Consider the following 124,777-nt stretch of genomic DNA (forward strand, 5'->3'; position numbering starts at 1 on the left):
AACTCTGTTTAAATTATTCCATTATTCCATTGGGTTATTTGTTCTCCTAAAGTCCATTGAGTTTCTCTAAATTAGCTGTCTTGAAGTTTTGGTATGTAGATTTTCAGGCCTGAGTTATTATGTAGTAATTTCTAGAGTCTTATTTTTGTTCAGGAAGTGGAGTAATGGTTCTTGGAAAGTCCCTGGTGTATCACGGTACTTTCAATGAAGGGTTAGGCACCTTGTAAAACTTCGTTGTCTGATTTTGTCAATTCAGAAATTGTAGGCTGTTTTTTGGAGTCTATGGTCATTTCTGCTACTTAAACACTAGATGGCACCTCAAGCCTGGTTTATCCTAAGTCTGTGGATGGTGTCTTGCTAAGAACAAACTGGGAGTGCCTAAGAGTGATAGTTTATCCTTGACAGCTTACCCTTGGAGCCACAATGAACACCGATACCTCTTCTCTGGCAACTGGTCCAGGGTCAGTCATTGTTGAAGATTTCTGCTTACTCCTCGGCTTCTTCATGGAGAACTAGTCCTATGCTCCTATACAGTGACTTGGCTCTCACTTTAACTTCTTTGTGTTTGGTTTGTGGTCATATATCAAGGAAGTCAGTCTCACCAAAAAGTAGGTCCCTTCCCAGTGCCAGGCATGCCTCAAGGTTCCATCTATAAAGTTTGGTCTGGGAGATAGCGACATTTTGGCTCTGCCAAGTAACAGGTCTTAGTGTTTTGGTTCAGGCACTGAGCTCTAAGTAATAGTTCTATCCTCACATTTCTTCTCTGTACCTCAGTTGGTGGGATGCTTTTGCTGCTCTTCTGTCTGAGGTTGAGAGTGAGCTGGTGCACAAGGTCCCTTAGTTACTATGCTAGGGAGGGGCAAGACGCTCAGTTTGAGGATATAGGCCCTAGACCAGGGGTCATGGGATCCTGATTGGCATTGGGTTTCAAGTCTACCGTCTGAATTTAATTCTCTTTCCAAAGTGGGAGGTGTCTTCTGCTCAACTGCTTGGAAGAGAGGGAGGGGGCACCATAGGCAACTCTTTTCTTTCTGCTTCCTTAACTGTTTCTTTTATGGACTAGCAACATTGGGACTTTCCCTGACCTCCTGGGAACTTGTGCACACTGTTTAAATTGGTGTCTGCAGAGGAGATGATCACTGGACCATCTCACTCAGTTGCCATCTTTCTGACAATCCTGTAATGCATTTCCCTGCTTCATTTGAATACTTTCAATTGTTAATTTACTTTATTAACACTTAATAATTATAAATATATGCATATATATGGGTACAGTGTGACATTTTAACACATATATGCAGTATGCACTGATAAAACCATGTTACTATCTATATGACACACTTTGAGCATCCTTATTGGTCTGACTTTTTTATACTTTCAGCATTTGAGCCTCTCTTATAATTCTTCATAACATTCTATTGTTTAGTTCACTATGCTGTGGATCACTATGAACCATTACTTCTGTCTGCCTTCCAGTACCCCTTAACCAACCTCTAGCCTTCCTTCTTCTCTTCTTCCTAATCCCCAGTGCTCTTCAATCTGACTTCTTCAGGTTTTTGTATATGAACAACATATTTCTCTTTGTGTTTCTGGCTTATTTCAATTAATAGTCTGTCCTTCTGTTCTGATATTTTTGTTACAAATGACAAGATTTTGTTGTTTCTTTATGGCTGAGTAATGTTCAATAATGTACCTATTATCAGCAACAATTTCTTAAATAATTTATATTTACTATAGGTAGTGATGGAATACTGTTTAATAATTTTTCTTCTCCATTGTCTAATGTATTGTAAGGGTTTGATAAATCAAGTGGAATGTATGTAGAACTGGATTTGTTGTAATTTTCTTACGGACCAACAGTTATTTGTTTAGTGGAAACAAAATGTTACCTGTTACATGATGGCAGTCACAATGCATATAGAGAAGCAAGACTGAGCCCATGTCTATCAAAATTTACTGGAAGTTTTATATTATTATTAATATTGCTAACCAGTGCCCAACAAAAGGATATGTCATAGAATACGACACAATTGTCAGTGGTAGGTAACTTCATGTTGAATTTAAGTACTGTTTTAAAGCATTAATAAAGCCAATAAAATATGAGATAGCATTTAAACAGTTTCAGTGCATGTGGTGGCTTGAAAGAAAATGCCCCTCAAAGTGCATGGCTCTATTAGGACATGTGGCCTTCTTGGAGTAGGTGTGGCCTTGTAGGAGGAAGTGTGTCACTGTGAAGCTGGGCTTTGAGATCTCATATATGCTTTAGCCACTCCCAGTCTCATTTCACTTCCAGTTGCCTTTGATCAAGATGCATTGACTCTCAGCTTCTTCTTCAACACTATGTCCTCTTGCATGCTGCCTCGTCCCACCATGATAATGGACTGAACCTCTGAACTGTAAGCCACAACCACAATTAAATTTTCCCTTTATAAGAGTTGCTGTGGTCATGGTGTCTCTTCACAGCAATACTAAGACAGTGGGCATAGTAAGTTTCTTGACAGATTTTGAGAAAAACTCCCAGAGTGTGAACTGTAGGAACTGACATGAGATGCTTCTTGTGTAACTAGAAATGAATATGACTCCATCTATTGAGGAAACGATTATAATATGCTGTGCACATATGCATATAGACTATTGTGTATGTATACAATGTTATAATAATCTGTGTACATGTGGATATAGATAATTGTGTATGTATATAATGGTTGACAATTCCAATGAGAGGGATGTACTTCAAGGAGCTTACAGTGGTATAGAATAGCTCTCCATGTCATTTCCATTTTCCCTAATTTCCTATTACAGCAAAGAGCTACAAAGTACTTTTTCCCCACTTTCAAAGCATGATGGCTAATCTTGGTTGTCAACCTGACTACATGAAAACTCAACTAAATTCACACTCCTGGGCACTCCTGTGAGGGATTTTCTTAATTAGATTATTTGAAGCAGAAAGACCCACCCTAAATTGGGGCCACACCTTCTGGTGGTAGCTCATATCAAAGGACACAGAATAAGGAAGCATTGCTTTTTGCCTGCTTTCCCTCACTCTTCTTGGCAAGTTCTTCTATCCTGTTGCTATGTCCAGTATTAAATCCAACTTCTTCAGAATTCTAATGTAGCCTGAAAACCTGCATTTCTCTAGGAATCCTCCAGGCTCCAGCTCCTCACTGGGACTGCGAAGACATCCAGCCTCGTGAGTGAAACAACTAGTGATTCTTGGCCTTTCTGTCATGAGACGGCCATTGGTGGACTATTCGGAGGCCATCTATACTGTCAGGCAATCTAATGCATCCTCCATTAGTATATGTGTTCACTCCATCAGTTCTGTTCTTTAGAGAACTCCAGCTAGTACTCAAACTCTTTATCAGGATAGAAACCAATTGCTGAATACATTATTTTGAACAAAATAGAGCACAAAAGATTGGTAGATACTTTTTATTTCTTCATATGGATATTTAACTGGACATGTAGAGTTGATTTTTATTATTTTCTTACAAATAAAATTCCAGAACACTGCTGTTATCTCATGGTCTCAAAATTTTTGGAAAAGATTGACTTGAAAATTTAAGCCAGGAAATAGTTCAACAAAAGTTCTGAATTTTGCACAACAATGTATAGTTTCGTTTACAAAATGATGGAATTTCCTTAAGAATTTTCTTCTACTGCCACATTAAAAGTTCTTAAATTCTAAACAGGATATTTTTATCTGTTCCTAGTTTCTACCAATAAGCTTTATTTTTAAGTATGAGTGAAGATGTATCTAAGGTTTTCTAAATTTGATGTAGTGTGTTTTCCTAATTCCTAAAAGAACAGACTAGTTAATCAGGAAGTACTGAATTGCAACAGCACACAAAATGGCAATAAGTGCAAATCCTATCAGAAGGGTTAAAACAAAGGTATCATCACTCATTTCTGTCTTGTACTTTTCATTGTCATTGTGGTTCCCTCTTCCTTTCCCTCCACTCCCTTTACCATGCCCAGACTGATGCTTATAAGTTGACAAAAGTGAGCTGGGGCTATATGGCCCCCAGAGCTCTTGCATGCCATCAGAATTTTCATATTGGCGTCCGGCACAGACCTTGAAGCGATATCTTGAATTTGCAAGATAGTTGGAAAAGGAAAAGGTGGTATTCGGTCCTTTGTAAATCTAAAGGAAAAGGGATCAAATGAAAATTATAGTTTCTTTCTAATGAAAACTATGTTGTGCATTTTTCAACAGAAAAACAGCAAAAATTCATTAGTTTAATGAACATGTTCACAGCAAAAGTAAAATTTTACTCAGTGTTTTGGTGTAAGAGGTTCTTCTGTATATGTGTTGCTTTCATTGGTTAATGAATAAAGAAACTGCTTTGGGCCTGATAGGGCAGAACTTAGGTAGGCAGAGAAGACAGAACTGAATGCTGGGAAGAAGGGCAGTGTGCGAAACTCCATGGATCTTCTGCCTGAGACTGACGCTGGTTAGAATCTTTCCGGTAAGCCACAGTAATGTGCAATACACATATTAATGGAAATAGGTTAAACTAATATGTAATAGTTAGCTAAAAAGACTTTAGAGCTAATGGCCAAGCAGTGTTTTTAATGAATATAGTTTCTGTGTGGTTATTCCTGGTGTAAGCTAGCTAGACAGCCGAGACAAACAAATGGCCCCTCTCTCCTTGTAACAACTGGCATTTTCAACGTGTTCAACTAACTCCACATATTTCCAAGTATTGTTTATAAATGTTCTTTTACATTTAAAGGAAGAAATGATATAGAGATGAATAATTTGCATTGGTATAGATCTTGTTTTATTGATACAAATTTAAGGTCAATTTTGTTTATATGTATTTCTGATCTTGATTAAGGTATTGTGATTGTATAGCTCATTTAAAAATGTAATGTATAATTAAGAAATATAGGTTAATAGATAATCATCTATAACAGTTAAATTTGTAGTCATGTTAGATTTTCTAGATGTGCATAAATATATTTCATATGGATAGGCATTCTTCATATCTTTCAAAGACTACAGAAAATGGCATTTAAAATGTTTTAATAACTTAGAACTTTTCATGACAATGAGACACGTCTGCTCCTGGCAGCACCAGCTACTTCAAGAGGAAGATGGAGATTAAAGAAGCTCCTTATGGAGTTTGGTAGCCATTTGGGCAAGAAACTGCTCTTGCCTGGACTGCTTCACTGGACATGCAGTACCCAGAGAGAGATGACTGCTGAACTTGCCTAAAGGAGAGATGGTCCTTCAGGCTTCCTGCTTCATGAAAGAGTCTGTGAGCCATTCTGCAGGACACAGAAGAAAGTAACTGAAAACTGCCAATATAGGCAGAACTGTCTTTGAAATTTCCTGATTCATGTAAAAGTCTGCTGGATACTATGGGCCAGTAGGCTGAAGATAGATTCCCCAATGTTATAGAAAAACTTTGGGTGACTGTACAGGCAGTGAGATGTCTCTGTCAACTCTAGAGTTTTGGAAGTTGCTTTCAATGCACTTTATTTTTACTTAGGTAATATTATATGCTTCTAGAGTCTTTGATGGTGTTAAAGAATTTATAGTTATAATTCTCCTTAGTTATGATAAAAGATAAAGTAGATATAAGTATTATAACTGTAATTCTTATTTGATACCTGTTTTGTTATATGTAATTTTACTATGTTAAAGTTAAAGTCTTTTTTTTTATTTAAACAGAAAAGGGGAAATGGCATAGGAGGGTCTTCTGTTCATGTGTTGCTTTCATTAGATAATGAATAAAAAAAACTGCTTTTGACCTGATAGGGCAGAACTTAGGTAGGTGGAGAAGACAGAACTGAATGCTGGGAAGAAGGGCCAAGTGAGAGACCCCATGGATCTTCTTCCTGAGACGGACGCTAGTTAGAAGCTTGCTGGTAAGCCACAGTCATGTGGCGATACACAGATTAATGGAAATGGGTTAAACTAATATGTAAGAGTTATCTAATAATAAATTAGAGCTAATGGTCAAGCAGTGTTTTAATGAATACAGTTTCTATGTGGTTATTTTGGGTGTAAGCTAGCTGGGCGGCCAGGAGAAACAAAGGGCCACTCTCTTCTTGTAACAGTGTTTCCAATGTTCTGAGGGGTTCAGTATTTATTAGATAATTATGTTCAATAAAGCATAAGAAAACCCTACAACTGTTGAGATTTAATTATTTTATGTATGTACTTGAATCATGGATTGTGGTCAGTGGAATCAAGAAATAATAAACAATTCAGTGGTAGTAAGCTAATTAAATGAATAAGCTAGATTATGTACATGAATGTTACAGATGAGATGAAACTTTGGAATGAGATTTAATTACTTTAAACACCTTTAAAAATAACATACTACCCTTCAAAAGCTCTAACTACAGATGGGCATAGAACTACAATTGCTTTCAAGACAGGGTTTCTCTGTGTAGCCCTTGTTGTCCTGGAACATGATTTGGAGACCAGACTGACCTAGAACTCACAGATCTGCCTGTTTCTGCCTCCCAAGTGCTGGTAATAAAGATGCACACTCCCACCAGCATACTACTAACAAAACAAAACAAGACTTCATAGATTCCAGGATACCCTCAGACTTGCTATGTAACCAAAGAGTACCTTCATCCTCTTGTGTTTACCTGTCAAGTGCTGAGGCTAACATCAGGGGCTATTGTGCCTGGCAGAATATTAAAGACTAAATGTGAAAGAATATACCTGTTCAGCTTTCTTTCCAATGACGACTTGAAGACAGTAAACAATGGGATCACCTTTAATTGGCTCCAAGGAATCCCATTTGATCTCACAACTGTTGCTTTTCAGTGGATGTAATTTAGGGGCTGGAAAAGGAAAATTACATTTTAGAAATTTCTAGTTTTTTCTACATGATGCTGAATACATCAAAATGACTCAAACCACAAAATCATTACAAGCACATGTAGACCTAATACGAGAAATAGGTAACCATATTTAAAAAGATATTTATGTATTTTGAGAGATGCTTTCCCTAAGTAGCTGTGACAGGCCTGGAACTTGCTACAAAGATCAGACTAGCCTTGTGCTGGCATTAAAGGTGTACATTACCACACCAAACAGAACAATACTTATTATTGAATTTACTTTTGTTATGCCATCAGGCATCATTATTGTAGCAAAATCTTGATGAAGTTATCAATTAATAATGCATAATTAGATTTTCTATTAATATTTTTATAAATTTAAATTTTGTTATTTTTCCTTCTAGAATAATCTGCATTGTGTTTAGGTGGTATGTTTTACATTTAGAAATATTTTTATAAGGACAAGTAATTTATTTGAGGGGTGCTACAACTGTGTGAGGTCAGAAGGAGTTCATGTTGTTAGTCTCTACATTTTAAGAAAATGGGGCTTAAACATATAGGGACATTAGTCACGAAAAAGAAGAAAGCATTATTGTCATGTAGGCAGAATTAATTTAATTTGAATGTGTTTCAGTTAGCATTCCACTGGAGAAGAATGATTTCATATTAGTGATTGAGCTTGGGGACTAGAGAGATGTCTCAGCAATTAACAGCATGGGCTTCTCTTCCAGAGGACACAGGTTTAATTACCAGCACCTACATGGTAGCTCACAAATATATGTTATTCCAATTCCAGGGGATCTGACACCCTCACACAGGCATACACGAAAACAAAAACACCAATTCACATAAAATAAGAAAAAAAAAAAACAGTGATTGAACTCATATGGAAAGATTGAATCAACCAAGCATCACAACTGGGAGAGGGAAAAATAATCCTCAAACCCGGGACCTGCCAACTTGGACTCATTGTTAGCGTGATACATAGCATTTTACTGTTTTGCTGGCAACATGCCTCCAGACCTTAGGACAACTGACTCCATGATAGAAGAACAATTCAGGCTGTAAAACTCAGCATTACGACGGCACCACCTGCAAATACTAAAACAAAGCTCTAACCCACCAAAGTCAATAATTCTGGGAAAGACTCTAAATGTACTAACCATGTTTTTTGACTTCTTTAGTTCTGCTTCTGGCTAACTGTTCTTTTTAACCATATGCCAATCCAGACCATGTTTTTGTTTGTTTGTTTGTTTTTTGCTTAAAAGCTCACCCTAAGAAATCTCAGTGCTACAGTAACATCTGAAACACCTAGTGTAGTTTCAGACCTGCTAATAAATTCTTGCTATTGGCTTAAACCCATCTTTGAGCAGACTTCTCTGGTGGACACCATACAGTACTGATAAAGAGTTTAAATTAATAGTTTTAGAAATAAAGTTATTAAAGTTGATATATTAATTTAGTTTTAGTCAGTATAGCTACACCCATCAGTTGATGACTTTTTTCATAAGAAAACATTTGAGAAAATATAATGTGTAGCAATGAATGGATATGACAATGTTGGCAGCTCACCATTATGGAAACCAGGAGCCTGTGTTTTGCATGTGTATAGGTATGGGTACCAGTGTGTGTTCTTGGTGCTCACAGAGACAGGTCATTGGATTCCTTGGAAGTGGATTTACAGATGGTCGTAAACCACCAAATGGGTGTTGGAAACATAACGTGGGTCCTATGCAAGAGCAACCAGTGTTCTTAACCTTTGAGGCCTCTTTTCAGCTCCATGGCTCACTCTTAAATTTGCAGTGCTAAAATTAGATGATATCTAAGATATTTGAAAAATACTGATTTTCAGAGTCTTAATAATCCTTAAAATGTATATTTTTCTGAGACAGAGCTTCTCTGTGCAACAGTCCTGGCTGTCCTGGAACTCAATTTGTAGACCAGGCTGGCCTTATACTCAAAGACCTGCATACCTCTGCCTCCCAAGTGCTGGAATAAAATTTTGTGTGTGCCACCACTACTAGGCCTGAAGTCTTGATAAATCTTTTCATTGTTCCTTAATTACACAATTAAGCACTACTTTTTTATTACTCCTTTAGTGAATTTAAAAATTACTATGGCATTTTTAAGATTTAATTTAAATTTCAAATTATTTATTTATTTAATGTATGTGGATGACATATACTTATTTTTGCACTATGTGTGCACCTGGTACCCCTGGAAACCAGATGAGAGCACTAGATCTCCAGGAAGTGTATTAGAGATGGTTGTGAGCTTCCATGAAGGAGCTAAGAATTGAACCTGGGTTCTTTGGAAGAACATTCAGTGCTCCTAATCACTGAAGCATCTATCTAGCCTCAAGACTTAATTTAATTTAAATATTTTTTTTGTTTTTTTGTGATAGGGTGTCTCTGTGTAGGTCTGGATCCTGTCCTGAAATTTGTTCTGTAGACCAGTCTGGCCTCAAACTCACAGTGATCTGCTTTCTTCTGCCTCCTTGGGTGCTCAGATTATTGACATGTGTCACTAGTGCCAGACCGCTTTTTAAATAATTTATTATTATTTTATAGGCATTTGTGTTTTGCCTACATGTATGTCCACATAAGGGAGCCAGATACCCAGGAATGCAGTTACAGTTATGAGGTTCCATATAGGTGCTGGGAATTGAACCCAACTCCTCTCGAAGAGCAGTCAATGCTCTTAACATCTAAACTCTCTCTCCAGCCCCTTAATTTAATTTTTCAATTTTCAAAGAAAGTAAGAGGTTTCCTTATGGCGTTTTCATACATTTTGAGTTTGTTTAGGTTCCCCATCAGCTGTTCATCTCTGTTTCCTGCTCTGTCTTACTACTTGTACTCCTCAACCTCCTGAATCCCCTTCTACTTTAATGTCATATGTGTTTCATGCCCTTTCTATCCCTTTCCTTAGAGTCTCCCCTAGTCTTATGATTTCTACTTTCCTCACCTCTACACATACTAACACTCACCTAAATACATTTCTATAAAATTTAGAAGTCAGAATTTCCATGAGAGAGTGCATGTGGCATTTGTGCTTCTGAGCCTTGCTGCCTCTCTTAACTTAGCATTTTCTAATTACTGCTTATGTATGTGTGTTGAGGAAGCTCTAAGCATGGGATAAAACCAGACTCCCTGAAGACAGCGGACAATGAGGACTGCTGAGAAGTCAAGAACAATGGCACTGGGTTTTGATCCTACTGCACATACTGGCTTTGTGGGAGCCTAGGCAGTTTGGATGCTCAGCTTACTAGACCTGGATGGAGGTGGGTGGTCCTTGGACTTCCCACAGGGCAGGGAACCCTGACTGCTATTCAGGCTGATGAGGGAGGGGGACTTGATTGGGGAAGGGGGAGGGAAATGGGAGGCAGTGGTGGGGAGGAGGCAGAAATCTTTAATAAGTAAATAAATTGAAAAAAAAAGAGAGAAACGAAGAAAAAAAAGATAAAAAGAAAAGTTCAGTGTCTGCATGCATCATTTACCTTTAAGAGCACCAGGTGGGGTTTTTGTTGTAGTGAAAGTGTAGACATCTGACTGTGGTCCCTCACCAGCTTCATTACATGCCTGGATTTTAAACTTGTATTGTGTGTATTCACTCAATTTTTGCACTTTGTGAGTCAGATCAGGCCCATGGTAAATGACAGAAAATCTGAGAGGAAAAAGATAAAGATTAGGGAAGCAATGTTATAATCAACAGTTGAACCCCAAAAAGTAAAAACAATCCAGAAAGGGAAAACAAACAAAAAGGCAAAAAGAAATCAAGTCACAAGATCAATACTGTCAGGCTTTCTCTCTTTCTTCCAAAACTTCTGTTCTCTGGTACTTATTTTGCATGAAGTAAAGGAAAAGTGGTTAGGAAGAAAGGAAAACACACAGCTTAACCATGCACAAGAATTGAAAGTATTATGTCTCACAGCCACATGTTCTTTTCATGTCTACTTCATTCACTGAAACTACAGATTAAGACTTTTGTGTGTATGTGTGTGTGTGTGTAAGACAAAGAGAGAGAGAGAGAGAGAGAGAGAGAGAATATGGCTGGCAAGACATATCAGTTCAAAGTGTTCTAATTACAGCAGACGTTAAATGGTAAAAGTGGTTACCTGCCAGATCGATCTTCCATTAATAAGTTGTAGCTTATAAAGTTGGCATGTGATTTTTTCCGTGATGCATTCCCCCATTTGAGTCTGAGACTCTGGTGTCCTTGGACCACACAATCAAGCTGTGGAGGTGCGGGTAGTATTGGCTTGGTTTTGCTTCTTATTGATGGGCTAAAAGGGCTTAGTCCATAATGATTAATAGCTTGAATTCTGATTCTAGTGGTAAAAATAAATTAAAATATATAATTCATATTTAGTAGAGGAAATACTTTTCTTCATATAAGCCAACCTAGTCTATCTCTATATAGAATGACTATTATACTGATTACAAGACAGGTTTCCAAGATAGAACTACTATTGAAAACTACTGGTGAGAAGCAGAAATGGTTCTTACTAATATGAAATTTTGCCAATAAAACATAACTCTTTTCAAAAGAAATTTGAAGTGTATTAAATACACAAATGCAGGTCTGCTCAAAATTCTCAACATTCTTTCCACCTTCCCAAAATAAGATATGAGTGACTTACCTGTATGTAGTATTAGGCTGTAGATTTTTCAGAACATACTCTGTTACTCTATCAACAGTCAAGATTTTTTTATCTCCATACTCTATGTTATATCCAGTGATGGGAGAACCATGGCAGTCTGGCTCCTCCCATCGGATAGCTATGCAAGATGAGGACAGTTTGGCAGGAACTTTGTCTTCAACTTCTTGTAACATTGGAACTATGGCGGGTACAGTTCCCGGTGTAGTTACTTTTCCAGTTCCTCCAAACATTCCAACCCCAACTGTATTGACAGCCTGAAAAACAATGTAACATTCATTAGCAATTCATTTTGATGATTTTCTGTGCACGAGCATTTTGTTGCATAACGAAACAGTGTATCATAAACTCATATTCTAACAATTTGGTTCTACATTGCAGAAATACATGCTGAGACTTGAAGTGTGTGTCTTTAGGAAGGTAAAGAGTGCACATGAATGAAGAAAAGTCAGAAGTGTTATACAGACATTTTAGATAATTAACCCCCCACAAGACTCATCAACTATGACCCTAAGATTTTCTCCATTCTTCATGCTTGGGTTTTTATCTCTGTTAAGTTCCCATCCAGTCAATCAGTTTCACTGATCTTGGGCATATAATATATAATCCCAAACTGAACAATAATATATATATATATATATATCCTGTACCTACTTTCCTCTGGGGACAATATTTTCAATAACTACAGATCAATACTATGGCCAGGAAATCACCATTGATAAAACACACTGATGTTACTTGGAACTGTGTGCACTTGTTTGTGTGTGTACTTAAGTTTTAGTCAGTGACAACGGTCCCTTCAATACAAAGAAGTTTTATCACAGGATTCCATGTGCTCCTCTTCCAGTCACAGTATGTTCCAACTCTACCCAATTTCTAACTCTTCAAAACCACTAACTGCTCGCTATACATCATTACTACAAATTTCTTGTTTTCAGAATATCATATAAATATCATATAATGCAACATGCAACTTTGATGCAGGCTCAGCTTTTAGTTACTGTAATAATCTGGAGAGCTTTCAGCTTTTATATTATTAATAATTTGCTCATTTTTATTACTGAACAGTGTGTCACAGTATAGATATATCATAGTTTACTTAACCATACATCCATTGAAAGATATTGAGAAGATTTTAGTTTGACTCCTACAAATAAATGTAAGATGCTACTGTGCTCTTTATCTGGAAAGGCTATGATTCTCATCAGTATCTTGTGAGTGACCAGTTTCCTTAGGAATCTGACAACACTTGGTGTTACCATTGATCTTTAACTTAGGGATTCTGAAAGATTCAGAATGGAATTTCCTTGTGCATTTCCCTAATAGTAAATGACTCTGAACATCTGCATGTGCTCACTTGCCCTTGTACATTATCTTCAGTCACTAATCTTTATTCATTTTCTTCTATCTATGTTTTTCGAGTCATGATTTCTCTGTGTATGTCTACTGTCCCAGAAGTCACCCTGCAGACAAGGCTGGCCTCAAACTCACAGAGATTCACCTGTCTCTGCCTCCCTGAGTGCTGTGATTCAAGGCATGTGCTATTATCACCTGGTTTTTATGCATTTTCTAACTGAGCTGCTTGAAATAACTTCTAAGTTCTGAGAGTCTTGATATAGTTTACGCGATAGCCCTTTTCAAGATATGAGTATGGCAAATACTATTTCCCAACCAGTAGGGTCACTTTCATGCTTTTTAGAACATAGAAAAGTAAAAATTTTAAACTTTGAATAGCTCAAGCTTACCATTATTCCTTTTGTGGGCTATATTTTTGGTATCTAGTGTTTGCCTAGACATACATCACACAGATTTCCTCATATATATATATGAGAAATATATATATTTATATATTTACATTTTAAGTTTTGTTCTTTTTTATATATTTATCACTTTTATTTATTTATTTTATATTTATTTATTTATTATGTATATAATATTCTGTCTGCATGTATGCATGCAGGCCAGAAGAGGGCACCAGACCTCATTACAGATGGTTGTGAGCCACCATGTGGTTGCTGGGAATTGAACTCAGGACCTTTGGAAGAGCAGGCAGTGCTCTTAACCACTGAGCCATCTCTCCAGCCCCATTATTTATTTATTATTAAGAGACAGATGCTTGCTATGTTGCCCAGGTTGGACTAAAACCTCTGGACTTAGGGGATTCTAGCATTTCACCTTTGAGTAGTTGATACTACATGTATGTGCTTGGTGGTTTATGTTTTTATTTAGTGTTTTATGATTTCATTCTGGAAAGGAAGATGTAAACTCACTGCTAATTTCTGCTTAAACTTTTTGAATAATTCTGCTGGAAATTCTAATTGTCTTTATTATATAGACACAAATTCTCTCATGACCGCAGGGCTAAACACCACCTAGGCTGAGTTTCAGTGCTTAGTGATTTTTGAGGACTAGTTTTACTTCTTGTGTTCATGTATAAAAGCGTTCTGAGTTTGTAAAAATAATGCTGTTTTATTCCAGTAATCAGCGATTTGTGTCCATCCCTGTTTAGTGCAGATGAACCCATGGCATCTCACACTGATGTCTCCAGCCCCTCTACTGTTTTTATCCTTGTTAATTTTATAAGAAGTTTTTTCAGTTTTCTTGTTGTTTTCGCTAGTGAACCAATAATAATGTTTTATTGAATTTTACAATTGTTTCCATTTGTTGATTTCTGTCTGTATATTTCTTGTTTCTTCCCTTCTGCTTGCTTTTCATTTATTTTGCCATTCTGTTCATTACTTGATGTAGAAACTTAAAATCACTAAATCAAGTTCCATGGTAATATAAACATCTAATGTTCTGAGTTTTTTTTTCCTCACTACTGTTTTAGGTCATCCCACTCATTTTGGTATTGTGCATTTTGATTTTTATCCAGTTCTGTGCATTTAATGTTTTTCTTTGAGATTTCAGCTTTAATCATGGAAAAATCTGAAACTGTATTATTTAATTTCTTTTTGATAAACATTTATGATGTCTTTTTGTATTGAATTATAATTTGATTCCACTATGAACAAAGAGCACTCAATATTAAACTTCTCAAATTAGATCCTATAGAGTACCAGGCATGGTGGCACATACCTACAATTCCAGTAATTATTTGGTAGAGGCAGAAATATTAATAGTTCAAGGATAATCTAGGATGCATTGAAAGACTGACCATTTTTAAGAAAAAAAAACAACTGGGCAGTGGTGGTGCATGCCTTTAATCCCAGCACTTGAGAGGCAGAGGCATGCAGATCTCTGTGAGTATGAAGGCAGCCCGGTCTACAGAGCAAGTTCCAGGATAGTCGGGGCTGTACAGAAAAAGTCCATCTTGAACTAATAACCAACACCCCACAAGAGAAACCAAAATAAAGAAAAAGACAATGGTCTGACTGGCTGTAAAATAAGACCCAGTTATAGGTTGCTTATATTCTAGAGCCAGAATATTCTCCATTATCTCTTTCCTTCGTACACATCACTTCTCTCCCCACCCCATCCTTCCACACAGACAGAAACCAACCAGAGCTTGATTTTCAGGATTCTTTCTGGAACCTCACCAAAAGGCTCAGCTTGATATGTCTCATCTGCATCCTGGAAGACAAGGAGGACTGATGGCATCCTCTCTTATCCCCTTCCCAGTCTTCCCCTGTTCTTTCTACTCTCCCTTTCCTTCAGACAGGGCTCCTTACTTGCATACCTTAACCAGACTGCCTTACTCCCCACCAATACTGTGAAGTCCCATAACTCCTCTTTGTTTTCCTCATGTTGGGACTGTGTTCACCTTTCCCTGGTGGCAGATTGGGCTTCCCTCCTCATATCTGCTTGGCTTTCTTCAGCAGGGGAACTACACTATGCCCAGTAGAAAAATCTAAAATCGAATATTTGCATGGGATGCCTGGAGTTGAGGCAAAGACTTCTGCAATCAGGCTAAAATGATTAATTTCCAGAGATATCTAACCTGTCTACAACTTCCTCAAACATTTCTTCAGGAGGCCATATCGATGGCTCTTTGCCTGGCCTGCCAAGTCACCCTTGGTGGCCTCTACTCTTCTCTCTACAACTCACCCTCATTATGCTTGCTCCCTTCCAGTATATTAACCTCCATTCTCTCTGAAAAGACAGGGTCTTTCTAGTAGTTCTTGCTGTCCTTGAATTCACTCTAAAGACCAGGCTGGCACTGAACTCAGAGATACACTGGGATTAAAGGTGTGTTCTGCCAAGCTCAACCAATCAACATACCTCTTTCTCTTTAGTCTGTTGAACTCCTTAAACCAACCAAACTGTCAAACCTTTAAGCAATTAGAGACCAAAGCCTGATTCCTCAGTTTCCAAGTAAGAGGTCAGCTTCCAAGGAAGAGGCCACTCTCCTAACTTTCCTTCCCCATGTCCTACTTTTCCCACCCCTGTTTCCCTCTGTCCATCTCCATGTCCACTTAATATTTGATTCTTACCTATAATTTCTCTGAAATCCTAAAATTCTAAAACCCAATACCTTCAACTTAACAGTGGATGTGTCCCCTTCAGACTCTCCTGCCAATCTTAGGTAGCATGTCACAACCTTAGCCCTTGGACATTCAATCTTCCTCTGGTACTCTGACTCTTAACATCAAATGTTAAGAAGCTTTTAATGTTTAACTCAGGAAAGCTCTTCCAGATATCCTGCTTTGACCTTTCCTCTGCCTGGCATACACCATGGGCCTTTCTGAATTTGTACCTTCTATATCCACATGTGTCTCCTCTTAATTGAATAGGAAAATGTACTTGTTCCTTTTTTGGTCCCTCACAATGTCACTTCTCGCGTATTGCTGTAGGAACTCCCTCAGCCAATAGCCTTTAAGATACTGGCCCACTTTGGGCATGGTCGCATGTACTATAAATACAGACATAACACATGTATCGACTCCTTGGGTGCTGGATTTGGTTGCAGTTCCCATGTACACAGAGCACTACGGATCACTACATTTTCTGTGAGTTTACCCCCTAATAAATTAAACCTTTACTATACTCCATTCTGGCCTGTTGTGGAAATCTTTTGTACTGCAACAGTTTGGTGCCCACATGGACAGAGTCCATGCCATTACTGGGCCTTGCCCAGAAGATCTGTGACCTTCCACTCCACATAGCCAAATTACCCCTTCATAGCTGAACTACCCCTCTGGCAAGCAGCTGCACACCATTTGGTTGGCCTACTGCTTGGCAACTTGGCAATTTTCTGCTGGTTCACCTGCATGGGTTGGTCCTACACACTAAGCAGCTTTTTGTCAAAACTCCTCCACAGTTTCTTTGGCTTCTGCTAGGCCTGCACTAAATAGGCCTAACTCTGTCTTTGGGAGCAGGGGCTGCTCTGGCTTGTGTTCCCAGTTCAGACCCGTGAGTGTCTGGCCCAGGCTCCCGCCAGTATTCTCGCAGCTTGAAACTGCATGAAAGCTCTGGGTTCCTTGGTATTCTGCCCAATTCAAACCTCCTTATATGGATTGCTGCTCTTAAGTAATTAACTAAATTTGTTAGTAATTTTTAGTCTCAGGTGATTCAAGACCTGCCTTACTATTGCAACTGTGACACCTACTTGTCAATAAAGATCATTACACCTACAACAATTTTCTGAAAATTATAACAAAAGTAAGTTAATTTGATTAAAATGAATAAATAAATTGGAAAATTGTAAACAAACCCCATAATAATGGCAGAAAATATCACCATCCAGGAAATTACCAACATTTTTGTTTCTGCTATGGATGGAATTCTGCAAGAGTTATATGAGATACCATATGTGTGTGTGTATAGGTTTAAATATGTATATATATACATATATAGAGAATGTATATATAAATGTATCTATACACATATAAAATAGTGATTATGGCGTTTAGTTTTGTTTTTCATATTATATCCTTAAAGAAATGGCTTGGTACAAAGTCAAGAATGAGAAACTTTTAGGAAGGCTATAGTCTTAACTGAAAGGATTCATACTATTGAAAATAATAACCTTAATTTGACAGGTTAAATTCAGTTCATGGAAAAGGCTTAAACTTTACAAAAGGGTACTGAGAGATTATCTGAAAGGATTCATACTGTTGTAATTGAAAATCAAAATCAAAATGTGATAAGTTAGCAGATAGACCATCTCTCTTGGAAGGCAATCTGCATACCATCCAAAGAATATCCAAGGATGAGAAGTTATCATTAATGAAAAATTTCATACCTTGTAATCACATGTGCAGAACAAGAACCAGAAATTATTTGATTTGACAAAATTGGAAATATTCACAGGTCAATAGATTCAGGCTTTACAAAAGACAGTGATAAAAAGATTTGAATTGATTGAGGAAATTGTCAGAGCTGATAAGCAAAGAGAGAAGTACAGGCAAAGGATTTAACATTGCCAGGAACTTTTAGAGTCAGAGATGACTTACCAAGAATTTTAGGTACTTATCCTGTTATTACCTCTGGAAAGCCAGCAAATACTCAATTCCAGAACAGATACAAATATTGCAAAAGGAAACCTGTAGGTATGGGAGATCTAAAAGAATTTAAGAAAACAATACTGTCTTATAACAGGCATTCACCATTTGTTAGAGAGATGGTAAAGACATGGGCTTCAAGCAATAAGGTTACTCCACATGACTGGCTTCAGTTAGTCTCAGCAGTGTTTGAAGATGGGCTGCAGTTACAGTGGAAGTGCTATTGGAAAGAAAAGGCTAAAGCCTTAGAAAAGCAAGGTAGAGTCAAAGTATTTGAGGCTTCCCCAGATCAAATTCTTGGCAAGGGCTGTTAGGCTGATCCACAGAGTCAAGCTATTTAAAATGAACACATCTTGTCCCTATGTTATACAGCATCCTTAAATGGTTGAAATAGAACTCAGGAACTAGGAAGAAGAATTGAATCATATACTAAGGTCAAACAAGGCCCATGGGACCCTTTAGTGACTTTTTTTTTTACAAAGGTTAACTATAGCTGTACAAATAGGTAATAAATCGAGAAGCTATATGAGTACTTATTGAATCTCTGTCTTTTGAAAATTCCAACTTAGAATGCAAAAAGATACTTAAGTATTTAAAGGTCAAATTAGCATCAATGGATGGATATATACTGCACACAGTCAGTGTTGAGTCATTTGACTATAATACTGAGGAGTGGGCAGAAGAAGCAATTTCCAAAGGTATGCAGAGACATCAAAATACCAAATGTTTTTATAGTGATAGAATAGGACATCTGAGAAGGGATTGTAGACAAGATGTTTCTAGAAATATTTCCACTGGGAATGACAAAAATAGAAGGTTTCAACCTCTGGATTGTATAGAAGATGCGTCAAAGGCCACCATTGGACCAATTAATGTAGATCAACAGGAGACAAACAAGGCAACCTGCTACCATTGAGAAACTTTGCGGGGGGCTCTTGCAGGCCCTCACATTAATTGTGGTCCAGTCATTCCCAGTCACTATGGAGGACATGTCTTCCCAGAAAAACTAGAAAAATTAAGTGCCTGTTGTAAAAAGCAAAACAAAACAAAACAAAAAAACCGTACTTCTCTGGATGGTAGAATAAACATAGAGGATAAATCAAGAATTCTAATAGAAAAATCAGAAATGTATATTTTGGCACACTTCTATAAATGATCAAAGAAGAAAGCTAAGAGTACATATAGGTAATATTATAATTGAAGGATTACTGGACACAGGTGAGGATGTGACTATTATTACTCCAGAATCTTGGTATCTGAATTGGCCTCTTCAGGAGGCAAATATTCAATTCCTAGGAACTGGAACCCTATCTCAAATAAAACAAAGCATGAGATGGCATGAATGCATAGCATCATCAGTACAGAGAGGAAAGCTGAGGCCATATTTATCTAACATAGCAGTGACTCTATGGGGTCATAATCTGTTTCAGCAATGTAATACCCAGAATAACATTCATGCAGTCTCGGATATGGGAGTACAATCCAATTCATGTTTCTGGGAAGGATATCATAAGGTACTATTAAAAAAAACTGTCGACAGCCATTCAGATTGTACAAAAACACAAAACAACTAGCAAACCTTCAGAGGTGCTAACAGCCCTGCCTTTAAAAATGATTAACTAAGGAACCAATATGGGTTAAACAATGGCCTTTGACAGAAGAGAAGCTATAGGCTTTAGAACAGCTGGTACAGGGGCAACTAGATGTGCACCATATTGAAGAATCAACCAGCCCTTCGAATTTTCCTGTATTTGTTCTTGAAAAGAAATCTGGAAAATGGAGAATGGTGACAGATCTAATATCTGTCAATAAAGTTATTCAACCAATGGGCCCTCTACAATCTGGAATTCCTTTGCTTTCCCTGTTGCCTAAAGGATGGCCTTTTATAGCTATTGATTTAAAAGATTGTTTTTTCATTATACCTTTATAAGAAAAAGACAGAAAATTTTTCCTTCACAGTGACTACTTATAATAATTCTCAGCCTTCTAAGAGATTTCAGTGGAGGGTTCTCAAATAGGGAATGTTAAATAGCCTCACCCTGTGCCAATAGTTTGTAAGTAAACCATTGGAAATAATACATAAGCGATTTCCTAAATTTATAGTTTACCATTACATGGATGGCATTTTGCTATCTGATTCAAATGTAGATAATTTAGAAAGAAAGTTTGAAGAAGTAAAGAAAGTTTTGCCTAATTGGGGATTATAATTTGCTCCTGAAAAAAATACAAAGAGGAGATTCTATCAATTATTTAGGTTATAAAATAGAAAATTAGGTTAGTCGAGATAGTACACCATTTTACAATATTCTGACCATAACTTAAAATAAGAACTTCAGAAAAACCCAAGTGACTACTCAAAGACTATCTGTAATTGTACCAAACAGTAATCTTGAAACTTATCCATCATTTTAGTTTTTATAGGATCCCATAGAAATAGCATTGCCTCCATGACAGCTGAAAATGATTCTAGAAGACAATGTTCCCCTCTTCCAACAAAGTTTGTCCTCAGGGTTAGGGACATCTATTAGGGGTTGGTTATAAGTTATATAGGGTTGGGGGTTGAAATTAAGTAGGCTCAGGGATCTCTTTTGAGAAAAGGGATTAGATAGGATAATAGGTAGATTAGTGTGAGCTTACTCACAATAATAATAATAGTGAATAGTAGTGAGAATACTTGTGAGCTATTATTTATAGACGATTTACATTGGTATAAATTCTTGTATATTGATAAAAATTCAAATTATATTTGTTATATTGAACATACTCTTATTTCTGTGTACAATATTTCTGTACCTATGCAGAGTTATTTTGTCATTTTATATGGATGCATGTTTCTACCTCTTTTTAAGATATTTTGTATATTGATGTAATTTTAGGATACATTTATTATATTGCAATAATAATATATTATATAATATATTGCAATATTTCTACCTCCGATCAAGATACTTATACATTGTTTACATTTGGAGGTCATTGTTCTCATCTGCTGCACATTTGTTTAAATATTGTTTAATATGAATCCTTAGTCTTTAAGCTATATAGGTATTAAGAATTATAGATCAATAGTCATCCATGTTTGCCATAGTTAGACTAACCAAGTTCTTTAGATGTGTAGAAATTGTATTCTGCATAGATAGGTAACCTTTAACTACTTCAAAGAACTGTAGAATATGACATTCAAATAACTTAGGATTCTGATGACATGAGAGATGATTGCTTCTGGAAGTACTGATCTATTCCTGAGAGAATGTTGAATACTGAATATACTCCACTTGGACCTTGTTTTCTTCTTAACAAACTGGCCTTTGGGCAAATAACTGACACTACCTCAACCACTGAAAAATGCAGTGTCCAGACTGAACAAACATGATACAAGCAAAAAGATTGCCAAACATTGCCAAGACAATGTAAGATGGTTTTTAAAATTTTCCTGCTTCTGAAAATGGTCTGTCAGTTGCTCTAGGCCATAGGCAAAGCTGGTTGTCCTAGCATTGCAAATGAGACTTTGGGTGATTGCCCAGATAACCAGTTGTCACTGTCATTTCTAGCACCTTTTGGAAGTTGCTTGATTACACTTCCTGTTTATTCAAGTAATATTATTTACCTTCTCAGATCTTTGATGAATTTGAAGACTAGATAGTCATAGTTACTTTCCTCTCATGAATTAGAAAAGCCATTTCTAATATAAGACTTAGGCTCCTTTTGGAAAAGATAACTACTGAAAAATTCAACATATATTTCTTGCTTGATGTTGTTCATTCTGGTTGTAATTCCAATTTTTATACTTGATATTTGTTCTGATTGTACATAGTTTTGTATTAGCCTTAAAACTCTTTTATTTAGACAAAAGGGGAGGTGCTGTGGGAATTCCTTCAGCCAATAGCATTTAAGATACTAGCCAACTTTGGGTGTGGTCTTATGTACTATAAATGCAGACAAAATAGCCTGCATGAGCCCTTTGGATGCTGGATTGGGTTTCAGTTCCTTGTGCATGCAGAGGACTGCAGGTCACTATACTTTATATGAGTTTACCACCTAATAAATATTTGTTATATTCCATTCTGAGAAAGTGTGGAGATCTTTTGTACTAAAACATCCTAGGATATACTTATCCAGGTGTCAGGCTCCATCAGGGTCTCTAAACAACCTTGGGAGTCTTCATGGTGTTAAGTAGGGGACCCTCATCATATGAGAAACCTTTCACCAGTTAACCCATCTTTCTCTCTAAACAAGTATTAGAGAGCATCAGCAATGTTGGACACTGGCTTCTGATAATCCAAGACCAGATCTGTTACCTAGCTGTTGCTGTCAAGCAGAACTTCTGGACCCTCCCTGTCTTCTACAGGACACCCATGGGGGCTATGTGTGCACTTTTGAATAAACAGTGTTATTTTTTTTATCAGTAAGTCAGTTCAGATAGAGATGGATCACAAGGTTGAAAGGCTACTTTACTGGAGAAATGGCTTGATGATTAAGAACACTTGTTGCTCTTACAGTGGTCCTGGGTTCAGTTTGCAGCATCCCCAGTGTGGCTCACAACCGTCTGAAACTGTGTTCCAGTGGATCTGATGCCTTCTAATCTGGCCTTTGTGGGTGCCAGGCATCTTTTTTTTTTTAAAAAAAATATTTATTTATTTATTTATTTATTATGTATACAATATTCTGTCTGTATGCCTGCAGGCCAGAAGAGGGCACCAGGGCACCAGATCCCATTACAGATGGTTGTGAGCCACCATGTGGTTGCTGGGAATTGAACTCAGGACCTATGGAAGAGTAGGCAATGCTCTTAACCTCTGAGCCATCTCTCCAGCCCCTGGTGTCAGGCATCTTTATAAAATTAAATTAAAATAAAAAGGATACAGTCATTGTTCTTCAGGGGTCTTAGATCTCATGATTAACCTTTTCACACACTTAATTGCTTCTTTTGGCTGCTCTTTTGGTTGCTCCTGCTTATCATGATATTTCTGGGATTGCTCTTTCTTCCATGATTTGCTAACCTTTTCCAGATGTTTTCAGCTGAAAGGACCACCTCAATTTTCCTAGCACAGTCAACTCACAAGAAGGCCTTAAAGTTGTCCTCCTCCTCTAGACCCTTCATTCCTAGGACTGTTGCCCCTCCTTAACAGGAAGTATCATTAGAGACATCCTTGCAAAGCATAGTTCCTGAATTGAGAGAACAGAAGCACAGCCATCTTGTCTTGAAGGCAGCTCCATTCTGACCTGAATAGTATCCCTTTCCATGAAGCTAACAGTTTCAGTTTGCTGAAGACAGATTTTAATTTAATATATCATTCCTGTAATGTTAGTTAAATCAGTAACATCATCTCATCTAACCCACAAGACCATTCTGATCATTCAGGAAAATTCCCAGAATCCCCAGGCCCGAGTGCTATAAGAACCCTAGCCAGTAAATGAAGCTCATTGCCTTACTGTATTGACTTCTGATAAGCACCTGTCCCAAGTTTTTCCTCAAAGTCAACCTATCTTTGAAATGGGGAAGCAGAGGCTGTGGGATTTCTGAGTTCGAGGCCAGCCTGTTTTCCAGTGAGAATACCAGGACGACCCGGGCTACACAGAGAATCCCTGCCATGTCTTAAAAAGTCAAAAAGCAGCCAGTCGGTGGTGGCGCACGCCTTTAATCCCAGCACTCGGGAGGCAGAGGCAGGCGGATCTCTGTGAGTTCGAGGCCAGCCTGGTCTACAAGAGCTAGTTCCAGGACAGGAACCAAAAGCTATGGAGAAACCCTGTCTAGAAAAATCCAAAGGAAAAAAAAAGTCAAAAAGCAAAACAACACTCTCCTCAAAAAAAAAAAAAAAAAAAAAAAAAAAAAAAAAAAAAAAAAAAAAAGAAGAAGAAGAAGAAAAAGAAAAAGAAAAGAAAAGAAAAAGAAAAAAAGAAAGAAACTGATTGTATAAGCCTGAACAGGTGTATTTGTTTCAGACAAGGACCCAGGACCCATCGTATACTCCAGTCCAGCCTAAACTTATTATGTATCCCATGCTTACCTCAAACTTGTGGCAATTCTCCTGCATCACCCTCCAAAATTTTGGAAATACATGCCTGTACAACAGCCCTGACTCAAGTCAGTGTTTTAAATAAGCATTTTAGATAATTGCTAAGTTCAGCGAGATCTGAAAACCACAGATGTATAATGGAAATATGACAAATCAAGTGGGACTGGAAAGTACATGTGAGATCCTTTGGAGCTTTAAATAATAGAGAAGGAACTCCAAGTGCTGTAGTCAAAGATAAGCAATATTCTTAGAAATCCTTCTCTTCTTGACTTTACTCTGGTCTTTACATTGGAAATGACACTAGTATTCTCTATATATGGGAAGTGCAGTTCAATCGCTATTGCCTTCTTTATAGTGAAGGAAATGTCAACTCTACCTGTACTCTGCAAAAATACGTGGTTGCTGGAATAAGGCCTTTGACTTCATACCGCAAACAAGGGCCAGTGTAAATCAAGTGCATGGAATCTTCAACTTGTCCCCACTGCAGTCGGTAATCAGTGATTTCAGCACCATTGCATTTAGGAATCTGAAAGATGAAATGCATACAGAAATTCAATCCTTTTTCTAAGTGGTATATTAGATACTGTGGAGAGGAATAACACATGAAGCTTGTAATCCATCAAGTGAAACAGGATAGAGATGGATGGAAACAAACACAGGCAGGACACTAGAACCACATTCAAAGGCACAAGTTAGAGTAAGAAAAAGGACGTGCTGATTTCACAACCGAGATGAATGAAAACAAAAATATTGTTTAACATTGCCATTGGTTAGTATAATAAATCACTGATCACATGACCTGGTGAATTGGCCTACATAAGTTAAAAAATTAGTGTTGTCATACATTATTAACAGACTAAGCCTTTTCTGTCAATGTTAAAAAAAATAAGCCATTGCTTGAGACTGGGGGAAAAAAGAACAACCCAAATGAACCTATTTGCCTAAATAATTAGGTTAATCCTTAATATTAATAATGTAACTAGTTTGGTAAGACATTCACATGGGTTGTTAAAAGCATATTTTTAAATCTTTAATATACCTTATGTACCAGCTTGCAGTTACAGGTTAGAAATGGTACCAGAAGATTTTTCAATGACGTTCTTCAAAGAATAGCAAGTTCTGGGCTGGGGATATTGTTCAGAAGTAGAGCGCTTGCCTAGCATGCATAAATCAGCCCCAGCTTCAGTCCTCAGTAGCACAGAAAGTTAAACTTTTATAAAATAATTTACCTTAGCTGTCTCTTGCATTGGCTTTAAAACCTCAATTAGTAACCCATTGATAGTCCACTTTGATCCCTGTTTTTATAGTTGATATATGAAGAGCAGAATATCAATTCTGTAGTCTTCATGATATTACTGGTATCAATTCCTAGGTATGTTCTAGAAACCAAGGTCTGAGGGTTACGGGATCCTAATTCTAATCTATGAGTCATGAGAAATTATGGGATCCTAATTCTAATCTTTGATTTATTAGAGATTTCAGAGTTTTTCCACAAAATGTTCTAACCCATTATCATGTTTGTGTATCAGCAAAATTAATAAGAAGTTGAATTAGTGAAATACCTCCCAACTGACAACAACACAGGTTGGACCCTTGCAGGTTAGCACAGGTGTCCCACACTGAGAAGGAGGGTGCCGGGCTGGTACAGTTCCACACTTCATAGAATGAGATCCAAGCTACAAATTAAACAGACATACAAATAAACAAACCCATGCATGACTTTGCAGGCGTGGTCACTCCTTACCTGGACGACAAGTACAGTGCAAGCATGTATTCACTCAAAGTGAAATAAAGTACAGGCGGGTCACCTGGGCAGTGTAACTTCTCTTCTCCTATTTTATGTTTTTAACCAGAAACTGTGGGTTCTTCAGGAAGTCATTTACTTACTGTACATTTCTTTTTAGAGCCAGAGTACTCCTTTCTGTCATTCCGGGGACCTTTTGCTTTTTTGCCACGCATGAATGTTTCCAAGTTCCCATTAACGGAGCAATTGTCTATAAAATATGTAAAATACACTCAGTTCTCACCTCCACAAATTAATTATGTTGGTATTAGTGTTCAAACCCACTCTTGTTTATACTAAACACATACACTATTCTTTATGTTTTGCTTCATACCAAGTCTCTGGTTTTCATGGATGGTTCTTTAGAACAATACAATATACTGTGGAGTGAGTTAAGATTCCTCTTTTAAAATTCTTTAGAGATGCCAAGCTTATTGTATCAATTAACCTTGTAATTTGACTTAGAAATTAAGCTAGGTTTCCATTATCAAACATTGGTTTGCTAAGAATTATTCAATTCAGACTAAAAGGAAACTCTACTTAATGATATTAACACATGTACGCAAAACAAAAGTCACAGGACTAGAAGTTTAAGCACAGTTGTCAATCATGTAAGGAAGCCTTACTTACCAAGGAGAAGGTTTTTGTCTTTGCACTTGGTTTTACTGTTTAAGGGCAGTGAGCGACAAGATGCAGGAGGTAGAGTGGGTGTCTGAATTGTCAATACATCAGAAGGCTAAGAGATAGAAAATATTTTACTATTTTACTAAATTAGAGTTTCAGCTTTAGAAAACATCCAGTAACATAACAGTTTATTTCAACCCTCAATTTGAGAACTCTTCCCTTTCTGATTTCTTACCTGGCTTTGGCCTACAGGTGAAGTGCAAAAGACTCTCAGTTTATATGTGGTTCCTGGTTGGAGGCCATCGTACAGAAATTCCTGGAGAGTGCCATTGTAGATTATCTTCCAAAGATTTGCTGCAGGAAGTGGAGCAATTTGGCTAAATTTGTTCATAGGTCACATCTAAATTTTATAAGTCCCCACAACAATTAATATATGCATGATAAAGAAACAACCATCTTAGAACACAATTTGATCAAATTATCTTTTGGGGGGTAAGGTTTCAAGATGGGGTTTCTCCATGTAGCACTGGCTGTCTTTGAAATCACTCTGTAGATCAGGCTGGTTTCTAACTCACTTAAGCTCTGCCTGCTTCTCCCTCTTGAGTGTTGGGATTAAACATTTATGTTACCACGGTCCAGCGTAATCCAATAATTTTTCATGATAAATTATTTTACTCCCAGCAGAATTAAACAAAAGTTTATGGGATCAGTAAGTCACGATTTCTAATCAAAAGTACTCCAATTGCATTCTGTGGTTTGGTCTTATAGGTGTATATTTATATTAATTTCTGGTTCTTGCAATTGCACTATGATTATATAAGACACTACTATTAGCTGAAGCTAAGTCATAGTTTTGGTAGGAAACTGTGTACTATTTTTTCAAAACTTCTATATGGCTATAAGATTATTTCAAAATAAAATATTTTAAAATTTGTGTTGCCTTACCACCATCTGAATTTTCACTGACTTCTAAACTGTAACTTGAAATGTGCATTCCACCATTGTCTTTGGGGGAGTCTAAAAAGAGAGACAAATTTTAAGTGATTCTATAAAAGCTTGCAAGTCTTTCACTAAAATTTTATCTCATAAAATGTAATTTCTCACAGAGAAAAATATAAATGACATTGTTATATAACTAGTAACAATCTAAAAATCTAATACAAGTTACATATATTTGATATCACTCATCAAGTATTTAGATAGTATTTCAAAGTTCTTGGTAAGAAACTAAAATGATAAGAATATGTGGAGTAATTTTTATTCATCTAATTTAGGGGCAAAAAATCTGTTTAGACATAATTTCTGATTAAGCTGACCTTTATCTTTGACACAGACCTGTTACTATAGTACATATTTTGACTAAAATTTTACTTGGAAGACAGTTATTTAAGGATACATATGAAGTTCAAAAGTTGGTTCATATGTGACTAGTTATGCTAGCTATAGGAAATTCAATAGCAAATTATCAGAAAACGATAGGGTTTATAAAACTCATTTATATTGCAGAATATTTCACATGCAAATGGGACTATTTTGTTAAGCTTAGAGCAATTGCAGAAAGATTTCCTCTCAATAGTAATTATGGAGAGAACAAACTTCAGACATAGAAGAATTATTTACCCCAGCCAATTTTTACTTGGCGTGCATGGATTGCTCCCACTACATATGGTTTTTTAGGGTATCCAGGCTTGGCTGGACAAGTAGAGTATTTTACTTCTCCACTGGGGTTGCTTCTTCCTTCCAGATTGTAGGCAAAAATCTGTTCGTGTAAAAGAAATTATTTTGTTGGACATTGGAAATAAACGTCTGCTTTGATAATGTGCAGCTGGGTGAGAATTTCCAAGAAATAAATACAAAGTAAAGTTTCATTTCAAAGAAAAAAACCAGCATTTATTCCAGCGAAAAGTTTAGTCATATATGAAAACACAAAACCAATTTTTAAATCATGGCACATACCCGAAACTTGTATGTAGTATTTCTCTGAAGATTTTTTACAATGCACGAGAGATCTTCTCCATTGTATTTAGGTTTAAAACCCAATCCCTGAAAATGGAGGACAGGGAATTTAAGAAAGAAGCTTAGGTTCCAGCTCTAGCTTCAACTTAGCTATCTACCTTAATGGTCTTGAGAAAGTACCTTAGACATTCTGAACCCCAAAGAGTCTGCACCAGTTCCTCTACATATATGTTACAGCTGTTAGCTTGATGCTTTCTTGGGACTCCTAATAGTGGGAGTGGGTGTATCTCTGACTCTTTTGCCTTTGGGAGTTTTTTCCTCCTATTGGGTTGCCTTGTCCAGCTCTGATATTATATGAGCCTATTAGTTACAACCCAGAACACGTCTCAATGTTATCTCCTCCATTTAACATTTTATGGCTTGTACATAGTAATTTGTGGCTGCTGTTTAAATTGACTGGCTCTTTGACACAGATTTGAAAGCTCCAAATGGAATGAGATAGTTGCCCACCCACACGAGAAAACTGAGATGAAGGTAGACAGCTTGGCAGATTTGTGTAAAGGTGCTGAAAGATATCTGTGACCACAGAGAGTCAGCCAGAACAGGGCTGGAGCTGAAAATGCTAGCAGACGTCTTTGAATAGAACGAGCAGAGTGCAGAGATGACGCTGTTTCCTTGAGCTGGTTGAGGATGAGGGGCCTATGCAGACTTGCCCAACAGTTAGTTGCTCTGCATTGAGCCCATTCAGAACCCAGGGACTCAAGGTTGTTCCCCCCTCCAAGTGAGAAGTGAGTATAAAAAGGTATTGAGAGATGAGGCTAAAGATCATAGCCCCCAAACCGGAAACTTACAGATCTTGGTTCTTCCATCTCGAGGACATAAGTAAGAGTGTCATTTGGGTTTGGGTTTGTTGGGGCACACCATTCCAGTGACAAACTATAGACTCCTGCTTCTTTCAACTTAGGAGGCAGTGGTGCCGGAGGTGTGTTTCCTGATGTGTAGAAGACGGCTATTTCACTGTAATTACTAAAAGGATATGTTAAAGTGGAAACACCAGTTTCAGGATCTCATGGCACTGTAGATTTTTCAATAGTGAAAATAATTTAGTATACCTGGAGCCGAAGTGATTTTTGGCAGCTAATCTGAATGAATACTTTGTAGAAGCGGTCAGTTTAAATATCTTGTGCTGTTTTGTGGGACCACTGTAGCAACTTTTGAACTCTTCACCTTTACCCTTAACAATGCACACAAAATATTAGAATATTTTAAAATACTGCACCTAACAACACATAGTCATCATAGAGTTAATCATTCACAATCAGGTGAATGATTTTTAAAGATATCTGTGCATGAAGTCTAAGCCCAATGGGATCCCTTAACTGACGGGAAAATGGACACAAGCCCTCATCCCTAAGCCAGAACTTATCTTCAGATGAAAACGACTGACTTAAAAAAGAAAAATTTATTTTTTTCCCATGGAGTCTCCCTGGGTATCCAAACCATACTTAAGGGCAGGATCCATTCCCAGCAGTATTTGACCAATAACAAAATGAATTCAATGGTAAAAGTGGACATTTTTTAGTGACTCATAATGCTTTGTCTGGGCATTTAAAAAATATGTACAGGTCTTTTGATTAGATATTATGCTTTCTGATCTTTATGAGATTTCTACGTGCACAGATGTATGCACATATAACTACATGTGTTTCTTGTGCTTTTTCTTTAACTCTTTTTCTGTTTATTTGTTTGTTTTTTCTTATTCAGATATTTTTAAAATTTTATCTTATTTTATTATTTTCTTCTTTCTTGCATTAGATGCCTTTTTTCTAAGGAAAACAAGAAAGTCTGTGGATTTGCATGAGGGATGCATAGGGGACCTGGAGTTGAGGGAGGGGAAACAGTAATATGCATACATCATATGAAAAACTATTTTAATAAAATTAAAATCAAAATAAATGTACATACCTCATCCCATTCCAAAAGAAAGCTGCTTATTTTGGATCCATTATCTTTAGAACCCTGAATAGATCAGAATAATAAAATTATGGTGGGTTATTTTTACATAATACATATATGTTACATATAATGTATACATGTGTATGCATTTAATCTGGTATAAATTACTGCAAAAAATAGGATATTTGTTTTCATGGCAATTCAGATTTAAGGTTAGAACATATGGTTTATAGTCTACAATACAAACACTGATTCTATACTTTATTTTCAGACTTCATAAAAGAAAAGAAATTAAAATTGATTAAAAGAAATTGGAGAGACAGATTTATTGGTAACCGTGATGACTAACACCAAAACTTAAGTGGTGAAAAGGGGCAGTTCACTTTTTATTAATTACCTAAGTTCTACTGACATTTCTCAATTCACTTGGCAGGACTTCTCAGAATGAAGAGAACGAGTATTGTGAAGAAAAGCATTAGAGAAGTAAGTTAGATGAAGCATGCATAATCCATCTTTAAAATTCAGGATACAGGAGAGTGTTTTAAAAAAACACTGAGATGCTTTTGTCAGTAAAATTCTTACTTTCCACTGCAGATTCAGGCTGTTCTTGGTTCTGCTAATTAGTTTCGGTGCAAGTGGAGGGTCTGGTTCACAGCCACGTGTTGTGAAACTAACCACTTCAGACACATTTCTGTGCTCTGTGTCTCTTATGGTTGTAACTCTGAAAGGGTAACAGCAATTGTCATAAGCTTTCAAGTACTGAGTTGCAGGATTGTGCTTCTCGACACATGTTTTGTTGTTCTGTTGTTAGCATATACTGTTTATACATTATAACGGCTCACATTATAGCATTTTCATAGAAGATCATACCTCCTCCTTTCCCATTATTCTCTTTTGCTCCCTTCTCATTCCCAATAGTTCCCCACTCTTTACCTTCATGGCCTTTCTTTTCTGGGTAACCTAATGAGTTAAACTAGGGTTGCTTACATGAGTATGGAAGTGGAGTTGTTTGAAGGTGGAAGGAAAAGGCATTTTGCTGGTAAATAAACAGGCTGACTTCAGAAATTCTAAGTACTAAAACTCTCATAGGTTGAGGAGTCTTGGCTGGCTTGCAGTCTGGTGGCAGGTTGTATAGGACAGACTTCTTACCTTAAAAAGTAGACTGTGCAGGGCTGGAGATGATGTAGGGCCACAGTACCCTCATTACCACTGTAAAGATAATCTTTGTTTACATGGGATCTCACTCATATTTAACAGCTAATAAACAGTCCTAGTCTCATATTACCTGAATAACTGATAAAGAAAACACAGTTTTCCTTGAAGTTTGGATAACTTAAAACCACTTTATATATGTGCAAAATATTTCTAGTAGGCTCTAGCTTGCATTGAGGAGCAGCAGCGCCTCACCAAGCATACCAAGTTGATGAGGGATATGATCTGGGAGGTGAGTGGTTGCCACAAGCTGGTGGACACACCACAGAGCTGCTCTAAATTTCTACAGCAGGCGTTCAAGTTCATAGAGCAGGGATCCAGATTGGCACATCTGCACCAAGACTGGAGGAGCTGAACAAGGTGCTGTTGGTTAATTGGAAAGTGGCCACTAAGAAGTACTGAGTTTGTCTTGACTGTTACATCAATAAATCTTTATACCACACACCAAGAATCATAAGAGTAATTTAAAGCAGTCAATTTGAATTTTACTGCCACATATATTTAACCAAAATTGTACAGATTTACTTTTAAGTAGCTCATTTACATGAATGTAGATACCAAAGCTTCAAATAACACCATGTCTCTCTCATTCATTCATTCAGTTTCAGATGGATGTTTCTGCAGTGGGATCCTATTGGGCCATCCAACCAGAGGGATTATAGACCCCAAACTGTCTTCCTCAGCAGAAACTTACAAAGACCTAAGTGTATTTGACCATACCAAGAAATTCCTAAAAAGACCCCTCTAAAGATTGAAGGGATGGATACCTTGTCAAAAGGCTACTTAAAAGCCTTTAAGGATGATCAGAGATGTCAGCAAACAGGCAAACTCTTCTTCTTCCTGTGTCTCCTCCTCTACCCCCTCTTTTTCCTCCCAACGTTGAATGCTAAGTTCTATTTAGTTAATTTTGCATTTCCCTGTCTCCTTCCGAGTATAGAGTAGTGTGGGCTGTGAATGTTAAAGCTCACAATTTTACATGATAATTATCAAATTAATGAAACTTTATATAAATTCCCATTTTTACTTTTTTGTATCTGGCCAGAAATGCAGAGTTCTAGAAAATAAAGTTGTCACATATGATTTTCAAAATCTTGTACACCATCCCTGGCTTACTGCCTAAGCTGAAAAATGGATATAAGATTGTCCCTTTCTATCTATCTGAATGTCTTTCCTTCCTTGTTTCTCTCTGTTTGCATCTTCATTCAGGCTGACTGCTGTTTAGAACATCTGGTTGTGCACATGTTATTTTCTACTGTATTCTCCATAGTCCTGGATCAATCTTTTGAGCCACACCCCTCAATTTATCTTGCTATTTTAACAGACTCCATTTTATAACCAGCTCCCAGAACTTAATTAAGAATCCAGGGCTTGAATTTTCACTGCCGTGTAAACTATCTCACTTGTTTACCCAAAGACACCATCACATGGAGCAAATTTTTCCTAAACTGAACCAAGTGGAAAATGAGGAGGAATTAAAGGTTCATTTTTTATTAGCCTCCTTAAGTTCAAATTTTAGGTATCCTATAGCTGAAAATGGATGACTCGATATTTAAATAAAATCTGTGATCTAATGAGCTTTGTGGATTGATTTAGGAACCAACTACTAGAAAAAAACTAAACTAAATACTAACCCTGTCTAAAGGAATAATTTAGGGGGCAAAATGAAGAATTTAGCTTAAGGATAAGTTGTGGCACAATGACTATATGTTTATATAGTATACTTGAATAACACAAAATAATTAAAAAGACTTACTTATAAATGTTTTTATAGAATCCATTTTTACCATTGCTAGACAGTGCCACTTCAAATGTCACAGGAGAATTAATATGATCACATTTTCCGGTACTGTTCAGATTCCATGAAACAGTAGCAGATCTTGTTTGGATATTAGAAACCTAAAATGATGAAAATGCAAGGAATATACTTAAAAGTCATAATGTGTAATTTTGATACAGTCTTTTTATGTCTTAATTGATATTTGGTGTAACTCCCATGTTAGGTGCTGAAATACTGGGATTAAATAACTAGCCATTAATTTTATATTTAATGATGCTGCATTGGTTATCATTGCATTGCTGAAGGAGATTATGAAAATTTTAACACAGTAAATGCTTCAAATGAATCTTCTATTAAAGAAAACATCACAGTGATCATGCGGATTAAGAGTGAAAAGGTAAAAGAGCATGAACTTTTCAGTTTAGTTACTTACCACAGGCTTTTCAAGGTTGGAACAGCAGGGCTGTGCTCTGTATTCTGTATTATTTTCTAAAAGTAAGAAAAAATTCACCTCAAACAAAAATAATATATTGGCAAAACCAAGAGAAAATTGTTAGATCTACCTTCACCCTTCAAATACATCAGCACAATGAAAACTACTAAGACCTAATGACATTTTACCTCAAACAGTAAAACAAGAATTTGGTCAAAATACATATTAAAATCTAGCAGGATATTTACCAAATTACTCAATTTAAATAAAGCCAGACAAGATAAGTAGGATTGAAATTTTCAATGTTTCATTAGATGACAACAAGATAAGTATTCAAGCACATGCAATTACAAGAAGATACATTTATTTGTGTCTGTGTGTGTTGCTTGGAATTTAATCCAGGGCCTTTCACATACTATATAAGCTCTCTACCACTGAGATACATTCTCACATTTTTCATTATTTTAAAACACAGCCTAATTGGTCTTCAAAAGAAGAATGAGAGTTATATCATTTGCTACAACATATACAACCCCAAAAGACATTATACTAAATGGAATAAGTCAAGTCCAGAAAAATAAATACATCATGATCTCACTTACATGTAGAATTTAGTAGAGTTGAAGAAAATATTACCAGGAATTGGGTGGAAGCTAGAGAATGTGTAGTTACTGAACAAAGGGAAGAAAATTTCATATGGGAGAAATAAATTTTTGAGAGCTATTGCTTGGCAGGGTGACTTTGGTTAATATAAGATAAATTTAAATATAACATACATGCATTTTAAAAGTTGCAACAGGAAAAACACCTGATTGGTAAGTGAGTGACAGGTATCGGTTAGCTTTACTTAGTAATTCCATCATATATATATATATATATATATATATATATATATATATATATATATTACATATATCTGTGTGTGTCAAAATGGCACACTATACTTTTTAAATGTATGTTTATTATTTATCAACCAAAAATTAATTAAAAATAAAAACATGGAGGTACAAGTATAATGTAGTTAATAGTAAGCAGGAGCAGAGAATAGCACATTAATATTTAATGTGGGCTGTTGAGGTGATATTGGAGAATAATGGTACTTTCCACAAAGCAGTATGACCTGAGTTTGATCCAGGGACCTGCACTGTTGAAACGAGAAAATAAACTCCCACAAGTTTCCCTCGGAAATGCCTTATTCACATACAAACACAGACTAAATAAATAGTGATATGCAGTAGAAATTTATTTAAAAATGCATCGAGAGTCCAAAATAGTTGGTTTGATTACTCATTGGCAACAAAACCGGATTCCTGGGTTTACCTTGTAGTACGGCATTTGACGACTCATTCTTCTTTTGTTTTCCACCTGATATTTGATTATTGTCGCCACCTCCCACATTATTCTCTCTCGTTCCATGATTATTTTCAGTATAAGCCCTGGTATTATTGGAAATGCTGGAAGTACCAGAAGGTCTGAACACATTATTAATTGAAGAGGGGATATGAGTGTTTTCAGAGATGAAAATGTTGTGATCACTCTCAGAAATATAGCTTGAAGTACTCTCGGTATTTGATGACTGTTGAGTTCCATCAGAGGTGATTGGATCATGAGCAATTCTGGAAGGACCTGGACCACTATTAATGATGTCAGAGCAAAGAGTAGCGTTTGAGGTAGAAGTGCTAGGGGTATGTTTAGAGGAACTAGTGATTGTGTCAGTAGTGTTAATGTCTGGAAGACTGTCGGCAATGTAGGTTTTCGGAGTATTGTCAATGGTGCAAGTGCTTAAGACAGTATTCAGAGAGCAAGTGCTTGAAGTATTGTTATCAATGTGAATTCCTGGAGAAGAATCCACCACAGTGTAAGGACAAAGAGGACTAAAAGTACCGGACATGTCAATGACTTTGTTCAGAAGCAAAGAAGTGTCATTAAACATGGAGCTAGTCTTCTGTTCACCAAATTGATGATCTCTCATTTTCTTCTTTGAATATTCTCCAATTTTAACAGTCCTCTCATGAAACTGGTTATGATTTACTCTTCCATGAGTATAGGTTTCTAAAAAAGATAATGTGATAATGTTCAGTAATCATAATAACCATATTCTTTCAAGTTCTTTTTTCCACTTAAAATCAAAAGAACACTGATAAATTATGCTTTACTTAATTTTTTACTTTCTTCAATCTGAATATTCAATTTTATGTATATGTTCTATGTATATGTTTTTATGATATACTGATAGGCATGGAAAAATATGGGCAAATACATTATTTTCCTAGATAATAAATTCACTTTTAAATCCTGAGGTCTTATGACTGTGATGACAATTCTCCAGTGCATTTTATATTCCTAATAGTTAGCATTAATAGTCAAGGTTTTTTAATCATTTTCCAATCTGAATTTATAGAAAAATATGTGCCACAAATCCATGCTATATAGAAACCAAGAAATGCTAATAAAATACAGTTTCATGAGTATATTGCATAAGACATAAACTTTAGGCATTATAAGCATTTTGTGCATAACCTATCATTAGCCCTAAGATATATGCATGCTAGATAATCATTCAAGGAAATGCTATTATCTTCTACTTTTTTCCACTTTAATAACTGCTCAAATATGTTTGCTTTTAACAAACTAAAACTCTTTCATATTTTTCCACTTTTATAAAATTTTCTGTTTCTAATGGCACCTATTCGTTATTTTGATGGGTTTCACAAAAAGTATTTTAATACAAGTTTATGATGTTCTTTGCCCTTATTTACATCTTTACCTTCCCATTTCTTTCCCCTCCCATTCCTGCTCTTCTCTATTTTTTGAGATACTCCTTCTTCTTCTCTTACACCTCCTTCTGCCCTCTGCCTCTTCAAGTTCTTGAGACAAAAATCACGTTTCCTAGGCAGGCCTCAAACTCCAGCAAAGATGACCTTTAACTTCTAATCCTCCTGCTTCTACCTGCAGGGTGCTGGCATTGTATATATACAGCACCATGTCTGGTTTTATTTGGTACTCGAGATCACATCCAGGGCTTTATGCATGCTAGGCAAGTACTCTAATAACTCAACAATATTCTCAATTTTTAGACAGTTTAATTTCTACTTCCATGTCACATCTCTATTTGTAGCTTAATAACAATGCTTTGCATTTAAGAAGAGTGCATACTAGGGTGGAGAGATGGCACAAAGGTTAAGAGCACTGGTGATCTGGATTCAGTTCTCAGCCCCCATACAGTAGCTAACAAGTGCCTGTTAAGGCCAGTCCCGGGACTTATGATGCCCTCTACTGGGTTTGGCAGGCACTATACACACACAGTGCACAGGCTTCAGGTGGATCCTTTGTACATATAAAAAGAAACAAAATCTCAAAAGAAGGAAAGCACATATTACCATGATGCTCCTGGTATATAAATGTTGCTGGTGGTGGTCGCAGCAGTGGTGGTGGTAGTGCTAGAGGTGGTGGCATCTGCTGCGGAGCAGCTTCTTGGAAGTAAGGCATTGGGAATTCCCCGTGAAAGGGGGGATACATAAGCTGAGAGTCCTGAGGGAATGTCAGCGGTGGCGGTGCTATGAAGGGTGAGAGCTGCTGAGCAGGAGCAGTCAGGGGCATGTGGTAGTCAAGTGTCTGAGGCACAACGATGATTTTTTGAATTCCATTTTCATCCACCACCTAAAACACAAGACAGAATCATATTAAATTCCATAGAAATCATTACATTTCAGATTTATACCATATCCTGTTAATTTGGCTAGCTATAATATCAAGAATCAATAATCTAGAAGGCAAGATCATTCTTTTTTTTCCACATGTATCTTGCTTTCTTTTGAGACAGGAGCTCATTATGAAGTTTCTGGAACTCACTGCATAGACCAGGCTGACTTTAAACTCACAGAAATCCACCTCCCACTGCCTCCTGAGTATTAACATTAAAGGTATACACTACCATGCTTGGCTGTAAGTCTCTTTCTGTTTAAAGGAAGTAATTTCTGGCACACTTCAAAACCTTAAAGTGTACCATATAATTTAAAAGTACCGTTCCTTATCCTCACTTTCTCAATGCTTTACAACTGGAAACTATTGTGAATTTCTTAAGAACACTTCTGGGAAGAGGAAAGGCTCAGTCTTCAGTCATCACCTAGATGCAGAGGAAGCAAGATGAGAATGCGTTGCTGATAAAAGGTGATGTGGGAGTGATTTCTTTCTAATCTGTTGTTTTCATTGGTTAATTAATAAAAAAACTGCCTTGGCCCATTTGATAGGCTAACCCTTAGGTGGGTGGAGTAGACAAAACAAAATGCTGAAAAAAAAAAAGCCCAGTCAGGCAGTTGCCATGATTCTCCCACCCGACAAAGACACAGGTTAGGATCTTACCAGTAAGCTGCCACCTTGTGGTGTTACACAAAATATTTAAAATGGGTTAGATCAATATATAAGAGCTAGCCAATAAGAGGTTAAAACTAATGGGCCAAGCAATGTTTAAAAAAATACAGTTTCCGTGTAATTATTTCGGGTAAAGCTAGCTGGGTGGCGGGACACAGCCCGCCGCTGTTAGCGGCCGGGCATCAGGAACTTAGCCCACAGCTCCTTTCACAACAAAAAGGTACCAAGCCACATGGCTAACACAGACAAGAATTATAGGTTAATGTAAGATGTAAGAGTTAGCTAACAATAAGCCTAAGATATTGGCCAAGCAGTGTTGTAATTGATATAGATTCTGTGTGATTATTTTGGGTATGAGTGGCTAGAAAATCATCAAGCAGTCTCCACCAACACATTTTTATTTAGTAAGATAACTTTGAAGGCTTTTCTGTTTAGGTTTACAATTATATCCCCTGCTTTGAGACATAGTCTCACTATGTAGTTTTTTCTGTGTTGGACTTCACTATGTATTGTAGGCTGGTTTATAACTCATGGAGATTTGCCTGTGTCTGCCTCCTGAGTGCTAGGATTAAAGGTGTGCACCACCAGACCCAGTAACATTTTCCCTTTTTTTGTTTATTTTTTTAATGTTTCATTATGTACATATGTAATACAGTCACCCATTTTATGCATCACATTTATTTTCAAACCTCTTTTTAATTATAAACAGCAATGTAAGCAATATTTTATATGTGATTAATAAATCATTTCAACATTGTAAAAATATATCCATGTGATAAATTAAAGGATTTACTTACTAAGAAAAACACAAGATATACTGAGTAAATGGGAGTATGGGGATCATGGGAGAGGGTAGAAGGGGTTGGGAGAGGAACAAATAAAAATATAGATATTTAAAACAATTTAAAAAACCAAAAATCCAGCACAAAAAATATTTTACTTATTAAATAATTTAAAGTGAAATTGCTGAGTGCAGGTACAGGTGTACTCATGTTTTCTTACAAGTAATTTTGTTCAGAATTTATGTACATTACACTGACTTCTTTGGTGTTCTGCATCTATACCACTAAATATATACAACTAAATAAGCTATGAAGACAAAGGCTTTGAAGAAGAAAAACAAGATATTTTTCAATTCTACATTTTCAAGGCCATTGATATTTTGTTAATCTCAGTATGAGTGTTATCTGTCTGCTCATTTTAGGTACACAGTAAATATTTGAGGAATTTCATATAAATGTTTTTTAGGCTTTTAAGAATGAAACACTACTGAGTTGAAAATTCTATGTGATTTTAAGGACTAAAGATTATACGTTTTCAGAAGCCACTACTGTGAGAATTATAATGGTACTTAAGGTCAATTAACAAACTCTACAAAGCAAGGGAAGATTATTAAATATTCCTTGATATAAATTCAGTAAACAATGAGGTGTTGCTTAAGAGGTAATCTAAGGGAGGCTTGGTTAAAGCCAATCACTTGAAATAATTACAGTTAAAGATTTATTTAAAAGAAAAATTGAAAGAAATGACAATAATGTAAATAAATACATATTTCTGTAAATCTGTTATCACACACTGGCATAGTAAAAATATTAGATGGTAATAAAGAGCTAGATGCCAAAGAAAAAACCACATTAGCATACCTGAGATATATAACCAGGAGGAAGGTATATTGGTGGCAAATTACCGGTTGGTGCTATCAGAGGTACGTCTGCTGGTCCTGTGAGAATTATTAATGAATTTTAAACAAAGTCCATTACAAAACCCAGTTAACTTTGCATAGTGAAAATCAGCACTGAGCTTCAACAATAGCCACTTTGAAAGGATATTGTTGCCATTGCCCATTGCCAAAGTATTGAAGAATCACTGGAAATTAATTTCAACCAATGGAATATCATTAAAGAACATCATGAGGACTTGTAAATTATGTCTTCTAAAAATGTTGGCAAGCTCACTGTGAATGAAAATGAGCTATCAGCTTTCTGCTAGTGTTCTCTTACTTAGCATGGTTATATTGCCTAAAGCTTTTCTCTGCATCATAAAATAATTTCTTGCAGTGATATTACCTAATAAAATGAAAAGAATTTTTATTTTAGGGCTTCCTTCCAATAATATTAAAGTGAATATACAGACATATATGTGTGTAACAAGTGTCAATGAGAAAGTGGCCTGTAAGAGAGCTAGGAGGGTATATAGGATAGTTTGGAGGGCGGGAAGGATGGGGGAATGACATAATTATAGTATGATCTCAAAAGAAAAGAAATAATTACAAAAGTGAACTAGGGGCCTAGAGGAATGGCTTAGTGGGAAACAAAACTCACTGATTTTCCAGAGGATCTAGGTTTCATTCCCAGCTCCCACATGATGACTCACAATCATTGGTTAGCTCCAGTTCCAGGGCATCTGATGATATGCTCACTACTGACACCCATGACTACTGCACTTACATAATGCACAGACATCCGTGCAAGTAAAACACTCATGCACATAAAATGAAAATAAAGAAATCTCAAAAACTAAAAAAAGTGTACAGTTTTTAGGAAATGACCTACTATAAATAACATCTTAGAACTATACATGCAATGCTGCACTTCTATACCACAAATTTTAATATCTCAAACATATTTGCATAGCAGCTAAAAGTTATATTACAGATACTTAAATGTCATCATTCTTTGAGTTATTTACAATTTTTCTTGGTCTTTTGAGACAGGGTGTCTCTATGTAACAGCCATCATTTATTTTTCTGATCTCTGTAGGCAATGTCTTATAGGTAAGTGACATCTTTTTTTAATTTTTTTTTATTTTTCCCCATGAGTTCACCAAAATTCCTTTATTTTATGAAATAAAAGACAACAGTATTTTGGCTATTTCTGCAATTGCTTAAAGCAAATTAGTGGCTTCTTAATTACATTTTAAAATTTTGTTTATATTTTTTCTTATATTTTTGTCGATTATTTAGAAATTTCACATCATGCACCCTGATTACACTTACTTCCCAGTCCTCCCAGGTTTTCCCCTCCCCTGGTACCACCTCACCCCCCAAAAGGAAGGACAAAAAGGCTCAATTTGTGTCACTCATGGGACAAAACAAAATAAGAAGACAAATATATTTTTGCCAGAAACATAATCTCTTAGTGTTTTAAGATTCCTGGTTTATCTTCAAAATTCAACACTAAAAATATGCTATTTGAATAACATATGAGACCTAACTAAAAGTTATCCAGAACAAACAAAGGACCAAAGGGGCTGTTTCCACTAAATCATTGTTAGAACAATAATTCCCACTTATTCTATTTATTATTTTAAAAATTTCTTAAATATTAAAATATTTCCTTAATTGTTATTTCATTCGTGTTCTTTATTAAGAACTAAATCTGGATCAGTGTTCGTCGAATGGAATGTTTTATTTCACATCCTTGGTAAGCTAAGTATAGTGCTACAAAGTGCATGGTCTCTGGCAAGTTGGTCACTCACAAAAGAGATCGCAGACAAGATATGAAGACCCTCTGAACTATATGCAGAGAAATTTAGTGATTATTAATAATATTCTAAAAGGGATGCTGGTGTAGACAATATTCTTAAAAGCTATGCATGTAACTGCTCCCATTACAGGAAGCCTCACCACACCTGATGCCCCATCACACATCCACTCCTGCTTCGGCATGTCCTCTGTGCTGTTACTGTCATTGCTGATGTGGATATTTCAGAGGAAGAAGGTAGGAAATCATTAATATATGGAGAATAATCGACTAGGCGGTTACGAATCTAATCCAATTCTTGGTTCTCAAGCTTCTTATTGGTAAGTGACATCTTAACAGGCACAATTGTCCAGTGTCTTCAGAACATCATGGGCTTTCCTCACCACCATAGGTTTCCAAATTTTCTCCAAATACTTTCACCATCCTTTTTAAGGTATCTTTTGTCTAACATCTCTTAATTGGGTCTTAGGTATGAAATCTGCCTCAGGAAATGGCCTGGAACCAATGTAAATTGGACAACATCTTTTTGTGATGAAAGGCCTTCTGACTTGGTAAATTCTCAAGGACCTTGATCACTTTAGGACAAGAACCAGAAAGAGGCAGGAAGCTCTCAATGTACAGTCTTTCTGCCTCCTCAATGGCTTTTCCTGTGTCAGTCCTTTTCCCCTACCCAATTTCTCTTGAAAGAGTCTACCCCCTTCATTCTCCCTTGGAGATTCCACCTTTAGAGCTTCTGCTGATTCTTCCTCCCAAACCATCTCCCATCTGGTAGCTCAACCAGTTGCTCTTGAGCCCAGTGCCTTGCTCTCTGAGGGTTGGCACAAGGTAATAAAGTGGAGAATGCTTCTGTTGTCTAACTCCTCTACCCTGCCCTCCTAGCCACAAGAGCATACTTTCTGTCACTAGCATGAAAGCCCAAGCCGAGATTCCACATTTCATACCCCATTCATTTTTTTCTTCTATAACATAAATTTTAAGTATTCATTTCTCATCTTACTCCACTGTCTATTTCCTCTATTAGGAGGGGGCTTGCTTCATAAACTTGCATCAGTCCTATGTCTTTCTTGTCTATCAAATTATCTTCAATTTATCCTTCTGTGCTAGACGGCACTTGAGGGTGACTTTCTCACATCCCTCAATCCTGTTTTTGTTTCTAAAATTGGCCCAATTATATAGGACACAGGCTACCTGACATTTGCCCAACACCATCACCTGGAGCTCATTTCCCTCAGACTTCCTTCTTGATTTATTTCAATTCTGAAACATCCATTTTCCTCTGCCAGGAGGGAGGGACTTAAACCCATCACTTCTTACCTCCTTATGAATATCCTAATGCCCAAAACTCCCCCAGCTGCAACATGACCATCATCACTGTTTCAAATCTAATATTTCTACCACCTTGTTCAAGACATTTTGACAGTACCTATCTACTCACGTATTCTCCAAATTTCTATTTTTTTCTTTTCTTTCTTATTTTGTTTTTTGTTTTTATAGACAGTGTTTCTCTGTGAAAAAGTCCTGTCTGTCCTGGAACTCACTCTGTAGAGCAGCTTGGCCTTGAACTCACAGAGATCTAGCTGTCTCTGCCTCCAGAATGCTGCAAAGAAAAGTGTGTGCCACCACCACCCAGCCCTTCCATTATTTTTTCACAGACCCCCCTCCCCCCGCATTAATTCCTTTTTCATTCTTGGACTCAAAGTTGCCTTCTTTACCATTATCCTCTAGCCAAATCTTGGAACTTTTTCCTTTCACTTGGACCATCCCCAAGTCTAACTTCTCTCAGAGACTTACCTGGACTGTTCTGCACGGTTATTCTGCAATGGCTCCTAGCACTTGGGAAAAGTTCTTCAAGGGTCCCACTTCTTTCTTCTCTCCTCTCTTGTGTCCACACTCTCTCTTTGTACTCCCAAATATTCCTGTCTTCCCATAACATTCTAGTGCATGACATAGTGGACCTGTTATGGACTCGATACCAGTTCCTAAGACTGTCCTTCTTGCAGTCTGAAGTCTCAGAGACTACTTCCTGCTGCAGGTCTCCAGCATTGTGCGTCTCTCCCAAATATTTTATGTTGCAACCAAAGATGATCTCAGGGTCACCTGGTTTCCACTCCAGACATACTCAGAGGTTTCATCACCCTGAAACAGGCCCTCAGGAACTTCTGCCCTTGGGCTCCCCACCCCTCTTGACCTTTCTTTACCTTTACCTCTATAGTGATCATAACCAGGTCTTAGTTCTTCAAGCCCAACCAGTATTTCTCTAAACAAATTGAAATATATATCAAAGTGACCCCTTATGCCACAATGTTATAGAAAATGCCATCCTGCTCATCCCTAGAGTCTTCAAAGTTACTTTTCCCTCAACATCTTTTTTTTTCTCCTCTCACCCGTGTGCAACATGAGTAGCCATCTTTCACTCTCCTGCACTTCCTCCTTTTGCTCCCAGTCTTGTTACACCACCCTTTTCTAACCTGCACTTTCTCTCCAGCCCTGCCCTCCACTCAACCCTAGCTACTCTGCTCTCAAATACAGATAACTTCCTTCTTGTGGCCGAAGACTTCACAATTACTCTAGGACGATGGAGGGCACATTAAGGTTTTTCACTACCTCCCATTCCTAGATCTTTGGATTGGTTCATTGAGGGTATTTTTTCTCAGGAAAAACTCTTATTCTGCTAGCTTTGGTAACAATTTGAGATTGTTAACTTAACTGGTCCCATGGGGTCCCATGATGTCTTGACTGCTTTCCCCAGCTGGTGGCAGAGGCAGGTCCTCTCCTTTATCAGACAAATTTTTAGTAAGGAGAGTTCTTTGCACTCACTAGGGTCCTAAACCTAGCTAGATATAGCACAGTTAGCCTCTATACTCACTCTAATCATACCTATGACATCATTCATCCAAGAGCTCAAACTTGGAGAGTGTGTTTCCTTACTTCAAAGGACACCTGTTATTACCAGGAAATGCATCCTGTGTCCTTGAAGCAGCCCCATTGCCAAATGTTCCACTTTGGGGAAAAGACTGCCTAATCCTGGGTCTGCTGGCTGGCCAAGGGCTAGGATGTGCCCTACTGTCTTTCCCCTTTGACTCCTCTTCTCTCCTTTTCAAACTTATCATAGCATTTAAACAGCTCAGATCCACTAAAGCCAACCTTTGAGAAGCCTACTAGTATCTTAACAACCTAGTACCTCCTCCTCAACTGAAAACCCTTTTCTTCCTCCAAGAAAGTCACTGATACCTTCCAGGCCACTTTCCCCTCTGAAATGTCCTTAGTAAACATGTTCATTTCACCCTCTTATTAAAGAATATTTACAGGATCTCTGTAAACAGTGTAACAACTGTCAAAGGGCCTCTCCATGAGCTTCTATTGGCCTCTACTTTTCCCAACTCATTTATCTATGGAATAACTTACACCTCCCTGATGTAGGTGGGTCTTCTGTTTTGTGTTGATTTCATTGGTTAAATAAAGAAACTGCCTTGGCCCTATAATAGGACAGAAAATTAGGTAGGCAGAGTAAATGGAACAGAATGTTGGGAAGAAGGGAAGTGAGTCAGACGAGATAAAGCTCCGGCCCAACATGGATGTAGGTTAGAATCTTCCTGGTAAGTCACCACCTTGTGGCATCTTCAAAGCAATCTAACTTGCTTCTCCAACTATATTAAGAACTGGATTTCTTTCCAGCCCCTAGAATTTCTCAAACTTTCTGAGGCTCCTTATAACCCTCTCATTCTCAGCCCTTCTGAGTTAATGTATAGGCACTCTCTTTTCCCCAAACATTCTAATTTGAACCCATCAAAAGACCTTCCTTCTTCATTGAGTAACTCTTTATTTTAATTTCTTAAGACCCTCACTTAGTCCTTTACTTATTTGCACACTCCCAGTCATATCTCTATGCCCACTAGACTACACCTTGCTCATTTTTTTTTAAAAAAATCTTGTTTTAATTCTTGTTTCAGTGAGCCCTCTAAAGTCCACATGTGAGATTTCACACAGGCTCATTCTAACCACCCCTACCTCATCAAAACTGTAAGATTGTTTTCATTGGTACCAGTTCTCCTCCATAAGGAAAGTCCCCTCTGACCCTGGGGACCTGAATACAGTAGTTACTAAATAATCTTCCACCAGCACAGGACCTATCTTGATCTGCCTCATCTGCATCCTAGAGGATATGGATTATAACATCCTCCCTAGTCTACAAACTAACCCTGCCCTTTCTCACATCCCTCCCTCTCAGAAAGGATACTGGGTCCTCACTAAACTAGACTGTCTCACTAGCGATTTCCTGAAATCCTTTAATGATGCCATCCACTCATCTCAGACATGATTCTCGGTCCTAACCTAAACCAGACTGTCTCATTCCAGGGTGCCTTAGTTCCCAATCCCATTCACTCACATCCACAGCATACCCCCAGGAAATCCAAGGGGCTTTATAAACACTATAGAGTTACAAACTTGTTCTCCCCCAAACTTTTACCCCTCCAAAAAAACTTTTACTTCTTGAATACCTGTGATGAACTATCTTTAAGAATTTCATCAATCTACATGTCTAGGGGCTAAAGCCTTTATTTTCCAATTGAGGCTCTGTTTATTAGGCATAGCAACATCTTGGGGACAATTTCTAAAGCTTGTCTTTCTTGTTGTCAGTGAAATCCTGAATGTGCCTGACTTTTCATACACTATCCAGCATAGAAGAACTATGCTGCGTGGAGACTGGCAAATATGCTTCACTTGCATGTCCCCATGCATGAGATTCAAATATCACTAGTTAGTTTTATCTTTTCCCCAGATGGCTAGAAACATTTCCCATTAAAACAGACAGGGTCTCGGTGGTAGCCACTGTCCTCATAGAGTGCATTATCATTTGCTTTGAGTTCCCCCAGTCTCTATAATCTGATAAGGCCTAATTTTCATTTCCAGTATGACTAAGAGTGGGTGGAGAGGTGGGTAGTATCTGGGAGAAGTTGGGGGAGGAGAAAATGTGATCAGAACATATTGCATAAAGAAAATTTCCTGTTAAAATCTAATAAATTGTCCTTGACATTCCAGTTGTGTCTGTTCTTAAATTATTTCATTAATGAGAGTAAGGACACAAAGTGAGGGTCCCTATTGCTTTACTATTATATGATGGCTCTGCTGAGACTCCTCAAGATTTCTGGTAACACTTCTTTCCCACTTTTCAATTTTTTTACTAAGTAGAACCTCTTCCTGTACCGCTAGATGGTACCACTATCTCAGTCTCTTCAAAATGCTTCCTCAGAGGCAGACCTGGTGTGTCTAAAGGCTCATTACCTATTTCAATATACCACTGGGGCAAGTGATCAGGGTTGTCACTCACTACCAAGGTAAGTATATCTCGAACCTGTCCTAACCTTTTTGGTATTATCTCCTCATATTGGCTTATAAGAAATAAGAAAAACAGTCAGTTTTCAAAACTGCCTTCAGCCAGTATTGAATGAAATACAAAAAAAGAAAGAAAGAAAGAAAGAAAGAAAGAAAGAAAGAAAGAAAGAAAAAACCAGAAGAAACTAGACCCCTGCTAGCGTTTGTTAGTCTAGGCATTTGTGTCTCCTAACCTGCACTTTGCCAAGCTACCCCACACCCCAAAACTAGAAGTTTAAAATAAAAAATTACTGTAAAGCAAAGGATAACCAAATTGCAGCCCACAGCTCTAGAAAAATGAGGTAACAAGGAGAATCCTAAGAGGGATGTATGGATCACACTGGGAAGGGGAATAGATGAGATCTGGGTAAACTGGAGTTGTAGGTAGGTGGTAGAAGGCAGTTGATAGTGGATGAGAACATGAGGGAACGGTATGGTCGAGCTGGGGGAGCGATGGAGGGGAAAGCAATGAAAGAGATATTTTGATAAAGAGAGTCATTATGGGGTTAGAGAGAAACCTAGTGCTGGGGAAAATCCCAGGAATCCACAAATCCACAAGAAGGTGGCTGGATTGATGTTCCTTTGTAATCAGATTGGTGACTACCCTAACTGTCATCATAGAACCTTCATTCAATAATTGATGGAAGCAGATGCAGAGGTCCACAGTCAAGCACCAGGCCGAGCTCCAGGAGTCTAGTCGAAGAGAGCAAGGAGAGATTATATTAGCGGGGGGAGGAGTCAAGATCAAGATGAGGAAATCTACAGAGAACTGAACCAAGCTCAGAAAAACTCACGAACTCTAGACAGACAGCTGTGGAGCCTGCATAGGATCGAACTAAGCCCTCTGTATATGGAAGGCATTTGTGTAGTTGGGTCTGTTTGAGGGTTCCCTGGCACTGGGACCAGGATCTATCCTTGGTTCACGAATTCACTCTTTGGAGCTTATTCCCTATTGTGGGACGCCCTGCTCACCCTTGATGCAGGGGGAGGGGCTTGTTCCTGCCTCAACTGAATGTACCAGGCTTTGTAGACTCCCCGTGGGAGGCCTTACCCTTTAGGAGGAGTGAATGGGGGTGGGTCAGGGGGAGGGGGGAGGGAGTGGGAGGAAAGATGGGAGGGGAAATTGTGGCTGGTATGTAACATGAAAAAAAATTAAAAAACAAATAGATGAAAGTACAAAAAAGAAAGAAAAATTTTAACTATCAAGCCATAAACATAACAAAGTCATGTACCTGATAAGTTTTAAAATAAGCAGGATGTAAAAGGTCAAGAAGAACCCACACAAAGTTTTTGTTGAGAGAAAGATGCAGAGGCAAATGTAACACTTAGACGATGTGTTAAGTTTGCACCTTCCTCATTACTCAGCCAAAGGAGAAAGGAAGAGGCTTGTGTTATGGATATAAAGACTGTTTTCTGTGCTTTTTTTTTTTTTTTTTTTTTTTGGTTTTTCGAGACAGGGTTTCTCTGTGGTTTTGGAGCCTGTCCTGGAACTAGCTCCTGTAGACCAGGCTGGTTTCGAACTCACAGAGATCCGCCTGCCTCTGCCTCCCGAGTGCTGGGATTAAAGGCGTGCACCACCGGCTGTTTTCTGTGCTTAATCAGCAAACCTGCCACTCTAGACTGATGCACATATTTACACGGTCATGAAATAAACCAACTTTCAAACTGTAGAGTCTCTAGTACTCTTATTATAAAGTGATGACTATTTCTCACATTAACCTAGGGGATTGAGCCTGTCTTAAAGACCATCCCACATTTTTAAGACATTTAAAAAAGTTGTCTGGATCAGATTTTATCAAGTGTTACTCATGTTTCCAAAAGTAACAAGCTGTAAGGTCTATTTCACATGGCTTCATCTGTCCAAAGTGAATATATTTCCACCCGTAGAAGTCCGAAAGGCCTGCTTGCACGAGCCTCTTAGAGATCTCTGATCCTATGTGTAAGAGACCCGTAATGTCTTCTAGATCCCAATGAGAAGCTAGCTCTTTTCCTCTCGCTTTTCTGGGTTCTATGATATAATTTTACAAGTTCTTTCCTCATATTCCCTTGAGATTTTTTCTACAAGACCCAACTCATACTAGACTTTTTTCTTCAGAGAAATTTCAAAGTATGTATGTATGTAATTTATATGTGTGAATGATATGTGTATGTGTGAGTGCAGGCATGTCTGAATGGATGTGTGAGAATAATTTCAGAAGTCAGTTCTCTCCTTGTTTGTGGGCTCTGGGAACTAAACTCAAGTTCTCAGGTTTGCATGGCAAGAACTTTTTCCTGCAGAGCCATCTTGTGGTCCTCGGGGACATATATATATTTTTAAACTATTCTTGGATTGAAGTTATCACTTACCTTGACTCATGTCCTCCCATCTTTACTTCTTTCTTTCATGTCTCAACTTCCTCCTTTTAAAATGCTCTAATCACATACTTTCCTATTTAATCATCACCATGTGCCTTAATTCCCCAGCAGCCTTCATTCCACGTAGAACTAATATCTCTTATTGCCTTATGGCTAATTCATCTCATACCTGTACCAATTCCTTCATTGCCCAAGTTAGTCCTTTCATCCAGCTCCTCCAGGTACCCAGTTTGAAATATCTTGACCTATAAGGGCTTTTCAGCCAATACCTTTCTTTGTGGGAAAGGTAATTACAGCAGGCATAGGTACCAATAGAAGACTACTCACAATGGCTTCTTAGGCTTAACATACTTGATCAAATTAGCCTATGGAACTAGACTAAATCTCAACAGCCCCCAAGGCCCTTCAGGACCAGTTTAATTTACCAAAAACCTCATCTGTAGCATTGCTTACAGTAGTCCAAGGAATACCTGCCTGACCCTGAGACAGAAATGTCATGTATATGTTAATCAAATAAGGATAGTGCAAGGTAAGACTAGAAGAGCAGGGGAGATTTAAGGGAGATAACCTCTGAGGGATTGCTCCTATGGAAGGACACAGGACTGGCTTTCTTCTCTTGGGCTCATTCACTGACATAATTTCTCTCTTTCTCTCTCTTTCTCTCTCTCTCCTCTCAGACTTTTCTTAACCTTCTGGTATTTTCCATATTAAAGGTTATTACGTTCCCGTGGCAGCCTTGCAGGGCCATTGCCATTTTCATTGACATTAGTGCCTGTCTTCCTCAGTCAACAACTTTGCAATCCACGTTGATATTACAGTTAGGCCTTCAACCTTCTGAGATAGTCATTTCCCCCTTCTCAAACATGCTTCTTAAACCTTCTATGTATTGCCTATGGTCTTAAAATACTATGTCATATCAGCAACATCAATAATGTCCCCTTTTGCTAACCCTTCTGAGATCTGAAGAAGCTCCAGAAGGTGATCTTTACCCCTTGTCAATGACTTGACCCTGCTGTTCTATCAGGGAGCAAATTTAGAGATAAAAGGGCTAAAAATAAAAGCAACCCCCCCATACATTTTAACTATCAGCTCCTCACTAGTAAGAACCAGACCATAGTGCCTTATATACAAGCAGGCCCTCATGTTACAGGGTCTTTCTATTTAGCCCTGGGTATCCTGGAACTCTCTATATAGAGGAGGCTGGCTTTGAACTCACAGAGATCTTCCTGCCTCTGCCTCCAGAGTACAGAAATTAAAGTCATATGACTACATCCTGTTTTAAAGTCTACTAATTCTTTTCTTTAAAGACAGGGTTTCATTGTGTAGCCCTGGCTGTCCTGGAACTCTCTGTAGACCAGGCTGGCATCAAACTCACAGAGATCCACCTGCCTCTGCCTACCAAATGCTGGAACTAAAGGTGTGTGCAACCACCACCCTGCTAAGAAGTCTTATAACTCTTAAGGCTCCATGATGCCTTATTCTAAGTGGTTAACTCCCTCAACAACCGATGCTATACAACTTACTACTTAACAAGGGAGTGAGATGCTTGCTTATGTATCCAAATATAGACCCATACAAATGATGTAAGACTAAGTAACTTTGCTTCACTGTATAAAAGAATCCTATTCCCTTTCAGGGGTAGATTTTCTCTCTCACAAACTGCCCACTGTATGTCTATTTCTGCCAATTTAATCAATCTTTTCTGCATCTATTATGGCCTGGTAAGAACATTTACTGGGCCTCTGGATTTTTACTGTCATTCCCAACAAAGCAGTAGGTCAAAATCACTTTAGAATATAAAATAATTAGTATAAAACAAAAATCCATCTTAATTTAAAATAGTTAATATTAAGCTTATGAATATAAAGCAATATACTTTATTATTGACCATTTGAAATTGAGGTAATTTCTGTTTTCATACATAATGAAATGCTCATATATAATTAAAATACACTCAAATAAGATTACTATATGCAATACTTTATATGTGTGGTCTCTCTCATGGACATTATTGTTACTAGGTACCAAGTGCAATGATAGTGCATGCTAGGCATTAAAAAATATTTGTTGGAAATGTGAAAGAATGAGCTTTCTGAAGGTTCCATCTGTAGAACAGTCTAAAACTGATCAATGAAATACTCATATGATACATATTTGTAAAAGTATATCTAGTTTTGTTACTACAGTCCGTACATATTGGTGGTTAACAAGAGATGTTACCTTTCAACAACATGATTTTTTAAAAATTAAGATATGTATATATATATGTGTGTGTGTGTGTGTGTGGTGTGTCTTTGAAAATTTACAGGCAGTTAACAGTTCCTATAGGGGAGGGGGTCACAAGGCACCACATTCCCTAAGAAATTATTGGCAGTTAATCATGGATGAAAAAGGCAGAGATATTTTTACAGTGGTGTAGCCATTCCTAAGTTGTCCGCAGCACCATAGAAAACTCTGTCCATGCTCATGCAAGAAACCCTAATTAAACTCAATTGATGACCAAAACTAAGCAGCTTCATCCACGAAAGCAGAGGAGAGAGTAGATGGGGAAAGGGCATCAGTTGGAGAGGAGCAAGAGAAGGCAATTGAGGTATGATCACAATACATTATGTACATACATGAAGTAAAAAATGTATATATTTTCATCTTTTTAAAAGAGGGGAAAGACCATTAAGAGGAATTTATGTTTCATTCTGCTCATGAGTTATACTTAGCCATATAAATTCAATAAACCTGTATTTAACTTTGATAAGTATATATGCCACTATAATTAAGATGTTCTTTATTTTTCTGATATATTATTGATATAACTCTGTAAAACGTAGCCTACATAACTGATACATTAGCTTGTCTTCTGTGGTTTTACATTCTGATGCAAACATTAAAAGTATATGCAGATATTTTCACTGCCTTTTGATATTCTCCAGTCTGACAAATAATCCAAACATCTTAATGGACATAAATAGTTCTCTGTATTAGCCCGTAGTACATAAACTGCTTCAAAGATTTCACTATTACATTAAAGCATTAGCACTTATCACATTGTAAATTGATTAAATTCCCATACTGAAGTCAAAAGTAAAACTATAAATAACAATCGCTATCTACAATGTCTGTAATTCTTCGAATAGAATTCCTCAACTAACTTGCTTTCATGTTTTAAAAGTTAGTTCTGAAGATTTCTACAAAGATTAGTGTAATGATATTTTGTTTGTAATCTAACATATAAAGCCTGCCTAATGATCAGAGAAGCAGAACAGCCAGGCACTAGCTCTAACCTCAACCTCAGATCGAAAGGGCATTCCTTTCTTCACGAATACTCAAGACTGAATATTTGCTCTATAAAACCTCAGACTGCATCCTCAGACTGCATCTGAGCTCCTGTTTCCTCCTGCCTAATATTTCTTTCTCTGCTCAGTTGGAGACTCCTGTCTACATCTCCCTAGTGCTGGGATTAAAGGCGTGGGATCCCAAAATCTGGGATCACCTTTGTGTGCGCTCTGTTTCTCTTTTACACAGATTGAATCTCGTGTATCCCAGCGTGGTCTTGAACTCACAGAGATCAATCTGCCTCTGTCTGCCAAGTACTGGAACTAAATGTATATGCCACCACTGCCTGGTCTCTATGGCTAACTGTGGCTTAGCTCTGCACTCGAATCTTCAGGTAAACTTCGTTAGATTACAAACAAAGTATCACTACAGAATAGCAAGATTATCTTTCATGCTGTTGATGCTAAACTCCTTCGAGGAATATTTTAACAGTATTCTGTCTTGCAAGTGATAAAACATAATACTGAATTGTTAGTGATTTTACAGTAATATTTAGGTTCATTCGATCTGATTATAAGATAAACACACATCTAATTCTACTTTAACAAACCTTGAATGTGCTGAAAGGACCCATCATCAGCTTTTATCGTAAGGACCTCTCCAGGGTTAACTTGAACGATTACAATCTAGAAATAGATAATTATTTAATGACACACTTTTTTTAATATATGGAAAAAGACATTATTATTTTTTGAATAATATTCAGGCTCCCTAATTATGGGGATTTCAAAATGCTCAAGGAGAAGAATACAATTGGATTAATGGGCACTTGGGAGAAATTCAATACCCCTTAGTAAGAACAGGTTACTCCTCCACCAAAGTAAAGCTTAATAAGGTCATAGAAAACAGGTGCATTGAGGCGGAAAGACATTATTCTCTTCTGCATCTACTCCCAGAACAAAAACTCTACAAATAAATAAACAAAATCCCAGAAAATAATATTTATCTAAAGGTAGAATTCAGACATACTTGAGTCCAGTATTGGGGACAAGAAGGCCAGGTATTATATATCTTGGGTTGATTCATGGTGTGTGAATAATTAGGATATGCTGCCATGGCATTGGGGTCCAGAATGTAATTCTCCATCTAAAAAATGTAATTTTGATTACAATTACATTTTTTTCAGTTTTAGAAATAAAACTTTTTATTATACACTAATAATAAAAATGAACACAATTTTGATATTTTCATGTATGCATATATCTCACTCATTTCTGTCCATGATGTTATGCTAAATAACCATGTTTGCTTTTATTTTAATGCAAGAGACAAAACATCCATCATCTTTTTACATTGTATGCTAGGTTAGGCCATCTATTGAATCTACTAAAGGGGCAAATTCTAAATCTGAATTATACTTTTTAATTTCTAGAAACCAATCTTATTCATAGAAGTTATTGCTACTCAAATACAATACTTCATTAGTTCTATTAGATAACTGAACTCCTAACTGAATGAGTATGAAGGAACATTAATCTTCAATAGACTCGCAATTTCAAAAGATACACCCTATGAAACTATAGGTAGTAGAAACTTTACTATATAGGACTAGGCCTTTTAAGTTGTGGAAAAGAGTATAAAAAAGCAGCTAAATTAATTCAAAAGAAAATTTTATGTAGGATAAGCTAGTATTGAATGTCTGAAGTGATTTTCAAAAGACCCACAAGGAAAATAACCAATGCTGAAAAGACAAAAACAACAATAAAAACCTTCCCGAGTAAGTGACCATAAAAGTGACAAATAATCTAAATGAAAACCAACGTCAGATTTCATAACATTTAAACCAGTTATAGTGCAAATAAAAAGAAGAAAAACTTCTCTTACAGGGTACATGGGATCTCCATTGATAATTGGCACTGCCGGAGGTATTTCAGAAAGAAAAGGTGCAAGTTGATGTTCCATTGAGTCTAAAAGGATTGACTGTCACATTAATTGATACTTCTAAAACAAACAAATAAACAGAAACTTAAAGATTAATTAAATGTAGTCATAAATCACGTTTTTAAACGGCAAAACATGACAAGACACTTCTGAGAAAATCCATCTTAATTTTCCTTTCTAGGAATGTCTGACTTAAGCAGAATTACATAAAAACATCATTTATAGTCATTATTGATCTTCATAAATGACAGAAACAAGTGTGGAGTTGGCGGTTTCAGCTTGATTGTGTATTCTTTGTTCACGTGAAGACAAATAAAGATAGCTCATTAAACAACATGAATAAGGATTTGTTAAATAAGTCATTGTCTATTTGATCTACTTACATCCGGTTCAACCAACTGATTTCCAATTTATGACATTAGTTATAAGTAAGATTATATATTGTAAAAATAGCTGTAAAAACTAATTGGTTCCCATTTATTATGTTAGAAATACAGAAATTTGTCTTAGTTGTCTTGAACACTAAACCAAGCAGCTCAAATCTAACATAAAATTTTAAGCTAAGTAATTTGAAAAGGTAACTTTTGGAATCATGAAGAAATCTGGATTGTATCTATCAGGAGAAAACACACATTTTTTTTTAAAGTTTGAGGGATAGTGAAAAAAGTCACCCCTTTAAGAGCCTAAAATGGCTCCTCAGGAGTGCCAAGCAACTTACATTATTCTAAATACCTTTTGTAATCAATGTATTGGCTCATTTTAGAGCAAAACTCATTGCTTTGTGACCTATTCTGATGGCTAGATTGATCAACTTTCAATATCATTTAAAAGCAGAATCTAACTCTTTCTCTCCCTCTCCTTCCTCACCTCCAACCCTCCTCTTTCTTACTCCCTTCTTCCCCCTCCTATATCTCTTCCTCTCTTTTCTCTGCTTCTTTCCTTTCTTTACCTCCCCTATTCTCTATCTCCTCTCTCTCCCTCTCGTCTCTCTTCCTTTCTCTCCTTTCTTCTCATCTTTCCTCTCTCTGTATCTTCTTTCTCTCCCTCTCCCTTTTTCCTTTCTCTCCTCCTCTTTCCTTCTCTTTCTGCCTTTCTCTACTCCTCTTCTTTTTTACTCCCCAGTATATCAAATTTCATCAGAACTTCCAATCATTTGTGCACAATCATCTTAAATTGATAACATTTATTATGTCACCTCTGCTAGAATTTTTTGGTTTGTGGATGTCATCTATATGCCAACAGATTCACAGTGGACAGACTGAGAGAGAGAGAACTAACTACTCTTCAGTACAAATTGACAAAGGAGCTTTATTTGTTCTGAAATTATAAATGGTATCATATTCTCTAAAATAGAAACATCTGAAAATTCTTTTCTCATAACAAACATTACATCGATCCAATTCCCTTTTTGGATTTTTGAACCTTTTAAGTCTTATAAATTAAGTTCTCTCTATTAGGTAAGGTATTCAGTTCTCTTTTATAGCATGGGTAGTGACTTGTGTTTTTCCCTATAACTTTAAAATTAATTTCATAATCAAAAATTAACTATTAAACTCGGTTAGATCTTCAATTTCTTAAAGATAGTATGACTGGGATCTGGAGAGATAGCTCAGAGCTTAGAAGCACTGGCTACTCTTCCAGAGGACCTCGGTTCAATTCCCAGCACCCACATGGCAGCTCCAACCTTCTGTAACTCCAGATCCAAGTGATCCTGTGCTTTCTTCCGGCCTCCATGGGCACTAGGCCAGCACATAGTGTACATATATACATATAGACAAAATATTAACACACACATAAAATGAAATGTTAGTGAAAATTTAAGATACTATGACTATATAACCACCACCAAAATTTAAGCACAATAATAACACAGTTATTTAAATGAGGATACACTTATCCTTTTTAGCATACTCAAAATATCAACAAAGTGTAAAAGCTCTAGGACTGAACTTCCACAGTTATATAAGTATTATTACAAACACAAGTCAGCTAAAGGAATAAGAACACATACCCTTTCTATCAATAACATAGTTTAACAACTGTTTTAAATACAGCTTCCATCCATTAGGTACAAGTAAGATAAATAAGTACACAATGAAGGACAATTTGACAAAGGCTTGGTTGCCAAGGATTTTTTTTCTCATGTAGAGAATTTCTAGGGTTGCTTCATTAAATACCTCTCACCCAACATAGTCTATTTTCCACCTCATTAACTAGGTCAATTAACTACTCTATAAGGTGAAGTACCTTTTTCAATGAAGCTTTAATAGTTTTGCTTTTCCGGCTCTTGAAGGTTCCTGAAAAAAATCCTATGCTTTCATTTTTATGTTCAATTTTCATCACAAATTTATCATTATTCTGCTACCACTTTGTGCTATAATTGGCCTATGAATGTAATGCGTTAACTGCAAGAGCTCTAAAGAAGAAAAATGCTGGGAGTGGCATTTGTGCAACTACAAATCCCCTGAAATTCATTTCAATAAATTGACTGCGTATGAACAAAATTCATTAACTGTGATTGAAAAGAGGAATGGCAAACCACAGAGGAACAATAGGCTTTTTAGAAACAAAAAGCTTTAGAAATTTATGAGAAAATGTTAAAATAGACACATTAAGGCTTCTTAACTGATTTTATACATTTAATTTCAAGGTGGTTCTAGATTCAAGCATTTTCAAACTCAGAAGTTCAGAAACAATTACATTTTAAAAGTGCAGATGCTCTATTGCATGTTGTAATATGGGATTTTTTTTTACTTTTCACTGCATAAATATTGAAGCTAAATTATGTAACTTGACACACTTACCATAAATATCAAATGCAGCAAAGGGAAGGATCACAAGGAAGTACTCTGCCTTGGTAATTGCTACAGTTCAATTCAATGAATGATTCGATAGAAACATTCACTGTTATTTTATTGTAAAGAAATAAAGATATTTAAAATAGGCAACTTTGACATCTGAATCTGTGTCTACTACAACAAGTAGAATGCTTCAGATGTCGTTTATGAACACTTTATTCTAGGCCATGTGTGAGTAATTTCAAAAGGGGTACATGAACCTTAGATATTATTTTCAATTTTTGTTGAAAAGCAGAAAAGTGTGTAGCATACTTAGAAACTGGTGCTTGTAAATACTGGCTGCCATGACTGGAAAGACATTATTTCAAAAGATATTTTTAGAGTTTTTTTTCTTGCCCCAGGTTTTCAGTTTAAATTTATCTTTTGACTTTACATAAAGCACACTGTGTATTTCTTTGATATGCATATTAACCATGCAGGGAACTGGTAGAGCTTACTCAATCTCAGTGGAAGAGAAAAAATGATGCTATTATTTTAGTAGTTTTGTTTCATGTCAAAGAAGGTAGGGTGCATTGTTTTATAGCAATGTCTGATGGTCAAAAGACCTGGGGTCAAATTCTTGCTTTGCCCCTTATTAGGCAAGTTCTGTTTTGTTTGTATTCTATACAGCTGAGTGCTTAGCAGGCACTTTAGAAATGTTGAATGAAGGCTGGACGTTTTTACCTGCAAATACCTTCCTCTAATAGGCAATCACTGGAAAATAGCCCCAATTACAACGTTTTCAAAATTAAATGCTCTATTTCCAAAGAAAAAAAGCGTTTGCTAAATAATACAGTTTAATATATAAATGAATTATTACCGTGAGGATCACTAGTTTCTCCTATGCATAACATGAACAGATGGGCAAGCTTCAAATTAAAAAAAGGTTAATTACCAATTTAGAGATAAAACCATTTCTGTAGCAATCACTCAAGGTATTTGCTATTTTACATAGCTAATATCAGAGAAAACTATTTACATCAAAAAGCAAAGTTCTCTAATATTACCTATTGAAAGTGAATTCCAACTGCATTTTCTCATGGATACAACAGTTGGATCAGGAAACGTACTCTGATGATGGTAACCTCAGGAATGATGCAAAATTACTAATATCTTTAGGTCTTCACCAAATAAGGCCAAAAGGGTCAATCAACATCAGATGACATAGCCGGATCTTATCTCCAGGCTCCTTTCAAGTCAACCCTAGTTGTCCCTGTTTCGAAAGACCAGTTTAATTCTGAAGGTGAGGTTGAAGTCCACACCCAATGTAAGGCAATATTTACTAGATAGTCTCTGTTAAATGTCACCATTAGAAATACATAGCATTTTGATTGACATATCAAATTTATACATCATATTTATACTTATGAGGTACAATGGGATGCTTTAATTAGTATATTAAATCAGCTCCTAGGAACTAGTATGACCATTACTTTAAACTTTTATCATTTTTATGAGGAATACCCTCATATTCTTTCTATTTTGAGATACATAATACAATATTATTTATTGTATTCATCCTGCTGTACACCATATTATTAACTCACAAAGACATAGGCTTATTTTGCCACAAATGACTTCTCAGAATATTGCAAGAAGTTTAATTGAATAAAACAAACAAAAAGGGGTTGGTAAGATGGCACCATGGGTAACATGCCTGTAGTGCAAACAGGAGGACCTGAGGTCAGAATCACAGCTTCCATGTAAAGGCCAGGCACAAAAGTACATGCTTAGGATCCCAGAACTTTGAGAATGAGTGGGTGGATTCCTGGGGCTTATTTGCTAGCCAATCTATCAATCAGGAAGCTGCAGGTTCAAACATAGAACCAATCTCAAAAAAAAAAAAAAAAGATGGAGAGAGTTTGAGAAAGTAACATTGACCTCTGGTCTGCATATGTACCTTATTGTGTATGAGTGCACTTACATACACTTACACATAGACACATACAAGAAGACAAATATTAAAAATAGCTGAAACAGTAATAATAACAGAAAATTCTAAGTATTATTCACACATAAAGCCATATAATCCTTACAATAGCACATGAAGCAGGCTTTTTACTATACTGTATTAGTGCTGAGTATCTAACATGATTATCATAATGTCTGATAATGTGTGGAACCAGATTTTTCTACTGTCATCCATCCATCTGCCTGGAAGTTTCAATGCTTAAATTCTTTTGAGGAAGGACATTTAGTTGTGTTATTCTTTGGCTGCCTCCTCCTCTTCCTATCTTGCTCCTCCTTTGCAGGGCTGAGGGTCAAAGCTGGGGTCTTATACATATTGAGCAAGTGGTCTACCATTGAGCTACATTCCCAGCTCAGACAAAGGGCACATAGTGTAAGAATTTCATGACTTCTCAATCTTGTTCCACCCACATAATCTGGTGACCAAAACAGAATTGACTCAAGATTAGTTACTTTTCAGTTTATCCTCTAACCCAATTTATCTTGCAACCTATAATCTCTATATTTATTACTTAATCCATACACATAACACTGCAGTCTTAACTTTGGATTTTCACTCTTGCATAGTCCCCATTCAAACTGCTTTCCAATCTGCAGGTTTTAGAGGGGAAAATACCATATCCTCATGTATTAATAAAGAGAAATGCTGGTAATACATTTAAAACAAAGTATTAAATTTACAAAGGAATGTTCATGTGGCAGATAAATATCATCTACCTGCTTACCTAAAAGTTTCTTTTGTAAAATTAAAAGGATGATTTATTTATTCTAGTTTATTTATATGAGTGTTTTGTCTCTGTGTATGTACATCCACTGCATGTGTGCCTCGTGCTCACAGAGATCAGAAGATAGGGAAGATCCCCTATATCTGGAGTTTTGGATGGTGGTGAGCTCCCATGTAGGTGATGGGAATTGAACCTAGGTCCTCTGCAAGCACAGGTGCTCTTAACTGCTGAACTATTTCTCCCACTTTATTTAGAAGTTCCTTAGGAATTCCCATGTCTTATGGCCTTCGCATTAATGAAGTCAGAGCAGCCAAATGGTTCGTGAGGACCTCACTATGCCTCAACTGTAGTGAGGAGCTATTGACAGTTGAGAGTTTCTGAGGGGAGGGCAGAGAGTTTTCCTTTTTCTTTGAATATTTGGCCACTGGCTACTGGTTGATCCCACACCCATGTGCTTTCTAGTAGTACTGGTTTGGACTCATTTTATTATAAAACAAAAGAAAAGAAAGAACATTGTAAGGAGTAGGAGGGGATTGTGGACAGTTAGAATGGAGCAGGGGTTGGTTGTGATCAAAATACACTGCATACAAGTATAAATTCCTCCAAGAATAAAAAAAATATAAATTTAAAAATTCTAGTGTCTTAATATTCTTTCAGTATACTTTAACTTAATTCACTTCCCCCCTTAAGCACTAGCATTCAAAATTCAAGAAGGATTTTAACTTTCCAAGGTTACTAATTACTATTTTGTGGTATTATTTATTTGTTAAAATCACCAAAGTTTCAGATTAATGAACCTACACACACTCAGCACAAACCTATTTGTTAAATGGGGTCACTTCTATAAAGCAAAATGCTAAACTGAGTACAGTAAAACATAAAATACATAATAATGATGATAACTTCCTGAATTAGTAAGAAAAGGGAGAGATCAATGGTACTTGAAATGATAGCTAAGTGATTCTTGAAGTGAACTATGAACTATATTAACAAAACTCAAAGACTTCTTATTATCTTTCAGTTGTTCAATTAAGTTAGGCTACATACACATATGAAATATATATCCAGTAAAACATAGTTTGTGATTAAAATATATATGTATATAGACAATACACAGTAGACATAATGACAAAACATGAGAATATTAAATGGTCTAACCTTTTATATAATGAACCTTGAGACAAGATATTTCAACCCCATGAATAGCTTATAATTAAAACTCTCATCTTAATTTTTTCATTAGAGGACTATTATCAACTATTTATTTGCTTCTGTATTAGTAATTATATAAATGTTCACCACAGTCCCCAGTGGAGTCTACAGTAATCCTTGGAAAATTTGGAAGATCAATGGCACAGGATCAAGTCAGACATAGGCCAAATACACACACACACACACACCACCACCACCACCACCACCACTACCACCACCATCACTACCATCATTATTCTAAAGTTTTCTAAAATTACTTAGCTCTAGAAACACATATTTATAATATTGGAATAATTACGGGTTAGCCAGTAGAATTGATAAAAACACATTCTGTGAAAAAGCACAAAATTAGTTAGGAATATATTAGTAATATCAATGAGATGTTTGCCTAAAATGGACACAAGAGGTAGTGCTGGAAAATAAATATTTAAACATTTGAAATTACTGCATTGTAGGGAATGAAAATTTTTATAGTTGGAAATATAGTATTTGGGCATGGTAGTGCACTCCTGCAATCCTGGAACTCAGGGTGCCGAGACAGAAGAATCATATCTGAGGCCAGCCTTAACTATACAGGGAGACATTGTCTCAAGGAAAATCAGGAACTTAGTATGTTATTATTACTTTACAAGGAGGAAAACAAAAAATTAAAGGTAACACTCAATTTTCTGTTTAATAATATCTGCACAGAATACATTTGGAAAAGATATTGATTATAAATTTAAATATCATTGGAGAACTTTCCATGAATCAGTTGTTAACCAAAAGACACAGCACTTGAGCACACTATATTGCTTTTCAATAAAATGCAGAGAAACAACTCTTCAGATGAGATAGAAAAATGATTGGTAATATCAGTGCTTAAGTATTTTAGGAATTCATAAAGACTGTCTTTTAAAGCTAGAATTTTAGGATAGGAAGATAAAGAATGGCAGTGGTGCATGTCTGTAATGCCAGCTACATGAGAGGTTGAGAAAGAATGGTTACAGGTTTGAGGGTAGTATGGCAAATAAAAATACCCACATACAACTCCTTCAAAACACCAAACAATCCCCAAACCAAAAACAAATTAAAATAAACTAAGGAACTTCCAAAGAGACAAAAAACTATTGCAGCATGCATCCAGCAGCAACTAGTACTTTTGGGGGCATAAACATATACATAGAAAATAGACTGGACACAAATATAATTGGATTTTACGAGTGCCTGACTCTGGTTGTGTGGCATGAGAAGTGACTTATATTTTTTAAAATTATTTTCCTATTTCACTTTTAAATTTTAAGCACAAGCATAAAAGGAGAAAAGGAGAGAGCAAACCTAGGAAAAATGTGCATTTCTACAACATGCACTGAAATACCAAAATCAAGACCCCTCTTGGTACTTTTCTATCCCCAATTCATGGGTGTGTGTGCTGTGGGGAGGAAACTCAAGTTAAAATATGATTTTAAAGACAAATATAAGTAAGAATCGATAGATCACTCAAGTAGAGGAGAATATATAAGGAATTTTATGCTGAATGCTTATGGGAATGTAGCATATTAATAATATAGCATAAGCTGGAGAGGCTAGAGAAATATTTAAAATATTGATCAATTTTTGATTATTAATGAAAACCAAGGATTATGAAATGTCATTCTGGTGTTTGGAGGCCTATTATAAAAATCAGATATATTCTTCACAAAACATCTTTTGGTGTCACTGCGAGGCTTGGACTATGAAATGGATGGTCATTGGACTGCCCTAGAATGGCATTTTTAACTCTGAAGTTTCTTCATTAAGAAATCTTTATGTTACATTTTAAAGATAATGCCTCCAATAAAAGTCAAAACTGCAAATGTCAGTCATAATTGAGAAACTATGTCTAGCTTTGGCAATGATCAGTAGGGTCATGTGTTGTGTGTGTGCTTCCTGAACGGACTCAAGAGTCTGGATTTGAATGTTGTCTCCGTTTGACAAAATAAATGGTCCTTTTTGGTAAAAGAATTTTAAAGAATTAAGATGTCTAAAATTATTAGAGTAAGATCCCTGTGAATATTTATTTTGCAAGACATTCCTGTTTAAAATTATTAAAATAGCAATACCCCAGTGAATTTCCTATATTGCAGAATACCGTAACCTTCTCATCACAGAAGAACAAGATGTTAGCATTAAAAGGTTGATTTTCAAAATGTTCCTTATTCTTTAATTTTAGATAATCTACTAAATTTATGCTCTCAAACTATCATTGAGCATCAAATTATGCTTAATGACCATCAAAGTGTTGCCAAAATAGAATATCTTAAACTGTACATTTCAAAAATTTGAGCTTTTACATAGTTGAATTACTTTTAATTGTTGAATCTTTTAAGCAGAAAAGTCACTCACTCGCTTTTAGCAAAGTAACAAAGTATTGTAATAAGTTTAAATCTTTTAGCTTATTTAATTCATTAACGTAATTATGACAGAATGAGAATTTGTGATAAAACTGTTTTCGTTTGAGATGAAAATATTGGTGATAGTGTCAAATTCTAATTCTAAATCACAGCAAAACAAAGGAAAGCAAACAAAACTGATTGAACACACAAACCTGTTGAGTGAAGATTTGAGAGTCTGTGAAAGCTAACAAGTCAAAACAGTAGATCATTATAAATTTACTTTTCCTCGAGTATTTCCAGAATAAATTTCATTATGAACTACAATTGCAATTTATAACACAGTTCATAGAAAGGAAATTGAGATCTCATTTTCTTGGTCAACCTTTTTTTACTGGACTAGAGCATAAGGAGTTTTGCCTAGAGCTTAAAACTGGATTTGAGGTCCTAGACGTCAGGGATTGTATTAATGGGCAGAGCAATTTAAAACAAGAAGTGATACTGGTTTTACAGTCAGTGTTTTAATGGCCTAAAAAGTCAGTGCAGTAAAAGGTATTTAGTCCCCTGCTAAATAAAATCTGGCACTCAGCAGTGATGAGCTGCATGGAGTTACATCGGACTGGAAAAATTTCAACACAGGCTCTCTTTGAGGTGGACATAAAAGCAGGTGGGAAAAATTTACCTAATGCTATGCTTTGCAATTCTATCATTCAGGTTTCTACTTACTGTTGAATGAAAAAGTCGTTATTAGGAACTTCTCAAATAAAAATATTCTCATGAAACAAGTTATCTTTAATTTGCCACACTTCATGACCATTTTATGCCTTGATGAATGATTAAAGTTAACATAACTTGTGGAGAAAGACATGAGCACAAGTTTTTGAGAACTAATTTTCTATTCTTTCCAGAACAACAAAAAAATGTAATGCAACAAATTCTGTAAAAATAAATTAATAATTGTTGTGCTCATTTACAAAAATAAACCATGAAAGCTCCCTGGTATTTCTGTTACCCACTCTATACAGCACAGCTATTACTTTAAGAATCGTATTTCAAGTATATTCATTATGTGGAATGTCAAAGGAGGGGGTGGAGTGCGCCAGGGAACTTTGGTGCAGGGAACTTTGGTGCGCAGAGCCCAGCCCTGAGGTAGCATAAAGGTTGATTTCTTCTTTTCAGGTGTTGAAGTTTTGAATCAATGTTTTAAGTTTCTTGATCTTTTTTTAATCTGTCAGAATACTGAGAAAATAATTACTAATTTCTTAAATGAATCCAGCATCAACAAAGGCCTTTGAAAATAATTAATTTGTTCTTGTGTTAAATAGACCAAATTCCGGATGACGAATTTCCAACATTTACCACCAGGAAGGTGCCAGACAACTTGATTCTGAGTATTTCGCAGGGCACCTCACTCAAGCAAGCAAGCAAGCAATAATTGCAACAATAATAAAATAGGTAGAAAACGCAAGGACATTACCAGTTAGTTTACTTTTAAGCTTTGCAAAAGTTTACATCCACGAAAATAACGATACCCTTAAGGCGCGACACAAAAGTTGCAAATATAAAACAAAACAAAACACTAATGATTTCAAAACAGTCTCTCCACCCTAAGCCATAAATACTTATCCCTTAGGTGTCTAAATAAATGATGCCCAGCGCAGGACAATCCTCAAGGAATCTAAATTTCTCCCATCAGTAAAGTAAGTGCCTAGTTCACTTACCAGTCAATGTATAACGAAAAAGAAAAGAAAAAAAATCACTGGAGAGAATTAGACAAGATTTTCTGCAAAGCGTTCACACAGGGTAGGAGCTCCAAATTCTGTGACTAATTGCACATAGAAAAGTATAGTTGCTGCAAAGTCAAGGAGCATAGCTAAGCAGAGACAAAAATTCTTCAAAAGCGTCACTCTTCCTTCAGATACTTCTCGATCTGATTTCCGATAGCAAGAGATTCAGCAACAGTGGCCAATTCAAGATTAAGAAAAAGACCGGACTGGAAAACAATCACAAAGACAAGCAAGGGAAGCTAAGCGAAGAAAGGCAGAGCTGGCGGGACCTATGCTGCCGACCGCTGGACACAAGGCACTGGAGAGGGTTGGAAGGTCCATGCGGCACCCAATGGCTGGCGGGGACCGCGCCTTTTACACAGTCTGAAACCAGACGAAAGCCCAGAGGTAGGAGGAACTTTTGGTGTCCTCTCGCCCTCCCCCCACTCCAGATCCCAAACTCAGAAACTCTTCCCTCCAAAAATATCCCCTCACCTCCTCTAGCCGGCCCCAGCAGCCGTGTAACCCTATCCATCAGCATCCCAGCAACAGGCACATCCAGCCCCTGGCCCGCTGGCCCCGCCCCTCCCCGCCCCCTTGCCCCTCGCCGCCCCTCCCTCGCCTCCTCGTGCTCCTAGCCCTGTTCCATCCGGTCACCACCGCACCGTCCCGTCCGTGCCCCTTAGGCGCGCACCAGGGCTGCTCACGCCCCCTTGGCGGGACGGCCAGCCAGCATCTCCAAAGACGCCAACAGCCGTTGTGGGGGAGAAGAAAGGCACAAAGTTAGGAGCTACAGCAGCAGCTGTTCCCGAGCCCAAAGACTGAGAGGGGAGGGGTGAGAAAGAAAAAGTGACAGGAAAAGAAAAACAAGAGTGGCTGCGGGCCCGCGCCCCCCGCTGTCGACGCAGCAGGGTCACAGGCCCACGGCCCCAGGAGGGTACAAACAGACTAACCAGGCCACCAGGTCAGGGGAAAAGGGAGGGAGGGGGCGGGGACTGGCCAGGGCTCCTTGACCGCCCCTCTCACCCGGTGCTGACAAAGATCCTATTCTTTCCTATTATCCCTGTTGGGTCTTCTCTGTCCTTTAAGCCCCTGAGCTTTTCCGAAAGCCCCGGACCTCATTGCTAGAGTGTGCAAGCAACAAGTTATTTCGTGAACAGCTGTACATGGTGGCCTGAGCGCTCCTAGATTTCGACATCTGAGGTCTGAGAGGGCCACAGAACAACCTGGGCTTCTGAGCTCTGGGCAGGGCAAAGGGAGCCCAAGTGAGTGCCAGGATGGGTGCAAGGGAGCTTCCTGAAAGCCACCTCCACCCCACCCTACTACCAGGGAGGCATACCACGCAGCAAACTTGGTCTACTTGCTCTTCTTTTGTCCCTTCGGCATTCTTTTCTAGGTTTCTTAATCTGAGCCTGAGAACTCACACGTGACTCTGCAGCGGCTCTCATTTTCTTGGTCAAGGTCTGTCTGTTGAGAGAGCTTCCCATTCCCAAATCTAGACAGTTTTGAGCCTACTGAGACTCTGCAGGCTGTCCTTGGCCATTCCCAGATCTGTCCCGTACAGCTGCCAGCCTCTGCAGCCTGGCCTCTGAAAAGGGGTTAAAACTCATCGATGGACATCAAAGGACATCGACTCAGTGCCTGTCTCACCCCCACCCCCCAAGCCAGGGAATGGAAAGCCATTGCTTCGAGTTCTTTCATATGAGGGCCTTTTACCTCTTTGTATACTACGCGCTATTCATTCATTTGCGCAATCGTGGGACGGCCAACCTTTTCTTCCGTTCTCTTGAGAGATTAGCACTCCCAATTTGCAAACCTATCTCCTTGGCCATTTCATTGTGTGGATTCTGTTTCATAAGGGTCTCTGGCAGCTGTGGCCCCAAAGTGAAAGGGTCCAGGAGAGGAAATTGCTGAATCATAGGATTGGACACAAGCATTCCCTAACAAAAGGATTTGTGAGGGGAAAGGGCAGGGGCACTTATAAAATACTATAACTCACAAAGAACGGTGTGGCCAGGCTCCCTCTTCTAGGCCAACATCCACCCCCATCCCTGTCATCTCCAATAAGAGGATTTGAAAATTTCCCTAGCCTGGCTAGGGCCAGAGTAAACAAACTGTCCTTAAGAGTTTTAGAGATGCTAATGTCTGACAGAAGATAAGTGCCAGGAGCCCAGATTGGGATATGATGATTCTCAGAAGGAAGTTCAGTCAATTCAATTCAGTTCAGCTGCTTTATATTTTAGAGCTGTTTGATGCCGGCATCAGACAGAAAGTGGTACCTTCCCAACTTCCTAAACTGAGGCAGTCTCGGGGATTGGGAGACTATCGGTGTGGGTAGCGAAAATTGAAGAAGACATCAGCTCTGTGGAATGGCATGAGAACTATCTCCTCAGATGAAGGTAAGGGTAGAACAAGAAGAGACAAGGAACAATAAAGAACAAAGTGAGCTCCCAGAGAGTTGGGCCGGACCTGTAAACCAGGAACCGGAAACTATCAGAAAAGTTAGTGGGACCTTGAGATAGACTTTAGTTCCAATAGGAACCAATCTATGTGATCCAAAAGCAGAAACAAAAAGTACATGAAAGAGACCAAAGAGTCCAGCGATTCGAAGGAAAATGCCTTGACTGGGATAACTTAGAGGACAGAACCTGTGAATCATTAAATCATCCAAATATCTCACTGAAGGGAGTAACAAAGGCCAGTGGGTGAAGGGGCTTGCTCTCTAGTGGTGTCCTGATTATCAGCCTTGTGCTGTCCTCCACCTATGCATTCACAGTGTGTAGGGCACAGAGGCCCACATTTCCGTTCGCAACACTGGAGTTGAGGAGATGTTTTAGGACTGAGGAAGACTGCTGCAGTTGAAAGATGAATCATTTGAAGGGCTAAGGCTAAGATTTCCCTTTTGTGATCCCTTTAGTGGTTTAACTGACTCAACAGGAAAATCAAGCAAGGGATTCTGCTTAGTGGCTCCCTGAGTGGGTCTGAGTGTTGTTTTTTTATTAGTATATGTGACTTGACACAGTTTCTTTGTACAGGCATTTGAGAGATCATAGAGAGGTAGATAACTTATTCACCACAACGTAGCATGTAAAGGAATATAGTTTAGGTCTGGGCAATCAAGAAACAGAGCATTTCATAAAGTGGTATGTAGAGATCATATACTGAAAATACCCTTGGCAAAGCTTAGAGGCTTAGAGCAAGTTGAGCCTAAGTAACTCAATAGCCAAAAACTCTTAGAGGCCGGCAGTACTCGATCTTAGCAAATAGTAACATCCTACAAATAGATGCACATGTCTCTCTTTAATAGGCCTTGGGTTGGACTTCTGGAAATGTGAGCCTTATTCCAAATAATTTTATAAACAGCAACCTTACTGGCAGGAAATGTGTGGCAAATGACAGTTAAAGAATGCTTCAAAATTACTATCAAACTACAGAATAAAAAACAAGGTAATTTATTTGTAAACATACATCCAAAGAACAAATAAACCTAGTTTAGGATTTCTTTTTTGTTTTCTTCTTTTTAATTTTGTTTTTTGAGACAGGGTTTCAAAAAACCTGTATAACAGTTCTGGCTGTCCAGGAACTCACTTTGTAGACCAGGCTGGCCTCAAACTCACAGGTATCTGCCTGCTGGGATTAAAAGTGTACAGCACCGCTACCACCTCCAGCTTGTTTAGCTTTCCTAACAACTTTTTGGCTTTTTTTTTCTGTTTTTGTTGTTGTTATTAATGCTTTTATTTTTGTTTTTGCTTTTTGAGACAAAGTCTCACACTGTAGACCAGCGTGGCCTGGAATTTACTATGCAGTCCAGGCTGGCAATGAATTCTCGATAATCTTCCTGCCTCTGCCTCTAGAGTGCTAGAATTACAGGTGTGAGCCTATGCTAGGCTTTCAATGGCTTGTTTAGGATTTTCACTGAAGCAGTGTGGCTACTACAAAAAGGGACAAAACCATTGTAAAGATGTGTCAGGTTGAATCTGGAGGAGACTTCAATGGAACAATACAAATTTAATACAAATTGTTTTTTGTGACAACTCAATTCAGGGATCCAATCCGTATTTGAAAGTATTTATAGCCCAATGTCAGTCGATTTATAATAAGAATATGAAAATTACAAATTGAAATTATTCTTATTGGGGGATTACCTCATTTTTTAAAAACTTTGAAGAATTTTTCGACTTTTATTGGGGTATAAAAGACAATACAATTGTGTATTCATTACTTTTTCATTGCTGCTATAGATTACTCGAATGAACAACTTAAAAGGAAACGACACATTTATTTTAGCTCAGGATTTCACAAGACTCAGCAATTTATGGTGTAGAGAGAATGGCAGAGCAGACTAGTTGGTATTATGGTAGCAGAATACTTTGTATTATGGTGACAGAGTAATTGATAATATGGTCTGTAAGGAGAAGGAGAAGATGAGGTGAGGGAGAATATGAGAAAGAATGAATATGAATATTTGAGTATGCACTGCTAGCTGGCTTTCTCTTTCATTCCAATTGGGCCTGAGGACCTGTAGGATGATGCCACCCATACTGAAAGTGTATCTTCTCCCTCTATTTAATCTTCTCCACAATTGACTTCACATACATACTTAGAATTGTGCTTTACTAACTTCCAAGGCACTTCTTAAACAAACTGAGTTGATGAATCAAGATTATCTATGGCAAAATTATATATATTTGGTGTGTATAAAGTATTTTTTGACATTCCTATATGCATATATATACATATGTATATATATTACAACTATATAACAAATATATAATAAATCATTTATTATAGTTACCATGCTATGGGTTAGAATTCCCCAGATTTTATTCATTTTATGCCCAAAGCACTTTATCATCATTTCTCTGTTACCCTACCCTTGATATGCTAACCTCAATTCTACTCAGCCTTTATGAATTTGATTTTTCAAAATTCCACTTATCAGTGAAATCAGGAAGCATTTGTCTTTCTGGGTTTGAATAATATTTCACAACTTGTATATAACATAATAGCAATTTTCTTTACCTGTCAACTGATAGCTTTTTTCCATGTCTTGGCTATTGTGACTAATTTTGCAATGATCTTGGGAATGCAGATATCTTCATGAGGTGCTAATTTCGTTTCCTTTGGGCATACTCCTAGAAGTAGGTTTCCTGAATCATATGTTAGTTCTATTTTTAGTGCCTTGAGTAACGTCTATGCTTATTTTCCATGATGTGTTAATTTACCTTCCCACCAACAATGTATAAGGTTTCCTATTTCTCCACATCCTTACTAGCACTTGTTATCTTTTGACTTTTCATAATAGTCATCCTAATAGATGTGAGGTGATGTTTCATTGTGGTCTTGATTTGCTTTCCTGTGATGATGGGTAATGCTAGTCCATTTATGTACCCATTGGCCATTTGTTTTCTTTAAAAAGTGTCTAAAGTCTTCTACCTATTTTTATAAATAGATTGTTGGTAGTTTTAAATAATATATATATAATTAAAATTAAATATTTGCTATGAGTTGTGATGTATTTTGAATATGTGGTTTGAAAATACTTTTTTCCATATTATATATTGTCTTTTAATCTTGTTGATTTTTTCCTTTACTGTACGGAATGTTTTTAGCTTGATATACTCTTACTTGTGGTGGCGCACACCAGTAGGATTTGCTGAAGGAGGCAGAGGCAGGAGGATCACGAGTTCGAGGCCAGCCTGGGAAAGCGGAGCAAAAGAAAAAGGGCTGCTGGGCTCAAGCCCGGCAGATTTATCCGTAAACATTAGCCCGAGGCGAACACGCCCCCAATGGGTGGGGCTATGTCCCTACATCCTGTGTTTGCTTTTGTTCATTTATTTTTTTCCTGTGCTTTTAGTATCATATTCAAAGGATCACTGCTAAACACAATGCTTTGGACCATATCTTCTGTCTTCTTAAAATTTCAACACTTAAGTATTTAATTAATTGTGCATTGATCTTTGTTTATAGTGTAAGATAAATATCTAATGTCATCGTTTGCTTCTTATTTATTTTTTGGCAACATTGATCATCTCTTTTCTGTTTTAAGACCTTATACAAAAATATTTCTGGTTTTTGATGCTATGGTGTTAGCTGTAGGATTTTCATATATGGTCTTAATATGTTTCAAAACATTCTTCTTGTATCTAACTTAAGAGTTTCAATAAAGAAATGATCTCGCTGTTGTCAGATACCATTTATCCACCTATTGAAATGTTCAGATGTTTTTGTCCTTCATTTTGTTAATGTGGTGTGTCTTGTTTATGGATTTGCATATGTTGAACCATCCTTTCATTCTTGAGATGGATCTCACTTGATTGTAATGAATGATTTTTAAATGTACAATTGGATTTAATTTGCTTATAATTTTGGATGTTCTCATATTTGTGTCAAACAGAGAGAGTGGTCTTTAATTTTCCTTACTTGTGGTGTCTTTGTCTGTTACTGCCCTCAGAAAATTAGTTCAGAAGTGTTCCTCCTCACTTTTTTCGAATAGTTTGAGAGGAATAGTATTAATTAACTTAATAGTGTTTATAGAATTATCTTTTCTTCTTGGTTAAACTGGCTAACAGTTATATATTTTTATCATCTTTTTAAAAAGTGACTTTTAGTTTTAATAATTTTCTCTGTTCCTTGTATCCAGTTTCATTGATTTGTGCTTAATTTTTGCTATTTCTTCTGTTTCTTTTGTATTTAATTTACTCTTCTTTTTTTTCCTACTTCCCCAGGGTAAAAATCTTAGGTGATAAATTTTAGCTCTTTGTTCTTTTTGATATATTAATTCAACTCTATATTTTTTCTATAAACACATTTTTTCTGTATTCAACAAATTTGGTAATTGGCTTTTTACGGTATATGCCTAGTCTTATTGCATCTTGTTATGCCATATTTGATTCATATCAGTGGGAGGTTTCTTCTTTGCTGAAAAGAAATAGAGGAGGAGTAGATCTGGGGAAGAGGGAAGGTGGGAGGCTGCCATTGGGATGCTTGTTTGAGAGCAAAATAAATAAATAAAAATTAAAAAAAAAATATATATATATATATATAGAGAGAGAGATTTTTAGCCATAAGGCTGCTAATGACTTGTATTTTTATCGCTTCATGGTCTGAAAATGTGCATCTGTGATTCTGTTATTAATTAAAAACTTTTTATAACCTGGGATGTGATCTATCTTGATGGATGTTCTGAATTATTCGAAAGAATGTGTATTCTGAAGTTGAAATAAAGTGTGTGTAGCTGAATGATGATGTTGTTAACTTCAAGACTATGCATACCGATTGATTACTTAATCTTTACATTCTTTGTATAGAGTGCTACAGTCTTTAAAAATAACTATGAACCCACCTGTTTCTCCTTTCAGTTGCCTCAGATATTTTGATGGTTGATTATTAGGTGCATATATGTTAAAGTTTGCCTCCTTGGCATATTGAGCACATTGTCGTTTTTAATGCCTCCTGAGTGCAGGGATTAAAGGCCTTTGACTATGTTTGTCCATTTTTAAAGCTTAATAATTCCTTTTTTGAGCCTGATTTCTTTTTTCTTTCTATCTATCTATCTGAAAACAATCTTTTCCCATTTTACATATCAATCCCAGTTCCCACTCCTACTCCCTTCCTCCAGCTCCCTCCACCTTCCCCCATCTCACCTCCCATCCACTACTCAGACAGGGTAAGTCTTCCCATGGGTAGTCAAAAAAGTCTGGCATATCACTTTGATGCAGGAGCAATGCCCTCCCCACTACATTTAGGCTGAACAAGGTATGCCTCCAAAAAGAATGGGCTCCAAAAAGCCATTTCAAATACTATGGGTAAGTCCCGATCCCACTGCCAGTGGTCCCATAGACTGCCTCAGCCACACAAGTGTCACCACATTCAGATGGCTTAGTTTGGTCCTATGCAGGTTACCCAGCTGTCAGTCCGGAGTAAGTGAGCTCCCACTAGCTCAGGTCAGCTGTTTCAGTAGGTTTCCCCATCATGGTCTTGACCCCTTTGTTCATACTATCACTCTTCTCTCTCTGACTGGACTCCAGGAGTTTGGTCCAGTGCTTAGCTATGGATCTCTGCATCTGCTTCCATCAGTGGCTAGATAAAGTTTCTATGATGACAATTAAGGTAGTCATGAATCTGATTAGAGGGGAAGGCCAGTTCAGGTACCTTCTCCACTGTTGCTTAGATCTTAGCTGGGGTTATCCTTGTGGATTCCCGGGAATTTTCCTAGTGCTAGGTTTCTCTCTAGCCCCATAATGGCTTCCTTAATCAAAATATCTCTTTTCTTGTTCTCCCTCTCTGTCCTTCCCCAATTTCTGCCATCCTGTTTCCTCATGTTCTCCTCCCCCTCCCCTTCTGCCCCCCACGATCCCAATTTTCTCAGGAACGCTTGTCTATTTTCCCTTACCAGGAGGATCCTAGCTTCTCTGGGGTTGTGGACTATAGGCTTGTTAGTCTTTGCTTCACATTTAATATCCACTCATGAGTTAGCACATACTGTGTTTGTCTCTCTGGATCCAGGTAATCTCACTCAGGATGGTCTTGTCTAGTTCCATCTATTTGCCTGCAAATTTCACAATGCTATTGATAAAGAAAATGTGGTACATTTACACAACGGAGTACTACACAGCAGAAAAAGTAATGACACCTTGAATTTTGAAGGCAAATAGATGGAGCTAGGAAACATCATTTTGAGTGAGGTAACACAGACCCATAAAAACAATTATCACATGTACTCACTCATAAGTGGTTTCTAAACAAAAAGCAAAGAAAAGCAGACCACAAATCACAATCCCAGAGAACCTAGACAACAATGAAGTCTCTAAGAGAGACATACATAGATTTAATCTACATGGGTAGTAGCAAAAGACAAGATCTCTTGAGTAAACTTGGAGCATGGGAGAGAGTTGAAGGGGAAGGGGGAGAGGGGAGCAGAGAAAAATGTAGAGCTCAATAAAAATCACTAAAAAAAGAAAAGCTGAAGAACAATGGCAATGGGTTTTTGATCCTATTGCACGTAATGGCTTTGTGGGAGCCTAGGTAGTTTGGATGCTCACCTTAATAGACCTGGATGGAGGTGGGTGGTCCTTGGACCTCCCACAGGGCAGGGAAACCTGATTGCTCTTTGGGCTGAGGAGGGAGGAAGACTTGATTGGGGGGGGGGAAATGGGAGGTGGTGGTGGGGAAGAGGAAGAAATCTTTAATAATTTTAATCCCAGCACTTGGGAGGCAGAGGCAGGCGGATCTCTGTGAGTTCGAGACCAGCCTGGTCTACAAGAGCTAGTTCCAGGACAGGCTCCAAAACCACAGAGAAACCCTGTCTCGAAAAACCAAAAAAAAAAAAAAAAAAAAAAAAAGAAAGAAAAGAAAAGAAAAGAAAAAAGAAAGCAAGCTTAATAATTCTTAAGGCTTCATGATGCCTTATTCTAAATGGTCAACCTCCCCCACAACAACTGGTGCTGTACAATTTACTACTTAACAAGTTAGTAAGATGCTTGCTTAGGTATCCAAATATAAACCCACACAAATAAGGTAAAACTAAGTAACTTTCCTTCACTGTATAAAAGAATCTCATTCCTTTTCAAGGGATAATTTTCTCTGTCACAAACTGCCCACTGAATGTATATTTCTGCCAATTTAATCAATCTTTTCTGCATCTATTCTGGCCTGATAAATACATTTTAACCTCCTAATGTAATGTAAGTTTACTTACAGTTAAACTTGCTTCTTCTGGAATTAATATAACTAATATTCCCCTTTTATCTGTATTTTCTTTTTCCATAGTTTTAGTTATTCATTGATAACTGCATTCCAAAAAATAGTAAATTGAAAGTTCCACAAAGAAATATTTTAAGATTTTTAATTACATGTTGTTCTCAGTAGTGTGATGAAACTTGTACTACCTTGTTCTGTCCTACCAGGGATATGAATCATCACTTTGTCCAGTGTATGTATACTCTATATGTTACTTGGCCATTAGTCATATAGTATGCATTTCCATTTCTCAGATTGTTGTGGTATTATGCTTGTGTACAAATAACCTTTATTTTGCTTAGTAATGGCTACAAAGTACAGAAGTAATGATGTTGGTTTAGCATTCCAATATGTCAAATAGAAGCTGTGAAGTATTTCCTTTGGGTAAATAGGTGAAAGTTCTTGACTTAATGCCCAGCATTCATATCTGGTAGCTCACAACTGTGTGTAATTCCTGTTCCAAGGGTATGGTAGTTGGAAAGAAAATGGCCCTCAAAGGGAGTGGCAGTATTAGGAGGTGTGACTTTGTTGGAGTAGATGTGGTCTTGTTGGAGGAAGTGTGTCACTGTGGAGACAGGCTTTGACGTTTCCTATGCTCAAGATACAGGCCAGTGTGTCAGTCCACTCCTGCTGCCTGCAAGATGTAGGACTCTCAGCTAATTCTTTAGTACCATGTCTTCCTGCATACTGCTATGTCCCACCATGATGATAACAGACTAAACCCGTGAACTGTAAGAAAGCCACCCTAATTAAATGTTTTCCTTTGCAAGAGTTGCCATTGTCATGGTGCCTCTTCACAGCAATAGAAACCCGAAGACAAAGGGGAAACATTTTCTTTTAGACCAGGCTGGCCTCGAACTCACAGAGATCCGCCTGTCTCTGCCTCCCGAATGCTGGGATTAAAGGCATCACCACCACCCCCCGGCCCAGGGGAAACATTTTCTATTATTTCTTATTGATTCTAAAACCTCTGACCTCCAAGAGCACTCAAGAGACAAAGGAGCAAAAGTCATGAACTCCAGGCCAGCACGGGCAACAGAGTGAGTTCAAAACCAATCTTATCGACATAGCAATGCACACTTTAAAAATTAAACAGTAGGAATAGTAACAATGTCAACAATTTTGTATACCCGTGTTTGTATGTGTCCTTGTTTCATTCCTTTAGCTTAGTAGATACCCTGACCAAAAAAAAGTAACATGACTTACGTATGATTCCAGGTTACAGTCCATTGTTTCAAGGGAAGTCACATAGGTAAGAGCTCAAGACAGCTGGTCTCATCACATCTGCATCTCCAGTAAGAGCAGGGAAAAACAAATACACCCAAGCTGCCTGCTTGCTTGCTCTCAGCTAGCATTCTTTGTACTTAAAGTAGGTCTTGCTTTTAGAAGTCCTCTCTGGTCTTCTCAAGTTAGTGCTTTAGATCACTGACATCCATTAGTTGCTTATAGTTCTTCATGTAGGGGTCTTGTGAGAATTCCAACATCCATGGTGGTGTATCAACTGGTTTTATCATACAGGTCTTGTTTAGGTGACCATATTGTTGATATTTCATGGATGAAGATTCTTTATCATATATAGAAGACATTATCTCTGGCTCTTACAATCTTTCCATACCCTCTTCCATGATGTTTCCTGAGCCTTAGACATAGGGGTTGTGTTGTAGATATATCAACTGGGATTGGTCACCCCATAGTCAATTGTTCTCTGTTTTGACCAGTTGTGGATTCTGTAATGGTCTCCACCTGCCGTATAAAGCTACTCTGATGAGGGCCAAGAACTACACTTATCTGTGAGTATAAGATTACGTATCTAGAATGCAATTTGAATTTCATACAGGTTTAGTAAAGTGACAATAGTCGGTTCTCCTCCAGTGTTCATGACCTCACCAGCTATGGGTAATTGGCTAGGTTTACAGTAATAGGCATAATGTTCCTCCTGCTGAGCTGGCTTAAATCTACTTAGACAGTTATTGGTTAACCTCAGAGAACTTGTTGCTGGCGTATAGAAAAGCTATTAATTTTTATGTTTTTACATCTTACCACTTTGTTGAATTTGTTGATCATTTCTAGAAGTTTTCTGGTGGAGTTTTTCTCACCTCTATTTATAATATCATATAATTCGGAAATAGGAATAATTTGACTTCCTTTCCTATTTCTCTCCCTTTAATTTCCTTTTCTTGTCTTATTGTCCCAGCTAGTGCTTCAATCACTATATTAAAAAGGAGTGAAGATAGTGAACAACCCTGTCTCCTGATTTTAATGTAATTGCATAGTGTTTTTGTATATTTAAGATGGTGTTCGCTGTGGGCTTGTCTGTATTGTCTTCATTATAATAAGGTATATTTCTTCCATTCCTATTCTTTCTAGGATCTTTCTCATGAAGACATGTTGAATTCTACCAAAGGCCTTTTCAGCAGCCATTGAAATCATGTGATTTTCTACTTTAAACTTATTTACATGATCTAATTCATTTAATGACTTGTGTAAATTCTACACATTTCTTGCATTTCTAGGATAAAGTCAACTTGATCATGATGAATGATCTTTTTTATATATGCCTGTATTTGACTTTGAATATTTTATTGAGGAAGTTTGCATTTATTTTCATTAAGAACATTGCTATACTTTTCTTTTTTGTAGTGTCATTCAATGACTTTGTTATTAGGGTTATACTGTCTCAGTAGGAGTAGTTTGAAAGTTCTCTTTCTGCTTCTATGTTTTGGAACAATTTAAGAGGTTTAGGTACAGTTCTTTAAAAAGTCTGGTAGAATTCTGCTGTGAATCCATGTTTTTTTTATCTGTTTGCTTTTTGTCAGAAGGCTGTTTATTAGTGTTTCAATTTCCTTGTTTGTTATGGGTCTCTTTAGGTTGTTGTTCATTTCTTGTTTTAAGTTAGGTGGTTTGGATGAATCTAGAAATTCATCCATAATGGAATACAGGTTTTTACAGTATTCTCTTAAAATCTCCCGAATTTCTGTGCTTCTGTTGTAAAGTTTAACAATTCCCTGTTCATCTCTGACTCTGCTAATTTGGATCTTGTCTTTCTTTCTTTTAATTAGCTGGACTGAGGTTCTGTTAACCTTCTTTGTCTTCTCAAAGAACCAGCTCTTAAGACTTTTTGTATTGTTCTCTTTGTTTCCATTTCAGTGATTTAATGAAATGATTGATTAAATGTTCTGATTTACTTCTCATTTACTACTTACTTCCTGGTACTTTTCTCCTTGGGTACATTTTCTTCTTCTTTTCAGTTTTAAGGTGGTACCTCTCTTTAATGCTAAAATGAACTTCTTGTTGATAATAGAAAGATGATTTTCTTTTTTAGTCCATCCAAGTAATCTGTGCCTTTTGGTGTTGAGACTGTTAGTAGTTAAATTTACTATTGATGGATTGTGTTCACTGAAGTCATTTTGTTATTTATTTACTTGTTTATTTCTGTTTGTGTTCTTACTCCTATTTTGTCAGTAGTTAGATCTTCATTTGTTTTCTTTCTGTAGTCTCTCAGTTATGCTTTTTACTTTTCTTCAGTTCAGAGTATTGATTCCAGTAATTTCTGTAGGACTGCTTTGTTGTACACAAATTATTTTACCTTGCATATAGCATCACCATTTATTTTTATTCATCAACCAATTTGATCCTAGTATACACTCTTTAAATGTTATAGATTTTAGCTTGCAAGAATTTTAAATCTTTCATTATTTTTTTCTGGTTCTTTTATAATTTCATATATGCAACATACTTTGTTTTTTCACTCCCATTACCCTTTATTGTCCTCCTTCTATTTCCACAAAACTTCTTCCCAACAAGTCTTCCTTCAATTTTCATGCCATGTTTGTTTTTGTAACCAGGATTAATATCCTGGCACGAGAATGGGCAACTTAACTGCGGCTCCATCATTGTAGAAAATGACTCTCCATGTCCAGCAACTGTTGACTTCCAGTAGCTTCTCAGAGAGCAGTGGGAACATCAAGAGCCCCTTATAAAGCAACACTTAACAGCCAGTAGTTCCTCAGCAATGAGTGAGATCTTATGAGCCTCTTTTTCAGCAACTGTCTACTGAAAATAGTTCAACAGGGAGATTGGGGCCTCATGAACCTCCTCCCCTAACAACAACTAACCGTCTATAACTCTTTAGGGAAGAGTTCCCCTCTAATTTATAGCTCAGTCTTGCATAGGTCATGTTCAGGGAACCACAGCTATCGGTTTTTCAAGTATTAAAAAAAAAAAAAACAACCCAAATCATTGTGTTAGGATGGAGAGATGTCTCAGCAGTTAAGAGTACTGGTTGCTCTTTCAGAGATCCTGGGTTTGATTCCTAGCACTCATATGATGCCTATCAATCCTCTGGAACTACAGTTCTAGGGAATTCTATCTCTACTTCTGACATTTGCAGGAACTGCATGCATGTGGTGCACAGACATACAAATTGTCAAAGTATTCACAATATACACAATAAAAATGTAATTGCATTATATTTTATGTACTCGTATTCCCGTGTGCATGCTCATGCACATTCCATGGCACACATGTGGAGGTCAAAGAACAACTTGCAGGAATTTATTCTCTCTTTTCACCATGTAGGTCTCAGGGATCAAACTCAGGTTGTCGGTGTTGGTGACATGTGTCTTTACAAATTAAAGAGATCTTTAACAAGCAACAAAACTGAAGCATCAAAGGAAAACCCAGGACTGGCCAGGTTCTCTTCTAAATTCTACCAGAACATTAAAGACATTTTATATACATAGGCTTATAGTTTAGGAAGTTTCATTGTTAGAGTTTTACATATGACTTTTTCAGAAAGTTTTTAGTGTTAGTTACTCCTCTCCACATTCACTCCTTTGGCTTGCTCTCTCCTCCCATCCCCCCAAACCAGTTAACCCTTTCGGTTCCATTAGTCCCCCTTTCTCTCTCTCTCTTTTTTAAATCACTGTGTTCTATCTTCCCTCCCTTGAAAGCTCTCTTTCCCCATGGCCCCTGTCTAATTACCTGACCTCTGTAGGTATTCCAAACAAAACACACACATCTAAAGGTTCAAAGCTAGCATCCAGAAATGAGAGAAAGCATGTGACATCTGTCTTTCTAGATCTGTGTTATGTCACTCAGAATGATTGTTTCCAGCTCTAGCCATTTACCTGTAAATTTCATGATTTCATTTTTCTTTAAATGAAAGTGTGTACATCTTTAGGAAATAAAAATTCAAGTGCGATGGGTAAAGGACTTACCACATCTGTAATGAACGTTTAAATGGTTCAGAACAAAAACACTTTTCCTAGACTTATTATAGATAATAAGAAACTCTTTATTAGAGACTAACAATAAATACACAAAGAATCATAGCGTTTAAAAAGAAACAGTTTTACAAACATTCCAATAAAAGCTGTTCAGATAAGAATCATTGAGAGATGTTAAATATAGGTGAAGTGGGTGTGACAAGGAATAGAATTAGTAGACTGAAAGTTCCTTGTCAAGTTATGAATAACACAAAGGAAAACAGTCATCATACTACATGAGAGTAAAAGTGGACCTCATCTTACCATATGAACCAAGGTAGCAAATTCACTAAGTGGAGATAGTCTGTTTCAAGAAAAGGAAGTAATATAGTGAGTGCAGTAAGTATTTTTTAAAAAAGAAGTTGAATTAATGACTAGCTCTTCTACCTAAAATTCCAGAAATATTGAGTACTAAAATGTTTGGAATTAGCATGTTCTCCTTGGTAAGGGCACCTGGGAGCTAAAAGACTGCTGTAGTCCACACGAGGATAGAAATGGTGTTGTCCCTTCCCAGAGAGAAAATAGCAGTGGATTTGTTAAGTTTTCCCCATGTATACCCAAGCTTCTGCACACTCATACAGCTCTATCATTTGGTAAGGCTATAGCACTATAGATTTTTTAACACTTTTATATTTTGCAAAATCATATTCTTGGCTTTGAGTCTGCTAACTTATTTTACCATTTAACTTCTTTTATTTGTTTTGTTGCCTTCCTTTTAGGAAGTATTTTATGTTCATATTCTCTTTGGAATTTTTCCATCTAGTAGCTACTTCTACTCAACTGATGAGTCATACTCTTATTATTCATTAGTGTGAGGATAATCCTCACACTCTGTTCTGACGTATAATACAAAATCTCAGGAGCATTTGTATCTGACCACTGGGCCTACTCATGTAAGGAAGCTACTCAAGGCAAACATAAGTGAGATATGCAAGTTCTGGCCCAGAATGACCCTGAGAAATGTACCTTTCTCAAAGGGAATCAACCTAACTTTCAATGGACCTGTGACTGATGGAATTATGAATTCCATGCTATGATTTTGGTTCAAGTAGAAAACTGACTAAAGCATGCAATGATTTTTTTGTTCTCAAAGATATTATTTGTATTTTGTATTATCCTTATGATCTTTCTGTTATATACAAATAACAATCTATCCCAGAAAAAAATAATCATATTGATTAAAATATTAAAACTTTAGATGTACTCCACAGTCATTTTAAGATAATGAAAATACAACACCTGTTTTTTCATTATCAATAACAGTTTACCTGTTATCCAGTGCTTTGCACTTAAAGATATTTCAGGTGGAAACAGGGAATATATTTTTGGTTTTCTAGTGGGCTGCAGGATTTAAAAGCAAAATGCCCAAACCTAAGAATGCACTTTAAGAAAAATATTCACTTGAAACCTCAAAGTAGTTTCCTAGAAGTTGATAAGAGGGAGGAGGAGAGAGGAACAGAGGGAGAGGAGAGAGGGAGGGAGGAGGAGATAGAGAGGAGGAAGAAAGGAAGGGAGAGGGAGTAAAAGAGGGGGAGAGCAAGAGCCAAGCATTCTTTCTGGGCAGATGGAGAGGTTTTTGTTTATTTGGCTTTTTTGTTCTTTTTGTTAAAGGATTTGTTCCTGCTTCAAAGAGATCTCTCAAAAAGTAGATATTCATTTTCTTTAAATAAGAACCCAGGCAGATACTCTCATTCATGGACAAACACCGTCCTCTGGGCAATTTTACAATAATCTGAATTTAAGATAATGTGGATAATATGTGTTTCTGTGAAATCTGGTGTGTTCATTCCGACTAACGAGTGCTCCTTGGTTTCTTGTTCACATGTGAAAGGAATTGGCACTTTAGCTTCAACAATGAACTTAAAAGAAAATAATTCAGCTTTTCTTTACTATGGGTTTGTACTAATTACTAAGGAACCATTCAGTAATAATGGCCTCAAACCTTTAAATAGCTCATGAAACTGCAATTAATTAAGGGACTGTTTATTCTAAGAACGGTGACATTTGTGAAGAATGAGGGAGGAATTCTAAGTGTATATGTTAATTTCAGAGTAAAACATAAATAATTTCACATACACAGTATCTCTATATAAAACACATGGATCAGACAAGAACTATAAGGATAATGTTAAATATAACATGAATACAGAGCTCAGGAATATCATTTCTTGAATTTTTCCCGCTTATTCTAGTTCAATAAAAGGCTCATAAGAAAAATAACCACCTAAGGCAGATGGCTGTTTACATCATTGCTCCTCAGAACTTCTTAAGAGTCAAAAATTGAATACTGATCAACTTCCCTGATTTAAACGTAAGTCTCTGTGGCTCTGGAGAGATGGCTCCATGGTGTAGAGCAATTGCTGCCCTTGCAGAGAACCGAGGTTTGGTTCCCAGCATCCCCATAGCTGCTGACAACTACCTGGAACTCCAGTTCCAGAAATTCTGTTACTCTTTTGCCACATGTGGCACAGATGCTTTTTCTGTAGCCCTGGCAAAATTGGGAATCTGGCTGCTATACAGAACTACAAATTCTCCACGTGGAGAACTTATCCTTTCGATGTGGACAAAGTCTTGCTTTTTTTTTTTTTTTTTTTTTTTTTGAAGCCAAACTTCTTGGGTTCTGCTTTCTCTCCCCACCTTCTGTACTTTTCTTTCCAACATATTTCCATGCACCTGGGGTAATGACCGAACCAGGCTTGCTCTCACATTTTCCCACATGCCTTTCTTTCACAGACTATTTGCTCAGCCCCAGAAGCAGCAGCAGCCACAAAACCAATTTCACTTTTCTTAACAGCTGAATAATATTCCACTGTGTAAATATATCACAGTTTTATTATTCATCCATCAGTTGATGGGCTTCTAGGCTCTTTCTGTTTTCTGGGAGGTGAGGACACAGCAAAACAGAAACTCTAATTTGTCCAGTGAGCACAGATGCAGAAATTCTCAATAAAATACTTACCAACTTGGCTGCGTGTATTTAGTAACAGGGTGTCACACTGCCTTAGGGTTTCATGTTTCCTGCATTTCTCTGCTGTGATGTACACATCTGTTGTAACGATGTCTCTTCTGAATTTGTGATCCCAGTGAGCAGCTCTTACTTGAGCACTCAGTCTTCAGTACTACTCAGAGCTGAGAAAGTTAAACACTGAAATAGCAGCAATGCTAAAGAAAGAAAATATAGGCAGACACTCTAAAATGTTTACAGCCAGCTCTGATAAACCAGTGACCATAGCAGGGAAAATGGCAAAAATAATGTAAGGCTGGAGAGATGACTCATTCATTAAGAGCACTGGCTGCTTTTCCAGAGGTCTTGAGTTTGGACCCCAGCATCTATGTCAGGTGTCTTACAACTGCCTGTAATTCCAACTTTATCGTATCTGACTCCCCCTTCCATATTCCTTGGGCACCTGCACACACACACACAATGTAAAAAAAAATTCATTCTTTGAAAAATTATATAGAATAAGATATAAAGTTAAACTTAAGAAGAACAACCTGTAAACTGCTTTTGAAAATAAAGCTTTTATAAGACTAGAATAAAAGTGAAAACATGAACCAGGAAGGAAAAATGCTAAATAGACAATAAAACAGTCCCAAATACAGACACAATGCCTTAGAGCAGCTTCTTTTTGTCTCATCTTAAAGTGGAGCTTGTCAGTTCAAGGGCTGCTCGGTGCATGCTAGGCGCTCTTCTGATTTGTCCTAAAGTACAGCACATTCTTAGGAACACAACCACCAGGTTTATGGTAGATGTCTTGAGCTTATTCTTTGTATGCAACTGAAATTTTATATTCTTTGCCCAATATTTTCCCATTCACTTGTTTTCTCCCCTACTTTTTTGATGGATACAATTCTTAACTTCTACATGCTTAATTACTTTAGATTTAGTGAGGCCATGTCATGTTTGTCTTTCTGTTCTTACTCCATTCCACTCAAAAATAGTTTACTTTCATTCATGGTGTTGCAAATGACAGATTATCCTTCTTTTTGTCCATGTCCTTCCTTTTAAATATTGAATAGCATTGTACAGATCATATTTCTATTTCCAGGTTTGTGTAAGTGCAATGAGCATGGAAGTATAGTACTCTTTTTAACACACTGATTAATCCCACTGGGCTGTAGATATTCAGTAGTGGAATTTTCTGAGATATCTGGCACTCTGGTTTTAATATTTTCAGGAAACCCCATACTGCTTTACATATTGCATATACTCGTTCACATTCTTATCAATAGTGCACAGGGTTTAGGTTTACATTTTCTCCACTGCTTTTTCAGCACTTACTTTTAATTGTTATAGTCTTTTGGTGAACTGAGTCCCTAAATGGCTTCTAAGATTTATTTTTCAGGTTGTGAATTAAAGTCTCTTTTATCCATTATAAACATGTCTGTCTTGCTGCTTTCTTTTGTTTCCCATTACTGTGAGACATCATTTTTTAATCTCCTTTATTCAGTCTTTGTGAATTGAAGGCAGTCCTTGCAGATTGCATGCAGTTGTGACCTTTTAGCAGCAACCTATTCAGCCTCTTTAGGTCTTTAATTGGAGAACTTAATTCACTTAGATTCAAGTAAACAACTGTCAGTTTGTTAATTAGTCTCTGGTTGCTTTGTAGATACTTTTTTTTTTTTTTACTCTTTTGGTGTTTTCATTTGAGGATTTGATTAAAAGATTTCTATAGTGGTAGGCTTTGATCTCTTTCTTTTAAAATATTATTATAGGTTTTTACTTAATATTTACCAAAATGCTTGAAAAAATATAGGCATAAGAGAGCATTGCAAGCTGATATTAGCTACTTTGACAGCATAAAAAAACTTACTTGGTTACTCAATTTCCTTATTTAAAATCTTTGGTGTAATAATTTACATAATTTTTATTGTATATGTTTTAAATTGATTTTAGTTATTTTAATAGTTCCATGTTTAAATCTTCTTGATAAAGATAAGTAATTAACATATCACTCTTACAGTAGTAGAGTGATCTGAATTTGACTGTGTATTTACTTTTTACCAGTGAATTTTATATTTTGTATACTTTCATGTTATTATTTGGCATCCTGTAGCTTATTATTAATTATTATTTGGAACACCCTTGCTTAGCATGACTTTGTAACACTAATCTTACAGAACACTAATCTTAAGAGCTCCTTCAGTTTTTGCCTCTCTGAGGCAGACTTTGTCACTCCTTTTATATCTGAAGGACAGATTTGCTAAGTACAGAATTTTTGGTTTGAAGGTTTTTTTCCTTTAGTACTTTGATATATCATTGCACTCTGCTTTGAACTGTAACATAACTGTTGAAAAATATACTGGCAGTCTTATTGGAACATAATTATGCAACTTGCCTTTTTTCTTTCTCTGATTTCTTGTTTTGATTACCTCTCATTGATTCTGTAAACACTCTTTATTTCTATTTATTTCCATTTCTCCTTTAACTGTATTTTAAAATAATTTATCTTCAAATTCAGATTATTATCTCTGAACGATTCTGCTACTGGATCTATTTAATTTTTCCCATTTACCTTATTTCACTTTTTAGTCACAGAATTTCTCTTTGATTTAAAAATTTTTCAGTTTCTGAAATATCTTTTTGCCCACTACTCTTTCCTGATTTTAGTGAATTTTTTAAAAATTCATCAAAGTTCCTTAAAACAATTGTTTATGAGGGGCTGGAGAATGGACTCAGTGGTTAAGATCACTTACTGGTCTTACGGAGGACCTGAATTTGGTTCCCCAGCAACTTTATGGTTGTTGTAATAATTTGAATGTACTTGGTCCCCATAATCTACTAGGGGATGGCACTGTTAGGAGCTGTGACTTTGTTGGAGTAGATGTGGCCTTGTTGGAGGAAGCATGCATTGGGTTTAGGCTTTGCAGTCTCCTTTGCTCAATCTTTAGTAAATGTGCTATTCAGATTACTTCCTATCACTTGCAGATCAACAGGACTCTCAACTTTTACTCTAGCACTATGTCTCCCTGCTTGCCACCATGTCCCACTATGACAATGGTCTAACCCTCTGAAAATGTAGACCATCTCAATTAAATGTTTTTCACTTACAAGAGTTACTATGGTCATGGTGCCTCTTCACAACAATAGAAATCCTAACTAAGACAGAAATTGGTACCTGGGACTGGGGTATTTTTCTGTGATAGGCCTGACTATTTCTTTTTCTTTGTTTGTTTGTTTGGAGGAATATGGACTTTAGTACTTTGGGTTAGGAAAGCAGTGGAAAACTGTAAGCACTGCTTAATGGACCATATTAGCAGGAGCATGGAAGATTTGAACTTGGGGACCTGGTTCAATAGGTTTCAGAGGAAAAGAATTTTAGTATGTGGCCTAGAGATCACTCTTATGACATTTTGGTAAAGATCTGTGGTTGCTTTTTGCTCTTGTGTGAAGAATCTGTTTGAAGCCAAAATGAAGAGATTTGGACTATTCCATTGGCAGAGGAAATCTCAAAACAACCTAGTATAGACACGGTTGTGTGGTTACTAAAGGTCATACTTATAAAGATTTATAATTAAAAGAAGCAAGCTGAGAAAGGAAAAATACAAAATGTACAATTTTAGGAGAAAAAGAGCACCAAGTAGTGGAATGGAACTAAGTCTCATGTTCAGGGAGATAAACAAATTAAGAAATGGAGTAAAAGGAGTGGTGACCTCCAGACAAGTTCCCACATAGCTAAGTTTCCAACTTGTGATAAGGAATTAAAGAAAAGATTAGTGCTTGGTATGTTGGTACATGCATTTACTCACAGTGCTTGGAAGGCCAAGGATGGTAGATTTATGAGTTTGAGGTCATCCTGCACAGCCAAACTTAGGCAGTGAAGAAAACCATTAAAGACAAAAAGTTGGTGAAGATGCAATTGAACAAGGGGGGCATGTTCCAGCACCAGTAAGCAACAGAGCTTGATAACTTGGGCCATGTGCTTCTGACTTTAAGGATAGAAGAAATGGGTTATGGAATTTTCCTCCTTACTAAGGAAAGTTGCTGAGGCCAGGAATATGTCATGGGTGTTCCTGAATGGAGGCCTAGAGATACCATTGTGTGAAGCTCTGAAGATGAAGCCTGGATGGGCCTAGAGACCCCAAGATGTTAGAGATTCCAGAGCTGTGGGATACCTAATGAGGAAATCTGCTAACATGGAGTAGAACCAGCCCAAGAGAACCTGTGTTTCAGTCAACAAAGTTAAACCTAGTCGGAGATCTAAAGAGTGTTTTGACATCTGACATGGAAGTGCAGTTTGGACTTTGCCCAGATGTTTTTTGGCCTTGCTTTGGTCTAGTATTTTCTCACTATGCACTCTCTCCCATGTTTTTGAATGCTGTTGGAAATAAGTAATCTGATTTCTGATTTTGATTTTTAAGGGGAATACAGTTAAGAGATTGCATGAATCTCAGAAGAGACTTTGAACTTTGGGCTTTTAAACATTTTTCTTTTGAAGTTGGACTAAATGTATTTTGCTTTATGATAATTGTTACAAGCTTTTGGAGACCAAGGAGAGGAATGTGGTAGTTTGAATGTAATTATCCTCCATAAGTTCTTAGGGAGTGGCACTATTAGGAGGTGTGGCTTTCTTGGAGTAGGTGTGACCTTGTTGGAGGAAGTGTTTCACTGAGGGTGGGCTTTGTGTTCTCCTTTGCTCAAGCTTCACTGAGCATGGAACTCAGACCACTTCCTGTTGCCTATGGGTCAAGATATAGGGCTCTCAGCTCCAACTCCAGTACCATGTCTGCCTGCTCACCACAGTGTTGCATCATGATGACAATGGACTAACCCTCTGGCACTGTAAGTGACAAAATTGAATATTTTTCCTTTATAAGAGTTATGCTCATGGTGACTTTTCACAGCAATAGAAACCCTAAGTAAGACAGTGGCTCAGACCTGACTGTTACTCCATTTCCAAGGTATCCAATGTCTCCCTCTGATCTTCTTAGGAATACATGTGATGCACATACATACATGCAGGAAAACACTCATACACACAAAATATAATGAATAAATCTTTAAAAATCCAATTGTTTTTAATTCATTGTCACAAAGTACAGGTCATTTCTTTGGGGTCAGCTCCTGAATAATTAATGTTTTCCTTTAGTGGTTCTGCATTCGCTTTCATTTTTTTTTGTTTTATTGTTGCCTAATGCTGTTATATCAGTATTTGAGAAACTAAGGTCATTTTACAGTATTTACAGACTGGTTTTATCTATGAAAGCTCTTAAAAAGTCAGCCTGAGTAGTCAGAACATATGTCATGGCCAAAGGGTAACCTAGTTGCTATTACTTTTAGGAAGATAGTCTTAGTTTCTGTGCAGGAATGCTGGGTGCTTGAATTATCAGGTTTGAGCCTGGATTCACAGGAGGACAACTGCAATTGACTTTGTGGGAATGAGTTTACTTATACCTTGGTTACTCAAAGGTAGACCTGGAGCCTGTATTTTAGGGTAATTGCCTGTAGCCTGAGTTCATAGGAGATGATTGTTCAGTGCAGTGGGCCTTTATCCTGAATCTTCAGGTGTTAACCAGACACTAGGATGGATAGGTTTAGCACTTGAGTCTATTAGTTTGGGTATGTGGCCTAAGTTCATTTGGGTTGGTTTGGTGTTTCAGTGTGTCAGATGGTTGGATGCACTTAGTATGCTGGCTAGTTATATGTCTACGTGACACAAGCTATAGTCATCAGAGAGGAGAGAGACTCAATTAGGAAATTATCTCTATAAGATCAGACTGAATTCAAACCTGTGAGCATTTTCTTAATTAGTGTTTGATGGGGGAGAACCCCAATCCCTTGTGGATAGGGTTACCCTTAGGATGGTAGTCCTGGGTGGTATAAGAAAGTTAGAATTTAACAACAAATTCTACCCACAGAAAGCCTACAAACTCTTGGAAACTGAACAGTCAACTACTAAACCACCCCTGGGTCAAGGAAGAAATAAAGAAAGAAATTGAAGTCTTCCTTGAATTCAACGAAAACAAAGACACAACATACCCAAACCTATGGGACACTATGAAAGCAGTGATAAGAGGAAAGTTCATAGAACTAAGTGCCCACATTAAAAAAAAAATGGAGAAAGCTCACATTAGAGACTTAACAGCACAGCTGAAAGCTCTAGAAAAAAAAAAAGAATCAGACTCACCCAGGAGGAGTAGAAGACTGGAAATAATCAAACTGAGGGCTGAAATTAAGAAAATAGAAACACAGAAAACAATGCAAAGAATCAATGAAACAAAGAGCTGGTTCCTGGAGAAAATCAACGAGATTGACAAACCCTATCCAAACTAATCAAATGGCAGAGAGAAAATATGCAAATTAACAAGATCAGAAATGAAAAAGGGGACATAACAACAGACACTGAGGAAATTCACAGAATAATTAGGTCTTACTACAAAAGCCTATATGCCAAAAAGTTGGAAAATGTAAAAGAAATGGACTTGTTTTTAGATAAATACCATATACCAAAATTGAATCAAGACCAGGTGAACAATTTATATAGACCTATAAGTCATGAGGAAATAGAAGCTGTCATAAAAAACTTCCCAACCAAAAAGAGCCCAGGGCCAGATGGTTTTAATAAAGAATTTTACCAGAACTTCCAAGAAGAGCTGATACCTATACTCCTTAATGTGTTTCACATAATAGAAACAGAAGAGTCATTGCCAAACTCTTTTTATGAAGCTATAGTTACCCTGATACCAAAACCACACAAAGACTTAACCAAGAAAGAGAATTACAGACCAAACTCGCTCATGAGAATTGATGCAAAAATTCTCAATAAAATGCTGGCTAACTGAATCCAAGAGCACATCAAAAAATTTATCCAGTATGATCAAGTAGGCTTCATCCCAGAGATGCAGGCCTGGATTCAACATATGAAAATCTATCAATGTAATCCATCAGATAAATAAACTGAAAGAACCATTCGATCATTTCATTAGATGCTGAAAAAGCATTTGAAAAAATTCATCACACCTTTATGATAAAGGTCTTGAAGAAGTTAAGAATACAAGGATCATATCTAAATATAATTAAAGCAATATACAGCAAGCCAACAGCTAATATCAAATTAAATGGAGATAAACTCAAAGCCATTCCACTAAAATCAGGAACAAGGCAAGGCTTTCCACTCTCTCCATATCTCTTCAACATAGGACTTGAAGTTCTAGCAATAGCAATAAGACAACATAAGGAGTTCAAGAGAATTCAAATTGGAAAGGAAGAAGTCAAACTTTCATTACTTGCAGATGATATGATAGTGTACATCAGTGACCCCAAAACCTCTACCAAAGAACTCCTACAGCTGATAAATACCTTTAGTGATGTGGCAGGATACAAGATCAACTCAAAAAAATCGGTAGCCCTCCTATATACAAAGGATAGAGAAGCATAGAGGGAAATCAGAGAAACTTCACCTTTCACGATAGCCACAGATAGCATAAAGTATCTTGGGGTTACACTAACCAAGGAAGTGAAAGATCTATTTGACAAGAACTTTAAGTCTTTGAAGAAAGAAATTGAAGAGGATACCAGAAAATGGCAGGATCTCCCATGCTCTTGGAAGGGTAGGTCAACATAGTAAAAATGGCAATTCTACCTAAGGCAATCTATAAATTCAACACCATCCCCATCAAAATCCCAAAAAAATTCTTCACAGACCTTGAGAGAACAATAATCAACTTTATATGGAAAAACAAAAAACCCAGGATAGCCAAAACAATCCTATACAATAAAGAAACTTCTGGAGGCATTACTATCCCTGACTTCAAACTCTATTACAGAGCTACAGTAATGAAAACTGCTTGGTATTGGCATAAAAACAGAAACATTGACCAATGGAATTGAATAGAAGACCCAGATATTAACCCACAAATTTATGAATACCTGATTTTCAACAAAGGAGCTAAAAGTATACAATGGAAGAAAGAAAACATCTTCAACAAATGGTGCTGGCCTAACTGGATGTCAACCAGTAGAAGAATGAAAATAGATCCATATCTATCACCATGCACACAACTCAAGTCCAGATGGATTAAAGACCTCAATATAAATCCAACCACACAGAACCCGATAGAAGAGAAAGTAGGAAGTAGAAATCAACACATAAGCACAGGAGACCACTTCCTATGTATAACCCCAGTAGCACAGACAATAAGAACAAAAATGAATAAATGGTACCTTCTGAAACTGAGATGCTTCTATAAAACAAAGGACACTGTCATTAAGACAAAAAGGCATCCTACTGAATGGGAGAAGATCTTCACCAACCCCGCAACTGACAAAGGTCTGATCTCCAAAATATATAAAGAACTCAAGAAACTAGACTTTAAAATTCTAATTAATCCAATTAAAAAATGGGACACCGAACTGAACAGAGAATTCTCAACAGAAGAAGTTCAAATGGCCAAAAGACACTTAAGGTCATGTTCAACCTCTTTTGTGATCAGGAAAATGTAAATCAAAACAACTTTGAGATACCATCTTACACCTGTCAGAATGGCTAAAATCAAAATGATAGCCTATGGTGGGAGGATGTGGAGTAAGGGGAACACCCATACATTGCTGGTGGGAATGCAAACTTGTGCAACCACTTTGGAAATCAGCATGGTGGTTTTTCAGGATATTGGGAATCAACCTACCTCAGGATCCAGCAATACCAGTGTTGGGAATATACCCAAGAGATGCCCTATCATACTACAAAAGCATTTGTTCAACTATATTCATAGCAGCATTGTTTGCAATAGCCAGAACCTGGAAACAACCTAGATGCCCCTCAATGGAAGAATGGATAAAGAAAGTGTGGCACATCTACACATTTGAGTACTACTCAGTGGTAAAAAATAATGACATTTTGAATTTTGCATGCAAATGGATGTATATAGAAAACACTATCCTGAGTGAGATAACCCAGACCCCAAAAGATGAATATGCTGTGTACTCAGTAGTGGACTCTAGCCATAAATAAAGGACATTAAGCCTATAGTTCACACGCCTAGAGAAGCCAAATAACAAGTTGTACCCAAAGAAAAACATTATATAGATCCTCATGGAAATTGGAAGCAAACAAAGATTGCCAGGCAAAAGTTGGGACCATGGGGATGGGGGTAAAGGTGCGGGTGGGGAGAGGGAGAGGGAGAAAGAGAAGGGAGAAGGGAAAGACTGGGGAGAGCTTGGGGGAGTGGAAGGGTGGAGATGGAGGAAGGGCAGATATAGGAGCAGGGAAGAAAATAGCTACATTAAGGGAGCCATTTTAGGGTTGGCAAGAGACTTGGCTCTAGAGGGGATCCCAGGTGTCTGCGGGGATGTCCCCAGATAGGTCATTGGGCAGCAGAGGAGAGGGTGCCTGAACTATCCTTGCCCTACTATCACACTGATGATTATCTCGAATATTACCATAAAATCTTCATCTGGCAATGAATAGAGATAGAGACAGAGACCCTCATCAGAACAATGGACTGAACTCCCAAGAACCAGTTGAATGACAGGAGGGAGAAGATGAGCAAGGAAGTCAGGGACCGTGAAGGGTTGGTCCACCCACTAAGACAGTGTGCCTGATTTAGTGGGAGCTCACCAAATCCAGCTGAACCGGGACTGAACGAGCATGTGATCCAACTGGACTCTCTGAATGTGGCTGCCAATGGGGGTGGACTGAAAAGCCAATGATAATGGCACTGGGACCTGTTTCTACTGTATGTACTGGCATTTTGGGACCTTAGTCTATTTGGATGCACACCTTCCTAGACCTGGATGGAGGGGGGGAGGGTCTTGGACTTCCCATAGGGCAGAATTTTCAACCCTCTCTTAAGGAGCGGTGGAGGGAAGAGGGGGAGTGGAGGAGAGGGAGGGGAAGGGAAGAGGGGAGGAAGTGTAAATTTTTGAATGGAAAAATGAAAAAAAAAACAAAAACAAAAAAGCATTAGCCAATAAGAAGCTAGAGCTAATGAACCAAGCAGTGATTTAATTAATATAGTTTCTGTGTGGTTATTTCAGGGCTGAGCTGCCAGGTGGCTGGTTAAACAAACAAGCAACTCTTGACAACAAATTAGCATGCCAATGTGGTTGACTAAATACATGTAAAATCCGAGAAAGCTTAAATAGTAATTTTAGACCCAAAAGATCAGAGTTAAGCATGGCTTCTTAGCAGCCAGCATTTTGCTGGTGGCTTGCCACAGCTCCTTTAAGAGATGTTTTTCTGATTCAGGGGTAGCAGAAAAATAAAAAACATGCTGTTTTGAAATGGTTCCTGGCCATGGGCCATGCTGCTAGCACAAACTCTGACTCTTTCAGTAGGCCAAGCATTTAAATGGGGTTCGTGAGCAGAGTGCTTCAACTTGCTTAATGGCAACACAGACCTGCTGTGATCCAACATTGCATCTGGAGTGGAGAGAATGGCTCTCAGAGGTAGTGAACGTACTTCCTCCAACATGTTGGACTAGGTGGAGCCAAAAGACAAAGCAGCCTTAGTTGCTGCATAGCATTTTAAGACGTAAAAAATTACAGGTACACAATAGGACAGATTCAGACATAAAAAAAATCTCTAAATGAGCCACAATGTTGACTAAATGTACATACGCTTAGGTGAGAGAAGAAAAACAGTATAGATTATTATAAAAGGAATTAAATGGTTTAAAAAATAAAACAAAGCCTTTAAAGATACAGAGTACACACAATCATAGATTCTAGGAGTAAAGATAATAAAATAAATATTGAGATCCAAGATGGTGGCCAGCAGGAGGCTGATGAAGGAGCTTGAAGAGATCCTCAAATGTAGAATGAAAAACTTCTGTAACATCCAGGATGATGAAGCTAATTTATTGACTTGGCAAGGGCTTATTGTTCCTGACAACCCTCTATATGAGGGGCCTTCAGAATTGAAATCAACTTTCCAGCAGAGTATTCATTCAAACCACCCAAGATCATATTTAAAACCAAGATCTACCACCCTAACATTGATGGGAAGGGGCAAGTCTGTCTGCCGGTAATTAGTGCTGAAAACTGGAAGCCAGCCACCAAAACCAACCAAGTAATCCATTCCCTCATAGCACTGGTGAATGACCCCCAGCCTGAGCACCCACTCCAGGCTGACCTAGCTGAAGAATACTCTAAGGACAGTAAAAAAATTCTGTAAGAATGCTGAAGAGTTTACAAAGATATACGGGGAAAAGCGATCTGTGGATTAAAATCTGCCAAGAATGATTCCAGTAAGTTTGAGCAGAGCCCCTGAGCAGTGCATTCAGATACCCCTCAAAGCAGGACTCTGGAAAATTGACACATGCCAGAACCTGGCATCTGCTTGTGGCAGTTATTAACTTTCTACAGTTTTCTTAATCAAAAGTGGTCCTACATAATAAATAAATAAATCTAAAAAAAAAAGTGGTCTAGGTAACCTGTAAAGAAGGATTAAAAGTTCAGATGTTCTAGTTCTGCTTGCTTTGTTTTAAAAATCACTGCTTTAGTCTACTTTGAAAGAATGCCATTTCTTTTCCTGCTCAGACTCAAAGTTAGTTAGCCCAGAAGGTTTTTCAAAAAAAGTTGTGATTCTGTCTCTCCATCACCTTCTTCTTTTTCAATCCCACTTCCACAGACTAAGGCCCCAGCTCCCCACAGAAGCAGCAGCCTTTCTCCTGTGCCACATTGCCTGTGGGTGATAGCTCAAGTCCCCTAATGCCATCTTAGTAATGTACTTACAAAAGGTTATAAAACATTATCAATCCCCAAAAGAATGTCTGTGCAAAGGGAAGCTGCTTTTACATAAAATCTTCGCAAAGTGTTTCCACAGTAACAGACTCAATGGGCAGATCCCACGCTCTGAACCCGTGGTCAGGCTGTCTTTGTAGAGAACCCTGCAATACCAGATTTGTGGTGACCTTGGAGGAAGGGTCTGCCAGCAGAGAATGCCACGCACTTGTGTGATGAATTCTCTCCAGTCAGCAGCCCTCCCTGCAGCTGTGGTAGACGACCTGCTGGTTATCCCAGGCAAAGCAAAAGCCAGAATATTCTTTTGAAATTTTGAGCTTCTCCACCACCAAGCTCTGCTGAGATGTGCCAAGGAGCCCCCACTCCTCAGCCCAGTAGGCCACCACTGTCGTTCTCCACATGGTTTGCATCTTGTGGGAATCAGCATTGGTGGCTTCTGCTTTGTTACCAGCTGCCCCTTCCTCAGAGCAGCTGCTGGTGCAGCCCAGGAACAGGACGGCCTTTCCCTCCCTCTGGATTCAGCCTTTCCAAGGTCAAGCTCACTTGAAGCTCACTCAGTAAAATCCCTTCAATGTGTTTTCTATTGTTTCCATTGCCTTTTTTTTGTAGAAATAAAATTTGACCTTAGAATTTATCATCAATAAATAAATAAATATTAAACTTGTAGAAAAAGAAATAGAGTAAGAAAAAGAAGCCCCCATAAAGATGGAATACACACAGAGTCTGGATTAGGTATATTATTGTATTTTCTTTGAACTTTTTTGAATGTAAAGGAGCTAAGTGCAGAGAGACATTTCATTATACAGGCTGCTAAGCTAAACCAACATATAGGTATTAAAATTTTCTTGACTTCAAAGTTTGAGTCTAAAGATATGTTGCTTTGGAAAAGAGGTTATTCTTTTGTTTCCACAGAGGATGAGAACTTGTGGAATCCTTCCAGACTAATGTGGTTTGATTCAACAAGACCTCATGAAAGGTCACCAAGAATACCCCCCAAAATTACCTCACCCAATTAACAGCAGGAAGCAGTTTGGAGAGAACTACACCCATATTCTCAAATATTGTTTGTAAATGTTTGTTTAAATTTAAGGGGAATATGCTGTAGAGATTTGCATTGGTATGGATCTTATTTCATTGATACAAATTTAAGGTCAATTTTATTATATGTGTATTTCTGCTCTTGATTAAGGTATTATGTTTGTGCAGCTCATTTAAAATGTAATGTATAATTAAAAATATAGGTTAATAGATATACACCTGTAATAGTCAAGCTTGTAGTCATGTTAGCTAGATTTTCTAGATATACAAAGATGTATTTTAGTTGCATAGGCATTGTTCAAATCTTTCAAAGACAACAGAATATAGTATTTACAATGTTTAAAAACTTAGGACTTTTTATGACAATGGGACACGTATGCTCCTGGCAACACCAATCTACTTCAAGAGGATGAGAGGCTCCTTATAAATTTGGATAGTCATTTGGGCAAAAAAAACTGCTCTTGCCTGGACTTCTTGATGTTATGCTGTGTGAACTGGACATGCAGGAACCACAGAGAAATGACTCCTGAACTTGGCTAAAGGTGATATGGTACTTCAGGTTTCCTGCTTCATGAAAGAGTCTGCCAGACATTCTGCAGGACATAGAAGAAAGTGACTGAAAACTGCCAATATAGGTGGAACTGTGTTTGAAATTTCCTGCTTCATGGAAAAGTTTGCTGGATAATATGGGCCTGTGTGTTGAATATTGGATGCCCCAATGATACAGAAAAACTTTGAGTGACTGTCCAAGCAACAAGATGTCTCTGTCAGTTCTAGAGTTTTGGAAGTTGCTTACAATGCACTTCCTGTTTACTTAAGTAATATATATTTCTGGAGTCTTTGATGGAGTAGAAGAATTTATAGTTATAACTATAGTTTTCCTTAGTTTTGATAAAAGATAAAGTATATATATATTAACTTTAATTATTGCTTGATACCTGATTTGTTATATTAATTTTACTCTGTCAAAGTTAAAACCTTCCTTTTCATTTAAACAGAAAAGGGGAAATAGTGTGGGAGGTCCTTCTGTCTGTCTGTTGCTTTTATTGGTTAATGAATAAAGAAACTGCTTTGAGCCTATAGCAAAGCAGGGCATAATAGAGCTAGGCAGAGGAAACTAAATTGAATGCTGGGAGAAGGCAGACTGAGTGAAGAGAAACCATGGAGGCACCACCAAAGACGGATGCACTGAGACTTTGCTGTTGGGCCACAACCTTGTTGGTGATACACAGATTAATGGAGATGGGTTAAATTAATATGTAAGAGTTAGCCAGTAAGAAGCTAGAGCTAGTGGGCTAAACAGTGATTCAATTAATACAGTTTCTGTGTGGTTATTTTGGTTCTGGGTGGCCGGGATGAACAAGCGGCTTCCTACAACACCAGAGAGTGGCACTATTTAAAAGGATTAGAAAGATTAAGAGGTATAACCTCATTAGAAGAAGTGTGCAACTGACAGTGGGCTTGGAGATTTCAAATGTCCATGCAAAGACCAGAGTCTCTCTCTCTCTCTCTGCCTACAGATCAGGTTGAAGATTAGTGACTTCTCTAGCACCATATCTGCCTACATGCTGTCATGCTTCCCACTGATGATAATTGACTAACTTTTGAAACTGTAAGCACATACACAAATGCTTTTTTTTTTATAAAAATTGCCTTGGCCATGGTGTCTCTTCATGGCAATAGGACAGTGACTAAAGCACTGTGACAGAGATATTAGAATAGTTCTGAATTTTTAGTTTTTGGAGGCCTGCTCAACCCTGAAATCTACTAGCATTACCTGATGATCCTACTCTGGTTCTATTGGCACAGGTCTTGACTTAAGGTCTTCACTAACACTTGTAGATCAGGCTGGCCTTGAACTCCCAGAGATCTGCCCGCCTCTGCCTCCTAAGTGTTGGTATTAAAGACGTATGTCAATACTGCCCAGTTTTTTTAGACTTCTTTGTACTCCTTGAAATAGTTGATGAAGTTTATGATTGTTATATTAAGTTTTGTGACCTGGAACTAAACTAGGTAATTCTAGTTGGAGAATATTTCTCCAGGACTGCTGTATTTGCTGGGGGCATAATGCATTGATCTTTTATATTGTTTACTTTTGTGATGAGACCTGGACACGTGAATGTTATTCATAGGTTGTGGTTCTGATGTGGATATAAAAGGCTGGGCTCTCATATTGGATTGTCATTTTGCCCAAATCTGGAACTTGGGAAAGGTACAGCTAGGGGTTACCACTCTGGGATGGGCCCCTGGTGGTAGGACAATGCATCACTTTTGGGATTGGAGAAATTGTAGGCAGGGTAGGGTCAGGTTGGGCCTGAGCCCAGATCTTGGCTAGCACACAGGATGTAAGTTCTGGCCCAAGTCTAGAGGTTGAGGATGCCCAGATCTCGGCTAGCACACAGGATGTAGGTTCTGGCACAAGTCTGGAGGTTGAGGATGGTGTGGCTCTGCCCACAAGACTGGGTAAAGGCCTCTTGTGGCACCTGGAGAGGGCAGAGTCATCAGGTTTGGCTAGAGCATAGGATGTATGGCCAGGCTTGTCTTGGAGTTTGGATATGGAATGGGCCATCATTCTTTTTTAATATTTAATTTTATAACAGCATAAAACAAAACTCTATCTGTTCCCAAAATTCCTAGAAATGGATGAGAAGCAAAATCTGTCAGCACCTCAGCATTTTGAAAACTTATTGGGGATTGAACTTATTGGGGATTGACATGGCCAATTTAAGATGAGTGGGTATGTATGCAAATATATTTCAGGATTAGTTTTAACTGTTACTTCCGCTTCTTAAAAACAGTGTCTTCAAAATTCTCTTCTAAACCAGACCTAAGTAAGATACAACTCTAAAGAAATCAGGAGTAAAGATGCACAGGTCCTTTCACAGCTGCATAACTTGCTTAAAGGACTGCAAAGAGAACTGAAGAGTTACAGATGATCCAGTGTGTTTCACGGCACCAGAAACATAAGTTCTCATCAGAACAATAATTCACCTCTGCCTTTAGCTTTTGCCAGGAGCCATTTCAGGCTTCTCCTTTCTCACAGGGCCCTGAAGTAAAAACCTTGAAACAGAAAACTTAAAGTTAACCAAAACATTACGTGCTAACCTTGGAGACTCAAGCTCTGGAAAGCACCACAGAGTGTCTTCATTGCTTGCTGCTTATCACTAACAGCAGGTGTTCTAGCCACTGACCTTGCAACTGCCCTGCTTAGTTGCCAAGCCAAGCTGCCAAATCCCTTCCCCCTTCCCCCTTCCCCAGTTCCCCCTGCCCAAGTTCCTCACTGAGGAGTATTTAAGACTAAAGCTTGCTTCAATAAAGGAAGACCTTTACAAATTGAGAACAGAATTCTGTATTGCTTGCTTGGTCTTCTTTCCCTTCTCACCCATGTTCTTTCACGTAGTGCCCCTTCAGACCCTGGAATAACTGGACCTGCTGGGCGAGTTACAAGCTTTGAAGAGGGATGGAATAATCCAAATAGATACTCATCAATTAACTAATATACTTACTCAAAAATAGGGGACCCCAAAACACAGATAAAATAGGGTGGAGATAGAAATGCCAAACTTTAATCCTATTTTTGGTTGTGCTATAGGCCTAGATGAGAAGACTCTTTTTCACAAGGCAGTTTTAAGTCCCTACTATCATAGTGCTTAATTTTTAAAAACAAGTAATTGACACAAATTTTGTAAGTGTCTACAAAATATCTCTGTCTACATTTATAACTGTTAGAAATTTAACACTCAAAGTTCACATTATCTAGTGGTTTGCATAGCACTCCTTAAGTTTTTCATTTGAAATATATTTATTAAAAAATTGCTTTATAAATTTTACAAAATGATAAAAAACTATAAAGTAATCAAAATAGCTAAAAATTTATAGAATGTATTTTGTAAAAGAAGATTGAAGAAAAATGGAAATGTTTTTATATGAGAAAGGGTTTTATATTGTAAATTAGTTGTCCTAAGGCAAAGAATTACTACAAAATGGAAATAGATAAGAACAAAATAAAAGGTTAAAATATGTTATGAAAAAGACTGTGAATGTTTAAACCATAAAAAAGATGATTTAGGGATGACTAAGTTGCTTATAATTAAACGTCATTAACATGTCTTTTTTTGAGAACATTTCTAAGATCACAATTCAATATACCTGTTATTCTATTTTCCTGCAATAAGATTTTCTTAAAATAGTGATTTTCTTTTAGTGATAGCTACAGAAGACCTGTCTCAGAGAACATGGATGTTATATTTTATCGTTTTACTGAATGAACCATTTACAACTTCATTAGATTTTTTTAAAAAAATTGTTTGCTTTTTTAAAACTATCTTTTCTCATTTTACATACCAATCTCAGTTCACAATCCCTCCCCTCAACCCGATCCCTCCACCTTCCCCTCACACTCCCCATCCACTCCTCAGAGAGGGTAAGGCTTACTGTGAGAAGTCACCAAAGTCTAGCACATTGCTTTGAGGCAGGACCAAGGCCCTCCCCACTATATCTAGGCTGAGCAAGGTATCCTTTCAAAGAGAATGGGTTCCAAAAAGCCTGATCAAGCAGTAGGGATAAATCGTGCTCCCGCGGCCAGGGGACCCACAGACTGCCCCAGCTATACAACTGTCACACACATTTAGAGGACCTAGTTTGGAGCTATGCAGGTTCCCCTGCTATTAATCCAGAGTCAGTGAGCTCCCATTAGCTCAGTTAAGCTGTTTCAGTGGGTATACCCATCACAGTCTTGACCCCTTGCTCATATTAATGCTCCTCCCTCTTTTCTACTAGACCTTGGAAACTCAGCCCAGTGTTTTGCTGTGGATCTCTGTATCTGCTTCCATCAGTTGCTGGATGAATGTTCTAAGATGACATCTAAGATATTCATCAGTCTGACTGCAGGGCAAAGCCAGTTCAGGCACCCTCTCCACAACTGCTTAGAACTCTTAGCTGGGATCATTCTTGTGGATTCCTGGCAATTTTGCTCTTGCCAGGTTTATTGCTAGGCACATAATGTCTCCCTCAATCAAGATATCTCTTTCCTTGCTGAATCTAGTCTTCATGCATAAAAGGATTCAAGTTTTTCACTGACTGTGAAAATAGTCACCTAGCATTAAGTATAATTTGGATTTAAATAGTTTTTAAAATCTTCCAAAAGTCAGTTCTATTTTGAGGGTACCTCTGTTTTTAAACCCAAACTGCTAGAGTAACTAACAAACTTCTTCCTGCAAAAAAAAAAAAAAAAACCACACTAAAACAAGGAATAAATAACTATATTACTGCTGCTTTTGAAATAAACATTTTAATATACAACAGATTAAAGACTTTGAAAAGCCCTGGGGCATATTCTAACTTCTGCCTATGTAAGAGTAACTTTAACTCTATTTTTTTCTTGTGGGTACTCAAAGTCTTGGAATTTCTTCTTGTCATCTAAGTTGTATAAACTAATCAATCTCCAATAAAATAATTTTTATAAAATTGGTATCTTAAAGAGTATACCCATGTTTACATGGGTGTTTAAGGTATCCACAAATAGTTAGAAATATATATATCTATATCTTTATAGAAGTGGTAGTTTATCTATATCTAAAAGCAATATTCATATTTTGTCAATGAGAAGTAAACAAGAGACAAAAAATCTTTGACTATTTTAGTCCCTCTGAAAGTTATCACTGTACACATCTCTGAGTCTTACATAACATTCTTGTGATTACCAAAACCTCTAAAATGTATCCTTGGTAGAACATTAGCTTCCACTAACCCAAAAGCTAAGAACATCATCAGATAGCACCTGGAATCTATAGAAGAGTTTCTCCTAATTTTTTGTAATCGACCTACCCAAAGACTCCATTAATGTACTCAGTAAATACTTTGATTTGTGACTTTGTTATAAAACTGATAAAATCTCTTGTAACCACATATAGAATGTGTGTTCTTGGTCCATGGTTACTTACATTTGACTCTAGAATAAACTATTGTTTAGTTCTTTTGATCTGGGGGCTCTTTCTTTTAGCCTAGACAAGAACCAACAGCAGTCCCAAATGTGAACCCTTCAAAGAAATCCATTGCATCACTTGTTTGTTCCTCCATAGATTTTTGTATGTCTTGTGAGCATCCATTTTGCCTTACCTAATGCCTGACGTTACATAGAAAGACAGAAAATTTTCCTCTGTAGGCTTTCTTCCTAAAACATGGGGATGTTTGTTTTAATTTCAAAGGTATAGTTTGGGGCTGAACCTGGTGGTGCACATCTTTATTCTCAACATTTGGAGGGCAGAAGCAGCCTTGTCTATATAGTCAATTCCAAGACACAGGGCTAGACAGTGAGACCCTGTCTCAAAGACAAACAAAATAAAAACAAAATGTATGGTTTCAATCCAAAAACTGCTAAAAGAATACATAGGCATTACCCTACAAGATACAGGTGTAAGAAGGGACGTTCTGAATAAAACTCCATTAGCTCAGGGTTAAAACTAACAACTTTGTAAAACTAAAAGTCTTCTGTTAAAAAAATGAAATAGTTGAGTAAAGATAAAGCCAAAAACGTGTAAGAGAACCTTTGCCAGCGGCTATACATCTGATAGAGGAGATTAATATTTGCAATATACAAAGAACACAAAAGCAGTGCTGAGAAAACAAGGTCTGAATTAAAAAATGAGCATGGAACTGAACAGAGAATTCTCAAAAGAAGAAACTAAAAATGTTGTAAAATACCTTAAAAATTTTTAAAAAACTTTAGCAATTAGAGAAATGTAAATTAAAACTCTTTTGAGATTTCATCTTACCTTACTCAGGATGACTAAACTCAAGAAACAACTGACAACAAATGCTGGCAAGGATTTGGGGAAAGGGAGTGCTCACTCACTGTTGGAGGCACTGTTGGTGGGATTGCAAACTTCTACAGCCACTCTGGAAATCTATGGAGAACCTCCAAAAATCCAAAAATAAATCTACCATATGATTCGTCTTTACCAATCTTTAGTATATGCCCAAAGGAATCAATATGGTACTTCGTAGATGCTTGCACAGCCATGTTGATTGCCACCCCATTCACAATAGCAAGGAAATGGAAACAACTTATATGTCCTTCAACCAATGAATGGATAATAAAACTGTGGTGCATATACACTATGGAATACTAGATATTTGTAAAGAAAAATGAAATCATGTAATTAGAAAATAAATGGATGGAATAGAAAGTAAACAAAGACTGAAAATGACAAATGCCACGTGTGCTATTTTATTTCTGAATCCTACCTCTGAATCTTTAGTGGCTAGTATATAACCGCGAGTAACTGCGAAAACAAGGAAAGTAAAAAGTGGTTATGGAAACTGAGGTCTTTAGAGAAAAGGGCTTGTAGTATACAGGTGGTATGAAGGGGTGGATGGGGAAAATGGGGGTGTCTGAATGGGGAATGGAGAGGAAGGGCAATACAGAAGGAGAGACAGGGAAGAAGGATAAATAACACTAAGGATGTTTGAAAAAAAGCTACAGAGAAACATTATTTTATGTTACTTAACAATACATGGAGTTGGGCTGGAGAGATGGTTCAGAGGTTAAGAGCTCTTGCTGCTCTTACAGAGGACCTAGATTCAGTTCCAATTACCAACATAGTAGCTCAAAAACCTTTGTAATTCCATTTTCAGGAGAGCTAACACTGTCTTCTGACCTCTGAAGGCACCAGAAATGCAAGAAGTGCAATACACACTTTAGACAAACACTCACACACATAAGTAAAGATACACAAATCTTTAAAAATCATAATATATAATAATAGGTGTAAGTGTATACACATACACATTGTTTTTGAATGAAGTTATGTTACTTGGATTGATAGCACGTCTCCCAAGAGCCATAGACCACCTAACAAAAACTCTAGTGCTAGGCATGGGAAATCTCCTATCAAGTTGTTGGTCAGGAGAGTACAAGACACTATAGACGTCTCAAAGAATATAGGCTATTTATATTGCCATTGGTTGTATCCCAGAAGTTGAAAGTAAGATTCTATTGCTGAAGACACCATCCACTTTGGACCCAGGACTTGGAGGAATAAAACCAGGGCACCTCTTCCCCTAGAACTAGCCTCGATAGTATCTAAAGCTGTTAAGTAAGCTGTCAAAGAAAAATGCAAGCAATAGTCCTACCAAGCTGTAAAGCCTAGGAACCACAATAATGACTGTCATGAATTGATATCTGCAAGGATGCGTCAGTGGCACTTATATCTTAGGGATAAATAGAGATGGCTCCTGAAGGGAGTGTCACTACTAAAGAGGTGTGGCCTTGTTGGGTTAGGAATGGTCTTGTTGAAGGAAATATGTCATTGGAGAGGCAGGCTTTGAGGTATCATATATGCTCAAGCTACTCCCAGTGAGACAGTTCTCTTCCCATTTCCTTCAAGATGTAGCTCTCTCAGCTACTTCTTCAGCACCGTGTCTCCCTGTACATTGCCATGTCCCACCATAATGATAACGGACTGAACCTCTGAACCATAAGTGAGCCAGCCCAATCAAATGTTTTACTTTATAAGAGTTGTCATGGTCATGGTGTCTCTTCACAGTTATAGAAACCTTAAGACAAGCTGTCTAGATGGTCTTAAGACCTGTTCAGTGAAAGGGAAGTCATGGCTGGTATTTTAAACCTAGACAACTACCTGTGGTTGGTAAGGCCATGAACTCTAGGAAAAATTACTATTTATACCAATTTCTTAAGTCAGTATAGTTTCTAACTGTATTATAAATACTTATTTCACACCCACAGAAGCTCTTAGCCTTTATCAAATAAGCTTTTTTTAAAAGCATATGGCAGCCATTACAATGGGTAAAAATGCAGGGAACACCTGAACATGTGTTTCCCAGTCCAACACAGTCCCTATACTCAAGACTTAGGTAACATCATTGAAAAGGAGACAGAAAGATCTTAATACCGAGAAGACCAGTATGTCTGCTATGAGTTAGTATCTTCTGTACATGATCAGGTGACTGCATTCATGAAATCTCAAAAATGCAGTCACCTAAACAAGATCTTCATAACAACATTACCAGCCAATATGCCAACATGGATAGAGTAAATCTTACAAGGCTTCACCACCCCCCATTGAAGAGCTGTAGGTGACTAATGGTGAGAGAGAGAGAGAGAGAGAGAGAGAGAGAGAGAGAGAGGAGGTTTAATCAGTTTTGTTTTTTTTTTTTTTTTTTTTTTTTTGGTTTTTCGAGACAGGGTTTCTCTGTAGCTTTGGTGCCTGTCCTGGAACTAGCTCTTGTAGACCAGGCTGGCCTCGAACTCCCAGAGATCCACCTGCCTATGCCTCTCGAGTGCTGGGATTAAAGGCATGCGCCACCACCGCCCGGCATTAGTCAGTTTTTTCTAGGGAACACCTTCCTTATAGGTTATCCAACCCCACACAGCCAGCCCTCAACACATATACATGGGAGCAACACTAAATTGACTCAGCAGTATATATGGTTTTTTTTTGGTGTGTGTGTGTGTGTGCATTTTAAAGAAGAAGAGGTAATGAATTTGAGAGGAAGTAGAGAAGACATGAGAGGAGTTGAGGGAGAGAGAAAAATGGAAATGATGTAAATGCAATACTCATGTACAAATTTCTTTTAAAAATTAAATAATAAAAAAGTATAGTTTCAACGACATCACTCAATGGTTAGGAATCTGTACTCCTTTTTCAGAGTCCCGGCATTCACTTCCTAGTACCTACACCAATTGGCTCACACCCACCCATAATGCTATGTCTAGGACATCTTATGTGCTCTTCTGGACTCTGTGAGCACCAGTAGTCTTAAGTGCACAGACCCATACAAACACAGACTTTAAAAATAAAAGCCTTTAAAATGTTTACTTTCAAAAGATCAAGTTACCTAAATATAATTCCTATTCAAATAAAAAATTAACATCTAATACTTTTTGCTAACTTGGCATTAGTAATTCAAAGAAACCAAGCTATATAGAGTATGGTACATATGCAAATTAACAACTTATTTATGTTTTAATTTCCTTTAACTTTTATTTTGGCAATTTTCACACATAAAACATATTTTATTTTTATCATTCTCTCATGTATTGCACTGTTTTGTCCTCCACTGCTGAACCTGTCCTTTTCCCCAAATCCTCTAAATTTCGTTTTTTGTTGTTTTGTGATTCAATGAGTTTGATGTTGCTTCTGTTAGTGGGTGAAAGGCTATTCAGTGGAACAATCACAATTTAGCACTGTTTACATCTTTGATGAAAACTTCCCATCTCCCCCAGCAACTGTTAACTGCCAATAGCTTCTCTAGGAGGGGTAGTATTTTGTGATCTCTTCCCTAACCATGATGGAAAGTTGATGGTCCTAGGATTTTTCATGTTTTGTGCAGGTAACCACAGCTTGTGCTAGTTCATCAGTACAACAGTCATACCACATCAGAACGCAGTATTTCTATACACTTATTCTCTACACTTTGACCAGTTATAAGTCTCACTGACTGTTGCCTGCTCCACAAAGAAACTTCTCAGACCAAGGTTGAATGCATCACTAAACTATGGATATAAACATAAACATTTAGAAAATGGCCACCTGCTACCATGCTTATTTATCAGGTTCTTCTTCCAATTGCTCTCCTTCATATGCCCTCTCCTCTAGATCGACCCCTTCTCCTTTCTCTTCATAAAAGGGAAGGACTCCGAGAGATACCAACCAAGCATGCCTTATCAAGTTGCAAAAATACTGGGTACCTGCTCTCATATTAAGACTAGATGATCCAACCCTTTAGGAGGAAATGATCCCTTTTGGATCCCACAAACCACAAAGCTATTTAACCATACCGTGTGTGCAGAGGGCCTATGTTAGACCCATGCAGGCTCCCTGGTTGTCATTCCTATCTCTGTGATCCCCTATGAGTCCTGGTTAGTTGATTCTCTGGGCCATTTTCTTGTGGTGTCCTTGACCTCTCTGGCTCTTACAGTTCTTTCTTCTTCTTTTCTACAGGATTCCCCAAGCTCCTCAAAATATTTGGCTTTGAGTCTCTGTATCTGTGGCTATAAGTTGCTGGGTGGAGCTTCTCTGATTGGGGATTGTGCTAGGTTGCTGTCTAGAAGCATATCAGTATATCATTAGATATCATTTCATTGACCTTTTTTGCTGCTTATGTTTGGTTATATCCTAGGTCTCTGAGCGATTTAGCCTCTGCTCCTTGGTCCTCCAGGCAGTGTCAAATGTGGGCTCCCTCTTGTGTCATGGGTTTCAAATTGAACCAGATATTGTTGGCCACTCCCCTGAATTATGTGCCACCTTACCCCACAGCATATCTTGAAGGTAAAAGATCTTGTGGTTGGGTTGATCTTTTGGTCCCTCTACCTGGAAGCCTTGCCTGATTACAAAAGATGGACAGTTCAGGCCATGAATTCCCCTTACTAGAAGTCTTCAATAGGGTCACATTTGTAGATTCCTGGGAATCTCTATTGCAGTAGGTTTCTACCTTGCCCCGGAAATGTTCCCTCCATTTCAATAGTCTCTTCAATATTCCTTCCCTCCACCTGATGTCTCCGGATCCCATCCCTACCCACGCAGAGTCCACCCCCAAAATCTATTTTATTTCCCCTTCACGGTGAGATCCATGCATCTCCCTTGAGTTCTTCTTGTTATTTAGTCTCTCTGGGTTTGTGAATTGTAGCATAATTATTCTTTACAGTTAATAACTACTTATGATTCATACCATTTTTGTCTTTCTGGGTCTGGGTTACCTCACTCAGAATGATTCTTTCCTACTCCCATCCATTTGTCTATAAATTTATGATATTTCATTGTGTAAATATAACACATTTTTTATCTATTCTTCAGTTGAGGAACATCTATATTGTTGCCTCTGTAATTTCTGTTCATTTACCTAGAGCTTTCATCTCCAGGATTCCCACAGTTTGTGTTTTCTTTATATTTCTATTTTAATTTTCAGATCTTAAACAGTTTTGTTCATTTCTTACAATTGTTTTATTTTCTTGACTTTCTTTAGGAAATTTATTCATTCCCTCTTTTAGGACCTCTTTCATCTTCATAAAGATGGTTTTAAGGTCGTTTTCTTGTGCTTCAGCTATGTTGGAATATTCAGGGCTTTTTGTAGTAGGATAGCTGAGCTCTGGTGGTGACATATTGCCCTGACTGTTGTTGATTGTGTTCTTACACTGGTATGTAGGCATCTGGATTTGGGATGAATATCGGTCTAGGTGCTGATTTCTGAGTTTGTCTTTGTTGTGTGGGTATTTTGTTCCTTGGGTTTCTGTTTCATCTTTGGTCTTCTGGTCTTTGTGGGATGTATTTCTTACAGCTGGCATGACCTCTGTTCCAGGAGGAGTCTCTGTCAGAATCGGGGCCTGGACTTTTGACAGCTAGTGTGGCCTTTGATTCAGTAGAGAGTCTCTGTTATTCTGATTGACTTTCCCTATACCTGTTCTGACTGAAGTTGCCTGCTTCTGGGTCTCCCCTTCTACTATCATATAACATGGGAGGAGATAGATAGTAGAATATACGTGACTTGAACAAGTCCTCTTCTAAGTCTAAAGCCAAAAGAAAAAGTCAAGAAAAACATTCTTTAAGATTGGTTCTATGTCAGGAATACTCTTTCAATGCTTAGTTGGGCTATTTACAATATGGCCTTAGTATTTGTTTTTCATTTTTTTAAATCAATTCCAAGCCAGGCAGTGGAAAGTGGTGTTTTGAATGAGAAATGACTCATATAGGCTCATATATTTGAACACTTGATCCCCAGCTGGTAGCACATTTTTGAGAGATTATGAACTTCTAGGATGTGAAGCCTTGCTTGAGAAAGTATGTTACTGGATGACTCGGAGAACTGATATCCTTACCTCCCTTACAGTTTTTTCTGCTTCTGGTGTTTGGTTGGAGATTTGGTATCTCAGCTTCCTGCTCTTATTGACTGTAGCCATGCCTTTCCTATTGTTATGAACACTTCCTCTGAAGTTGTAAGCCAAATCAAGCTCTTCCTTCTAGAAGTCACTTTTGGTCATGGCATTTTAATCACAACAAAAGAAGAGTAACTAGTAGAGTCATGTAAAGGATGTACTTTTGGATGTTATGAAGTCTTTCCTGAGCATGGGTTCAGCTCTGTGTATGAGCATAACATTCTAAATGCCTTAGTGTATGTCATAGCTTTAAAAATTTCCCTTTCCTTGTGATATTTTCTTTCTAAACCTGTTTGATTACAGGAGTTTGTTTCTGCATCTGACTTGTCCTGAACTTTCCACTAATTCTTGAGATAGCTGCCCGACAACTAAAAAAAAAAAATGTAAGTGCAATTCTTTGAGAACAATCCCATATTGTTCCTTCTGTTACTATTAGCTATCTTGATTGAGAGTTGCTCTCTTAATGACCACCATGAAACTATGGAATGGAAGAAGGTAAACATTGACCAAAGTGTTCCCTTATTACATATAGCAAAGACTTTCTTTATTAACCCCCCTGAGACTGCTATAGTATTTTTTTTTACTAGATTCTAGAGTTCTGTAAAAATTGATAGTTTTCTTTTGGTTCTGAGTGATGAGAGAAAACAGACATTAATCTTTTGACTGTTACTGATTTTTAAATGTTTACTTAAAAATTAAAAAAAAATCACTTGTGTGTATGTGTATTTGTTGGTGTGCATTTGAATGCAGGTATGCTTTTGAGGTCAGAGATCAGCTTTCTAGAGTCTTTTCTCTACTTCCATCATATGGGGTCTGGGGACCAAACTCAGGTCATCAGCCTTGGTGGCAAGCAGCAAGCTGCTGAGCCATCTTGCTGTCTAGTTTTTATGTCAACTTTACACAAGCCAGAATCATTTTGGAATAAGAAACCTCAATTGAGAAACTCTCCCACCAGACTGGTATGTGGCGAAACATGTGGTGAAGTTTATTAATTCATGATTGATATGGAAGTGACCAGCTCATTGTGGGCAGTGTCACCCCTGGGTGATATAAGAAGGCAGTCAAAAAAAAAAAAAAAAAAAAAAAAAAAAAAAAAAAAGAAGGCCATGAAAAGCAAGGCAGTAAGATGGCTTTGTCATATCCTGCTGCCTCCAAGTTTCTGTCCTGCTTGAATTCTTGTCCTGACAGCCTTTGATGATTAACTGTGATGTGGAAGCATAATCCAAATAAATCCTTTCCTCCCGAAGTTGTTTTTAGCCATGGTCAGCAACAGAAAGCCTAACTAAGCCATCTTACCAGCTTATGAATCTGATTTTTGTGGATATCACCTTAATTTAAAAGCTTACTACTTGTGTAACTTTACTATTTAACTGAAGGTCTTCTTGGTTTACCCTTCTAAATATTATTTTCATGAAGGGTAAATTATATTAGAGGTATACTTATAAAATAAATGGAATAAGGAGACAAAAGGAGATGATAGTTAAGCAATACCCTTTGATAATTTCATACTAGAGTCACATCATCAATTTGAACAGTTATTCATATATCAAACTACCTTCACAAGAGCTATGGAATGTGGTGAACTCCCTGACCAGCAGGAAAAGACGACCACCAGACGAGGATTCTTCCCAAATCACGCTTTATTGGAGCCTCTTGGTTGAAGGGAGAGCAGAAGAAAGGGGCCCCGAGCGCCAAGCAGCGGCTGCTTATATAGGGGGTAAGGGAACGAGTCGTGCCTGGATTGGCCGATGAGTGCCTGCCGATGCTCCTGGCCACAGGATTGGCCCTAAGCACATCATCGTCACTGCACATGCGAGAGGCACGGTTCCACTGCATTGCCTAATATGGAGTTGTTCACAAGTGAGGCCGGGGCCAAGCGCCATCTTGTAATGGCGGCCACTCGAATCGGCTCCCAGCAATGGAACTCAGAGAATGGACCATAATTCTTGGGTTTAGCATGAAAACGCTAAAAAGACAGATGCATTGAAGAAGCCAGAAAGTGAAATAATTGATTATATTACCATTTTCCAAAATCCTACTAGTGGAGAGATATGTCCTGCTTTTTCAGGAAGAGGAAAATAAATCAAGATCTTAGACTAGGCCTGCTACAGTGAAGCAAACCTTCTGCCTCTTGGGGGAACTGGACAGGCAACAACGCTAGTAAAAGACTGTATATTGGTGCTCATTGATGGGCTTACTGTAGTGATATCATATACCACATGAAAAATAAAGGCTTTACAAACTGACCAGAGTTTGTAGGTGGAGCCTCCATATCTGAACTGACACCAGAGAACTGTGTGCTCCTGGGATGCATTTGAGTTTCAGTATGGTTCACTTGTCAGTCTTGGAATGGGCCTTGGATACTCCCTCTCTTCAGTTGTTGGAAGATATTACTCAGATCTCTGAAGCAACAAAATCACATGTTGAAAGTTCTCTGTTCAGGTCTGCACTCCATTTTTTTTATTGGATTATTTGTTCTTTTGATGACCAGTTTCTTGAGTTCTTAGTGTGTTGAACCATCCCTGAGAAATACTTAAAGTAATGTTCAACCTTCCTCAAGACCCAGCAATACCACTTTTGGGTATATACCCAAAGGATGCTCAGTTGTACCACAAGGATATGTGCTCAACTATGTACATAGCAGCATTGTTTGTCATAGCCAGAAACTGGAAATAACCTAAATGCCCTTTGACCAAAGAATGGATAAGGAAAATGTGGTACATTAACACAATGGAGTACTACACAGCAAAAAAAAAAAATAACAACATCTTGAATTTTGCAGGAAAATTGATGGAGCTAGAAAGCATTATTTTGAGTGAGGTAACCCAGACACAGAAAGATAATTATCACTTGTATTCATTCATAAGTAGTTTTAAAACATAAAGCAAAGAAAGCCAGCCTAAAAACCACAATCCCAGAGAACCTAGACAACAATTAGGACCCTAAGAGAGACATACATGGATCTAATCTATATGGGAAGTAGAAAAAGAAAATATCTCCTGAGTAAAGTGGGAGCATGGGGACAATGGGAGAGCATTGAAGGGGAGGGGAGAGGCAGGGAGGGGAGCAGAGAAAAATGTATATCTCAATAAAATTAATTAAAGAAATGTTCAACATACTTACCCCTCAGGGAAATGCAATTCAAAGCAACTTTGAGATTCCATATTACACCTGTAAGAATTACTAAGATCAATAATACAAGTGACAGCTCATGCTGGCAAGGATGTGGACCAAGGAGAACATTCCTCCATAGATTGGGGGAGTGCAAACTTGTATAGCCACTTTGGGGATCAAAAACTGGGATTCAATCTACATCAAAATCCAGATATAGACCTCTTGGACATATACTCAAAGGACAGTCAATCCTATCACAAGGACACTTGTTAAACAATGTTTGTAGTAAAAGCCAGAAGCTGAGAACAACCTTGATGTTCATCAATCATAGAATGTTTAATGAAAATGTGGTACATTTACACAATGGAATATTATTCACCTGTTAAAAATGATATCATTAAAACCACAGGAAAATAGATGGAACTAAAAAAAAATGTCTTGAGTAAGTTAACTCAAACCCAGAAAGACAAACAGGGCATGTGCTCACAAATATGTAGGTATTAGCTGTTAAGTAAATGCAATAGTGGAGAGCATGCCTGAACTGGCCTTCCTCTGTTATCAGATTGACGACTTCCTTAATTGTCATCATAGAACCTTCATCCAGCAACTAATGGAAGCAGATGCAGAGATCCACAGCTAATCTCTGGGCTGAACTCCCAAAGTCCAACTGAAGAGAAGGAGGAGCAATAATATGAGCAAAGGGATCAAAACCATGATGGGGATACATACTGAAACAGTTTATCTGAGCTAATGGGAGCTCATTGACTCCACACTGACAGTGGGGGAACCAGCATAGGACCAAACTATGCCCTCTGAATATGGGTGACAGTTGCATGGCTGGGGCAGTCTGTGGGGCCCCTGGCAGTGGGACCAGTATTTATTCCTACTGCTTCAACTGGCATTTTGGAGTCCATTCTCTTTGGAGGGTTACCTTGCTCAGCCTAGATATATTTGGGATGGCCTTGGTCCTGCCTCAAAGTGATGTTCTAGACTTTGTTGACTCCCAATGGGAAGCCTTAACCTCTATGAAGAGTGGATAGCAGTGGTATGGGGGAAGGTGGAGAGTGTGGAAGGAGGGGAGGGAGTGGGAACTGGGATTGGTGTGTAAAATGAGAAAAGATTGTTTTTAAAAATAAATAAATAAATATTTTAAAAAGTAAATAATAAACGTGGTACAATCCACAGACCCAGAAAGGCTAACTAACAAGGGGGTGCTGGGAGCAGCAACAGTTGAGTGACATATTGATCTTCCTAGGAAAGGAAAATGGAATAGATTTTGGGGGTCAACTGAGGGCTGGTGGGGATGGGATAGGAGGAATCAGGTTATGAATTGGGGGAGAGATGGAGGGAGAGAGTGCTGAGTGGGATGGCCGGAATTGGGAGGCATTTGGGGGTGATGTGGAAACATTTGGCAGTGGAAATTTCCTGGAAAGACCCTAGTGAAGACTTCTAGTAGCAGAGGATACAGAGCCTGAACTGACCATCTTCTGTGACCAGGCAAGGCTTCCAGTGGTAGGGTTGGGAAACCAACCCAGCCACAACACCTTCAACTTACAATCTGCCCTTCCTGCAAGATATGTTGTGGTAAAGGTGGAGTAGAAATTGTGGGAGAGGCCAACCAATGACTGGTCCAGCTTGAGATCCATGCCACAAGAGGGAGATAATGGTGGGCACTGCCTGGTTGGCCAGAAACCGTAACATGGTTAGCCTTAGGGTAAAATTAAACATGACTGAAAAAACCATCAGTGAAATGATTCCTGTGAAATATTATACTATACTTATATATGCCTAGCCCAGTCATTATATGAGAGGCTTCGGCCAGCAACAAATGGGAGCAGATGCAAAGACCCACAGCCAAACATTAGGTGGAAAGAGGGAGCATGTTGGAGGTCTTCATTGAGTCCCTCCCCTTGTTACTTGGGTAATCCCGCGGAAGAGGGTGACAAGGCATTGTGACAGCCAGGGGGTCTAGGACACTGAGAGAGCAAGGCCTGCAAAATCAACTAAGCAGGGTCACAGGGGCTCACAGAGACTGAAGCAGAAATCACGGAGTTTGCATGGGTCTGTGCTAGGTCCTCTGCATATATGTTATGGTTGTGGTCTTGATGTTTTTGTGGGAATTCTAACAGTGGGAGTGGGGGTGTCTCTGATTCTTTTGTCTGTTCTTCAGACCCTTTTTCTCTTACTGGGTTCTCTTGCCTATCCTTAATGTGAGAGTTTGTGCTTAGTCTTGTTCTATCTTGTTGTGCCATATTTGGTTGATGTCTCTGGGAGGCCTGTACTTTTCTGGGGAGAGAGAAGGTGGGGAGTGGATCTGGGGGCTAAAGGAGGTAGGGAGAAACTTGGAAGAGTGAAATTGAGGGGAAAACTGATGTATGTATTGTATGTGTATGAGATAAAAATAAAAAAGTTAAAATTTTGTTGGAAAATCAATGGACTTACAACATACAATATTAAGTGACACCACAGTTTTAGAAAGAAAAGCATCTACATGTTATATGTGAAATCTAGCCAATAACATATGCATGCATGTAAACAAATCAATATATGGTTAAAATATAACATAAGAAAAGATAATAAGAAAGGCAAAATACAAGGAGATGAAGTAATAAATGCTAGGAAAAGACACAAAATATGAAAAAGGATATGTAGTTGTTTTTTTAGTTCTAGGTGTGTCATGGATTCTTCTGTTTTGTAGTGTAGAAGTGGATAAAACATGCTAGATACTGAAAACATAAAATTTAATTTCAGACTCCACAGATTGCATTCTGAATGCCTATTCCAAATGTATAGAAATTCATTGAGTCTGGTTAATTTTGGTGCGTAATATTTTTGCAAGTTTTTTTTAAATAATAAAATTTATTAAAACTAAACCAACCAACCAAACAAAGGAACAAAATTGGGCTGGGGTTGCCTTCTAGTGCCCAAATGGTAACAACACACCCACAATAGATTTGTGGCAAACCTGGGCCTGGGTGCCACCTAGTGTTAAAATAGAGGAAGTGACTACAGATACAAAGAAAGTAAGCCGTGGCTTAGAATTTCTTGGAAGACAAATAAATAAATAAATAAATAAATAAATAAATAAATAAAAATTTAAAGTCAAATTATGGAGATGGGAACAAATGCTCAATTCTTCAATGTACAGATGATGTTTAATACTACCAATGATTAAGATTTTTTTTTTTTTTTTTTTTTTTTTTGGTTTTTCGAGACAGGGTTTCTCTGTAGCTTTGGAGCCTGTCCTGGAACTCCCTTTGTAGACCAGGCTGGCCTCGAACTCACAGATTTTAATGGAGTCATGATATTTACCAAAGAGCCAAAATCAGGTGCTAGAAATTGAGGATATCCAAGTCGATAAGGGGTTAACCTCATGGAGAATTTAAGTTTGTTTAGGGAAGAGATTTAATGCTCTAAAACTGAAAGTTTACATATATGAAAACAATAAGAAAACACAAATCCTTAAGCCAAAAATACATTAAGTAAAATCAAATGTGTGATAAACAGAGCAATATCAGAACAGATTAAATGAAAAATGCATTAGTTATCTCAAAGATAAGCTATTTGAAAGTCAACAGCTGGATGGAAATCAAAAAGAGTGACAAAGGCAAAAAAAATGCTTATGAAAACGTTGGGGCAACATTAAAAGGGCAATATTTGACTGTTGGTGTTCAAGGGGTTGTGTTAATTCAAAGGAAAGGAAAATTTACACAAAAAGTTCATAACAGAAATGTCCTGAAGCCTATAGGGAATGCAAATGCCCAGCTTCAGAGAGATTAAGCCAACAGTTAGAATTAGGCAAGATAAAATTTTCCAAAGCAGCAATAGGAAAGAAACACATAACAACATCCCCAAAGAATAAAAGCTAAGAAAGTAGGTCTCCACTCTGCCTGTCTTAGAAGATAAGCTAAGGGAGTTCTCGAAACTTAAAGAGAAATTTAAGAAAACAGAAGGCTCACTGCTATGTGAAACAATATAGACAATTCCAGAATGATGTAGTATTGTAAATACAGTATGTAAACCATTAATATCTTCATCATGAAGAGAAAAATAAAACAATTAGAATTTAAAAAGTCACATCAGTGTGTAAAGAGTGGGGTAATAGAGGCATATGTAAAGTGGGATATTAAAAAGTTTAATAGTCTAAATGTGACATTGCATGCCTGTGGTCCCAGTGGTTAGAAGGCAAAAGCAAGGAAAATCAAGTCATGTGGGTACAGTGAGTTCTTGGCCAATCAGAACTAAGATCTTGTCTCAAAACCAAAGCAAAACAATACAAACAAAAATGTCCAAATGGTGGGGAAGAAAAGAGTGCAAGGGCAGAATAAATTTATGAGTACATTACTTGCTTTATTTCTTTTCTCTTTATTAATCATGAAAAGTTACAATTATGTCAAAGTGGTTTGTTATAGTAATGTTTTAAGTTGAACACAGGAAAGAGAACATGTGGCCCTTGTCTTTTGGTGCCTGGAGTATTTAACCTAATATCCTCCAGTACCAGCCATTTGCTGCAAACACACTATGGAATGCAGGCAGAAGTTAGAGAACAACTTGTAGGAGAAGAAACTCTCCTACCATGTGTATCTTAGGGATTGAATTTAGGTCATCTACAACTGAAATCTAGTACAACCCCTTTCAAAATATCAATGACATTCTTCATAGAATTAATGAAAAACATAACATGTATATGAAATTATAAATACACACATACACATGCATACATACACACTCTAACCAAAACCATTATGTTAAAGAAAAAAGAACCAAACATTAGACTTTACAGTATCTTATTAACTGTCCTGGTATTGTTTTTGCTCCATGGCCTCTTGGGTGTGTTTATCCTTCTCTTAAGTCTGAAGTAGTTATTCCAATATTCTTTGTAAAATTGGATTAGTGAGTGGGAATTGCTTTAGTTTCTTTTTGTTTTGGCAAGCTATTATTTTCTCCTTTTATTATAGTAGATAGCTTTGCTGGGTATGATATTCTGTGTTGGCAGTTGTGATTGTTCAGAACTTGGAATACATCTTTCCAGGTCCTTCTGGCTTTAAAAGGTTTTATTGAATAATCATCTGTTATTATTCTGATGGGTTTATCGTTAATGTGATTTGACCCTTCTCTCTTGCAGCTTTCAATACCCTTTCTTTATTCTATACTTTTAGAATTTAACGATAATTTATCATAGAGAATTTATTTTCAAGTTTTTCTATTTGGTGTTTTGTAGGCATCTTGTACCTGAACAGGCATCACTTTCTTTAGGTTTGGGGAAGTTTGCTGTATTATTAGTTGAAAACATTTTCTATGCCTTTGATATGATACTTTTTTATGCCACAATTCATATATTTTGTCTTTTCATGGCACCTCAAAGAGATCCTATGTTTATTTCGTTTTAATACATATTTTAAAAAGCTACCATTGACTTTTACTGAATTATCAAATTTTTCTACCCTGTATTACATTTCCCATATGATTCATTCCATTAAGTAAGACTTTCCATTGAGATTTTCATTTAGATTATTGAGCTTTTAATTTTGAGCATAATTTTTGTTAATGCTTTTTAGGCAATTGTATTAGTCTTTCTTTCTTCTCACTCTTTTTTTTTAGTGTAATTGTATGTACATGTGCCCCACCATGTGTATGGGAGTCAGAGGACAACTTGTCGGCATTTCTCCTTCCATCATAGATCATCATATGGACTAAATTTAGGGTGTCAGGCTTGTCAACAAGTGTTTTCCCCCACTGAAGCCATCTTACTGGCCCAATTCTATCTCTTTATTGAATTCTGTTTTCCTATCCTGAATTGATTTTCTATTTTATTAAGTTTTTTATTTTTGTTCTCTTGGAATATGTTCATATTTTCTTTGAGTTGTTTAACTACATTTACAATCATTCTTTTCAATTCTTTGTTTGGAAGCTCTTTTGAGTCACTCTTTTTGGGGGTCATTACTATGGTCCTGGTAATTTGGGGGGAGACATGTTGCCTTGTTTTTTTGTGTGTTGAATTTGTTTCTATGCAAGGACTTGTGCATCTGGGTAGGCTCTGGCCCCCTTCCTAGTTGGAGCTGTGTTGATTAGGAGAGTTTTCTTTCATGATTGTTTCCAGAGATGGCTAATATAATACTTTTCACTGCATATTGTATTTTAATATCATTTAGAATGCTCTGAAATTTGACCTTATTTTTCTCATCAGTCAACTTCCTGAAGGACTTTCCTATGAAGACTATCTCAGCCTATGTACTCTTATAGGTATGACTATAATATATTTGGACTGGAAACCATGGACATTTGGTCTGCTTTCTCATGTAACCTACTTGGGTCTCAGAGTTTGGTAAGCCTGATTTCAAATATATACAACATTAATTTGATGAAATCTTATGCTGTAGATGTGTTATTGTGTGACTCAATGGTCAGAGAATCTTTATCATGATGGATAGCTTAGATTATATCTGTGGACCATGCTGATGGTCCAGTAGCAAGTCCCAAACTAGTTCATAAAAGGAGCATAGTAATGTGCAGAGGATAGTAGGGCTTCGCTCTAAGATTCTTGATGTTAGAGTTGTGATGGTAGAGGACCTGTTGCAAAACCTTTTACTGTCATAGGATACATTCAAAACCAGTAGCTTTTCAAGTCTTATGGTAAATAGTCTGAAGTAGCACAAGTAACAAGAAAGGGTCACTTTCATAATACAAAGATGGTTACTGAACATTATTCTTCATTTAGTTATAGGACTTGATTTAGAAAGGGCAGCTGGACAGATTCACACTGCTGTTTCTCCAGAAAAATTTCTAAGGTGGAAGACTTCGCTGAATCTGGGTTAGATTTACACTCCATTCTCTGATGTTCAAATATCTTGACAATGTATCTGCTGTAGTTATTACTTCCGTCTGAGTTCAATTTGCATAGTATCACTAATGGAAAAGTCCAGAATGGAAAATTATCACTTTGGAAATGTGGAGGCAATCAAGTGTTCTTTTGATTAAATTATTACAAAAGGCAGAGAATTGCTGAGTTGGGATTGGTAAAATATATATATTTGCTAGGCTTGACAGCTGTAAAATGAACTGCTTCATGGTCTTTTGAACAGATATGAAGATAAAAGCCTTGGCATATAAATAGCTACAGACTGGATTCCAAGAGATGAGTTAATTGGCTGAAGTAGCTAAGCCAGCTGAAGCTGGTAAAACAGCTGCAATGCAGTCATCACCAAGTTAAGCTTACAATATTGTACTGTTATTCTTCAAGGTCCATCTGTTTTCTGCACAGGCTGACTATGTGAGTTTAGTGGGGTTGTGGTAGAAATCACTTCTCTTGTGTCTCTCAAGCCCTTCATGATGGCATTAATCTCTGAAATCTCTCTATAAATCCAGTATTACTTTATACGTAGAGGGTATTTTTTGGTAGAAGAGGTTTTGGAGTCTACGAGTTGCTCATTATGTCTATACACTTTATACATTTCAGAATGTGAAAAATAGCCATAACATATATTCAAGAATCCATCTTTTGATAGACATGAGTTTAAACTTTATGAGCATTGGATCACAGTGAGATTTCAATTTCCCAGAAATAATTGTTATTTTAGAGCCTATGTCTAGTAATCCTCCTTTGTATAAAATTTCATCTTTTCCATTTATTTGTTGATGTCTGTCTAAGTGGCTTCCATTTCTGGCTACTTCAAATAGTGCAGCAGTAAACATGTATATTCAAGAATTTCTGTGATATGTTGAATAGAGTCCTTCAGGTATATATCTAAGAATGGTATTATTCATATAATATTTCTATCATTTTTATGAAACTTCTACATTTATTTACATAGCAGCTAAACAAGTTTACATTTCCACCAAAAGTAAAGTTTCATCTTTTCCCATATCCCTGCTTGAATTAAGACAATACTTTGAAACAACTTTCCCCCTATTTTAAATTATTTTCAAAGCAAAATACAATGTAATGGGTATCATTATATTATTGAAATTCATATATGTTATTACACTTTAAACAACTATCTTAAAACTTTCAAAGCACTAAGAGAAAAAATACACAAAGAAATAAAGGAAATCAGGAGAATCAATCACATATGAGAAAAGGAAAATATAAACAATGATATAAAAATTATAAGGAAGAATCACACAGTTTTGGAGCTGAACAGAATTGAAAACATTAATAGAATTTTTTTTAAAAAAAATAGACAATAAAGGTCTAACTTATGGTTCAAGCCAGGAAAGGAAGCCTGTGCTTGATATTGCCTAGATGTTCAGGAACTGGAAGCTAGGTGGCCCTAGGGTAGAGCCAAATACAACTGGCAAAAATGTCAATGAAATGATTCCTATTGATATTCTGTTATAATTATAAATTGGAGCCTAGCCCATTTGTCATCAGGGAGGCTTGCTCAATCAGCAATGGGGGCTGATGCAGACACTCACAGCCAAACATTAGGCTGAGCTCTGAGAACCCCTCTGAGAATACCTCTGAGAAGTATTGCAGAAGCTAGAAGGGTTGAGGACACCAGGAGAACATAGCCCACAGAATCAATTAAGCAGGACTCACATGGGCTTATGGAGACTGAAGCGACAATTACATGGTCTTTATGGTCTGCACTAGGTCCTCCGTGTATATGTTAAGGGTGTATGACTTAGAATTCCTATGCTACTCCTACCAGTGGAAGTAGAGTGTCTCTGACTTTTTTGCCTGTTCTTGTGCACCCCTTTCTTCCTCCTGTGTTGCATTGCCCAGCCTTGATATGAAGGTTAATGCCTAATCTTATTGTATCTTGTACTGGGTTCTATTGATGTCCCTGGGAAATCTGCTTTTTTTCTGAAGGGAAACTGAGGAGGAGTAGATCTGGGGGAGAGGGGAGGTGGGAGGGTTGGGAGGAATGGAGGGAGGGGAGATTGTGGTTGTGATATTGCATGAGAGAAGAATAAATAAAAAAGAAGAAATGTAATAAATAGACAACATGTGTAGCCTTGACTGTCCTGAAACTCATTCTATAAGTGAGGCTGGTCTCAAATTCAGAGAAAGCCACTTGCCTATCCCTCCCAGGTGTTAGGATTAAAGGTATGCAACACCTCTACCTGGCATTTTATTTTTGATTTCTATTGGCAAGTATTTATTGATAATTTTGTCATATGTGCTTATCATTGATGTGGGATTTCCCTTTGTATGCTGTGAATACCATTAATGAATAAAGAAACTGCTTTGGATCTGTAGCAGGGCAGACAGTAGGTAGGCAAAAAACTAAACTGAATGCTGGGAGAAAGAAGGACGGAGCAATGGAGACACCATGTAGGTCCTCCGGAGACAGATGCTGGAACTTTAGTTGGTAAATCACAGCCATGTGGCAATGCACAGATTATTAGAAATGGGTTAAATTAATACTTAAGAGTTAGCCATTAAGAAGCTAGAGCTAATGGGCTAAGCAGTGATTTAATTAATATGGTTTCTGTGTGATTTTTTCAGGGATAAGTGGACAGGAACCAACAAGTGACCCCCTTCCTATTACACATCATGAAATTTGGCATGCAGTTTTCTAATTGTGCCCTAACCCAGTTTGGATGTTACATAATCTGGTGTGTGGGGAACCAGTGTGGAGAATTATCAAACAAACAAACAAACTAACAACAAAAACACAACTAAAAGTAAATATATATCACTCCTTGGACTTTGTCTACAGGACTTGACATCTTATTCCATAGATACTTGCTCAGCAATGTTCATTGCTGCTCTATTCACAATAGCCAAGAAATGAAAACAATCTATATGTCCTTTTACTGATGAATGGGTATGGTGGTTTGAGTAGGTACGGCTCCCTTAGACTCATGTGTTTTAATGCTTAGTCACTAGGGAGTGGTACTATTGGGTGTGGCATTGTTGGAGGAAGTGGTGTCACTGTGGAGGATGACTTTGAGGTTTCCTACACTCTAGCTATGCCCAGTATGGGGCACAGTGTCCTTTTGCTGCCTGAAGATCAAGATATAGAATCTCAGCTCCTTCTCCAACACCACATATGCTTGCATGCCACCTACCATGATGATAATGGACTAAACCTCTGGACTGTAAGCTAGCCCCAATTATGTGTTTTCCTTTATAAGAGTTGCTGGGGTCATGTTGTCTCTTCACAACAATAAAAACCCTAACTGAGACAATAGGTCATGAAAATATGGTACATATACACTATGAAATACTATTTAACTCTAAAGAAAAATGGGATCATGAACTTTAAAGTTAAAAGGATAAAACTAGAAAATATAATATTGAGTGTGACAATACAGATTGAAAAAGAAAAATAACACATGACAAATATTGAGATGTGAATACATATCCTGGAGTAACTGCAGAAACTATAAAAGTTAAAAAACATAATGCATATAATTCTGTGTATTAGCATACATATAGAGTTTAAATGAAAATTTTCCATCTGTACTGAGAAAGCTCCTTCCAAGTGAAGGGCTCTAACAGATCCAAGCATGGTGAATTAAGCCCAAGCATGGCAAATATGGTGTGAACAGGTTTTGTTTTTTTACCCTTCTCCCCCTTGCTCAACTAATAGATTACATTCCTAAAGCTAGCCACCAAGGTCCATTCCCTTATTTGGTCACTGACTCATTCCTGAGGCAAAACACTGAGGACCAACAATAAAAATTCATTATTTGGCTAATATGTCCAATGAAGTTTTACCAACTCACCCTAGCACAGACTCCCCCTTTTTCTCCTAAAAGACCTATCCTGCAAAAACATACCTGCTTGCTTGCTTCTTGCTGTTGATGCTGCTTACCATCTGTCTTTGCAACTTCCCCTGTTGCTTGCCACCCCAGGGTAACAAATCTCCTTTTGGCCAAGATTTTGAAATAAAGTGTGTCCTGTACTGACTCTGAGAGTGCCGACATTCCTTACACCAAGAGCCAAAGATCATCTAACAAAATATCAACCACAAGCATCAACCACTTGCTCTTTTGAGTTCTTGATCAGGGTTGTCTGTGAGATTCCCAAAACTACAGGGGTTATTGCTATTGTTCTTGGTTATCCCTAGAGATAGAGGACAAGTCTTTATTGCAAAGACACCATGCACTTCCGCTGTAGAACCCTCTTCCCTGAGGACTAGTTTTCATGATGCCCTTCCAAACGAGGGAAGTAGCCTACAGTCTTACTTAGCTTTTTATGCCAATGACCCAAACAATGACCAGTATGACATTTTAACTCCAAGGGTACAGTAGTGTCACACATACCGTGGTGGCAACAAACAGGTGTCTAATTGGATTTAAGACCTGCTCAACAAGAGGGAAATAATGTCAGCTGCTGGAAACATAGTCAGCTACTCAGGGCTGCTGAACTCATCACTTTACTAAGCCAGCATAATCCTTAACTACATTCTCAATATTTGTGCTTATATCCACAAATAAATGTAGTGCTTACCTCTCATCAAGGACACTTCTTTTTGCAACAGATAGAGACTGTTAAAGAAAACCACAGTCAAACAAAATGCAGAGCTGTACAGCAACTCTCACACCCAAGGCTCAGGGACTCTGTGGAATAGGGGACAGAAAAATTGTAAGATGAGAGAGTTTCCTGTGAGATTATGTCTTCTAAGAATGTTAGAACATGAGCTGAACAAGGACAACAACAATAGACATGATAAGGCCCATGTGAGGCCTCAACCATTTCAGCAACTAAGGAATGTTGAGAATGGGAGAAAAGTCTTCCCCGGGTAAGAGCACACCAATTGGGTATCTAATACCAAATGATCAGGCCTGAAAACATATATACATACAAGTGACATTATGCATACTGATCAGGTTGTATTTAAAGGTTTAGGAATATATATTATATATACATTATATATACACTCATGTATGTATATATGTATTATATAACAACACATAATGAAAATAGGAGGCCATGATTTGAAAGAGAGCAAGGAGAAATATTCAGGAAGGTTTGGAGGAAGGAAATGGATAGGGGAAATGGTGTAATTCTATCATCAAAAAATCAAAGAAATAATTAAATAACAGGAAAATATACACATATAAAAGTTTAAGCAAAACAATAAAATAAAGTTAGGCATCTAAATCCCAGAACAATGAACATTAAAAAGAACCAAATCTCCTGGCAAGTTATAACCTTCACCCTAGAAAAATGAAACATTTTTATTGCTAATTTTTGAAGCTATTTTCAAAAGGAAATTATATTTAGATAATAATTTGCATTAGTCTTTCTCAAAGTTGTAGAAAGCAGAATCTGTTTTTTATGGAATGGGAGACGTTATTTCTGTATTTAATGATATTTTTAAATACTTATTGTTAATGTCTGCCCAGCTAAGAATATTAAATACAAAAACATAAAATCCACATAGTCATTGATGTTCAGGAAATGATACGGTAATTTTTATTTTTGCCTTGTGCAGTAAAACGAACAATAACGGTTGTTAATCTTTCCCATTCAATATTCAACAATATAACTTTCTACATTAAAAGACAACTTTCTATCAGGACAGTTAGGCTGTATTAAATATTAAATCTCCAAGACAGCGCTAATGATATGCAATGAATTTCCTAGATAAACTGACTAGGTATTAGGAGAAACTATAAGATCAGGTACTTGGGATACATTTTAAATGTATTTTTATTGAAAAATGCAACATATTTTGATTATATTTTCATCTCTTGCAACACCTCCCAGATCCTTCTCAGCTCTCTTCTCACCCAATTTATATTCTTTTTATTTCTCTTAAAAAA

At 37.4% G+C, this 124,777-nt stretch overlaps 1 protein-coding gene and 1 pseudogene across 1 annotated transcript; one reads left to right on the plus strand and one right to left on the minus strand.

Moving 5' to 3' along the window:
* Nucleotides 1-3,462: 3,462 nt before the first annotated feature.
* On the minus strand, nucleotides 3,463-65,304 carry LOC130867753 (fibronectin type III domain containing protein 3C1-like). Its single transcript, XM_057759906.1, has 27 exons — nucleotides 65,275-65,304; nucleotides 54,404-54,520; nucleotides 53,549-53,665; nucleotides 53,130-53,205; nucleotides 39,683-39,759; nucleotides 37,049-37,328; nucleotides 34,989-35,720; nucleotides 33,669-33,724; nucleotides 33,212-33,354; nucleotides 31,396-31,455; nucleotides 30,829-30,967; nucleotides 30,256-30,309; nucleotides 29,403-29,524; nucleotides 29,142-29,316; nucleotides 28,291-28,377; nucleotides 27,955-28,093; nucleotides 27,280-27,351; nucleotides 26,570-26,688; nucleotides 26,341-26,446; nucleotides 25,815-25,921; nucleotides 25,490-25,603; nucleotides 24,304-24,453; nucleotides 11,450-11,724; nucleotides 10,925-11,137; nucleotides 10,307-10,473; nucleotides 6,689-6,810; nucleotides 3,463-4,144 (listed from the first exon to the last, which is right to left on the minus strand). Exons 2-27 carry the CDS (start codon nucleotides 54,479-54,481, stop codon nucleotides 3,812-3,814), a joined length of 4,113 nt encoding a protein of 1,370 aa, XP_057615889.1. The 5' UTR covers nucleotides 54,482-54,520; nucleotides 65,275-65,304; the 3' UTR covers nucleotides 3,463-3,811.
* Nucleotides 65,305-94,031: 28,727 nt separating this feature from the next.
* Nucleotides 94,032-94,493, plus strand: LOC130868100 (ubiquitin-conjugating enzyme E2 L3-like; annotated as a pseudogene).
* The last annotated feature ends 30,284 nt before the right edge of the window (nucleotides 94,494-124,777 follow it).

The sequence above is a fragment of the Chionomys nivalis genome, chromosome X (genome assembly GCF_950005125.1).
Source record: "Chionomys nivalis chromosome X, mChiNiv1.1, whole genome shotgun sequence".
Classification (NCBI taxonomy): domain Eukaryota; kingdom Metazoa; phylum Chordata; class Mammalia; order Rodentia; family Cricetidae; genus Chionomys; species Chionomys nivalis.

Excerpts from the sequence above, each read along its gene's own strand:
- LOC130867753 (XM_057759906.1), bottom strand. The coding sequence starts at position 54,481 with ATGGAACATCAACTTGCACCTTTTCTTTCTGAAATACCTCCGGCAGTG. Across the intron at positions 53,206-53,548 it reads GTCCCCAATACTGGACTCAA|ATTGTAATCGTTCAAGTTAA; the intron begins GTATGTCTGAAT and ends ATCTATTTCTAG. Across the intron at positions 28,378-29,141 it reads AGATGGAAGAACCAAGATCT|GGATTGGGTTTTAAACCTAA; the intron begins GTAAGTTTCCGG and ends CTCCATTTTCAG.